This window comes from Nothobranchius furzeri, chromosome 8, assembly GCF_043380555.1.
Source record: "Nothobranchius furzeri strain GRZ-AD chromosome 8, NfurGRZ-RIMD1, whole genome shotgun sequence".
Taxonomy (NCBI): domain Eukaryota; kingdom Metazoa; phylum Chordata; class Actinopteri; order Cyprinodontiformes; family Nothobranchiidae; genus Nothobranchius; species Nothobranchius furzeri.
In genome coordinates this window covers 65,261,105-65,405,283 of record NC_091748.1, presented here as the reverse complement: position 1 = coordinate 65,405,283, position 144,179 = coordinate 65,261,105, and the positions used below count along the sequence as shown (strand labels likewise).

At 41.6% G+C, this 144,179-nt stretch overlaps 6 protein-coding genes across 12 annotated transcripts in view; 1 reads left to right on the top strand and 5 right to left on the bottom strand.

The window, feature by feature from the left end:
* The window catches only part of dazap1 (DAZ associated protein 1), a 25,271-nt gene extending 11,543 nt beyond the window's left edge, over nt 1–13,728 (bottom strand). The window contains exons 1-10 of one of the 5 annotated variants that reach the window (XM_015970840.3): nt 13,568–13,728; nt 12,567–12,607; nt 11,232–11,398; nt 10,876–10,941; nt 9,616–9,723; nt 9,382–9,430; nt 5,133–5,215; nt 1,260–1,407; nt 1,012–1,044; nt 1–29 (exon numbers count right to left, since the gene is read on the bottom strand). The exon at nt 1–29 is cut by the window's left edge and continues 121 nt beyond it. In XM_015970840.3, the coding sequence (XP_015826326.3) occupies nt 1–29; nt 1,012–1,044; nt 1,260–1,407; nt 5,133–5,215; nt 9,382–9,430; nt 9,616–9,723; nt 10,876–10,941; nt 11,232–11,398; nt 12,567–12,607; nt 13,568–13,599 (756 nt within the window). In that variant the 5' untranslated portion in view covers nt 13,600–13,728. Of the gene's footprint in view, nt 30–1,011; nt 1,045–1,259; nt 1,408–5,132; nt 5,216–9,381; nt 9,431–9,615; nt 9,728–10,875; nt 10,942–11,231; nt 11,399–12,566; nt 12,608–13,567 lie in introns of those variants that run through there. The other 4 variants (XM_015970841.3, XM_015970839.3, XM_054752215.2 and 1 more) reach the window with 4 other exon arrangements.
* Nucleotides 13,729–21,812: 8,084 nt separating this feature from the next.
* gamt (guanidinoacetate N-methyltransferase) lies at nt 21,813–24,757 on the top strand. Its single transcript, XM_015970833.3, has 6 exons — nt 21,813–22,135; nt 23,253–23,398; nt 23,536–23,599; nt 23,782–23,849; nt 23,960–24,070; nt 24,521–24,757. Exons 1-6 carry the CDS (start codon nt 21,958–21,960, stop codon nt 24,659–24,661), a joined length of 708 nt encoding a protein of 235 aa, XP_015826319.1. The 5' UTR covers nt 21,813–21,957; the 3' UTR covers nt 24,662–24,757.
* A 6,453-nt stretch (nt 24,758–31,210) lies between these two features.
* Nucleotides 31,211–46,167, bottom strand: ndufs7 (NADH:ubiquinone oxidoreductase core subunit S7). Its single transcript, XM_015970832.3, has 8 exons — nt 46,079–46,167; nt 43,777–43,813; nt 41,729–41,797; nt 41,520–41,640; nt 40,925–41,104; nt 40,581–40,627; nt 33,103–33,191; nt 31,211–31,633 (listed from the first exon to the last, which is right to left on the bottom strand). The coding sequence occupies exons 1-8, from the start codon at nt 46,092–46,094 to the stop codon at nt 31,536–31,538; spliced, it is 657 nt and encodes a 218-aa protein (XP_015826318.1). The 5' UTR covers nt 46,095–46,167; the 3' UTR covers nt 31,211–31,535.
* Nucleotides 46,168–48,520: 2,353 nt separating this feature from the next.
* Nucleotides 48,521–56,730, bottom strand: LOC107392813 (transmembrane protein 79). The gene is made up of 5 exons (XM_015970831.3): nt 56,567–56,730; nt 52,337–52,659; nt 51,469–52,029; nt 50,734–50,947; nt 48,521–48,973 (listed from the first exon to the last, which is right to left on the bottom strand). The coding sequence occupies exons 2-5, from the start codon at nt 52,608–52,610 to the stop codon at nt 48,718–48,720; spliced, it is 1,305 nt and encodes a 434-aa protein (XP_015826317.3). The 5' UTR covers nt 52,611–52,659; nt 56,567–56,730; the 3' UTR covers nt 48,521–48,717.
* Nucleotides 56,731–61,125: 4,395 nt separating this feature from the next.
* Nucleotides 61,126–78,279, bottom strand: ctdspl3 (CTD (carboxy-terminal domain, RNA polymerase II, polypeptide A) small phosphatase like 3). Of its 2 annotated transcripts, XM_015970830.3 has the most exons (12): nt 77,980–78,279; nt 72,337–72,451; nt 72,072–72,212; nt 67,032–67,146; nt 66,711–66,822; nt 65,607–65,693; nt 64,248–64,310; nt 64,092–64,171; nt 63,682–63,808; nt 63,430–63,525; nt 61,400–61,446; nt 61,126–61,287 (listed from the first exon to the last, which is right to left on the bottom strand). In XM_015970830.3, exons 1-12 carry the CDS (start codon nt 78,133–78,135, stop codon nt 61,272–61,274), a joined length of 1,155 nt encoding a protein of 384 aa, XP_015826316.3. In that variant the 5' UTR covers nt 78,136–78,279; the 3' UTR covers nt 61,126–61,271. The 2 variants fall into 2 exon arrangements, with proteins under 2 accessions (XP_015826316.3, XP_015826315.3); XM_015970829.3 differs by having other exon boundaries at nt 61,154–61,446.
* A 9,819-nt stretch (nt 78,280–88,098) lies between these two features.
* arid3a (AT-rich interactive domain 3A) lies at nt 88,099–112,152 on the bottom strand. 2 transcript variants are annotated; one of them, XM_015970828.3, is made up of 8 exons: nt 111,604–112,152; nt 111,238–111,520; nt 95,915–95,987; nt 94,413–94,596; nt 93,744–93,991; nt 91,761–92,036; nt 90,769–90,867; nt 88,099–88,455 (listed from the first exon to the last, which is right to left on the bottom strand). In XM_015970828.3, exons 1-8 carry the CDS (start codon nt 111,927–111,929, stop codon nt 88,304–88,306), a joined length of 1,641 nt encoding a protein of 546 aa, XP_015826314.3. In that variant the 5' UTR covers nt 111,930–112,152; the 3' UTR covers nt 88,099–88,303. The 2 variants fall into 2 exon arrangements, with proteins under 2 accessions (XP_015826314.3, XP_054608192.2); XM_054752217.2 differs by having other exon boundaries at nt 91,761–92,033.
* Between the last annotated feature and the right edge of the window lie 32,027 nt (nt 112,153–144,179).

Genomic DNA, 144,179 nt, shown 5'->3' with positions numbered 1-144,179 from the left:
GCTAGCTGACAGCGGTGGTCCATACCCACCTGTACCAAAGGTAAATTAACACATTACTGACTTTAAAAAAAGAAAGTACACATGTACAGGGTATCTGCAGCTTTAAGGGAACCAAATTAAAGAATTTCTAAGACCTTTTTAAGGCCACTTTGATCACATTTAAGCTATTTTTTCTAATTAAATTTAGGCTATAATTTCCAGCTATTGCCTGATTAGCCATCCAGTTACTATTAAACTTGCAATTCCCCATGGCGCAAGCTCCCACTAGCAAATGTGCTCATCTAAAAATAGCCCCCTTTCACAACCAACTGAATGTGTGCGGTTCCGCTTACGCCAACATCATTCACAAAAAATGCTGAACACTAACTAGAAATTCACGAAAATTTTATAGAAATAAAAGAATCTTGTTTATTGGGTCTTTGGTCATTTAAGACCTTTGGAAACTGTATTTAAGGATTATTTGTCATTTTTAAGGCCTTAAATTTGGAAAAGCTAATTTAAGACTTTTTAAGGACCCACGGATACCCTGATGTAATACAAACAAGAGGTATCAGAACAAAGTTTTCCCACGTTTAGTTTAACATGTTTAACTAAACAGCAAACTCACAGATAAAAAGAAGGGATTACATTTTTTTTAAAAACAAGAAGGTGCAGAAAAACATCTGAAAAACTATGTGTATATAATCTGGGCGAGCATGAAGCAGAATTTGTGCGAGTCCTGCAGGTTGACGTGGGGGTAGAGATATGAAGTCAAGCCTGACCAACAGCAGAGGGAGGCTGAAATCCATTCAAACTTGCCATCTGTCTAAAGCAGCAAATTATCAGCAGCCTCAGCCATTATGAAGAGATAACGTGCTGTGTTAACCGTCTTCAGCCTATTGCCTTTGCTTCTTACAAACTCATTTCTGTTACACAAGCATCTCAAGATAAGCTGATTCCATGGTAGAAGTAACAGTCACAAGAGACAGAAAGCTCAAGACACAGTATGGTGAGTGAAGACCTAATACCTACCTATGGGCTGACCAGTAGCTGATACCCACACTCCTTCAGGAATAAAAAAAAATAAAGTTTAGATGGGACAAAACTGCTCCATATGATATATTACTGACATGGTTGAATATCCACACCGACATGTCAAAGAAAGCCCTGTTAAGTTAATATTAAAGCAGAATGTTCAACATGTTTAACAGGTTACTTTCAAGGGTTTTCTTTGAAGGGTGAGCGTCTCCAGCTCTGCTCTGGGATTCATTCCCACTCACCCTGTGCCCCATAAGGCTGTTGCCAGCCTGGGGCCGGCTGTGCTGTCCAACCATTAGCTGCAGTCAAGATGCCCCTGGGTGCCCACTGACCAGGGCCAAGCTGGCCAGGAGCTTTACTGTCACGAGGTTCAGCCTTCTTTGCTTCCACCTGGACAAAAGGACAAGGAGGGCACATTTGGCAATACCAGTAGTGGGCCAATAACCTAGACAGCCCTGTCCTACAACTGATGCTTAACCTTAATATTTTATGCAAATTCAAATTACTTAACTTTATGTAAATTTGATTATGTGGGGGAGTTATGTAAATTCTAATTATTGCACTGCTTAGAGCTGTAAGCTATGTGTCCCAGGTACTAAATGGTTAAAAAAGATTGATTATTGCTAATTATTTTTGCCAAGATATTTAAATCCTTTGGCCCAAGTTGGCTTCATTAAGTATGTTTAAAATGTACCTGAAAAACATAGATCTAAATGTATTTATGTATTATTAACAGGCCTATACAGCCTAATTACATTCTCATGTAAGGCCAAGACTTACCTTTCTCCAGCTAATGCTTAAAAATAATCAAATTTTATTTGGAATAAGTTTTGGATAGGCAATGGATGTAGAGGAAAACTGGTGTCTGAGTTCTAACAGCATATTGAGTACACATGCAGGTAACAAAAATGTTTTGTTTTTTTGTCAATATTAAACTGAATCTTCATACTGTGTCATAAATGAGAAAAATCGCTCATTTTAAAATTAATTCCACAATAGACGTTGAATTTTAGCCACGTTTGCTTTTACTTACTGAAAACGCTCACCTGTATAAGCACGCTAAAATTGCCCATGAAGCAAATCTAAATTTGTTGCCCCATTAACGAAACTTCCCGATTGGTTACTGTGCGGAGTACTAGCAGATAACCAGAACAAAGAAACAGGTTGGGACAAAGGGGAGCCAACCAGAAATAGACTGAAGGGTTGAGTTATTGAGGTCACCTTGCAGGAGGAAAACGAATCGCAAATTCTTCTTTGCTTAAAGGTGTTACCACCTTCCCCAGCCTCCCGTCTTCCTTCTCTGTCGACCTAATTACATGCACGTTTCCAGCAGTGGCCTCGCTGCTGCCGGCTGCTACCTGAACACCTTCTCCCGTGGGCGCCGCAGCTACAAGTGATGGATACCATGACTTCGCCATGGTCCCCAACAGCAGAACTGGGATTTGTTTCACAGTTTGATGTGCTCCAATTTCTAATTTTGTAACTTATATCTCCCAGCCTCCCTCTAGTCCTAGCGTAAAGTAATGTCAAGTCAAGAACAATGGATCAAGTCAAGCCTTGATTCCTGCAGGAAACGAGGGCAAAGTCAAGGGGAGCAGGAACCACTGGAGAGCACACTGGCTGAGCTGAATATTTATCAGGTAATATTTGTAATGTGGCTAAGTATCTATTGCTATTCAACAAGCACGAACAGGTGAGAAACATTAATCTAGCTCAGCAGGATGGTTTGTTTTTGTTCTTCAGTTCATTAACAATTGAACTTCATAGTTTACAGACAAGTGCCTTAAACCTGCTACTGACCCTTTGCATGTGACGTCACGCAGTCCACGGAACCACCACCTTAGCCATTACAGACCGCAGAAAGACTGTTTACACATATTGAAACCACTGAAGCTAGTCAAAACAAGCCAGTTTGTGGCCTTTTATTTAGTTGATTTTAAAGTAAAATGGTGACGTTTGCTGAACAGTTGGCTGCACTAACAGATGATGTCATAAACTCAACTCGTGTTTTTTAATAATTGACTGAAAATGAAAATGGGAATGAACCACAGCGATCAATCCAACGAACAGCAGCCCTTAATGTACTTTATTTGCAGCGAACACGTTTCACCCAGGTAAGATTAACATTCATTTATTTCATGAGGAAGACAGCGACTGACTGTGATGGACCTGAAATGATAAATATGGTGTGTTTATGTTACATATTTAGTATTGATAATCCTACATTTCACCTGTTTAATTCTACACAGAGAATTACCATTGCCCCATTGCTTCCCATAAGGAAGCATGGGGCTGGCTGGTCAGGCCAACATTTCAACATGGAGTACATGCATCCATTATAGTGAATTGTGAGATTATAATAACATTGTTCCAAAGTAGGATTACGAGTGTGAAAATTACATTATTTAGCATGATGAGCATCTGAACCCGATGACCCTGCCAGTAACAAAAACTGATACAGACTTTTTTTTATTTAAAAAATCTCCAGTGTAAAGTGAACGGTTTTTAATCATTTTATAAATCCAGTGGGATGAATTCTGGCAAAGTTGGCAACTTGTTTACATCGGTGAACAGCAGCAGGGGAAATGTAAGCTAATGCTCGTAAGCTAGCGAACACATAACCTTTGTAAATACCGTTCTGGGTGACCCCCATCGAAGTGTGCTAAAACCTCCCACAAGTGAAGGGAGCTTGAACTAGTAAAAACCACCTCAGTCGCCACTTTTCCTCTTCATTCAATACTCCCATAATTCACTGTTGCCCCACCTGGGTATTCTACTTCTTCGGATAGCTGCACTGGGCTTGAATCTGTTGAAACCATTCTAAACATCACACAAAACAACAAGGACAACAAGACACAATAATTTCAGGCTCCACTTTTCTCTTTGCTCAATACTCGTTTTGCTCGCCGTTTCCTTTTGCTGTCCAACATGGTGGACCCACATCCTCAGGTTACGTAGGTGCAAAGGGTCAAATGTAAGCTCTTAACACCACTAAAATATAAATCATATTCATAAAAAGACAACTAATATTAAAAATGTCAATGGAAGGAACTTTCAACTATTCATGGTTTACCAAATTACATGCAAATGTTTGTATGTAAAACAAACCATGTGAAGACATCTTGATGGAGTGGTTATACTGACTTGTTTCAACTTATCCACAACTTGCTCTCCCCTTTAATCACTCGCCAGCTCTGCTAAATCTATACTGAATCTTTTGGAAGAAAGAGGTCGTTAGCTTCTGATTTAGAGATGTTCATTTCCAGAGAGTTAGCAGAAATCTTTAGCAGATGTGAGTCAATATAAACAGATTAGTTTGACTGAGCTGAGGCAGCAGGTGGTTGTGTTTGCTCCAGATATTTGTGCACAACAAGGTGTGATAAAGTTCTAGAAGAGCGATCAAATAGAGCCCCCCATAAATGTACTTTTTATTCTGAATGAGAAGACTACCCGACTTTATCTGAAGTGACTTGGTGCAGTAAACCCCATCCATCTGGAGCGCCTGGTGAGCTAAGCAAACACTGAGAAGTGAGTGACATGCAAATGTCTCTGCAAATTGTGTTTCAGGCTTTTGTTTGTTATTTTGGAGAGCTGACAGACACAGTATGGAGATTCAACTGAGGTCACTGAGTAGAGATTTTTCAAAAAGGAAAAAGAAAAATGTTGACATGTAAGTGACCTGCCAACAGAATATCAGAAAACCAAAAATAAACAGATTATTTGACCAATCCTTTAGGTGACCTGCACTGAGCAAAATTATGTTGAATTGAAATGTAAAATTCCTTTATTTCTGACTTGTTTGGGTACTTTTGTCCACATTTGAATCTGCTGAATTACTTTTTTGGTAAAATAGCTCAGACACCTCAAACACTCTAAAGGAGAGGTCATTTTAACAAAGCCTTGGGCGACATCCAAATCTGCACGTGGAACAGATGCATCTAATTAACACTAATGCACCAATTATTACAGGATGTTAGAGGATGGACTTGTGCTTGTGATGCTGCTGCACCAGCCAATTAAAAATCTTAAGACAAAGACATTATCATGTCATATTACCTTTATCGCCCAAGCCTCTGTTTTGATCTTAAGGGTAAAATAAAACTACAACTACACACTTTTTTGCCCATGATGTCGTGAAAATGCATGTTGACAGCCTGGTCCACTGATTGTTCGGCCTCGAAAGTAATAAATCCAAAACCTATCCAACGACCAAGAGTGAATCAAGGTAGCAGGGGGTTGTGACAACACAAGATGAAGAACAGTATTGGGCTTCAGCAGATTGAGGATCCATCAAGACTGAGCAAGAGGCTCCTGGGGTTCGGATGACGTTGCAGACTTGCAACACAAGTCCAAGACTAATGCCTGGGGGATTGAAGGAAACTTTTCTCTTTACTGTGCAGAGAAATATCTGGTAAAATTAACAATTATAGACTGCTATAAAAACATGAAAGAAGACAGCCATGTGAAGTATTTGTTTTAAATTGAGAAATATCACATAAAATAGTCAAGTTTCCTCCTTTAGAAGAGACTGAACATTTAGGCGATTAATGAAAACATTACATTTAGTTACTTGATGCCGTTTCATCCAAACCCCACCTTGATCTGTCCCCTGATATATTGCTGTGGAGCGCACACTCTCAGCAGCCATTGTCAATGCATCACAAAAATATGGAGAAACACAAATGCCCATAGCTTTCTCCGAAGTTTGCTAAATTTAGAGTTTGATGTGCGACTTTGCCAGGATAGCCAACAATTAAAATATTGCTAACACAGGTAACACAAAGATATAGGCCATGGGTGTGACCCAGGGTGATTCTGCTCAAGACTTCATGAGGAATACACAAAGTGCATCAAAAGGAACGGTTTAAAAAATAACTTCTGGGCTGCGTTAACTGCTCTGTAAACTACTTCATCCAACATTTGAACAAACTTTTCCTCTGTAACAAGCTGCTGCGAGCTGCAGTGATCTACTTTCAATCTGATTATCTTTGGGCTGTGGCAGAACTGGGTTGAGTGAGCAGCTCCACTTGGGGACCTAACCTGAATCCAATTAAACGCCCTACGAGACAAGTATGGTTTGAGAGACCTCTAGTACCATGCCAAGTGTTCCCACGCCTTATGTTCTGCTGCCATTAATAACATCTGTCAATGAACCGTCCACAGCCTGGATTTCAAACGACACTGGCACCATTTAGATGTTTGAAATAACTTCACTCCACTTAGATGTCAACTGGAGGAAATGGTTACCAAAAAAAAAAAAAAATCAAACATAGACCAGTAAAATGTGTTTAACATTTAGGCCTTTGATGAGTTTCAGTTATCAATCAAAATAAAATAATTGCTTCAGTGTAATTTAAAATAGATGAGCCTATCAAAAGTTAATTTTAATTGAAGTTTTGAGAGTTTAAATTATCTGACTCGTCAATTATCTGGCAAAATTTCCACTTTCGGCTGACATTTTTCAAAAAGTAATATTTATTGAAAGACCAAGTTCACAGAGGAACCAATGTTTTTAATTTTGAAATATGATCAGTTACTCTGAGGCTCACATGCAGGCTAAATGTGAAAGTAGTCTTCTTCCTCTATTTTCTACATTAGCATTCATCTTAGCTCGCAACGAGAGGAAGGCTGCTGTTCATTTAGCATCCAGAGGACAGCAAGGTGTGTCTTGGCTAGAAGAAGCTAACCGTTAGCATTAGCAGCTCCACAACAAGGGAGAACTCCTTCGGGCTGATGCGGTCAGTAGTACAGTTGGGTTGCTGTAAACCAATCAGAGGCGAGATGTCTGAATATGAGGAAATAATTTAAAACCTGCCGTTTCTGCTCACCTTTGCTCTGGCTCATTTCTAGTTCCTGAAACAGGAGCACCAAAGCAGTTTTCCCTACAGGGATTAACGAACAAAGCCTTGACTTATACCAGAGACCACTGCGAATAAGTAGAAAAAACAAGTGAACAAAATCAAAATCCAACAAAAATCAACCTAAAAAACTCCTTAAGTAACTCATTTTTGTCTCTACTTATTTTTGGGCCATCCTTAAGCCCAGTAAAACAAGCCCTGTTGCACTTTATGTATGCCCCATTTATAAGCATATAAAACTGAATATTTTTGCATGTGGCCTGTACCTCTGTGCTGCCTGTCAATGCACAGTAACCTAAAGGAGAAAAGACAAATCTTAGGAGACACTGTTAATCACAAACCAGTCACAAGGAGAAAGAATAATAGAAAAGGGCTTACTTACAAAAGGACTTAACTTTCTACATACCAGAAAACATACTATGATATTTAACATACAAGCATTGGTTACTGCTAAGTCAAGTTAAATAAAACTTATTCCAATATTGAACAACGTACGGATTTAGTAATAGAAACTGTTACTTGTAAAGATTACATATTGAATGTTACTAGTGCAGAAGGTTGTCTAAATCTCTGATGACAAACTAATCTGGGTTTTTCCCAACAGAGGATGAATGGAGATTTGAAGAAGGAGCAGTGATCTAAGGTGTAGGGGGGCTGTGGCCATTCCATCAATGTAGGACAAATGCAGGTGAAACAGCTGTGGCTCACTGGGCAGCTTCTTATGGGTCAGGCCCGATTCCCATAGAGACCATTCATGCTAAAAGTGTCGACACATGTCAAAGGCTCATAATATATTTATGACTTAACTGGACAAATATAAAAGTCTGTCATCTCGAGAGTCAGGAATTGGGTTAAAGGAGCTACTGAGGCCCCAAAGAGCCTCTTAAAAGCATTGCATTGTTCTTATAGCAATCTTATATTCACCTTCTGCATTTTGGGTGTCAGGTAGCTTCTCTGAAGCACAACTCCCACCTAAGATACTGGGACTGCTCTCAATATGCCAGCTGCACAGTGTGATTAAATGCTGCGTTTTTGGAGCACCTATTTTCCTGCCATTCGTCTCCTTATCAGGTAATAGTTTCTTTCAGCTCCCAGAAAACTTTAAACGCCCTTACCAAATGCATAAATCAATCTCTTGCTACATTTTAGGTGGGATATTTAAGAAAAACTAATAAACACAATCCCACTTTTAAATATAATTGTGTTGTAGTTTTACATAGCTACAGACGCTCCAGCTTTAGCTAGAGCAGCAATACATTTACATTTACTTCTGTCACTAGAAGCATGTGTGAAAAAAGATTTTAATGGCAACTGCGCTAATGCAAAAGCCTTCTGAATGCTACATCGAAAACATGTAAAAGGATAAAGTTTGCAGAGTGTTCAACTATTTAGTTTTAACTATACTTTGTGCAATAAAACTTCTACTTGAGCTAATGTTTGTGTAGCTCACGGTTACACAAATCCAGTAAAATCACAAGAACAGGTACTTTTTGTAAATAACATCTTTGATTTTTCTACCATTTCAGTCGTAAACTGGCCAGCATTCATTGACCCCCGATAGACATTTACAACTGTGAGTTTTCCTACTCTGTCTTAATTCATTCATTGCCAGTGACGACAAAAGTCGTCATTTTAAATCCAATCGTTCACTGCCAATGATGACTAAGTTCTCATTTGCAATTTTTTTTTTTACTGTGTGGGCATCAGAACGAGCCCCCGCACCGTGAGAACAAACATCTCAGCTCTAAAGCCGATCTTCATCCACATACGTCACATGTCAGGTGATCAGGAAGCAGAAAATCCACGTGTTAGGAGATCGTTTTGGGTCGCTGCAGTAAAAAAAGAAAAGCGAGGAGCAAACCGGAAAAGCTTCTGCCGATCACAATTCTACAACGATTACGAAAGAACGGAAAAAGCTCGAAACGTGCAGCTTCATCCTGATGTAAGAGGTGAGTCTACTCTTTGTTTTGTTAGATTTGGCGTTGACATCATCCTAGAGCGCAACATTCTGCGACTCTTGTAAAAACGCTGGCAGCGAAGAGCTTTACTGATCAGGAAACAGCTGGCAGTGAATGAGTTAAGACTGATTTCTTTTTCTAATTCAAGTCGAGCAAATTTTTGAAACAAACACATTTCTGAAGGTCATTTCCCACAGGGCAAAACAAATCCCACAAAGTCCAAGAAACTATTACAATTTTTTTTTAAAAAGAGCACGTGACAGAATGAAAATAATACTGAATTTCTTTCAACGTAATCGATGTAGTTGATGAAACAAAAGTGACACGATGTGAGGTTGAAACCTGATTTAAAGTCGTTTGCTGTATTTTGTGCATTTATGACGGAATTCCTGCCACAGTTGCAGTCGTCACACTAAATTGAACTGAAATGAATGGAATGGGCTTTTCCTCTTTGGGCCAGATTAGTTTGCCATAAGATTAAAGGTAGTAAAGGATGGGGAGGGAGAGGAGGGGGGAGAGAGGAAACCAAAAACCAGATCAGCTTTTACCTCGGGGCCTCTGCTTCTCTGCATCATAGATCATTACCACCTCTGTGACCTTGAATGGGACAAAGAAAAACAGTGGTTCGGTTTTGAAAACTGTCCTCTATTATCCAGTTCAACATTCTGTCCCAGTTTGGACAACCCCATTCCAGTATACCTTCATGCATAACTTAGCATCACTTTTTAAAGTAACATCCTTTAAACAGACAATCAGAACAGGTGTGTGCCAGTAATACTCACCACTCCGAATCTATTGAAATAGTCCCTGAGTTCAGGCTCGCCACAGTTATGGGGGATTCCACCTACAAATATCTTCTTTGATTTATTGCTATCACCTTTGCTGCCCTTCTGAAAAAAATAAATAAATAAATAAAAATAAAACAGGGAGTGTGTGGATTTCAGTGTCTATTAAAGGATTGCGCTACGAGAGGGCCAGTTAGCCATCATCTATTCAGACAGTACAGAAGAAATTTAGTTCTCCTCCTGCCCTGGGGTATAATTCTTAACATGTCATGTCAATGCAAACACTAGTCTCCACAGATCAGAGAACACGACTTCCTCCATTTACTCTAAACCACCGAGCATTTCGCCACTGCTGTGCACCACAATCAAACCATAAAGGCTAGAGGCTGCTTTAAAAAACTGATTTTAACAATTACATCTGCTGTTTTCCAACTAAATCATTTGCTACCAGATAGATGAGTGCCAGTAGCAAGAACAAAGGAGCTTTATTTATAAATGCTTCTGACACAGAGTGTGCTTACAGCCAAGTATGTGACTTATAAACCTGCTTTATTGACACAAAACAAGCAATAACTAAAAGGTACTGCTGTCCACAAGAACAACATTATTCCAATAGATCTGCAGGGGTTTGTAATGTTGTTAGTTCACCCCCAAATTACCCAGATAGGAGGAAAGATTACTGCTGAGAGCAATTTTTTGGATCGTGAAATCTCAATCTCCTCAAAATCTTGTTTTCTAAGCCAAACCCTGAGGAGACACTTATACAATCAACAAACTTTAAATGAAACAGCAGAAGTAGGTTAATTTAAATTTAAAAAATGCAACAAACATGCAGTAATGTCAACATTTAGCAGAGTGATCCAGGCTGATGCATCATCAGATGTTTTTAGTAAATGTGACCTTACTATGTGGCATTTCCAAAATAAACAGAAGTTGTACCAAAGAGCTGCTGATTTTGCTGCAGTCCCTTCAACACAAGTAAAGGTCATAAGAAATAATCAAGACATAAGATCTTCTGGGATTTATTAAAGCCTCCAAATAATTCCTAACTGGTCAAGAATGTTAAAATCCTATGAGTTAAGGGGGGACGCATCCAAGAGGAGAATAAAAACGGAACATTTAGTTCAAGGTCTTGTCATTGCCAATCAAAAATATATATTAAAAATGATTCAAACCACTGAAAGAGATGGGGATGGAGCTTTCCTCCAGCAAGTACATCTAACATAGCCTCCCGTGTACAAATCAGATTCCTCTTACCCAGCCCTCCTTGGTTCGAGACTTTTCAGGCTGCATTCCTCTGGGAGTGCATGGCTTCGGGTCAATCTAACAGCAGAGGAATAGAAAACGTTTCACATTATCCTCTAATGAAGGCACCTTCAAACGTTCTTCACCAAATCCATTACTGCATATTGGTTTGTCCCTGTTAATGGTGCATGCATATGGCGCTGATAGCGTTACAGACGTGGCATGTACGGATAGAAAACTATTGTTTGAAGGAATTGTTTTAGGAAAAGAAGCTGATTTTTCTTCTTTTGTCTTCATTTTCATACCACAACACAGGCAGATGACTTCAACTGATTTGAAAAGCTTGTTCTTTTGTTTAAAACACTTACATTTCTCCCATCAAGATTATGTGGCTTTGTTTCCAGCACCGTTCGTACACAATTGGGGTCTTTGAACTTAACAAAGCCGAAGCCTCGTGACTGATTTGTAGTTTTGTCCTTCATGATAACACAATCTACTACCTCGCCATACTGGGAGAAGTAGTTTCTCAGTGTTTCTGAGAAAAGAAAGAGAAGAAAAAACAGCAAAGCTTCATTAAGTCAAACACTTGACAACGCACGAGCCATGCAAATGCTAAATTGTAATCAAAGATTTGACTATGCTCAGCTTGCCTGTTTGTGCTTTCATTATGATAAATGAGTATGTAAAACACATGAAGCACTTCACTTCAGTCTGCTCTAAAACTGTAGCACGGGGAAAAAAAGGGATATGTCAATAAATCTAAAGAACAATGTCACAAAATAACACAGTAAACAGAAATTCACCCGGTGACCTTGAACTCGTGTTCCTGCAGATTACCGGAGTTTGTACAATTTATGTGAAAACATTCAATTATTGAAAACGGCTGCATACAGAAACTCCCCAAGAGCAAACAAAGCCCAGACCTGCCGTCATCTAACACAGCAGCAAACATACTACCGACCACGTAAATCCTGCACACACCCAGAGAACCAACTCAACTAAGGCAAGCAAGTTTGAACAAATGAGGAGTTGCTCTGGAGAGTTACCATAATTGGTTTTCCTGTAGTTGAAAAGCCCCTGGGGCGTCAGCGCAGAAACAACCACAGATTTATGCAGAACTATGGTCGGGAACTTAATGTTAAGGGTGCTGCTAACATAGACAAGCACTGGAGCCAAATTGAACAATGACTAACCATCCATGAACCAGTAAAAGGCTTTAAGCAAACTGCATCATCTGAAGGAAATGAGAAGACAGATACAATAAAAAAAACAATAAATTTAAATCACCAGGATGTTTTTGCTTTACTGTTATATTTTATTCTCTATTAGAAGTGGCACACATTACCAATTTCAGCAGTATTATTAATAAGATTGGTACCTGTTAGTAGGCAATACTAGCTTTATTTGTGATCACAACCACTGACAATACGACTCATTTTATCTGCTAAGCTATAAAGCATTGCAAATAATTAAATATGCCTGTATTTCGTAAGATCTGCTGTTGTTTGCACTTTTATCAAGGAATAAGCAAAATACCCAAATAAAACTAGTTATGTAATTAACATGTACACTATATATATTTTTATTCTATTTTAATACCTGTGGGGTTTATTCAAGAGATGCAACCGTTTCTGCCTCTACCAATCAGATCCTTGTCTGACAAAGAGAAAATCATCCATGTGAAGAGTGAGGGTATGGCTTACCTTGTGTTGTACTCCAGTCTAGTCCACCAACAAAGAGTTTCCTAAAGGAGGAGGAAAAAGGGATGATAAACTCTAAAGCATCAGAATAAAGTCACTGTAGATTCCTGTGGGTCTTTAGGGACATAAACAGTGGTTTAAGAAGACTTCAAAGGCAGCTATTTAAACACAGCTGACTAAACAGACAACTTTATAAAGCACACAGAGCCAGAAGAAAAGCCTACTCTGCTGCAGCTACACTAAAATCCTCATGCTGGCTGACGCTTTGCTGGATTCTTCCTTGAAAGCGGTATGAAACTTCATCAACAATAAAGGTCTTTATATTCACGTCCTGCCACGTAGATTACCCCGGGACTGAGTCGCGGAGTTCAGCTAGCTATAGACTCCTGGCGCCACAGCAGCCACGGCAGCGCCAGCCCTGAAAACCCGAGCGGAACGGAGCTGGACTCAACGGCTGCTGCTCGGCTCCCTGCATGCGGACCAGTAAACTCGAACCTCCCAAGTTCGGGGACTGTTTCGATCAGCAAATTAGCTTTTGGTAGTGAAAAAACTCAAACACGCCACGGATAAATAAAGAGTTTCAGTTTAAACAGCTTGGCGCAGACGCTGCTTCTTCCCCCAGCAGTGCCCGCTAAACGTCCTCGCAGCGCAGCGGCGAAGTCGAGAGACTTTGGCTCCGCCGCTTAGCAGAACTAGCTCGGCTGCTTCGAGCTAACTGGAAACAACACAGAATTAAGTGGCTGTACTTCCATGCGTTTCACTGATAACCAAAGAGACGTTACTCGGAGTAAACTTGGTCTACTCCACGACAGCGATGCTACTTTGAGGACTAGTTTTACTTTTAAGCCATCTTTACTCGGGTTAGCAATCCCGTTTAGTTACTGATGCTAGCTCTTCAGTTAGCTGTCGAATAACAGCTTGACAGCGAAACACACAAACTATGAATCGAAATGCGAGTTATAATCCTTCAGGGACGGTGCAAAGCTTAGTTAAAAAGATCCTACCCGACTTCATCCCCAACTAAGTTGTTGTTCATTTCTGAGGCTGTAAGGGAGACTGGGAGCTGTGACCGGCTTCTTGCTTCAGTGCTGCCCCTCTCAGATTGCACGCGGAGGAAGGTCACTCCGCTTTTTGTTTCAAACGGTTCTGCGCAATGACGGCGCTGCAGGGGGTCAGCGGCCTTTAAAGGGACATCGCCGAGCAGCCGCACCACAGTGGGTTGGACCTAATTATACAACAAACATAACCAACCCACTGTTTTAATAAAGGAAATAAACTGTAGTCAAATTCTAGTGCACCGTATGACAGAATTTAAATGACATCACTTTTTTGTTGAGATCGTTTTGTTTCATTGCACTTTTCTAAATATATCCATGTTAAGCAATATCTACTGTACAATTTTTTTAATAACAATTTTTATAACCAGTCTCATTTCATTGAAAGTGTAAGCGTGTGTTTTCCTTGTATTACTTTGACAGAACGTGCCAACTTCATGCAATTTGAAAAACTTCTTACATAAAAATTATTTTCAAAATGTTTGGAAGCCCATTCCAGCCACTCTGATTAACAAAATGTATTTTATCTGAAATTTATTACTTAACTATTTCATAATTATGAGATAGCTAAGTCACAATATGAGATGAAACTCATTTTTAGCAGAATGGCGAAAATAGGCTTCCATACTAAGGCATTCAGTCCTTGAATTAAAAAAACAGGCAAGCATGCATTTAAAGCAAGTCATTGAAACATCTTTAGTCACCAGTTCTATTTGATTCAACTAGAAAATCGTTGTCTGGAAACCATATTTTTGCACATGTAGTTTTGCCCTGAAGTTTTACATATTGAGCCCTTTAAGTGTAAATAATATAGAATGTATTCAGTTTCTTTGATGCAAAATTGACATTTTTCTATTTCAAATGTTTATTTTTAACATCGATTAATAAACATTGCAACTTCACAAAATAAAACTGTTTTCATGCATCCAGAATAAATAAAACTATTTTATTTTCAAGGCTGTTTTTACAAAAATCCTGTTCCAGCAGTTCCCTACATTTTTCCATTTTGGAACTGTCTAAATATTTATTGCTGGATTGCAATTAGCAACACTTACTGACACTTTAATAATACCTTCATTCAAGTCACACCAGATTTTAACGTTCTGCCGGCTCAGAAAAAAAGCAAAGTCTTTTAGAAGATAAAATTAATTTAGCTTTGTTTAATTTAGCAAACTAACTTTCACAAATCATCCCATATGTTCTCTCGTTCCTTTTATATGTGTCATTTAAATCACATGTAGCTTGGTACTAATCAACATAAAAATAATTAAAGTAGCAACATGAATATTGTTCTTCTGATATTATTCCCTGGGCATTTAGCTCCCAGTGGGAATTGTAAAAGTCAGGTTGAGAATCACCTTCTCACTCAGCTGAGCGTATCTTTGGAAGATGCTCTTGTTTCTCTTTATCTGTTCCAGATCATCTGTGAAGGACAAATTGAGGGCATGTTCAGCATGTCATGATTTGCTGTATAACAGACTCCACTGGGACTCAAGCCAAGTTATTTCAAATTACAACATATAGGAGGAAAACAGCTTGATCGTTTTCCTCAGAGGGAGTGTGCTCGTTCTGGTTTTGGTAATAAAAAATTCAAGTGGAGCAGAAAGGGGAAACGGTAATACTCAGATTTAGTTGTTATAATCAACACTCAGAAGTATTAAAACAAGGTGTGTTCTGAGAAAGATTTAATTACATTTTAAATTTGTCTCAATGTGGTCAGTTTATTGAATGCCAAACAATTATAAATATAAAGCAAATCTGTCAGCTTTATGAGACAACTATGGTTTTTGCAGCTTTCTGCAAACTGAACAGCTGCCTTTTCTAATTGTAAACATCTTGAATTTTACATAAACGTGTTGGTACTGTATCAGTCAGTTACATTGTTTTAGCTCAAGTTTGATAAGCTGATGCAGTTAAATTATGATTCCATGATAGTCAAATAACGTCTTTTACCACTGATCTGATTCCAATGTGATCAACCACGAGCACTTGAACAGAAAAGCATCAGGAAGCCTCAGAGCTGCAGTAAATCTGAACCTACCCTTAAATTGGTAATATTAAAATTAAATGAGGTAGATAAATTAAAACTCTTAAGCCCAACCAAGAGAGATTACACAATTTCATTTAATAAATTCTCATTTTCCATTGTTTACTTTTTTTTTCTTTACAAATGTACGTCGAGAGGAAAGTCAGAATATTATCTTTAAGATTGTTAATAATGTGTAAAACAATACAAATCCTTGTTTGGTCATTACCTGGTAATGAGAACGCTGGCATTTCTTAAAGCCATATCTGCTCTTTTGTTTGTCTAAATGTAGTCTAGAAATCTAGACAAACTGTAGCAGAAGCAAAAGCATTTTGTTCTGCAGATCGGTCTAGCCATAGAAGCCTAAGCAGGCCCGACCAGTTTTGTCTCTCGCCCATCAAAGCTCAAGTTTGGTGGGCCAATCAAAGCACTCTATCGGTTTGGTGGGCGGGATGTTGCTGTGACAAAGCGAAACAAATAAGATGGCCACGTCTTCTATGAAACAGCTTTGGCATCAACTTTGGACTATTTAAACACGGGTTTTTCTTCGAGTCAAGAGTAGATAGAAAAACTTAAGTATTTTATTTAGAAAAATTGTGTATTGGCATCTTCTTCGACAGTGTATACCTGTAGTGGTGAGTATGCCACGTTCCCATTGCTTTTTACCTTATTTTGCTGAATGTTTTGGCTATGTCCAGTCGCTTTCATCTGAGTTTTGGTGGCATCACATTTGTTGCCATTTATCTGAAGGCAGTAGAGGACAATGTTGCCCTCTAGAGAACAATGTTGCCCTCTAATGCCCAAGCCTTCCTTGTCGATCACGTCCCATAAATAATCCAGTGTGTAAGCTCCTTAGGGGGGTGGCAGGGGTACATTCGCAGACCACTTCGGTGATGTGCATCAGCCATGAGTGTGTGTGTGTGTGTGTGTGTGTGTGGGGGGGGGGGGGGGGGGGGGAATGCATGCTCTGGACCGCGTCGCTCCTGTTACTGGCTTAGGATCCCTACTACGCTTTGCTGGCAGGTGTCGAATAAAAATGACCAGCGCAGCAGCATTAGCACTCGGCTATCCTGCAGGCTCACAGATTGTAAACAGTTATTACGTCCCTCTTTGGCCATCTTGAAAGAAGGGGAAAAAAAGACAAAAAAACAGCTGGCTGAGAGAGAAATGTGTTTTAATGTAACCTTCCTTCTAACATGATTGAGACATTATTCCGTTTTGAAATTATTTCTGTGTGAAATTCTTCCATATTTTTCCTTCACCCTCTGCTGAAGGGGACTTTTACTGGTGCAAATGATTAATGTAATTATGCACGGCATACGACAACAGTGGAAATTATCCAAGTCACGTTACACTCTTGTCTGCAATTCTGTCCATCTCAAATGGGCCAATACCTAAAGCCAATCCTCGTCTGTAAATCTCTATAATTCTCGTCTGGTCTCTCTATAATTAATGCTTCTCTGGTTTCTGGTCAGGTCCCTGCTTACTTTAAGAACTCTGTAATCCACCCGCTTCTTAAAAAACTGAGTCTCGACCCCTCTCTCCATAGCAGCTTCAGACCCATCTCTAAACTTCCGTTCAGCTCCAAGATCTTGGAAAAGGTTGTGGCTAAACAACTCACAGCTGCTCTTGATGAACATAACATCTATGATTGCTTCCAGTCAGGTTTTCGTAGAGCTCATTCTACTGAAACAGCTCTTCTTAGGGTCTCTAATGACCTTCTGACTCACAGTGATGCAGGGGACTGTTCTGTTCTGGTCCTGCTGGACCTGACTGCAGCTTTTGACACTGTTGACCATCACCTGCTACTGGAGAGGCTGAGAGACTGGGTATGCCTATCAGGAACTGCTCTGGAGTGGTTCTCCTCTTATCTCTCTGAGAGCTCCTTTTCTGTGGCCGTCTCCAAGTTTAGGTCCTCCACCACCTCTCTTACCCATGGTGTCCCACAAGGTTCTGTGCTGGGGCCTCTACTCTTCCTCCTCTATCTGCTTCCTCTTCAGCACATCCTGAGCTCCTTCAAAGGAATCTCCTACCATCTTTATGCAGATGACATCCAACTGTACATCTCCTTTGAGCCCCATGAGACGTCTAAGCTGCAGCTGTTACACACCTGCTTAGAATCTATTAAAACCTGGATGGCTGGGAGCTTTCTACAGCTGAATGAAGATAAGACTGAGATCCTCATCTGTGCCCCAGACAAGCTGGTTCCCAAAGTCAGAGACCCTCTTGGTCAGCTTGCTTCTCATACCAAACCTTCCATCAGGAATCTTGGCGTGACCTTTGACCCAGCTCTCACCCTGGATTCTCATGTAAGTTCTCTTGGTCGCTCTTCCTTCTTCCATCTCAGGAACATTGCTAAGCTGAGACCCATTCTGTCTCGCTCTGAACTTGAGACAGTTATCCACACCTTCATCTCCTCACGCTTAGACGACTGTAACTCTCTTTTCACGTGTCTGAGCAGAACCTCCCTGAACCGTCTACAGGTGGTTCAGAATGCCTGTGCTCGGCTTCTGACCAAGTCCTCCAAACACACCCACATCACCCCGCTTCTCCTCCAGCTTCACTGGCTGCCAGTCAACTTCAGGGTTCATTTCAAGATCCTGGTTCTGGTCTATAGGGCCTTACATGGACAAGCACCATCATACATTGGTGATCTTCTTAGTCCCTACACCCCCAGCAGGTCCCTGAGGTCCCTGAGGTCCAGTGATCAAAGCCTACTGGTTGTGTAGCGCACCAGGCTAAAGACCAAAGGTGACAGATAATCTGCTGCTGTGGCCCCCAGACTCTGGAACTCTCTCCCCCTGAGCCTGAGATCAGTGGACTCAGTGGTCTCCTTTAAAAAGCAGCTGAAGACTCACTTGTTCAAGCTGGCTTTTGTATGACCTTCTTCACCACTCTCTCTTTATTCTGCTCTCCCCACCAATTCCACCTTCCTCAGGATCCACTGATTTCCCTCTTTCCTATTCACTCTCTCTCTTTCTTTACATTTTTTTCTTTTAAATTGCAATTGCTTATTCTTGCTCATTTTAAATATATTTTTAAACATTTTCTAAATTCTTTTTTATATTTTTACAATTTTTTTATATTTTTTGTTTTTGTTTTTGTGAAGTGCCTCGTGATTTTTATCTTGAGAGGTGCTATAGAAATGATATTTTCTTTTTCTTCTTTTTCTTCTTCTGTAAAGGTCTCAGAATGACTTCACTGACATGACCGCATATGAAAGCTACAGAAGAACAATAATCATTTATTGCTTCACATGTCTGAATGCATTGGTTTCTGCATGAATGTGAGCTTCTGTGGGATTAAGTGTCATGAAACGCAATGCAAATCAGGCTCCTCCTAGCAGCAGGAGGATGAAAAACCTGCAATGTGACGAGGACGCTTGCTGTGATGAGGAGCCGGCTCCACTCAGGCTCCTCTAAATGGTAGTGAAAAGGATGATGGGAAAGGCAGACATGTTGAGAAGATGATCAGGTGATCTATTTTTGACTGTCAGTTGCTTTGTGTTGTGAGTCACATCAGAAACAAAAGAGTGTGAATAACAAAAATGGTCTGAGGACTGAGGAGAGCGTGTCAGTTCCAGGCAGCCTGCAACATCGTTACATGATTAAATATTTCTCTATTAAGGGATCACTGAATGCCTCAGGTAGTTTAGGAGATCTTACAACCTATGCCTGTTAGGACCTCAACTCCTAATTCCCAGCTACTGATAAGGGTGCTTTTGTTTGGCCCAGAGTGCAAAATCCAAAGATTAAGACTGAACATACAATCACGAGCTGAACCAGTGACTTTTTACATGCTTTTCCTGTAACAACAGCGGCAAACATGTTCCGATGTAAATATTATAACAGGGTGTCACTTTCATTTATAAAAATATGTTAATACATTAATGTACTCTATTGTTGCAAGAATACATTCCTGCATTGTCTTTGGAATTCAAAGGTAAATTAAGGGTGACCTCACCTAAACTTTATGCTTATTCCATTTTATCTATGCAGAAAGGATGTAATCTGACAATAAACATAAATATATGTGTATGTGTAAAATGCCATTTCAACATAAAAGCAATGTTTTAGTCTATCACTAATTATAAGTGTCAGGTTTTTGATTCGTTGATGTCACTTTCGTGATACATATTCAGTCGATCAGGGTGCTGACAAGATGTTACGCAACAGCAGTCAATGTACAACATGTATGAATACTGGATCACATGCACTGGCTGATCCCAGCTGTCCATGCAGACGCACAGAGAGTAAAACATACCAAGACCTCTCCCTCTGCTCCTAATCCTGAGAACTAAAAAATATAAAAAAGTAAGAAACAAAGAACTACAAAGAAAGAAGAAACCTGCAACCGACCACAAGAATGTTCTTTTTGGCTACAAACACTTTAAGAACTGTTGGCCATAAATCCTGCATTACTGTTGCAAAAAAAGAAGTTTCAAGGAAATATTTGTAAGCATGAGGAAAGAAATGTTGTAGGAATAATATTCATTGTGTCATTTTTAGCTTGTTTTATAAAGCTGAAACAAGTGATGGATGAGCGGGATGAAGAATAGATTGTAACTCCAAATGAGGCATTAAGGTTTTTATATTAACAAAAAAAATTCATTAAAGGGACAGTGTGTGTTTCCCTAGCAATAGGGGGTAGTATATACCTAAATCATTGCAAGCAAAGCAGCATTTTTGTATTTGAGTTAGGGTAATTAGGGTAAAAATTAAAAAATCCTTGGGAGCGCAATTTTTTGAACGAGTACTTCGTCAGATCACTAGCAACAAGCGAAGAAGTAAAACAACGTTTATAAATGGAGAAAGTTTTCTAACCGATTGTTACAAATCTGTAAATGCATTTTGTCCTTACGGGGTCACGTAGAAGGAAACATTGTGCCTAATATGGCATCGCCCAGTGACTTGGGGGGTGTTTCTCAATGTCAAGGCCTTGCTTACAAGAACACTGTCCTTCCTTGTTCAAAGAAAGCAGTCAAATGGAAAAGGCTTACCTCATGTGACTGCGGCTTCTGTAGCGGTCACGTCACGTGACATGTGAGGTATTGTTATATTTTCAGGGCTGCCAACTCTCACGCATTGAGCGTGAGACACGCATTTGACCCTCTTCACACACTCACGCCACACCTCCAATATCACCCCCCCCACCCCCCACCGCACTCTCGCGCATTTAAATCTTCAAAAGTTGGCAGCCCTGTATTATGTTTCAATATAAATGTATAATGTGCCTTTTACTTTTTAAATTGTGTATATATTGGTTAAATTAAATTTGTAAGAGAGTTACTACCTGCTAGCCACTGATGCTGTAACTACTAACCAACTAACCAACCATAGAATAATTCTACGGAGGTGTCTGTCCTCTGTTTGTCTGCTGCTTAGCTAACTGACCAAGGATACATGGGAGGTGCTTTTTTGCATTCTCCCAGTCAAAAATTTCCCAGAATTGAGCACTGTATTTTTAAAAGGATGGCAAATCAGGATCCAGCAACTACTTAGGAGGCAAATTTCCCGTTTAAATTAAGTCAACTAATTGTAGCTATTGGGCTTCTAAATTGTTGTTTTTAAATCCAAAGCAGTTATCTATGTTTGGTTAGTTGTAGTTGCAGCATTGGTGGATAGCAGGTTTAACTCGCTTACATAATTGATTTAACCAATATATAAACAACTGAAAAGTAAAATGGTTGTTCTACATCTATATTGAAACGTATAGGTATAAAATATAACTTCACCTCACGTATCACGACCGCGACAAGTCTGTCCCATTTAACCACTTTCTTTGGAAGGGTGTCCTCATAAGCAAGGTGCCTTGACACTGAGAAACACCCCCATGTATTTTAGACCCAATTTTTATGGTTATATGTCACAAAGCTGCCGATATTTTTCAACTAGAGGAAATTTTATTAGTTTGTAAATGTTTTATTGTCTAACATCTAAAATATCCCTGCAATAAAACACAACAGAAACCACTTATCACCATTCTAAGGGTTTGATTTAAAACTTTAAACTTTATTAAAGTTAACAAAATTACTCCACTGTACTTGTAACTAAAACATCTATTTTTGTTTTCTTCAACAACCCGAACAAGCCCATCTTTACTGGTGAGTGAAGCATCTCGACTCCGGAGGATCTTGGGCTCTCCCACTGTCGGTATGTGTGTGTACGCGCGCGCGCGCTCTGCGCTTTGACCCGCCGTCACACTACTGCGGTGTCAGCACTTGAGGGCTCGATATAAACCACCGCCTTCTTGGTTTGTCCCTCTTCTGTGCCTGCCGAACCGTTCGCCCAGAACCAAACAACATCTAAAAAGAATGTCCTCCGAGGTTCTGCCTATATTCTCTAAGGGAGAGGATTGCAAGCCCGCCTGGCACGACGCTAGCGCCGGCTACAATGAGGCGGACACCCACCTGGAAATCATGGGCAAGCCCGTCATGGAGCGCTGGGAAACCCCGTACATGCACTCACTGGCCACCGTTGCAGCCTCAAAAGGTAAAAGTAGTTGTAGGAGCCCACCGTGCATTATCGGACACCGCGTTGTTCTATGTGGCGTGTCCGATATTTAACATAGCGTACCCAACACTGACTTCATCTGAAGGTGGAGGTAGCTGTTTTCCATGAAATGTCATGGTTTTTTTGGGTTTTTTGCAATTTACATTGAAACAACTTCGTGCTGTAATAAATGCAAATCTGTAACTTTGATAAGCCATAAACCTTCTTGTATGCATTACATTTTCTTAACTGAACATAAAGTGCAAAACAAAATTTTGAATAAAAAATATAAATGACTAAATGCATGCAAATCTCATTATTGTCACTTTTTGGTTTGCTGCAATGCTATTTATGCCATTTACTTTAATATTGTGCATGTTTTGCTCACTTTTGAGCGTTTTTTTCAATGCAGTAACGTGTGCATAACAGGTGCTCTTAGTGAGAACTACAACAGCTGTTATTTCACTTTTAGGAAAAGGCCAAGGAATCTGCTGCAGGCAAAACAGCTCACTCACTTTCACCTTCATCTTTGACCTTTGGATTGTCTTTTTTGTTGAATGGTCTAGAAAAGGCTTGTGATTGCCATTCCAGAAAGTTCTATAAAAAGAAATAAACTTTAGGTGGAAATGAATTGATTCGTTATCTGTCACAGATGCAAAAACCCACAAGTGCACTTAAAATGTTGCAAAAATTATGCATTCAAATGCAAATTTTCTTGTAATATAAATGTAGTTATGTTTGGGGAATTTAGCAGTTAAATATCTAATCATTATGAGAAGTTAAGATAATAACTTTTTTTCCCCTCAACTGTTTGTGTGTTGTTAAAAGAATGAAAGGCTTTGACCTTTTGCTTTGGTCACAAGTTATAATCATCCTGCAGAGCAAAAATTACTTTGGTATTTATATCAGAAATAATCACACATACACACACACACACACAAATCCGCTTTAATGAAGCTGCAAGAACACGTGGGACTTGATCTAGGATTAAAGGTCAACAAACAACTTTTCAGGTTTAAGCATTTTAAATAAAATAATCAGATTTTTTATCATCTTTTCAATATAATTTATTTGCATTAATCCAACAATTTCCCTTTTTGCTGAAATTGTCCTGTAGGTGGTCGGGTTCTGGAGATTGGATTTGGCATGGCCATCGCTGCCACCAAGCTAGAGTCTTTTTCCATCGAGGAGCACTGGATCATCGAGTGCAACGATGGAGTCTTTGCTCGCCTGGAGAACTGGGCCAAGTCTCAGCCACACAAGGTTGGAACAGCCGACTAAAAAGCTGAAAACTTTATTGTGTGTGCTTGAAACTAGATATGTCTGCACACGGGCATAATACCAACTAAATGCATTGTTTTGTTTTGAAATATGAAGTCCAGTGTTTTGTGCTTCTGCAGGTTGTTCCTCTGAAGGGTCTTTGGGAGAATGTTGCTCCCACTCTTCCAGATAATCATTTTGATGGTGAGAAATAAAACAAACTTGAAAAAAAAAGATTTTATACAAAGATATTCAAATGAACAGGAGCCAAATATTTTGTAAACAAGTTAAAGATAATCAGTTGTGAAATTGTTTAAATTAGCAAAAATAACTTGTGCATAAATGTGGTTGATTCACCTGTTAACATGGTTATTGTCCTCAAACAGGTATCTTGTACGACACATACCCTCTCTCTGAGGAATCATGGCACACTCACCAGTTTGACTTCATTAAAGTATTTAACTTATTTTTGTTTAACCTAAAAAAATCAAAGTCAACCTAACTTTAGCATTTAGTTCTGTGTAGTGAGCACATCTGAAATTATTTTGTGTGAATTTCCTGCAGGGTCACGCTCACAGGCTGCTAAAACCTGATGGCATCCTCACCTACTGCAACCTGACCTCCTGGGGCGAGCTGCTCAAGACCAAATATGACAACATTGAGAAAATGTTTGAGGTTTGTCACCCTTTATGACACAATCAAAATGAAATCATCCAGAATACAACCCCGTGAACAACTTGAGTGCTTCTGATTTACCGTGCTGTGCCAACACAACAGAAACTCTGCCAAGTGTTTTGAAGCGTACTATAAAAGTAATAATGTGCCACATTTAGCACTATAAATCCACCTAATGGGTCCAAACTGGTGCCTGTTGATGCTTCCTTGTTTTAGAATTAATGAAAAAATAAATGCATTCATAAAAACATTTTTCATGTTATCCAAGCACTTGAACTGACTCAAAGTGTTAATCTTGATGCTATAATCTACGGCGTTTGACCCTATGGAAGTATGAAAGTGAATGTGTGGAAAACAGCTGTAACGTATCGCTTCAGTTTCAAGGTTACTGATAACCAGGATCAGAACGTGAGCTGCCTCACATCCACCGCCTCTGTTAATGATTTACAGGAAACTCAGGTGCCTCATCTGCTCGAAGCTGGATTTAAGAAGGAGAAGATTAGCACCACCACCATGGACATTGCACCACCCAGTGAATGCAAATACTACTCCTTCAAGAAGATGATCACTCCCACTATTGTAAAAGAGTAAATACTGTCCCATACCCTTTTTATATTCTGGTGCCTTTTTTCCTGACATTCGATTTGTGTCCAGTATTTTTAATAAACCCAACTGCTCCCCAACTCACTAGAAGTTCTTGTGTTTATTCCGCCATATTTACTCACCTTAAAGTTTCTGGACTGTCTTCCTTGGTATTTTTCAGCATTTTCATGGTGTGTTTTGGCTAATGGAGCTTTAGGGGCAGCAGTAGCTCAGGAGGTAGAGCGGGTTGTCCAGTAATCGGAGGGTTGTAGGATTGATCCAGGCTTTTAGCAGAGATTGCTGCGGTTGTGTCCTTGGGCAAGACACTTAAGCCACCATGCCAGCTGGTGGTGCTCAGCAGGCCTCGCCTCTTGTCAGCACACCTTGGTGTAGCTGTGGCTACATTGTAGCTCATCACTGCCAGGGAGTAAATGTGTGCATGCATGGGTGAATGACTTGTGAAGCACCTTGGGGGGCTCTAGGACTCTAGAAGATGCTATATCAAATACAGGCCATTTACCATTCATGCATAAGCTGATATATTTCAGTACCAAACATGAGAAAACAGCATAAAAGCAATAAGCATGTGCTTCAGGTCTTATATCACCCAGCATCCTACCTGCCATGAACAAGAACAAGCGGTACATTTATTACAGCTGCTTTGAAAAAAAACATGCTTTGTTATAATTATAGTCTAAGATGTTCTCTAGTCTGCAGACTCATGTTATTTCTGTTATATTTATGAAGTGACAGTAAAATGCTAACTCAGTGCAAACATGAGTGTGTTCTTTTAACTCCAGTTTAGCAGACTTCCTAATAGAAGAGACCTACAATGGGTATAGAAAAGAATCTCCTTTAAAAGAGTTCATTATTTTTGCTTTACCACAGAGACAATATGTAGTTTATACCATTTATTTCTGGAAATATCCATCAAAATGTTGCTGAAAATGAATGAAATGATGCCCAGTTGTTAAAAAATATTGGCAGCTTTGTAACATGTGACCATAAAAAAGTCAGGTCTAAAATACATGGGAGTGGGTTGAAGTCTCTGGGTGACAGAAAAGAAGCTGAACATCTAGGGTAAAAATTCTACAATTTTCCTATTCCACCAAAAGTGAAAGAGATTATAGTTATCAATAGAATATATACCCTTCTGCTACAATCGATTTGGTTTTGACTGCAGTGGTTGTATATGAATGTATGTATGTACCATCGACGCGTTGGACATTGGGTTTCCATAGGCTCCAATAACAAGTTTTTCTGCTAAAATTGGAGGTGGCTACCACCGCCATTTTGACCGTGTCACAGGTTCTGTCAAGCCCAGACAATTCCACAAAAGGGAAGAGAGGTGGAGCTGAGGGTGGGGCTGTAAGGCTGGGATCAACTGACGACACCCGGTCAAACTAGCTACAAGCTAACCTGAAGCTAACCCAAAGCTAATGCGGAGGTGGGAGCTAAGCTAACAGAGGTAGCAACCTAGCTACAACCGGAGTTAACTGTGCACAACACCAGAGCTTCTGAGTCAGAGATACACCGGGCTGACCGCTGGGTAAAACCAGGTGGAACACAGAGGTCTCCCGAGAGCTCCACAAGCCGGCAGCCGCACAGCAGACAAGCGCCGCTGCGATCTGAGATGCGCAGAGCTGCCGCTGGGTAAAACCGGGTGGAACACAGAGGTCTCCGAGACCTCCACAAGCCAGCAGCCGCACAGCAGACAAGTGCCGCTGCGATCTGAGATGCGCAGAGCTGCTGCTGGGGAGAACCGGGTGGAAAGGTTTCCATCCCAGAGCTCCACAAGCCGGCAGCCCACGCAGCAGACAGAAGCCGAGATCAGACAGAGATGCGCCGAGCTGCGGGGAGGGGAGAACGGGTGGAAAACAGAGATCTCCCGAGAGCTCCACAGGCCGATAGTCGGAACCCAGCTCCACCAACATGTTATATTTCAACCCATTTTCTAAAGTGCAGCATTATGTTAAATGCACTGGGTTTTACCCTATTACATTTAAATTTCATGGTTAAACAGTACTTGTTAAAATCTAAGATCAGCTCGGCAGTGACCTAAAATACATAAATATAATTTTACTTACCGAAAAAAATGAAGTGGAGACTCCTTGGACGCTCTATTAGTGCAATTAATGCCACAGCAAGTCATTTTGTCGAACAATTGCACAAAAAATATCCAAAAAAGAATACACAAACACAGAGACCCAAAATCCCGGAGCAGTTTCCAAGCCAGGCCGAGGCTCTACTGAGGCCTTTCCACGGAGCTAGCTCTGTGGTCACGTGGGTCTGATGCTCATTAATTATACAGAATTTTAGGCTTTTAATACACTTAAACAGAAGAGTGAGAAAAAAATTCACCCCCCTCAGAGTTGTCATGAGTGTAAACTAGATCATTTAAACCAAAAACATGTTTTGGTACCAGGCTGTAAACATGTTTATTTCTGCTGTGAAATTGGTATTTTTAACATGGGAGTCAATGAGGATTTGCTCGCTTCTGATACCAGCCCCCAGCAGATGAGGGTGGAACTGCAATTTTTGGTACTTCCGGGTTGGCCTCAATTTTTGAGCCGCATTGTGGGGGCTTGGTATGTACACTAATGCCTTTTGGGATGACCTACATCACTGGTTAGCTAAATATGTACCAATTCCAGACTTGAAAATTGAAAATGTTATGTATGTGTGATACCCACTTAGGTGTGTCCACATTTTTGTATTGAGCTGATTTCATTAAGGTTTAAGCTAAGGTTAGTTTGGTTTGGGCAACATATTTCCTCATCACCCCAAGGGAATTGTTAGGGTTAGGTGTACTGATTCTAAAAACTGAGTGAAATGTGTTTTTCTAGTTAAAAGTTCAGTTAAAGAATAAGTTGCTGGTGTTTATTAAAAACTATAATGAAGTGTTTACCCGTGTGATGTTACAACATGTAACCTGGATGTGTTTACTATGCAGTAGTGGTTTAATTGCATATCTGATTTGACTGAATAGTGGATATGCTTTACTGGAATTCAGCTCGGGTCTGAAGAACCAATGTTAACATTTAAGTTGCATTTTAATGCAATGGAGTGTATCTACAAAGACCTAATGTACAGTGGAATGCCGAATTATTTGTTGGGTAATATTACACTAAACTGTTTATTAAACACAAACTGAGAGACTTCAGAGAAAACCAGACTACATTTCTGTCCAGTCATTTCTATTGTGTTTTTCAGCTACCTCTGCTGTCAGCGGGTCCGGGGTTTCGGTACCTGTTACATATGGTTGTATTTTAAACAACTCCCAGCATGATTTGACAACTCCATTGTTATTTTAGCCCATGAGGAAAAAATGCATTTACTGATTTGTAACAAATGGTTACAACACTTTCGCCTTTCTTAAATGTTGTTTTACACATTTACCTCCACTTTTTGCCAGTGATGAAAGGAAGTCTGATGTGCTTGTTATTTTGCAGAAGTTTGCACTCCCCAGGGCTTTATGACCCTAATGGGCATCCATTAGTAAGGTCTTACTCCAATGCAAAAATGCTGCTTTCTTGCAATGATTTAGGTATCTACTGCCCCCTATCACCAGGAAAAATACACACTGTCACTTTAAGTGGAAACAAAAAATATGTTACCAGCTTTACTTACCCAGTGCAACCTATAACATTCACTGAAAAATATCAAAGTTACCGTTCAGGAAGATTAAAAAAAGAATTTTAAACTCTGTCAGGGGATGTAACCACCATTTCCTTAACAGACCATGGTTACTGGCTTCCATATGTGATGAATTGTAATCAGTATGGTTGGTGGAACATATAAACAGCTCTTTCTGGTGCATTCTCTTGCTTGGTACAACTGACAGCAAACAACTATCGGTGGAAAGCCACTTTCAATAGACCTGAGGGAGACACATAAGACAGGAAATTGATACAAAAATATCTCAAAGGTTTTATCAATCCCAAGGAGTACAGTAAAGTCTATAATAAAGGAGAGGCAAGTGTTTGGTACTACTAAGGACCCTTCCTGGATCTAGTCATCCCTCCAAGCTGGAAGGAAGTGCAAGGAAGAAGGTGTTGAGAGGCTTCCAAGAGGCCAATGGCCACTCTGGAGGAGTTACAGGACTTTATGGTAAAGAATGGTCTTTAGCTTGGCTAGCCATCATATAAGTAAATATATAGTTTGGTCATGACCCATTGAAACCACCCAGTCGTCGGGAAGTATCTACAGTTGTGATTCAGACGGCCTCTGTATGCAGTCGGACAGAGAAAGGACCAATCAGAGCAATGAACAATGTAACATACGGTACTCATTGCTATGGATGTCAGTCAACAGGGCAGTCTACCATAAACCATTGAATAAGAAGCAAATGCATCCTTTATCTAAATAAATTACTTTAGTGCCTCTACCTGTTCATGTCTCAAAGTCTTAAGCATTCAAAGTTGATGCCAAAGCCGTTTGAAACCAGTACTATCCTGAGCTGACGCCATCTTTGTAGGTGGGAATCATTCATGTCATTATTGGGTGGAGGGGGGTTCTTTGTCAATCCCAGTTTTTCTAGTTTCTTATTTTTTGAAAAAAATTCTGAACTGTAATTGTGATCATTTTCAGTTGGATGTAATAGGTTGTATTGGATAAGTAAAATATATTTTTTGTTTTCGTTAAAGTCTGTAAAGGAAACAAATTAGTCCTACGAATGGGAGGTTCTTTCCTTTACCCACTGTATTTAGGCCAATTTAACGTTTAAGAGACAGAACAACGCAGCTTACCAAGTTTACTGCTTAGTTGAGGTTTCCTAAAGTGTATTATTGTGATCATATTGAATAAAGAGGTTCTTAAAGGTTTTTCAAATACAACGTCAAAATCTTTTACAGAGGTGAATTTAGACACGACTCAATGAATAAGAAAATATTTTCCGAAGCCACATGATTATTGGGGAAAAAACATCCATGGATAGTTTTGAGTCAATTAAAGGAAAATGCACTCCATCCATCCATCCATCCATCCATTTTCTGAACCTGCTTTGTCCACGTAGGGTCACGGGGGGGGGGGGGGGGGGGGGCTGGTGCCTATCTCCAGCAGTCAATGGGCAATCAGGCGGGGGACACCCTGGACAGAGCCAGTCCATCGCAGGGCAGAAAAATGCACTCATTTAAGTGAATGTTAAACAAGAATAAAGCCACAAAGTTGAACAAAAAAGTTTTTAAGAGTAAATGATGCTCAAATACACAAATGAGTTATTTTCTGCATGAAAGTGTTCAGATTTAAACATCTAAAGGTTTTAGGGGTAAAATATCTCAAATTAATTATATGTATTTTATTTTTACCACCCCGAAAAGAGTCTTAAAGTTACATAGCAACACTGTAAATAACCTTTAAAACATTTTAATATCTCTGATTAATGAAACATTAAAACACAAAGAACATCTTACAGAATGAACACACTTTTCTAATTTAGCTTAAATATTGACAGCAGTTTAATACATTTTTGTCCTTAAAGCATTTTCTATATTTTTCCTCCTTCAGCTAGCTGACATAATGTACTTCATGCAAGTCGTAATTTACGGTTGGAGATAACATGGCGCGTGCTATCTAAACACGTGGGAATAAGTTACCAGCTGGTGAGGACACATTAATCATTAGACGGTGGTTGATGCAACACCAGACTGCACTCAGGTGGGAAACTGCAGCAGCTGGCTGCTCTCAGATCTGAATCAGTACTTTAGGAAGTTTGTCAAAGCCTTCACTTCTAGAAATATAAAGAGGCACAGGAGACAAACACACCAACGGGGACTAAGATTATTTTTATAATTGCTGAGAATTTAGCATTTCAACAAGGAAAAGAAAAAATGCAAAATTTTTTGTTATCTTTAATTGAAGTGTAGAGAATTGTTTCTTTTGTAAACACTAGCAGAATATTTTTGATTTTTACTGCTGAGTCACTTTATTCTTCAACAAAAATAACTCGACTAGAGTTATTTTATCACAATAATTTTACATCTACATTATTCTACAAAAATGTCTAACTCAGCTGAAATGATCAAATTTTTTTGTATATTTAATTAATTAAGGCTGTTAAGTGCTGTAAAATGCAGGAAGTTGAGAACATAACTGACTTGGGGTTGCTCCATGCTCAAACGTGAACTCTGCACCCAGCATATCGATGCTGTCTAAAAACATTACACTAAACACATTTTAACCAGTATTTACCATCACACAACTTCACATTTTAACCCATTTCCAGAAAATCATTTCAGACGACAATGAATTATCTCATCCATTTTTGTTACAGATTAAATGTGTGACTTGTGAACTCTGAAACAACAGACCTGTGGCAGGTTCACCTCTGAGAAGCATAAATAAATTTACTTGCATGCATTATTCCAGTAACTGCATGCAGAGATGCAATTGTACCTGAAAATGTTAAACATGACATAATCTTTAACTTGACTTTAAACTTTGCACATCTGCTCAGAATGAAAATGCACTTGTGGTCTAGGTCTGAGTGAGGTGATGATGGTTGAGGCCTCCTGGTGGTAGGGAACTTGCAAAAATCACGCAACAGAAGCAACAATCAAGGATTTTCAAAAAGTCAGGTTTATTGAAAAAAACATTTAGGATAATGTACTTGCTTCGTTTAGACCTGAGGAGTTTTGAATGATAAATGACAACTCCCCCATATGTGACTTTAATCAAGACGATCCTCTCAGAATATCGAGACTTAAAGCAACAGAAAATCATAAATTGAGCTGGTGAGTTAGGTTCAAAATAACCAGCAGTGTATAAATTACAATAATTACTTTTAATAGTGTTTCTACAGCTCTACATGGAGGAGCAGCAACACCCCAAATGCAACCAGAAATACATTTACAACCCAGGTGCACACAGATATATAACACACATTTCAACTCCTGTACCAGATCCTGATCTTTTTCTCACGTTTGATTTTCCTTTGCAGCTGCAACGTCCCGTAGAGGAGAGCTTCTGCAGTAGGAGGACAACCTGAAAAAAAACAACAACAAGAAACAAGAGAAACCATTAAGCTTTGTGTGAAAAGAATCCATTCCCTTGTTTTTCTTTATTGGATGCAATTAATGATGAAAAGCAGCTTATGGTTTAGTGACTCAAGGGACTTTCAGAAATACAAAACAGGATTATGGCTGCCAAAGTTACAGAGATAAGACCTCACAGCTCTCAGACCAGAGTAAATGGCCTGAATTTCACATAGCACCTTTTAGAGTCCTGGAACTCGCCAAGGAGCTTTACAATGCAATCAGTCATTCACTCATTCACATACACACATTCACATGCTGGTGGGGATGAGCTACAATGTAGCCACAGCTGCCCTGGGGCGCACTGATAAGAGGCGAGGCTGCTGAGAACTGGCGCCACCGGTCCCTCCGACCACCACCAGCAGGCAAGGCGGGTTAAGTGTCTTGCCCAAGACAGCGACAAACTGAGTGGGGCTCGAACCTGCAACCTTCTGATTAAGTGGTGAGCACTTAACTCCTGTGCCACTGTAATTATCATGCCATTCTATATATCTGACATTGTGAAAAAGCATTATAAAATGTGTTTTTAGTTGGGTAAACACATTCCTCTGTAGAAATCCGATGTCCAAAATCATCAATGTTGTATTATTTATTTATTTATTTATTTATTTTACAGTTTTTTAATCCAGCTGGGCAAAAAACAGTACAAAAATCTGTTTATTGTTTTGTTTCCTGCTGCTTCTGCTCTGGTAAAACAAAAATACACAGCCTCACTTCCAGTGCATGCTGGTCCAATACCAGTCGCTACATTTAAAGAAAAATTAAGTCTCCCCGTTCTTCCTGGCTGACTTTCAAAGGTAAAACAAACAGAAATTAAGTTATTGTTAACCTAAAAATATCCTTGCTAATAACCCAAATATATGAAGTAACAAAACTCTAGAGAACAAAAAGCTAACAGAAATGCACTTCTTTTCTACTTTAAAGGTGCATTATGTAGAAATGAAGAAAAAAGTGACATCCTGTGGTAAAATTTGGTTACTCAAACACTTTAACCAACTTTTTGCCGGCCGTCGTCAAATTACAATTGCCGGCGCTACAGTACTAGCTCGCAGGAGACATGGCAACCCCACACTCACTGATGGTAGACAGTAGTTACGTCCCTCCTTCCTTCGTTTTTGAAAGGAGAAAAACTGACATCTCCACAGCCAGTTGGATATGAAATATGTTTCAGTAGAACCTTCCATCCAAAATAACTGAAACATTAGACTCTTTTGGGATTTTCTCACTGTAAAAATATCACTATCTTCTTACATACAGTGCCCCTTTAAGCAGTTTAACTGAAATAATTAGTAAATAAAAAAAATAATAACAAATCCAAAAGTTCAAGAGACCACATACTCAGGCTAATCATATATCCATTACATGTATTTCAATATCTAAGCAGGATAGTTTCTTTCTTTTACTCTAAGCCAAGCTCACCTGGGACATAAATGTCTACTGGTACGATCCGGTCGCAGCCTCTGACCACAGCGTAAGAGTAGTGGTAGTAGCCTCCCCCATTAGCACAGCTGGAAGCACATGGTAATAAAAGTTGTTTAGACTTCCATGAAAACAATGCTGAAGTAAAGCATGCATAAAACAAACAATTCAATTCAAAAATACTTTATTAATCCCAGAGGGAAATTGATTCAACAACAGGACAATACTGCCACCATGTGTCATGTAAAGTTATTTACAGATGATATACTGGAAAAGATAAGAAAACGATCACGAGGCGCTTCACAAAAATAAAACAAAATAATTTACGTATGAACATTTTTCTAAAATGATTAAAAAACATGTTTAAAAGGAGAAAGAAATGTATATATAATGAAAGGGAGAGAGAAAAATTAAAAGAGGGAAATCAGTGGATCCTGAGAAAGGCAAGGCAGCTTTCTTTATAGAGCACATTTCAAACACTGGGGCAATTCAATGTGCTTTACAATTATCAGGACATGATATGAAAACAACATAAAAACACAAATTAAAATACACACAGATTGAATTACAGTTTAGAGCTAAAGGAGAAGATTAAGTTACAGCACAGATTACAGTGGAGACAACGCATGATAAGAAACAATTCATTTAAAGGCTGATGAGTACATTAGGGTTTTAGTTTTGTTTTAAACAACACTAGGGTTGGGGCAGATCTGAGGTCATGGGGAAGCTGATTCCATATGTGAGCAGCATAGTAACTAAATGCATTTCCCCCTGTTTGGTTCTGACCTGAGGTTCTACCAGCTGATTGTTTCCAAGGGATCTCAAACCCCTATAGAGCTCCGGACGTCACGTGACTCTCAGAGAGTAGACGCCATGTTGGCAGGCAACAAAGGTAAACAAAATGAACGGGATCGGCTTGGATTTTGCTCCATCGGAGTTTACTTCACACTTTAAAACTGAAGAAATCATTTTATATAGTCAGAAATTAAATAGATTAAGCATCTCCGACCCTTACCATGCCCCTGGGATACTTTTTAAAAACGCCAGAAGCTGTCGGAGCGGACCTCTTACCGGACCTGGCCAGGGAACGCCTTGGGATTTCCCTGGAGGAGCTGGCCCAAGTGGCTGGGGAGAGGGAAGTCTAGGCCTCTTGACTTAGGGCTACTGCCCCCGCGACCACACCGGATAAGCGGATGAAAATGGATGGATGGATAAATAACATAGATTTACATGTAAGAAGTTTTAATAGAGTGCTGTGCTGTTTGAATGTATAAACTGAACGCCAAGAGAAATCACTGGTCTGATTTTTTCCCGTGAATAAAATAAATATTTCAGGCAGGAGCGTCTCAGGATCTGTCTGAGATCTGTCTCGGTGAGACAGATAGCAATCCAAAGTGCTTTTTATGTGTGATCTGACAATTGATCAACCACTGCTTAAAAATGAAATACAGCTTAGTCAGTAAATTGCTGAGATCATAAAACACGTAAACGGCAGCACGCAGAACTCATGAGGCAACGTTTTACGTGATGTTTACTTGTTGCTATGAGTAATAAGACAGAAAAAGCCACGCCAAAATAAGTTTAGGAAGCCCACTAAGAATCGTAATAAAAGCATTTAAAATAAATACCATACACAGTTGAGGAAACGTTGGTTTAAGTAACTTATATGAAGTTGTCGCTTTACTTTAGCCCGGTCACTAGCGTGTTTTATTACAATGATCCAACGTTTGTGGCGTTCCGGATCTAGGGGAATCCTATAGTTGGCTCATTCCTTATGTCGTCCGCGTGTGTTCTGGTATCCTGGGGCACAACAAGAATCTACCATATTTCTTGTTTGATTGAGTTTTCTGACAATAACAAATAGCCCAGCTGCGGGCTTCTGCCTGCCAAGATGGCGCCGTTTTGATTTGAACTGTTGCATGCCGAGAGAAGTGACGTCAACTCCCGGAGCTCTATTGGGTGTATATACAGGAATGAGATCAGACATGTATTTGGTCACATGTCATTGAGTGATTTATAAACTAGTAGGAGCACTTTGAAATCTATTCTGTAGTTTACTGGTAACCAGTGTAGAGATCTAAGAACAGGAGTGATGTGCTCTTCCGTACTCATTCACTGCCAATGATGACTAAAGTCGTCATTTGCATTTTTTTACTGTTTGGGCATCGGAACGAGCCCCTGCGCTGAGAGAACAAACATCTCAGCTCTGAAGCCGATTTTAATCCGCATGTGTCACATGTCACATGATCAGGAAGCAGAAATCCATGTGTTGTATCGTTTTGGGCCGTTCCTGTAAAAAAAAGTGAGGCGCGAACCAGAAAAGCTTCTGCCGATCACAATTCGACAACGGATTATGAAAGAACGGATAACGCTCGAAACGCGTGGATTCTTCCTGATGTAAGAGGTGAGTCTCTGCTTTGTTTTGGTTGTTTTGGCAACAACATATCGTAGCACGCAACGTTCTGTGACTCTTAAAATAAACAGTAAAAACGGCAAGAAAAGCTGGCAGCGAAGGCCTTTAGCGATCAGGAAACGACTGGCAGTGAATGAGTTCAGCAGTCTGAACAAGCTGCAGTTGCTTTACAGCTTTTTTGGAAAGACCAGTTAGGAGACCACTGCAGCAGTCCAGCTGACTAGAAATAAAAGCATGAATAAGTTTCTCAAAGTCTAGTCTGGACAGAACAGAATGAGGAGAGGGTGGTGATGAAGACCGCACAAAAGGCAGCCTAAACAGGTGAGTTTTCAGCTGCTTTTTAAAGGAGACCACTGAGTCCACTGATCTCAAGCTCAGGGGGAGAGAGTTCCAGAGTCTGGGGGCCACAGCAGCAAATGATCTGTCACCTTTGGTCTTTAGCCTGGTGCTGCACAACCAGTAGACTTTGGTCACTGGACCTCAGGGACCTGCTGGGGGTGTAGGATGTAAGAGTCCTGATTACATCTGAATTCTGACTTGAGCTAAAACAGCAGGGGGTTGTGAACACCTCACTTTTATTTAAATGAATGAAAAGACCAGAGAAAATCACACAGGGGCTAAAGCCTAATCAATGCTTTTGCGTCAGCTCCTCAAGGGGGAGACGCACACGTGGTGATGGAGACATTTTGTCTATGGACTTCTCCATCACCTGGGAAGTGTTGCAAAGCAATTCCCCGCCAGGACAACAGAGGGCGTAGCCCTTATCTGAAGTATCCTGTCATGCATCCGGTCAAATATAGTGCATTTATTATTATTATTAAGAATATTGTGTTTTTTGTAATTCAGAAGACTTTTTAACGTGGACAAATTTGTCCCTTATTCTCCTCCACCTCTTTATGCACTCGCCACCCCTAAACCAAAGTTCCCCGTCATTTCCATCCATGAATAAAACTCTTGCTGCACATCTTTACTCCTCCAGTCACAGATGAATAAAACATTCATATTTTTAGAGTTTTTCTGCAAGGTATTCTTCAAGTTGCTCAGTGTCTGCCACTGGACATCGTCAGCTCTCTTTATGTTTATTGAGGAGACAATGGTGGTGCTGTTGACGAATTTAAAGGGAGAGGTGTCTTGACCAATCACAAGCTTGCGTTCTAATCCTGCTTAACGGATGTTTAGAAAAGTGGATTTGTCTCCGTCTGTCCTTGCAAGCCTGCTGGAGAGTCCTTGCAACGACGGATAATGGCGACAAACCAAGATTAAGTCTTACAGCTTTTCTAACGTGATGACTTTATAACTCAGGTAAAAAAAAAAATCAATATAAAGCCGATATGAACAAAGCGGCTGAAAATTGATGGACAAACTTTTTCTAACCTCTAAGCTTAGTTTATGTATCTGATATCTTTTCTGGTTTCTTTTCTGCAGATTACTGACAAAGTTGATTTTCCTTTTCTTTTTGAAATATGCCACCAGTAAAAAATCAAAATCTGTTAAGTTTTTTATTGCTCCCCTTGTCTCTAACAGAGCAGGTTATTACAAAGAAGAAAGACAAACATAAAACACAATACTTATACTTATTTAGATCAGAGTTACTTTAAAATAAATATTTAACAATTATAGGACAAGAATAGACAACTTTCAATATTCTTCATTTTGACGACTCGTCAGTGAAACCATAACTCGACAAACTAACGTTTCAGAAAAAGTACACATTTTCAATGGTCTCTCATTTATCGCAGGAGTTATGTTCCCCCCAAAAAACGCAATAGGCAAAAACCGCAAAGCAGCCAGCTTTATTTGTTACAATTATTATGGAACTCGATGCACTGTAAAAAAAAAAATTTAAAAAGCATGCACCATTCCACTAAAGGTAAGAATTGTTTTCAGGTGAAATTATAAGTATCCCCTACCAAAGTGAGCTGCCTGAACACTTATGGGCTGCCTGAATGTTTTTCCTCACAAAAACACAGCTAGAACACCGAACGCTGATTACATTATGGCCATAGCAGCAGCACAAAAACAAGTAAACAATCTGATGTGCCACTCCGCGCATTCGGTTCAGGTTCAACATTCCACACCTCTCCCGCTGTAACTTTTAAAACCAGGAGAGACCCTGGATGTGCATTCACCAAGCAAAGACTTTTCAGATGGTCACATTTGGTGCTTTTCGTCTCAGCCGCGGACTTTTCTCATTTTAGACAAAAACTGTTCAACTGTTATCGGCATTTATGGCTACTGGCTGCTAGCTTATTGAAACAGCGGCCAGCTTTGGACTGATTCGTTCTTTCTCGTCTAGTCCCGCCTGTACCAACTGCTGATTGGCCTTTTTTGCAGTAAGCCTATCTTTTCCATTTTCAGGTTGGATTTTTATTGTGGCCCTTTATTTATCGACGGAAAAAAATCCACGAAACAGCGAAAGGTGAACCGTGTTATAGCGAGGGATTACTTGCTTATCTCTTTATGTTCTAACACACACATGTGCTTGTGACTAACCCTTTCTAGATGCTAATCATGAGGTGTAGCGCTAATCTTAATCTAGACCCCTTGTGGCCAATTAGTTCTGATTTAGGAAGAATGTTTAAAATTAGGGAAGTTAGTTTGTGCCATCTACCCACTTTACTTTTCACCTATAAACTCTACACTCCGGCGTGATCTGCCTGCTCATCTCTTTTTCCTCTCCCATTCCTTCTCCTATACTTAGGAGAGGGAATTGGGGGAGACAGGTTAAGCCTAGACCGGCTCGGGTGTGGTTGAGCGTCACACGACGACGCCACATCTGTTACCTGTTCTTCATCAAATTCTTTTCTATCCTTGTTTCTTTCCTTTTTTTTCTTCCTTTTTTCTGTATTCTCTATTCTGTCTTTCTCGTTTGTTCTTTATTCTATCTTTTCGATCTTTTTCTATTCTGTTTTTCTATTCTGCATTGATACGAACCAACAATGGAGGGGAGTTTCTGAGTGACACGCGCCGGCCCGTGCATTGCCAGTGACTCTCTACTCCAAACTGTTTTGGTCAAGGTACTGATTCAGGGGGATGTCACTGAGATACATCTACTCCACCTAACCAATGGGGTTCTTTTCCTAACCCTAACCTAAACTAAAACGTAACTCACACCATACCTCTAAAACCAAGTTTTAGGGTGCTTAGCATTGTGTTGACCCAATTTTATTTGCAACTTAAACACTTCCACCAACGACATTCCACGCAAACACACACTTAGGGCCTTGGGAGTGAGCACATCCAACGGCATTTGGCAGGGGGATTTCTCGGCCTCATCCCAAGTGCCGGTGCCCACTTCCAATTTTAAACTACACTTAGACACTGAGGGCTATGAGAGCAAGTGGGGTGGTGTGGTGGCATCAGCTGGCATAGGCCAGACGATGCCCGCACTGCCCGCTCACCAAAGCCATGGAATACACCTCATCAACACACATTAACACCATATTGGAGCAGGCGGAGGGAGACTAGGGGTCTTAGCACACCTCTGTTGTCGCTTGGCTTCCTGGGGCTGGAGGCTAGGAGGGAGATCCGGCCGTCCGGCTGGGGTCTGGGGTGGTGGGATTGCTGTGCTCAGCGTTGGGCGGGGGAGCCTGCTCATCAGCACCCCAGCAGAAAGGAACCGGTAATGGTTGTACCCCATGTGCAGCAGTACCGGGACCAGAGTGAATAGGGTGTGTATGGGGAGTAAGAGTGGGTGTCCGGCGTGCATTTTTGTAAGTCTCTGGTTGTATGTGTATGTGTGAGCATGAGGGAGGGAGTGTGTGACTGTGTTTGTGTATGACTGTATATGTCAGGTGGGGCCTTTGACTCCTCCCTTCTCCTGGGACTTCTTTTGGTGATATAGATCTTCGTCTCCCCTCTCCCTGCCACACCTGGTGTGGAGTGCGGTGCCTTGGTCTGCCAGGGTCGTAGCTCCCGGGTAAGGGAGTTTAAGATTTTTGGCATCTGCCTGACCAATCCCGGTGGCTGCCTGGTGGGGTCTGGGTCCCTGGGCACTGCTGGGTCCCCAGCGGGGGTGGTCGCCTCTGGGTCCCGGGTCATTGGGTCCCGGGCCGGCTAGGGGGTGGGAGGCTGCGGGCGGGTCTGTGAGCTTGCCGCCGATATCTCCTGGGACTCTGCCAGCTGCTGGTTGTGGCCCCCCGGGGCGATCCTCTGCACCTCTCGAGGGGAGCGGGGGCTTTTCTGGTCGCAGTCTCCCTGGAGTTCCTGTGCTCTGGGGCAGCTCCTAGCCTCTGGGACTTGGGAGCTCCCTCCGTCTCCTGCACATCTTTAGGGGAAGATCTGTGGCCCATCACACTCTCTATTGGACGCTCCTATAGAGAAACCTTACATAGACAAGCGCGTGTACACACACAGGTGCTCACATAATGCTCTCATAAGTATGGACTTGGGCACGTTCAACACATGTCTTAAGGCTATGGTTGGCACTTAATGCACAATGTTGATTATATATTTCTTCATCAAGTTGATGCAGTGATAGCTTGCTCTTGTTGTATTGTTATTGTGTCCCAATATTATTATTATTATTATTTTTTGCTTTTTTTCTTCTCTCTTTCTGCAGGTCCAGAAGCAGAATCTTGTTCAATATTGTTTATTTTTGTGGCCCCTCCATCTTTTGTCTCTTCCTTTCTCATTCACCTCTGTCTCCGTGTCTGGTCAGAATTAAAAAGCATTCAATAACAATAAAGTTTTAAGTATCAGGCGTGACATTAAAAGCAGACGCTTTGATGCTCCACCTGAGAGTAAATCTGTAAGGCTTGTCACCATCATTCAGACATCAATTCTGTTTGCTTCACAGCCAGACAGGACACACACACACACACAAAAAAGGCATTGTGTTGACCAGCAAAATGTCCCCACAGTGTTAAAATGTCCACACGTTACATGTTAAAGTTAACATTTGTCCACTTAAACATTAAAAAAAGGCAAGTGTACACACACTCACGAGGGTTATAAGTTTAAAAACCAACTTGGATCTGGGCCAAGCATCCTCTGGTCTCTTGCTCTGGTAACATTATCAGAGACAAAGGAGTGTGTGTGTGTGTGTGTGTGTGTGTTTACTTACCTCCCCATGGAAATGACGTATCTGGGCTCAGGCATCTGATCGTACACCTGTGGGAAGGGATAAGTTGCTTAGTTGTGGTTATAGAAGTCTGACTCAGAACTAATCTGTAGATTCAGCTGGAGGACAATCCACTGACAGGCTGGTCATAATCCAGCCAGCATTACCACAGCTATACTGTTCCTACTGCTGCCATCCTGTTCACAGAAATATCTAACTGACATCAGCGTCAGCATCAGAAGACTTGAACATTTCAAATCTGAGACAGCAGCTGTGTGCTGAAGCATCAGGAGAACTGCACCATGTTGTAAGATAGTTATGACTGTTACGTCTTTGCTGTTGTTCACCTTTCGCAGAGCTGGTGCCATCTTATTAGTCAGCGTTCCTGCCACAATCATGACATCGGACTGCCGGGGACTTGCTCTGAAAACCACCCCAAAGCGGTCCATGTCGTAACGAGGAGCGGCCATGTGCATCATCTCCACCGCGCAGCACGCCAAGCCGAAGGTCATGGGCCACAAAGAGCTCTAACGGGGTAAAGGCAACAGAACAACAATGGCTTTATCCAAAGCACATTCCTTCACATTACAGCTACCAGGTCTTGTTTAAATAATTTCACACCAGAAAGAAAAAGGTTATCTGTAAGATCGCTGTCAAAGATGATAATTTGGGGGTGTCTGTTTTTTCTTCTTCTTAAAGTTACGTGTTTTTACAACAAATACGTGCACAGTAAAAAAAATCAGTTTCAAACTTGCAGCAATGCATTTTGTTGCCATGAAAATTCCCCCTGTAATTTCAGACAGTCAGGGACTGATTAGGATTAGGACAAATTAGGATTTATTTACCAACCACCACACAGGTAAGAGTTCATTTAAAACCGAATGTCTCAAACACGTGAATCAAATCCACACACACTCCATCAGCATCTTCTCAGCTACTCACCCTGCGAGCCCAGTTGATCAGATCATCCAGCTTCGTCACGACATATTCCCCTTTGCTGCTGGCTATGGCTGCAGGTTTGGCTGCTGCCACCGCGGTGCTCTTCTCTCGGACTGGCACCACACTGATCCAGAATGTGGAATGAATATGCTTTAGACCATGTGCTTTGTAACAACTGAATGTTGATTATAACTACCTTCAGATGAGCTCACCTAGTACTGGTACCACCACTTTTTGCACTGCTATGCAGACCATTCTGAACAGCAAAAGTAGAAACTGACCTGAAAGGGGAAAAAAAATAAATAAACATGATAAAATATAAATTAGATATCAAAACATTAAAATAAAGATGCAAAATTCTAATACAAGACAAGAATATCAATTAATCATGTCATAAGGGTGTGTGTGATGGACTTTTTAGGGGTAGGGAGCCTCGGTCTCCTTTCCAGTTGGCTCATGCGTCCCCAGAAGAACAAATAAATAAATAAATGCAAGTCAATGGAGCGAAAAGAGCTATTTTCTAATCCAGTTTGCCTTATTCCCTGGATCAGACATATGTTGAACTTCAATTTAAGTGTTAAGTAATGATGAGTGTTTCGACCACGCCTGTCACGTACTTTGAGATTTAACAGCTTGTACAAAATTTGTGATTACTAAAACTACAAATCAGGTGTCGGCACGTCATATATGACATCACCACGTAGCAGTTACTTACCTCATGGCAAGACTTATTGAGATTCTTTTATCCAAAAGGAAGGACTTGACGTTGGCTGGACTTAAATTCATTTTTCCTCTGCTCTTCTCCGGATTTGATGACATCAATTTGGTGATGCGCGTTTGTAGTCCTGGACTTATTTTCACATAAAACCTAAAATAACTTTTGTCTCCGTTAGACAATAAGTGCATTCTTGGTATCTAAATGTGTCTTTGAAATTAGTGGCCGAGTCGACTGATATATTCAATTTTTTCTATATTGGCCAAAATTACTTTTAAAGCTGATTAAAAAAATTAAAATCAGGCACCTGCTCGGCCAACTGCCGCCACTACTCGACTGAAGAAAGGACCCGAAGGACCCCAATTCACAGTTTTATTCATGTTTTGAGTTTGTTTCATATTTGAAGTTCAATAAATATTAAGAGATTTGTTGACTTAATTATTTTGCACACAGTGAGTGTTCAGTTGTCTTTCACAACCAATGTGCTGCTAAAACATATGTATATCAGCCTTAATAATCGGCTTTAGATATCAGCTATCAGCAACAAAATTGTTTAAAAATCGGTATTGGCATGGGCCATAAAAACTCATACCGGTCGGTAAAAATCACAGACATCATGTAATACCCATGAAACATAAAATTGACCTGCATTCATTTTATTGTTCCTCTGGGAACCTATGGTCTGGAAGTAGATGGGAGTGACTTAGGCTCCCTATAGTTAACTTTGAGATTCAAAACTTAATGCCTTAAAGTTTATTTAAATATTTATTCCAGACTGCAGTCAGGTGGAACATTTCTGGCCTAGAAATCTAGACAAACTGCAGCAGTAGCAAAAGGTTTTGTTCTGCAGGACAGTCTATCCATGCTCCATTGTAGCCTCAGCAGGTCTACCATTGGCCCAAACAGTTTTATGTTGGACCAAACACTGCACTCTGTAGAATGACACTGGGCAGGCTTAGCACCAGAGCTGCAACAGAGTAAAACTACAAAGATTGTGTCAGCTATGAAAAGGGGCTGGTTTGAAATGGCTTTAATAAAAAACCAGAACTTTGGAAAAATTAGACTTGGGCTTTTCTTTCAGTCATGAGCAGGAGGAGGTACTTTACATCGAAAAACTATGTATTTGGTTCTTCTTCTTTGACAGCTTACGTCTGTCTCTCGTTGATGCAATCCTGCTGCAAAGAAAATGTCATTTTGCTTGTTGCTCTAAATGGCGCTGTCCAATAGTGTGCAGACAGTTTGAAAAACCATTGTGGATCCCGCCCCACGACCGAAATCTATCTATGGGCCGTGGCGTTTAAAGTGGCTTGTTAGATCAGAACATTTCAGCTGTGAAAGTAAATCAAATACGTCTTTGGTTTTCAGAGTAGGTTAAAAATGACTAATGTCTAGTTAATGTCTTTACAATGAGACACAATATGCCCAAAATATACATGGACAACTTCACAGGAATGCTTCTCGGCAGAGCACAATGCTGTGTAGGTAAAAAAAAAAAGACTGAAAGAGACAAGACTGAAAAAGGTAACAAGATTAGAAAACTCTCACCTTGTTGAAAAGGAGCCAAACAAAGCGAGGCGAGGTGCTGCAAAACAAAAACATTAAAATAGAAACATCACCATAGATTTACCTTCAAGATAAACCAGTATGGGAATTCTGCAATACAATTATTATTACATATGTATGAATCCTGTTGCAGGGTGGCACAGTTGGTAGCACTGTTGTCAATAAGGTTGCAGATTAAAATCCCAGCGGCAGCCTTTCTGTGTGGATTTAGCACATTTTCCCTATTCATGTGTGAGTTTTCTCCAGATAGTTATTAGTTTAACTGGAGACTCTAAATTGTCCTTAGACGTGAGGCAATGTGTCCCCTGTAAAGGACTGGAGACTTGTTCAAAGTCTCACCTACCCAGTGACTGCTGTAGTTAGGCACCAGCTCCCTGTAACCCCAGATAGGAATAAGTGGTAAAATGTAATCCTGCAGAAAACGTGTCATCGAGGTTATGAGTTGGTGGGCTGCTGGTTCTGATCTAGGATCCATCCTTACAATCATTGTGTCCTTGGGTATGACACTTAACCCTCCTAGTCTGCTGGTGGTGGTCGGAGAGACTGGTGGAACCGATTGTGTGGAAGCTTCACTTCTGTCAGTATGCCCCAGGACAGCTGTAGCTAAAGGCAGTTCGAAATCTGGGTGTTGTGATTGATGAACACCTGACCTTTAAAGATCATGTTGCCTCTGTTACTCGTTCATGCCGCTTTGCGCTGTATAACATACGAAAGATCAGACCATACCCAACACAACAAACCACCCAGCTCCTGGTGCAACCTACTGTCATCTACTGCCTCGATTACTGCAATGCCCTTCTAACTGGTCTTCCAGGCTGTACTGTGAGACCTCTTCAAATGGTCCAGAACGCAGCGGCGCGTCTGGTCTTCAATCAGCACACGTCACCCCTCTGTTCTTTGAGCTCCACTGGCTACCGCTAGCAGCACGCATCAAATTCAAATTGCTGGTACAGCTCCCATCTACCTGAATCCTCTTGCAAAGGCTTACGTCTCGGCCCGGCCGCTCCGGTCATCACAGGATCGTCGGCTAGCAGTGCCTACACCACGTTCAGGGCAATGCAGACTCTTCTCATGTATCGTTCCACAAATGTGGAATGACCTTCCAAGCACTACCAGAACAGGGGCTTCCTTTTCAATTTTCAAGAAACTCCTGAAGACCCTGCTCTTCAGAGAGCATCTTCTTAACTAGCACCCTTCCTGCACCCATCCCCCCTCTCTACTGTCCACTCCTTGTTCCCTACTCTCCATGAATGATGTCAAGTTGTTGTTGTTATTGTTGTGGTTAGCCTCAAGGGCAACATGCCGATTATCACTCGAAAGTCGCTTTGGACTAAAGTTGCTGCTAAATACATAAACGTAATATATAGCTTATCACCATCAGTGTGAATGATTTTTGTGTGCATGCAATATTTTCCCCCGACTTAGAAAAGAGCTATACAAATGTGCAATATTATTATATTTAGAGTTGGAGTATTAGTTTAGGTTTTTTGTTTGTTTTACTAACACACACACACACACACACACACACACACACACACACACACACACACACACTTATTCTTGCTAAAAAGCTTAGGAGTAACATAATAAATTGACTTCACCAGCAATAATGTCAATTACAGTGAAATTTTGTTGCAATTTCGCACTGAAATGGTCAAAATTAAATGTTTACAAAGTTGACACACTGTTATTTCTGTAACTATTCTTGTAAACACTATAGTTGTAACCTCAATTTAAAAGGCGACAGTTAACGACATTTTCGGGGTCCGCAAGATTCCCGAATTGTAAAGCACAACTATGAACAATGTTAAATACATAAATAAAACTGGTTTCAGCAAAGTGACCTCACATCCACATAAAACCCCTAAAATTTCAGACTTATCACATTATGTTTTGTTTCATAATTACTGCGCAGATGTTACGAAAAACTGGAGTAAACGATTGCATCCGAGTTATCTCAAAGACAACAAAAAAAAAGACTGCCATAAAACCACTCCGGTTATTTAAAGGAGATTGTTTGTCGGATATTGTTTGTTGACAGACGCCACCATTATTTTTAGGCTGAGCTCGCGTCAGTCCTGTTAGCTGACCTGGTTAGCCGCTATGCTAACGCAGCGCAAGGTCAGTGTGTACGTTCATTAAGTTACAAAAACGGCCCCCTACAGTGTCAAACCACTACACATAACAACTCAGACAATGCTTTTCTAAATAGCCACAGGAATATGGGACTGTAAACTTAATATTAAACAAAAGGTGGAGTCGATTTAGTCAAAACATTCCTTACCCAACAACGCCGCCATCTTTGAAACTCTGGCAAAGCGCCACTTCCGGTGCAATAAGAGTTCAAGACTGCTGAGAGCGCTGTTGTCTGTCTGTCTATCTATCTATCTATCTATCTATCTATCTATCTATCTATCTATCTATCTATCTATCTATCTATCTATCATCTTTTTTTCTGGTAAAATATCATGGAAATGTTAATAAAGCCGTTTTTGGACTAGGCTGAAAAAGAGAAAGCCATTTAGAAAAGCCAGGCCAACGCAGACTCTAGCCTGCATTATACCTAATGACCAGAAGGGGTCAACACATGTCGCTGAAGATTTGGGCCCTCTTCTACTCAAGTAGGTCCTTCTTCTCCTTCTAGGTTTGTCTTGTACCAAGCATGGTCATGTTTAGTCTGTTTCTCACGTATTCTTGCATACTTAAAGTCAATTTTAGGTTTAAAAATTATAAGGATATTGGTCACTGATTCCGTTCATAACCTTTATGGACAGGATATTTAGGTGCGTGCAGCCAAGGTGTGGAGGGCATTCGCTTTGGTGGCCTGAGGATCAGGTCTGCTTTTTGCAGATGATGTGGTCCTGTTGGCTTCATCAGAACATGATCTTCAGCTTTCGCTGGAGCGGTTCGCAGCCGAGTGTGAAGCAGCTGGGATGAGAATCAGCTCCTCTAAGTCTGAGACCATGGTCTTGATTCGGAAAAGGGTAGAATGCCTTCTCCGGTTCAGGGATGAGGTCCTGCCCCAAATGGAGGAGTTTAAGTATCTCGGGGTCTTGTTCACGAGTGAGGGAAAACTGGAGCGTGAGATCGATAGGCGGATTGGTGCTGCATCTGTAGTGATGCGGGCGTTGTACTGGTCTGTCGTGGTGAAGAGAGAGCTGAGTCAGAAGGCGAAGCTCTCGATTTACCAGCTGATCTATGTTCCTACCCTCACCTATGGTCATGAGCTTTGGGTAGTGACCGAAAGAACGAGATTGCGGATACAAGCGGCCAAAATGAGTTTTCTCCACAGGCTGGCTGGGCTTTCCCTTAGAGATAGGGTGAGAAGCTCAGTCATCCGCGAGGGGCTCAGAGTAGACCCGCTGCTCCTCCAAATCGAGAGGAGCCAGTTGAGGTGGCTCGGGCATCTGGTCAGGATGCCTCCTGGACGCCTCCCTGGTGAGGTTTTCCGGGCACGTCCAACCGGGAGGAGACCTAAAGGTAGACCCAGGACACGTTGGAGGGACTATGTCTCTCACCTTGTCAGGGAATGCCTTGGGATTCCCCCGGAGGAGCTAGCCCAAGCGGCTGGGGAGAGGGAAGTCTGGGCCCCTCGCCTTAGTTTACTGCCCCCGCGACCCGACTCCGGATAAGCGGATGAAAATGGATGGATGGAAAGATATTGGTGTGCAGAGTCATGAAATATTTCTACAAAAGTTCTATATGTCATCAACAGTATGCAAAGCCAATTGCCTCATTGTATGATAAAATTAGATTGCCTACAATACATTTTAATTTCCAATATTTGACCAGCCAATCCTCTTTTGAATCTCTGAAAATCTATTTCTATGCATTCACAAACATTTGAAGGTGCCTTCACTAAACAGAACGTGCAGGGGTACCCATAGAAGTCTTGAACAGAAATCCTTTTTACTGAAAAGTTAAGGTTTGAGTGACATAAACAATTTCACAGCATCAGCAGTTTGGCCCTTCTGGTTTAGCTGCTCTCACATGTGTTGTCTTAACAAATATTTATATTAAAACAAACCAAGTTGTGTACCCTGGCCATGACTCAGAAGCTCTGAGGACATTTGAACTTGTTGCAGTATAACTGTAGATCTGTATTTACTTTAAATAACCAGTAAATCTTTAGAGTGAGTTCTTGTCACTTCAGATCTATTTTAATTTGAAGATAATTTAATTAGCCACGTTGCACATTCAGGCACAACGATGAAAACTGAAAACGGGTGCTGTGTTCCCACATTTAAGATTCTTTTACAGACATTAAGTAGAGCAAAAAAATCTCAGCAGTCTGAAAATTTGTATTTTTGACTTGATGAGCATCTTTAGTCGGTGAACTGTCTCTAATTACTGTAATCTAGATCGCTCATCAATCTCTCATCAACTGGGAGTTCAAACAAAATTACAAGTGCTCCTTGTTCTGTTTTAGTTTTGGCCTTTTTTTGGTGCCACAGAGCCACAAGACACACACACACACACACACACACACACACACACACACACACACACACAAACGATTATGAACAACTTTTATTTTGTATTCATCATTTACAAAAGTTTCAGGACTGTCAAAAATGGTTACGATTGACAAGTGCTGCTTCTGTTTGGTTTTGTCAGATTTAAAACAAACACAAACATATTTAGCCGAGCTTTGAAGTAGATAAATATAGGTACTGGAACAGCTTACAAAAACCAATGTTTTATGATTACAGCATTGTTCAAAGGCATCCACAGCCACTGGCAGGCTCTTGCATTTCAAATAATAAAGCACGAATCCACATGAAAACGGGCTGCACGCAGGAGGAGCAGCGAGTCAAGCTGTCACATAGCTGGAGGTTGTAGCGGCAACGGGTGTAGCTGTGCTGAACAGGCGACCACAGGAATGGCCTATTTTTAGAAAAGAAGAAAGCGCAGCTCTCCTTCTCACTGAGAGTCCAGGATGTCTGTGGGTACGATGTCTGGTTTGCCACTAGCGCTCTGTGATGTCTCCCCTGACCAGGAAGAGGGGGTGACCTGATTATAGTGGGCATCCTGGAAGCCAAAAAGGGGCTCTTTGAGACTGAGTGTGTACATGAGGAACAGATTGAGAGCAATCGTGGCGAGGAGCGGGAAGACGGTCAGACCAGAGCCAAATCCTCTCCAGGAGGTGCACATGTTCAGGCTGAGCCAGTAAACGAGTCTGTGAAGGATCCAAAAACACCCAGCAGGAAATTAGAGCAAGTTCAAACATTAAAGATGAACACTCAAAAGCTCCCTGGTGGATTTTTTTATTCAAACAGGATCATTTTCATTACTGTCCTGCCAGACCTAACTGCCTAAAACACATAATCTGACTTAACCCTAACCCACATCATGTAGGCCTTTGCAGAACTGAGTGACATCACACTTAACTCATTCACTGCCATTGATGACTAAAGTCGTCATTTACATTTTTTTTTTACTGTGGGGGCATCGGAACGAGCCCCCGCACCGTGAGAACAAACATCTCAGTTCTAAAGCCGATCGTCATCCGCATACATCATACGTCACGTGATCAGCAAGCAGAATATCCATGTGTTAGGAGATCGTTTTGGGCCGCTGCTGTAAAAAAAAGTGAGGCGCGAACCGGAAAAGCTTCTGCCGATCACAATTCAACAACGGATTATGAAAGAACGGATAACGCTCGAAACGTGCAGATTCTTCCTGATGCAAGAGGTGAGTCTCGCTTTGTTTTGGTTATTTTGGCGTCAACATCATCCTAACGGTCTCTGACTCTTATTAAACAAGTGAAAACGCTGAAAAACGCTGGCAGCGAAGGGCTTTACTGGTCAGGAAATGGCTGGCAGTGAATGAGTTAATAAACAAAGGATGATCTCAGTTTGAGACCCTGGCATGATAGGTGGAGGGCAATTATATGTTAGGCCGTTTAAAGAGCAAGTCACCCCCTACAAGAAACTTACTTCACTCCCACTTCATGTTTGAAAAATGCAACAAATGCTGTTGCTTGGCAGACCGAGAGGGAGGAGCCGCTAACAAATACACACACAGGCTCACAATGGCATTATGACATCATAATGTACCAGATTACATCATAGCATACCTCTTAGCCAATAGCGGTGGCAGATTTAAATTCAAATACAGTGCAGAATTTTTCCCTGACGACGGCGCAACACTGACAGTTTTAGGCAGAATATTTGAATTTTAACCAAGATGCACTGAAATGCCAAATTATTGACTACACGTGTCTGCAGCATGATTAGACACTCCTTTATATAGTTTATCAGCAAAAAAAAAAGTGATTTGGGGGTGACTTGCTCTTTAAGTAAGAATTTCCTCAAAACCGCAGTAAAAATGACAGAAATCAAACAGTTTTTATCACATCCTTGCTTAGCTGACATGTCAATTTACAGTTTTAGCCTTTTTTCTCCAACACTTTTTTTAAAAGCACCACAGTGCATAGTTCGTTTCCTGTCCTGAACACAAACTGCACCGCCACTGCCCATCCAGAATGAAACAGCAGGACAGCATCAGAAGCGTGTTTACATGCAGCTACTGACACAAGTTAACTAAGCTGTTCAAGAGTTCTCAGTGCAATGGTAACCTGATCAAATCAGCTACCTCAGGTAGTTTCCAAACCACACATCATGGTTTCCATACTCGTGTAGTTTTGAGATCTTCCTGTTTGGTGGCTCTGATTCAGGTTTAACAAACAGGATGGAAAAAGAAAATCTAAACCAGCTGATCAAAGAAAAGGGCGGGGTTTATTTTTAGTCTTCTGCTGCTTTAGACCAAAATACTGCAGATGTTCATGGTGCTTATGGGGTTAATGGATTCTAGGATGATTTGTTATCACTGTTGGGTGAAAAATACAGAAAATGAATGATAAAATGTGGTGTTTTGGAGACTAGGCGGTACCATGCGTTACTGTGGAACCCTCCTCTGATCCACTTTGACTCTCACCTGCCGAAGATGAACATGACAACCAGGATAGGCACCAACTTCAGCTGGTCTTGAGGCAGTAAAGCAGCCATAACCATAAGGTTGAGAATGTAGAGCAGTAATTGTTCCAAGGATGATGTGACAAACAGCTGCTGAGGAGTCCGTCTTCTAAGAAAAGGCTCCTCCTGGTTGAAGGAACCGGTGCAGAACTGGCACACTGCATCTACGAGAATCGCTGTAAGGAGCACAAAAGCAACAAATCAGTTAGCATCCTGGATCTGGACCATCTTTCTAAAAGCAGCAGCCACCTAGTTTATCATCAGCAGCCTTTTGGTTTTACGTTTTCATTTGAATACAGAAGCTACCAGCAGAATGGCCCACATGCAAATCATCCCCCGTCTTCTGCTTGATAAACAGATGAGAGGAAAATCCTCTGAGTTGGATTTGGTTTGACTGTTTTTACCACCTGCCCTCTCATTTGGAGTCGCCCAGGTTGGGAGGTGATTAAAACGGCTGAGATAATTAGGCCACTGCCTGACACGGCCCATCTCTTTTTCTAGTTTCCATTTAAAGTGAAATTATGAGTCTCTACCGAGGCCCGGGGAGCTGTCTGCTGCTCTGAGGTTTAAAGTGCATTAAATTAAAGGGGACGCCAAAACATTCCAAGACCAGGCAGCCAGACAAACCAAATCCTTTCCTAATCTTTTTATTTTGTTTGAGGTTGTGTTTGCAAAGGTGCGGTTGTTTGAAGCGTACCGAGTACGATGGGGAGCGCAGCCACTGCACAGCAGCAGAAGGTGAAGATGATTCGGCTGGTTATGTCAGGGCAGTCTGGGGGTCTGATGGGGACGTAGAAATAGAATGCATAGAGGAGCCCAGCTGCACAGAGCAGAGAGGCTAGAACTGAGAGGAATGCAGGAACTCGGCCACTCTGACAGCATTTACTCTTGCAGCAGCGACGGCAGCATCTCCCCTGATCCGATACCCCCTCTGTAGCTCCACAAGTCTCTGCTGGGCCTTCTGAGCTCCACACAGCCAGCTCCACGCTCTCTGGTGGCGGGCCTATCAGAGGCCGGCCCTCGTCCACCGTACTCTCAAGATTGGTGCATTCTGGGCTCCATCTCGGTGTGTCTGTGCCGTTGGGAATATCGCTCTGAGAGGCAGGCGTTGGAAGGCTGATGCAGTTTTCCGTGGTTGTGTCCAAAGTGTGTGCTGTGACGATTGGACTGGAAAGAGTCTGATCCAGCTCCTCTTCCCCCATCTGATCTGCTTCAAGCTGTTCTGGGAGGTTGGGCTGCTGGTGGCACGATGTAGAACCTGTTTGAATTACGAAACAAATTCATTACAAAGTTCAAATTTACAGAGACAAATCAGCTGCAGACTTCTTTTAGAGCCCAAAGTCTCAATAATCCGATTCACAAACAAATATGCTTTTAACAACAATAATCTGAAAACAATGTCTATATACTACAACAAAAAACTAAATAATGTCAAGTTTTTCCACAAATATCAGCAAATTATTATGAATGGACTCTATTTGAGTATTACCTATTTTGTTCAGGCTTCCATTCAAATCCAGCAGCTCCAACATTCAGACAGCATAAATACTGCAGTAATAACTCACTCATTGGCTGCTCTGTTGCTGGTGGCAGATGCAGAGAGTGCTGGGAGCCCGAGACAGAATGGGAGGACGAGTGCAGCTCCTCCACCGAGGACTCTGGACTGTCTGACACCGGCGCCAAGGAGATCTGAGTGTCCAGATCCAAGAAGGGGGAGAAGGAGAGCCTGGCTGGGTCGATGTCCTGGAGCTGGTTGATGATGTCACTAATGGACTCCTTCATGCTGTCGAGCTCCTTCACATTCTGCCGATTAGTGGCCTGAAGCTCTGAGTTGTTCATAATCACACAGCCTGAGAGGAGCTAGATGAGGAAACCAGGCTGACACTAGCTGAGAAAATATCAGATAGAAAATGTAAAATCACTGATAATACTCCTGACATCAGCATTTCATTTTTATATAATTTATAAAGCTCGACACAAACGCGGACTTTATTTTTCCAAGTGCATTTGAAACAACTTTCATGGACCAAAGTTCTGCACAGAAAAGAAAATGTGGAGTAATAATAACACAAGAAAAGGGACAAAGGGGCAAATTTAGGAAAACTCTTAAACTAAATCATAAGCCAAATTGTTGAAAAAATTGACAAAGGGACATTTTCTTATGTGGGGAGGAAGTCAGCTCCCCAGATTTGGTACCAAAAGGGAAAATGCACAATTACCTTTGAGCACCAGTCTTCACCTCACAACCAGTTTCACTCATTGGCAGACCAGAATGTTCCACTAGAAACACAAGGCTGAAGACAGCTAGATATGACAACCTCTGCAGGAACCACTGAACCCAAACTCAAGGAACTCAGTCTTGTCCTCATGAAATTGAGGACGTTATGAACAAACCTGGCTTAAACTTTTTAGAGGAAATTCAGGATTTGAGTGTCATCAGTATAATTGTGAAAGATGTCATAGTTTTTACATGTGGAACCAAGAGGGAGAATGTCTCGGCCGGGGAGAACAGAAGTGGGGCAAGAATGGAACCCTGAGGAACTCCACCAACAATTAAAGAAATGAAGGAAAACAAACAGGGCCAAGGCTAAAAAAGAAGCTCCCAAATGACTTCAATGGCACCCCCAAGGAGTGGGCAGGGGTGGCCATGGCCACCCCTAGAAAATTGCTGCCCCCCTGCCAGGGAAGACTAGTGTTAAATCATATAAATGTTCACTCAAACCATAAATTCATCTAATTTATTCATGACATAAATGTAAAACCCATTAAAAATTATACAATTAATGAGTAATGAAATAACCAGAATAAAAAAATTATTGTTTCTGCTGCTCATTTCAAAAATTTTACGTCTCCATAGTTTGTTTATTTATTTATTTTGTGAAGACAACAGCAGGTGAAATAAACTAAAAGAATACAATTCTAAAATAAATTTTGAAATAACCATCCATCCATGAAATTTATTTTTCTTAAATGTTTGTGTTTCTCAATTTTGAGTTAAGTGTTTTGGATACATAATGTTTTTCAATAAAATAGAATAAAGGAGCAATGCAAGGCATCGCCACAGACTAAACTCTCCCACAAGGACCAATTTGGTGTGCTACCCAAAAAATGACCCGTATGGCCACCCTTATCGAAATGTTGTGGGCAGTAGCGGTTTTAGGCACGGGCAGACAGGGCAGTTGCCCGGGGCGGCATTTTTTCATGACACAAAAGGGGCGCACAAGCGCTGAGTAAAAAAAAAAGAAAAAAGAAACCTGCGCCGCACCGAGGTTTTCTATTATCTGTCATATGACAGTGTCTGGATTGGAAACAGCAAGTTGGCGCCCCCTGCAGCTGCAGGCGCTCCGTGCACCGTGTGTGTGTATGGAGAACAGGAAGGGGAGGGGTGCGGCGGGAGAATTCACCTCTGGGTGGGTCCAAATGAAATGAGCTAGGGGCTGAATCAACTGTATCAGCATGGTTAAAGTCGATCACATCTTGATGTTCTTCCATATTTCATTCATAATATCATAAACACAGGCCTATCATTCTTTCAGGTGTTTCTGAATTGTGTGAAATGGCCAAATAAAAAAGGAAAAACAAAACGATTTTGTGTTCACCCCCCCCATCAAGGTCAAATTGTTTAGTCCTGACTAAAGGAAACTTATTGAGTCAAGAGCCAAACAGAAGAGATGAACATAAAAAGGCTAAAACCACCAGGTGCCCGATTCAGGAAAAAAAAAAGAAAAAAGAGGAGAAAGATAAAGGTATGTTCGCTCTCATGATGCATGTTTTCAATTTTTTGAACCAGTTAACTGGGATTTTAACGGTTAAATTTGGTCAACTAATTGCTAACAGAGCTAATAGGGCTGAAATATTGAAACGAATATTCAAATGGTTCGAAAAAATTCCTTGAATCGTTTTTAACTGATTCAAACTAGGATTTGTTAAATGCTCACTGCAGCCTGTGGCCTGCCTGAACAACAACAAACACATGTTGATCATGTTCACATAATAATAAATAAAACAACTCTACAAGCAGAAGAAAACTCCCCAGTCACCACTAACTATCCTGTTTATTTATTGCAGATGGCTCTACTGATTATTTTTTACATGATTTGTTCTGTAAAAGTTGGCATTTTTGGTAGTCTACAGTTTTTTTATGTCAGTTTAAATTACAATTTCAGAGGCAATTCTAAAATATTATGGATCATGATAAAGATCTATTGGAGATCTACCCCAACTTTTGGACTGCTCTGCCAGTCACTGTGGCTCAAGCTGAGAGGAGCTTTTCAAAACTTGATCAAGTCATACCTGAGGTCACCTATGTTTCAGGGGCGGCTCACTCACCTGGCTCTGATTAGTATCAATCACTCAGTAGGGGAGCAGATTTCATATGATGACATTATTGATGACTTTGCATCAAGGTTAGGTTTTAATTTTAGTTTGTGTTTTCTGTTCTAAGTGCAGTGCTGTAGTGATTATCTTTAGTTTGTTATGTGTTAAATATTTTTGCTATTTAGAATATTTATTATATATTATGTGCATATATTCTTAATATTTAGTTAGTTTAGTTGTTTTTGTATATTTGATTCTATATATTTTGATACAGTGTATAATGTATATTGCTTTACATTCTGACAACTTCATAGTAATTAATGTAAATATGTGCAACTTAGAAAAATGAATGTTCAATAGTCGTTCTAATAAAACATGCCTGTTTGTAGAAAACGTGTGTTCGTGCAGGTGGGGCGGTGTGGTGGTGGTGGGGGCGGTTGGGGGGGGGGGCGCTCAAAGGGGGCCTCGCCCGGGGAGTAATTCCATGTAGAACCGCCACTGGTTGTGGGGGCGTCCCTGAATGACTTAAACGGGCCTTTAACACAGAAATACTGAAAGTGGGATCAAGATAATCAACTATGCAAAAAAAGACTGCTGGGATCTAAAAGCATGGAGAAAGTCAAAGAGTAGGTGAGGAATTATGGCCCGTTTAAAACAGGCCGAAACAACTGCGTTAAATTACACATTTAATCCATGAAGATTTTTCTTGGGAGAAAACAGTAATATGTCAGTTTACCATCGTCTCAAACTGACTTATGGAGCTCTGGCAGGTAATTTCAAATCTCATCTAAGAGTATTACGGAAACTTTAGAGCCAAAAATCGACAGATTTCACAGCTAAATAGAATAAAAGTAAAACGTTGTTGGCATAAAATCCAATCGAATCACCAGGACGACAGTAAAACGGCACCAACCGGACTTTTGACGTTCTCATTGTGTTTCTACTACTTCACATCTGCAGATTGACTTTAGCCACTTTCTCTTGGACCTTTGTTGGCGCACATCCAACAAAGGCGCAGAGTCTGCACGCAAAAACTGTTCGGAGACGCTTTTTTTCTCCAAACAAACTCGGGCTTTACCATGTATAGAGCGCAATAAGGAGGCGTCTGAAGGGAATAAATCACGGTATGGTTATCGGAGCTGGCGCGGATGTGGAAAAACGCGTGAGGGAGCAATGCGCCGTTTTTACTCCCCGCAGAAAGAAATATCTGACCTCTCCATGCTGGGAGGAAAGACCTAAACAACAAACCTAAACAAAGACCTTCCACACCGCCCTTTTGTTTCGGGGTTGAGGATTTATTCCTCAAGTAAATAAACCAAACGGGACTCGCTTGAAGTCGTGCGTAAAATCCGCAGAAGTCATTCAGAAACCTTGAATTCATCAATGCGATTAGAAGCAGACCTGCTATGTTTACATTAAATATCCATCCGAGCATTTAGCTGAAAAAAACAACCCCTTTTTGGTTTAAATTAACTTACTTTAGTTGGAGATTGTAGATTATTTAGGAGAGTTTAAACCTCCGTCCTTCCCTCCCCCTCAGTTTGCTTTTTGTCTTCCACGATTCCGAACTTCTGAATCAAATTTCTGGACAGACGGAATACAAGGCTTTTCCTCCGCCCACACGCGGTTTTTTTCTCCTCCGGGGTACCATGTCAAAGACCATATGGAGCAAATAAAAGGAGAGGATCCACTGCAGCAGCAGCAGGGGGAGGGGGCTCTCAGTTTACCTTCATATCCAACATTACCAATCACATCCATCACAAACCCAAGCTCATGTAAACAGGACAGTAAACATTTACACTGACACTAAACTTCAGCTCAAATATCCACACAGGGTGAGTGTTTTTTTCTGCTGGGAAACTTAGGACTCCACACAACTCAGAAATCGAGTTTTTTTTTTTGGCATTTTCAGACATATTTTAAGAAGATTTCAATTATTATTTTGGATATTCTTATTTCTAAACTTCTCCCATTCAGGAGACTTTTCAGTTTGAGGTTGAACTGTCAGAACATTTGATTTCTGAGATCAGATGACTAAAGTTTTATTGTCAAAATTAAAACTCCTTGAACCGTCACCTTATCGTGGTGGAGGAGTTTGAGTGCCCTAATGATCCTAGGAGCTATGTTGTCTGGGGCACTTAGTGCCCCTGGTAGGGTCTCCCATGACAAATTGGTCTTAGGTGAAGGGTGAGACAAAGAACGGTTCGAAGGATCTTTCACTCCTCCTTGAACCGTCACCTTATCGTGGTGGAGGAGTTTGAGTGCCCTAATGATCCTAGGAGCTATGTTGTCTGGGGCACTTAGTGCCCTGGTAGGGTCTCCCATGACAAATTGGTCTTAGGTGAAGGGTGAGACAAAGAACGGTTCGAAGGATCTTTCATGGCGGTTAAAACGAAGAGTCGGAGTACCCGGCCCGGAGGGTTACCGGGGTCCCACCCTGGAGCCAGGCCTGGGGTTGGGGCCCGTGAGCGAGCGCCTGGTGGCCGGGCTTTCGCCCATGGGGCCCGGCCGGGCCCAGCCCGAACCGGATACATGGGCTCGTCCAACTGTGGACCCACCACCCGCAGGAGGAACATGAAGGGTCCGGTGCAATGTGAATCGGGTGGCAGACCACGGCGGGAGCCTTGGCGGTCCAATCCCCGGACAAGAAAACTAGTTTTTGGGACATGGAACGTCACCTCGCTGGCGGGGAAGGAGCCGGAGCTTGTGGCAGAGGTTGAGCGGTACCGGCTAGATATAGTCGGACTCACCTCGACACATTGCATTGGCTCTGGAACCCGAGACCTGGAGAGGGGTTGGACACTCTACTTTGCTGGAGTTGCTCCGGGTGAGAGGCGGAGGGCTGGGGTTGGCTTTTTGTTAGCCCCGAGACTCTCTGCCTGTGTGTTGGGGTTTACCCCGGGGGACAAGAGGGTAGCTTCCTTGCGCCTTCGGGTCGGGGAACGGGTCCTGACTGTTGTTTGTGCTTATGGGCCAAATATCAGTTCAGAGTACCCACCCTTTTTGGAGTCCCTGGGACGAGTGCTAGATAGTGCTCCATCAGGGGACTCCATTGTCCTGCTGGGGGACTTCAATGCTCATGTGGGCAATGACAGCTTGACCTGGAGGGGTGTGATTGGGAGGAACGGCCCACCTGATCAGAACTCGAGCGGTGTTTTGTTATTGGACTTCTGTGCAAGCCGCAGTTTGGCCATAACGAACACCATGTTCGAACATAAGGATGCCCACCGGTACACTTGGTACCAGGGCAGCCTAGGTCACAGGTCGATGATAGATTTTGTAGTCGTATCATCTGACCTGCGGCCGTATGTTTTGGACACCCGAGTGAAGAGAGGGGCGGAGCTGTCAACTGATCACCACCTGGTGGTGAGTTGGATCAGATGGCAAGGGAACATGCCGCGTAGACCTGGCAGACCCAAACGCATAGTGAGGGTCTGCTGGGAACGCCTGGCAGAAGAACCTGTCAAGACGGTCTTCAACTCCCACCTCCGGCAGAGCTTTGACCACGTCCCGAGAGCAGTGGGGGACATTGAGTCCGAGTGGGCCTTGTTCCACTCTGCGATTGTCGAGGCGGCTGTTGCTAGCTGTGGTCGTAAGGTGGCCGGTGCCAGTCGTGGTGGCAACCCCCGTACCCGCTGGTGGACACCAGAGGTTCGGGGAGCCGTCAGGCTGAAGAAGGAGGCCTACAGGGCGTGGCTGGTCTGTGGGTCTCCGGAGGCAGCAGACAGGTACCGGATAGCCAAGCGGGGTGCAGCAGTGGCAGTTGCCGAGGCAAAATCTCGGGCGTGGGAGGAGTTTGGTGAGGCCATGGAGAAAGACTATCGATCGGCTCCAAAGAGGTTCTGGCAAACTGTCCGGCGCCTCAGGAGAGGAAGGCAGCAACTCGCTCACACTGTTTACAGTGGGGATGGGGAGCTGCTGACGTCAACTGAGGCTATAGTCGGACGGTGGAAGGAATACTTTGAGGAGCTCCTCAATCCCACCAATGCGCATTCCGAGGAGGAACCAGAGCTGGGAGGCCTGGGGATGGACTGTCCGATCTCGGGGGCAGAAGTTGCTGAGGTAGTCAAACAACTACACAGTGGCGGAGCCCCGGGGGCGGATGAGGTTCGTCCTGGGTATCTCAAGGCTATGGATGTTGTAGGGCTTTCATGGTTGACACGTCTCTACAACATTGCGTGGTCATCGGGGGCAGTTCCTAGGGAGTGGCAGACCGGGGTGGTGGTCCCCATCTTTAAGAAGGGTGACCTGAGGGTGTGTTCCAACTATAGGGGGATCACACTCCTCAGCCTCCCTGGAAAGGTCTACTCCAGGGTACTGGAGAGGAGGGTCCGATCGATAGTTGAATCTCAGATAGAGGAGGAGCAATGTGGTTTTCGTCCTGGCCGTGGAACTGTGGACCAGCTCTATACCCTTGCAAGGGTGATGGAGGGGGCATGGGAGTTTGCCCAACCAATCCACATGTGCTTTGTGGATTTGGAGAAGGCTTATGACCGTGTCCCCAGGGGCACCCTGTGGGGGACGCTCCAGGAGTATGGGGTGGGTGGCTTTCTGTTAAGGGCCATTCAGTCCCTTTACCAGAGGAGCGTGAGTTTGGTCCGCATAGCCGGTAGTAAGTCGGACCTGTTCCCAGTGAGGGTTGGACTCCGCCAGGGCTGCCCTTTGTCACCGGTTCTGTTCATCACTTTTATGGACAGAATTTCTAGACGCAGCCGTGGTGTGGAGTGTGTCGAGTTTGGTGGCAGGAGAATCTCGTCTCTGCTTTTTGCGGATGATGTGGTCCTCCTAGCTTCATCCAGCTCTGACCTTCAGCTCTTGCTGGGTAGGTTCGCGGCCGAATGTGAAGCGGCTGGGATGAGGATCAGCACCTCCAAATCTGAGACCATGGTTCTCGACCGGAAAAGGGTGGCTTGCCACCTCCGGGTCGGGGGAGAGGTCCTACCTCAAGTGGAGGAGTTTAAGTATCTCGGGGTCTTGTTCACGAGTGAGGGTAGGAGGGATCGGGAGATCGACAGGCGGATTGGTTCGGCGTCTGCAGTGATGCGGACGCTGAGCCGATCTGTCGTGGGGAAGAGGGAGCTGAGCCAGAAAGCCAGGCTCTCGATTTACCGGTCGATCTACGTCCCAATCCTCACCTATGGTCATGAGCTTTGGGTAATGACCGAAAGAACGAGATCGCGGATACAAGCGGCCGAAATGAGTTTCCTCCGTAGGGTGGCCGGGCTCAGCCTTAGAGATAGGGTGAGGAGCTCGGACATTCGGGAGGGACTCGGAGTAGAACCGCTGCTCCTCCGGATCGAAAGGAGCCAGTTGAGGTGGTTTGGGCATCTGGTCAGGATGCCTCCTGGACGCCTCCCCGGGGAGGTGTTTCGGGCATGTCCTGCCGGCAGAAGGCCCCCGGGTCGACCCAGGACACGTTGGAGAGGTTACATCTCCAATCTGGTCCGGGAACGCCTTGGGGTCCTGCCGGAGGAGCTGGTGGACAAGGCCGGGGAGAGGACGGCCTGGAGCTCCCTAGTTGGGATGCTGCCCCCGCGACCCGGACCCGGATAAGCGGAGGAAGACGAGACGAGACGAGACGAGAAAATTAAAACTTAATAAGTTCAGGCTGTGCTGCAACGAGACACGACTCCAGATCCAGATCAATAGTCCTACTGATCAGAAAACATGCTGTTTCATCAAAGTATTAAAAGAAGTCCAAAAACCTAAAAACAGATAGAATTTAAAGAATAAATACAAGATTCAATGAATAAAGGTTTGGGGTCTGATTTTAGGAAGGTTACAGTAGATGCAACATAGAAACTATAACAAAATTCTGACCCAGAAACAATCTCAACGACAAGCTTCATCATTCTTTAGTTTGATATCACAACAAGTTCAGATTAAAAAATAAATAAAATCCGACATCAGGTGTGAGTTTCACATTTATTATTTGGGTAAATTCATGGCATTAAAAAGCATTTCTGAAAGGTACAGATAATAGACGTTGATTTGCAATATAATCAATAAATAGAAAAAAGGCATTTCAAGTTTTGTTCTGTAAATATTTACACAAGTTAGCAGTTAACAGCTCAAGGAATGAGTCTTGGAGGGAATGAAGGTTCAAGTTCTAATCGATGAGCAGCACATTCGTCGCCAGGGAGGACACAGGAGGACGAGCAGGTCCAACACAAGCCAGCTGTCTCATTTCAACAGGATTCTGCTTTTTAACCAAGACACAATGAAAGCAAACATGAGCCGTGGAAGTCATGAGAAGAAGTCAGAGTGGGAGTTGATGGGTTGGAGAACCCACTCAGTCCTCTGACAGCAACCTGAGGAAGTGGTCCTTCCTCTTCTTAAGTACCTCTGGAAAATCCTCCTGAAAAAACACAGCAGGAGATATTCAGACACAAACTCACAGCAGCAGCAGGGTGATGCTGCTAAAGATAACCAGCTGTTCCAAACACCTCAAACAGCTAAAATCTATAAAATTACGTTTTACTTCCATAAAAATGTAGGATTGCCAATTTAAGGCCGATCATGGACTACAAAAGAAAGTTTATTGAATTATTTTCTTCTGCTACCGATGACTGATCCAACCTGTTAGATGGCAGCAACTTTAAATTACTTACACATCAGACACACCTGTCATAGACTAATGGTCTCAACCCCAGAAAATGTCAGTTATTATGAGACCAGCGGCGGATTGTTGCGCGCAAAGGGCTTCCCGTCTCTGTGTGTGGATTATCTCGTAGGCATGGTGCTGGAATTTCAGCTGTGGCGCAGCATCACGCTTGAGTCTACATAAAGCTAACAGTGGATCTACTCCGAGCCCCTCCCGGATAACAGCGCTTCTTACCCCATCTTTAAGAGAGAGTGCAGACACCCGCAGAGAAAACTCATTTTGGAATAGAATAGATCTTTATTGTCACCGTTGCAAGAAGAATGAAAGGCAGTTTGGCATCTCTCCATGTATGTGCGGAACACAATAGCAAAAAAATTAAATAACAAATATTTACTAAGAAAGAGATAGGTATTGCACATTGAGTGGGGGTGGGGGGGGGGTGTTGCTGCAGCTATAATAAATAAAAGTTGTAATAAATACAGTTTAAGAGGTAGGAACGTCGGCTGCATTATTTTGGCCGTTTTAATCCACCACCTCATTCTTTCAGTCATTACCCAACACTCGTGACCATAGGCGAGGGTAGGAACGTAGATTGACTAGTAAATTAAGAGCTTTGCCTTCAAGCTCAGCTCTCCTTACATCGACAGACCGGCTGCAGCACCAATCCACCTATCAATCTCACGCTTCATCTTTAACTCACGCACTCAATCTTTGCTTTCTTAATTTATTATTTTATGCATCAAAATTATCGGATTGGGACTCGGTATCTGCAGATTCTCAAAATCAAACGACTCAGACTCGAGGGCAAAAGAACCTGATTGGGACGCCCCTATATAGCTTTCAAAATATGTAAAATGAAATGCTAGGAGTAAATGTCTTTTAGAAGACCGAAAAGTTGCTGAAGCACAACTTTTTTAAATTAAACTTTTATTTTAGATCTCTTAGTAAATTGAACTGAAACTGTCTGAAAATGGTTTCATTGAACATTTTCCACTCCATTTTACAAGACAAACAGAAATGTGTCTGATTTCAATTTTTAATCACCGTTTTTAAATTTCCGCATTTTAGTTATCTTTATAGTAACCACTGCACTTCATTATCACATTGTTTGTACTTTGAAATATTTAATGTTTATGTTAATCCTGTTTTCTAACATGCTATGACATGTGCTACCGTCTTAGTCTCAGTGTTTTTTTATCTGGTTAAATAAAGGTTTAATAAAAAATAAACACAGAAAACATGTGCGTCAAGTTATTTGGAGACTAAATTTTCCCTAGGTGTGCTTAAGTTTTATTGAATTAGATGAATAAATAAATCAAGTTTAAATAAATCACATTGTTGACACAGCTCTGTATGTAGCAAAGTGACTCAGAGCGGTTTTACACACTTTACACTCCCCTTGATACTTTCTTGTTCAGACATTTTTGAGCCAAAAGCTAAAGAAAATTATTTTCTGTAACGGTTAAGTGACCTAATGATTTAATCTTAGTGCTCATATAAAACACTTGATGTCATTAAACCTTTATAAACACATAAAACACTTTTACATGTAATGATGCAAATAAAACCACATGGGGGAGACAAAATTAACTCCAATAATATGTGAAAATTATTAAAGATGTAAAAACCCAACAGTTACTCTTCAGAATCTGTTTTAGGAAACCTGCTGGCTGTCGCAGAAACTCATGAAAATGTGACTAAATGCTGAAGTGAAACCAAGACGAGTAGCAGACTCACAGCTGCAGCCACCTTCTCCATGTAGGGGATGAGTTTCTGCAGCTCCCTGTCCTCTGGGTCTCCAGACCAGCTCTTGATGGGTATTGTATTGACCAGCTGCAAAACCAACAAAAAATATGTGTCATATATTCTGATTTCATTGAGTTTTCAGAAACTGTGCTAAACTGATAAACATGCTACTGCTTTTTAAAGAAAAATTAAATTTTGTTGCAATATAGAATAATAACAAAAAAATCATAAAAAATGACTAACATGGTATGGATATGTGTGGGGTGCATTGTCCAGGACCACAGTTTTTGCAAGATCTCTCTCAAGGAAGCTGAGATCTTTGATGTAATGTCCAAGAACACAGGAGCAATCATCCTGGTACAGACGATGTCTGTGGAGAGCATTAAGCACAGAAGAATAAGCAAACACAGCCAACAACACAATAGTAGCTCCAACTGTACTAAACACACGCTTGATTATACAGATTAGAGCGATAAAAACAAGCTAGAGGTCAGTAAGCTGATGTTCTCTCGTAGAGATTAATAAAGTCTGTTGGGAGTTCTTTTACTAACGTGTTGCTTTAAAAGTTCTAATCACTGGTAATTTCATAAAACACACAACCACTTTGCAAATGTAGTGTTGAAATACCAGAAGCAGATTTTTGGGAAACGTACCGAAACAGTTTCCTTTGAGGGTCCAGGATCTCCAGGATCTTCTCAGCATACTCTTTCTTTGCACACGTATAAACAAACAGCTACAAGACATAAAGCAGCGATTATACAACCGAGCCTTGTTCCTAACTCGTATGAAGAAAATAAAAGTCCAAATACCTCATAGATTTTTGCCATGGCCTGCAGAAACTCCTTCACATGTGGACGTAGAATCATGTACACCTGTTTTATCGAGAAGGAAAGAGCAGGTTGTTTCAATTCTTTAGTTTCTGTTTAAGATTTCAGACTGAGCCTAAAAAGCTTAATAAGGCAGCTGTTTAACTTCTGTTGAGTTGACTGAAATAATGCAATACTGTAGGAGAGTTGTTGACTAGCAGATAACTTTATACAAATACAAAGTTTTTCTTTAAAACTCCAAACAGCATGGTTCCCCTTATTAGTCAAAAACTTGGTCATTTATCTTCTGCCGTAAGTCAAACTGGAGGAATTTGGGTGTTGTTTTTGACCAATCAATGTCTCCTGAAGGCCACTGAAAAACAATGGCCCGAAAACACTTAATATCTCCAAACTGCGAAGGTTGGTGTCAAAACATGAACTTAAAATGGTTATCCATGCCTTTATCTCCTCCCGACTAGATTACTGTAACACACTCCTCACGTTTTAACAAAAAAAGCCCTTGACCGCCTTCAGTTGGTCCAGAACTCTGCAGCGAGGCTCCTAACTGGAGCAAACAGAAGAGCACACATCACTCCTATTCTAATGTCTCTGCACTGGTTACGCGTTAACTTTAGTTATGCTCCACATGGTCAAGCTCCTCCCTGTATTACTGAACTGTTGAAGCCTTTTGCTCCAACCCGAGCCCTCAGGTCCACACACCAGAACCTTCTAGACGTTCCAAAGACAGATATTAAAGTCAAGGTGATCGCTCCTTCCAGACTGCTGCACTCCCACTTTGGAATGATCGCCCTTGATCCTTACGTAGGATTGACAGTCCGGACATTTTTAAAACAGTTGAAAACCTTTTTAGCCGCTTTTACCTAAATCTTTCGTTTTCTTATTTTTAACTCATATTTGTGAACACCTTTCATTTGTTTTATGATACTTTATAATTTTATGACTTTATTTTTTCTGATGTTAATCTATTTCTGTTTTGAGATCATTATGGTTATATATTTTATTTTGTTTTGATCTATGTGAAGCACTTTGCGATTCTGTCTGTGATAAGTTCTGTATAAATAAAATTTACTTACTTTCCTGCTGCTCATTTTTCCTCGATTATCACACGAATGAGTCACAGAGGAACTCTGAAAACTTGAAGCAGCTGCTAGATTTAACATTAATATCTTTAAATCGTGAAGGTATTTTTTTTAATTTAAAGAAGAAAAAAAAAGTTTGTGTTTGACTGGCCAACATTTCCTAAAAGTCATAGTGGTTGAGAAGTTGACACATTCCGATGAAAACACGAGAGATTGAAAACAAAAACAGATCTGTGAACAGCTGCTTGCAATGGGAGGTTACCTTATACTGATGGTCTTGGAAAGTTGTGTGGAAAGTATAATCTGCATCTTTGATCACAGTCAGGGAACTGAACATCAACGTTTCCTCCTGAAAAACACAATCAGCCTGAGTTGATGTCTTTACAACCGAACCCCGGCCCTCATCCAGTCCCTTAAGATTAAAGTCAAAAGTTAAAGTCCCATTAGTTGTCACACAAACAGGTGTGTGTGTGTGAAATTTGTTCTCCGCATTTGACCCATCCCCTGGGGGAGCGGTGAGCTGCAGACACAGCCGCGCTCAGGAACTATTTGGTGGTTTAACCCCCCAATCTAACCCCTTAATGCTGAGTGTCAAGCAGGGAGGCATTGGGTCCCATTTTTTCAAAGTCTTTGGTATGACCCGACCAGGAGTCGAACCCTGATCTCCCAGTCTCAGGGTGGACACTCTACCACTAGGCCACTGAGAAAGGTAGGGTAGGTTGGGTAGATTAAACCCAACACGGTGACCAAGTGATGAAGCAATCGTCAACAGGAAACAGCTGAAGCCCTTTTAGATTACATGGAGTGTGTTTGGCCAGAGGCAGATGTAGGACGGGCCAACGTCAGTAGTGCCTCTTGTCCAGAACAACAAATAGGAACACAAACAGAAAAGGGAGCTCTGAAAAGAGGAGCTGCTGTTGGCACTTCGTTAATCCAACTTTTGATGCTCCATCATCACTCGTCGTTGTTCATTTTCAATATAAATGGAGTTTATAATCTTCTTTACTATATCAAACAATGTTTTTAAAATTCTTTCTTCATAACATAAAGATAATGGGATTTACAGATGGACCAACTGGTGGCTCGTGCCCTCATGGACACATCTGTAGTCCTTGTTTTGCTCCTGTTCACTAAACTCCAGTTAAACCAGGGAATTGGTGTTTTTAACCTTTATTTATCCGGATGACTCAATTGAGAACTCATTCTCATTTACGATGACGATCTGGCCAAGAGGCAGCAGCAACAGACACAGTTAGATTTACGGCAACGAAAAACAAGTAAGACAGTAATCCAACCACCACAGAATAGGGGGGTATGAACACATGTGGAGATAAGACTCAAATGAGGTGACAATCTTTAAACCCACAAGGTCGACCACCAATGTAGCCTCTGGAGTGCTCCTGGTCTTTGGAGGAATATCTCTGAGAAATGGTCGGGAATGATGGGACTGGGACAGGATGTTCTTGATCAAGGTAAATCTGTGGAGAAAATTGGGTTAATAAACCCAACAGAATACATGAATACTACAACAATTGATATCATCTTTTTAAAATGTACAAAAGCGATCGATCTCTGCGCATATTTCTATACTTTTGAGTTGTTTGACTGTTCTGAAAATGTTTAATCTTTAATGAATTAACTTCATGCTCATGTAGAGTCTAGGATAAAACAGAAAAATTATATTTACGGATCAAAGATGTCATCCTCCTCTTCTCCAGCCAGCAGATCAACAGAGCCATAACCAAACACACCTTGTTCTGGACTCATCAACACACTGCTCCCAGTTTCGGAACACTCCATGTCTTGACAGAAAATAAGAACATACACATAAAACACGGGACATGATGCGTGCAGGTTACCATATTGTTATGCAACACTGCAAACACTGTGGCAGGAATTTTTAAAGTTTCCAAAATTCAATAAATCAATTGTACAGATTATTCAGTGACATGACCAAGCATAGGCCTGGGAAATAAATCAAAAATTAGTTGTTATTGAAATTTCTGGCTTTTATCAGGAAAATTATTCCCATATCAATAAATTTGACAATTAAAAAAAAAAAGAAAAGATGTGTGTAAGTTGCAAACGTTCATGTCTCTTTAAGAAGCTGTACCACATTGAGTCACATAAAAATGTGACTCAACAATACACGTGACAGCCCCCTCTAGTGGACAACTTTTGTTTCTGCGCATACATGTAGTTATCGTCCATTTATCGTTATCAAGGTGAAATCCTCCATGTATCCTGATATTAATTTTAGGCCACATCACCCAGCCCTAATCAAGAACTAAAACTTTTTTATTTAATAAATTAAAATAAATGTCAATTTAATATTTTAAAGCACAACGAGCCATCAGAAACTCAATATCATCGCAAAAAATCTTGGCTTTGCACAAAATATGGTTTGGAAATTTTTTCAGGTTTGTCCCAAGGTGGCTGGTTATAAATGTTTTAAGCTGTTGTAGGGCCACACTCTATCGCACAATGACTGCATATTTAATTATGACCAATAAGATGCGATGATTCCATATTAATATGAAATATCAACCTGATTGATCTTTGAATGTTTAACCAGAAGAGTTTAGGATTGTTTGCTTGTTCAGGGACCATAAACACACTTCGTATCAATTCAGGCGGAGTCAAGAAAATATTTAAAAGGAATTTTATTCTTTTCTAAACTAATGATAATCCATGACAAGCTATGCATAATGATATGTGATGGAGTGCTGGGTTTTTCCTGGCTCAAATTGAGGCAGAGGTGGTACCATCCTGACCCTGCGCCAGCACATGCATACTCTCTGCATTCAACTGCCTCACTTTTTTAAAGGCAAAATATTATAAAAGGCTCAATAATATGCATTGGTGTTTATTTCCCTTTTTCCCATCTGATAATTATAGTTAAAAATATTTAAATATTTGACCTACATTTCAGTAACATTTTAGGTTTGCATTAATAACACTCATCTTAGTCAAAATAACACAAATATATCCTGTAAAATAAAATGCATTTCATTAACATGCATTTGTATTGGAAATGGTAATACCATTTAATTTCTGCTGCTAACAATGTGATGGTGGCATGTCTATTATGTACGGGTTGGCAATAATCCAGTTCAAATTATGTTCAAAGATAGAAGAGTTTGTGAATTATATACTACAACGGCTTGCTGTACTTCCTGCGCCAGCAGTAATGTGACTCATATCTGCAGCAGTTCTGATCCATAGCGCTGCAGGATGCAGAATAAACAGGGTGGTGGGGACTTTTCATCCGCTTGTAGAGTTTAGTCTTTCTTAGTTTTACGATCATCATATTTTTTTTTTGTGCGCCACTTGATCGTGAGACTGCTACCCATTAGCTTTAGCATTAGCCAATCTGCGTGTAGCTGTACTTTTGATCCCAAACTTTGGACCGGTTCTGCCTTGGTGCCTTTGCTGGTTCCTTCATTTTCCTCCACTGAATCCAGATGACCACAATGTCTTAACTAGGGTTGTCACGGTAACCGGTATAGCGGTAAACCCCGGTAAAAAAGTTGACAATAAAAATAACCGTCCAGTTTTTTAAAAAACTAAATTATCTCGGTGGGTTTACCGTGGCCGCGGTTTCGGCGCGGTGACCCTTACCAGCCACCGTCGCTTCAGCTGAAGTTCCCGCGGCGCGCACACGCACTTTTTAGTTTGCAACGGCACCAAAACTTTGAAGCTGAAATAATGGCCGAAGGAGGAGACGGCAGCGCCCAGGACATCCATCAGCCCTCAAAGAAGACTAAATCGGAAGTATGGGCATATTTTGGATTTCTGAAAAATGCTGAGGGACAGTTAATAGAAGACTGCTATCCCGTTTGCAGAACGTGCAGGAAACAAGTGTCTGCAAAAGGCAGCAATACTTCGAATCGAATGGCACATCTGCGTGACCATCACCCACGTCTCTACAGCCAGTGCAAGGTAAGTTAACATTAGCATTTTAGCTTAAATGCATGACGTGAGGACTTTTGGTTGAGGGAGAATGCAACGAGTCACTATATACTGCAGCCGCAGCGCCCTCTGCCAGCATTTAAACCGTGTCACGGACACCCTGTTGCTGCATGAAGCATCTTATTTGTTGATGATGAAGAGAAATATACAATTAGTTCCTTGTCATTGATTTGTTTACTTATTCAATGCCATTTATACTTGAACATTTGGATTTGATTACATAGTGTAGTAGTTATTTTAGTAATTTGTTTAAAGTGGCTATTTATTTTAAATACATATTTTTTTAAGGTTGACTTGTACAGTGCTCAAGTCAAGTGTGGACTGGAGTTTTAGATTTTCATTTTGATAATGAAGAAAACAAGTATATGAGAAAACAAGTGGTGTTTCTTTGATTTGTTTACATATTGTTTATGTTTTGAATGTTTGGATTTGTATAATTTAAACCTGCACTGACTACTGTAACATGTTCCAGAAAAATAAGCTATTTGTTCCTTTACTTGTGAAAAGTTGCACTTTTGCTAAGGCTTTGTGTTATTTTAGGTTTAATAAACAATGTTAAACCTTTTCAGAACTATTTCAGTTTGTGTAGAACAGGACTATCAATGCTTTCTGAACATATGCAACACCGTTTAAAAAATACCGCGATAATACCGAAAACCGTGATAATTTTGGTCACAATAACCGTGAGGTTAAATTTTCATACCGTGACAACCCTAGTCTTAACCCTAACCCTAAAAAGCATTTTTCTTACAAGTAACTTACTTTTGTTCAATAAAGTTCTGGGGAAAAGAGTAATTCAAAGATGTTGGACCAGTGTTACTTTTAAAAATAGACAGACACTCACAGTTTTGTTCGTTGCACTGTGCAGCCCTGCTCTGATATGGAAGAGCCTGGGGGAAAATCAGGACGTCAATAGCACCAACCATAGATATGTACCAACTAGCGAGAAAAGCAATTTTTGATCGTTTTCTGTAGCTGTTTTAGTGCTTTTCAGTGCACCGCTGCTGATACAGCTCCCGTGTAGTGGCGCAACGCTACAACTACAGTTAAAATAACATCCATATAGTTGGGGGCAGAGTGAAATCAGGCTGGGGCGGCAGGCAACCGTCACGCAAATTTGAATGCAGGAAAAACCCTGGAGTAGCTATGCGGTGATGCAATGTGAGTTGTAGTTGGTGTGGTGTAAAGTAGATGTGTATCAGAACCTTTGTATCTGAAAGAGATTGTGAATTCTGGGTGTAAAAGAATTTGTTGTCTGCTATAAACTAGAGAGTTGTTTATTAATAAAACAACATCAGACGCAATCTGTTGCGTTTACAAACCCTGATCGGAGACCCCCCAGTCAGATCCAGAATATCAGGAAGTCGTGTGGACCTCAAGGCACCGAAGTTCATAGATTAACCGCGGTGCGACCAGTCTGGTCTAGAGTTGTCTCCAGGTCACAACAGGCATGAAGGTTTGTTGCGTCTAAGACGGATGTTCTCTTAAGGAGTCATATGGCTGTGTCAGCTGGCAGTGTGCCAACAGGTCTGACTGTGTGTCAGAGAAAGGGGTGCCTCAAGGAGGCTTGTTCCGAATTGGCCACTTCCGAGTTACGCTCAAAACTGAATAACTCGGGAAGTCACTCTAGTTATAATAATCTAGAGTTTATGATTTCTGGCGAATCAGAATTTGACATGTTTGTAGGCTTTACCAAACATCCCTCAGAAAACCACACCTTCCAGATACAAGATGTTCTAGTTCTGTGGATAAAGAATCTTTAAACTTTATGTGAGGTGACCTTAACCTTAAATTGCATCTAATGAACATTGTGTATGAGTGTAGATAATGATTAACTTGTTAAATCAAACAGTACTGATCATAAGATATAAATGGATCATTGTAAGACAACAATCATTTCAACTTCACTGAATTAGGCACAGATTACTCAAACATTTCATATAACATCTGGTTAACTTATGAGTTGTAAAAGTTCACTTTTTATTCAGAGTGTGGAATCCAGCAGTCTGAGTTTAAGAGGACAGCCTTTGTTTGGAGATCTAGTTTGACAATCTTGTCTTCATGGACTGTCAACAAGCACTACAGAACCTTCTGGGTGTTAGAAGATAGAATAGAAAATCCACCTAGATAGTGGACCTATTTCTGTAGATGACCGGTCACTATGTAGGTCAATATATATAGGTCAAAAGTGACCCTTTCTGGACATTACACTGTAAACGCTCATGCAATCTTCTTTAAATTGCTTATTTTTACTACATCAAAGTAACTGTTGTCATGTGGGTGTATGTGTGTGTGTTCTTGTACTTACTACATACCGAGGACCATTTTGACCTTTTTCCCTACAAAGTGAGGACATTTTTTTTGGTCCTCACTTTTTTTTAGAAGCTTACCAGTTGGTTTTAGAGGTATGATGTGATTTAAGATTTAGTTAAGGTTAGGATCAGCATTGGTTATGATTAGGGTATGGGTTAGGTATAGCGGAGTCACAAACATGAATGGAAGTCAATGGAGGGTCCTCACTATGATAGAAAGACAGACGTGTGTGTGATTTTACATCGGAGACCACGTAGCAGACCCACGTAATCTTTGTTCCTTTCTTTGAGGTGCTGGGTCATGTTAAAAGAAATAGGGGTTGAAGACTATTTTCCACAATTAGCCTCCATGTGAAACTCAGAGTGACCGATCGTATTTAAAAAATAAGTAAAAACGGTTTCTCAGTGAACTTGGCCTTTAGAATAACAGTCCCTGTACTCACTCTCCTTGCTGGGTGTGAGGAAGCGTACGATCGGCGAGTAGATGTTTCTTGCTGTTGAATTACGAGGAGACTCTGCGTCAATCTCTGACAGCACATGCTCACGGCGCACTTTAGGCCTGAGTGGAGTCTTAAACGCCAAATCTAGACAGGGAGAAAATTATTAAAGACAGGAAAAAATACAAAACTGGGGATTTTACACAAAAATAAACTCCAACCCTAACACCTTACAACATAATGTGACACAGTGCTAATGGAGAAAACATACCCGACTCTCGGTCTCCAACAGGAATGGCCCTCTTTCTGAGTCGGCCACGAGGCAGTGGGCGCCTCCTCACAGTGGGGACTTCATCCTCTGAGTGCTCAGCCGAGGTTTCTTCGACCTAGGAATCCAAGAGTAAAATAAATACTTTAACAAGAATTACCATCAGTCTCACACCTAGGCATGGGGATATGGACAAAATATATATATCTACTACATCAATCCTGATCATGAGAAAGAATCATCACAACAGTGTTAGTGTTCAAACAAAACACAATGAATAAACATGGTAAATCCGTACATTAAAAATGGATTACATTGGCTCTGGTGCAGCATCAGATGTATCACTATTTCATACTGACTGTTATATGATGTAACATGCTTATAGCATTCAACCATCAAGCCAATAGAAAGAAGAGCAGTCAATCAAACTCCTGGGATCAAATCAACCTTGTCAGACTTCATCCATATAAAAGCATGTCAGCATATGTCCCGATGACCTACTTTCCTTGGACCACCTCTCACTTTAACCTACTTTACCAACCTGGTTACAGTGAGAGCAGAAAATCTCAAACCTACACAGGGATCAAACATTGGCAGCATCATCCTCATTTTTTTTTTCAAAGATGGCGCCAGTGTTCTTGGCCGGCCGTCCACCCCGCTGTCTTCTTTTATTGTTTTTGGTTATATTCCTGAACTTCCTTGCCCCATAATTGCAATCATTAAGTATGATCGCTCTACTCTTCCGGACATACGGTTGGCAATGTGCCTTTCTCCGCCTGCTGTGAAAGATTTCCATCATACCTCTTGCCCGCTGCTCCCTGGACCTCCTCTCTACCTGTGTCGGATGCCGTGTCGCTTCTGTGGTTGGAAGCGTCGCCATCGCGGCTGTCGAGCCGGGCGACTGGTGAGGCTTAGAGGTTTTCTGGCTCGCTCACTTGCCTCCTTCAGGATCTCTGTTGGCGTAGGGCCCAGTCTGTGTTACTCTTGGCGATCCCTGGATCCGGCAGTTCCATGTGGTCCCATTGGAGTTGCACGGGGACCTGGCGGGCCCACAGCTCCGCTCTGTGCCAATGGTGCTGCGCCATTGGGGAATCAGCCCAGCAAACCTTCTCCTAGTGCCGACATAGGGCTGGGCGATCATATGATCGCACTTTGTGATCACGATCATTTTCAGTTCAATTACGGTGATCAGCTGGGAGTCTCGATCAGAAATAACAGATGTTTGCAGCCTCAGTAGGGGGCGCTAACCCTCCATGTGCGTTGGTTGCCCACCGCCATTTAACAAAAAGAAGAAGCATTTGCAATTACACTTTTCCTGCTCTGCTACTTCGGTGAAGAGGTTTAATAAGCAGAATGGCCAAACGTGGAGCTGAAGACCGCGAAGTAGATCCCAGTCATGACTCTGAGTTGTCTTCTGGAGATGAAGACATTGTTCAGAAGAAAAGTTACTCAACGTCAGTTGTGTGGCGGTGGTTCGGGCATCTCAAAAGTGACATTGAGCAAATCAAGCCGACATGCAAGATATGTCGGCGAATGGTGCCTTCAAAAACTGGCAACACTACGAATCTATTTAATCATCTAAAGAAATACCACCCAAGTGATTATACAGAGAGCGTGAAAATGCGAGCAGAGTCCGGACAACTTGTTAGCTTGTCTCAAAGTAGACTTAGCACTAGCGCGACTGCTAGTAGTGGTCCAGCCGGCTTTGGTGGTGCAGCTGCACAACCAAAACAGCAATAAATCATCTTGTCATTTTCAGCTGTTGCACCGTACGAGCAGAACTCAAAGAGAAGCAAAACCATCACAAAAGCTATAACTTTTTGTATAGCAAAAGACACGATGCCTCTGAACACAGTAGAGAAAGAAGGACTTAAGCATTTAATCAAAGTTCTGGACCAGAGGTACGAAATACTTGGCCGAAAGTATTTTTCTCAAACTGCACTGCCACAGCTGTATGATGAATGCAGAGAAAAGCTAGAGATGGAGCTCAAAGATGTTTCATTCAGCAAATACTTTATTTTGTACCTGTATAGCATTAAAGACACACAGAATGTCAATAAAAGGTTTAACTAATATCTAGTTTCTTTATTTTTACATTTTAAGCTGCTTTAAACTGACTATATAAAAATTAATCGTGATTAAAATCGAGATCGAACGATATGGAAAAATATATCATGATCATTCTTTTTGCCATATCGCCCAGGCCTACATCATCTGCCGTCTGCTCCACAGCCTGGATTATACAACAAGACTCAACCTCCATCAGTTTTGCTCTTATAAACGCAAGATACATCAGGAACAAAACTTTCATACTAAGAGATCTTTTCCGTGATCGAGCGCTGGACTTTCTCTGCGTCGTGGAATCCTGGATCGCCCTGGGTGAGTCAGCTGCTCTAGCGGAGACTCTCCCCCCTGCATGCTCATTCACAAACTCTCCCAGACAGTGTGGCCATGGATGAGGCCTTTTAACTATTTTTAAATCCTCATTTACCTCAAATCCGTTTTCTTTTTCCTCTGAAATTACCTCCTTTGAACTGAGTGCTTTTGAACCGGCAATTTCTCCAGACCACCACCTCCAGATTTCATATCAGATCCTGCAAGACCTATGGTCCAAATATCAACAAGCAGTTATGCACGCTAGAAGCTACTATTTTTCTAAAATTATTTCTGCAAACCGGTTCAATCAGAAAGTTCTTTACAAAACTATTAATTCTGTTCTCGTTCCGTATGAATCTAACGGTTCAGTTACTGCACCAAATCTTCCAGATCAGTTTCTAGACTTATTTTCAGATAAGGTTTCCTCTATTAGGGCTAGCTTATCACTCCCTCTGCACACCCTTCCTACCTTAACTTTAAATACAGCACCCTTCCTCAGTTTTAAACCCATTTCCCTTTTATGTCTTTAATCGTTAATTCTGTCGATGAAACCTTCCAGTTCCCCAGACGACATCCTTCCTCTGCGTCTCTTGAAATAGGTGTTCCCAGCTATTGGTCAATATATCCTACACTTTATCAATACCAGTCTTACTTCCTGTGTGGTACCCCCGGCTTCAAACATGCTGTGGTACAGCCGCTCTTAAAGAAACCTGGCCTTGACACCTTGGCTCTATCCAATTATCACCCTATCTCTAAACTCCCATTTTTGGAAAAATTCTGGAGAGGGTGGTCTATGATCAGCTATCAACTCATTTAGCTGATCATAACGTAATGGATGTTTTTCAGTCAGGTTTTCGACCACTGCACAGCACGGAGTCCTCTCTCCTCCGTGTATTCAATGATATTTTTATGACTACTGAATCTGGCTCCTATATTGTTTTATTACTTCTCGATCTGTCCACTGCCTTTGACACGGTCGACCACAACATCCTTTTATTGCTGCAATACATGGTACAGCCCTAACCTGGTTTAGGTCCCACTTGTCAGACAGGTCCCAACAAGTGGTGTTGAACAATATTTCATCTCGCACTGCTCCTCTTTTATCTGGAGTCCCTCAAGGATCCATTCTGGGGCCCCTGTTGTTTTCTCTTTACCTTCTTCCCCTTAGCTTTATCTTAAAACAACACCCTGTTCACCATCACTTATATGCTGATGAATGTCAGATTTACATGTCTGTGAAACCCCAGCAATCCATTCAGCCTCTTTTAGATTGCATTCGTGATGTGAAATGTTGGCTAACCACAACTTTTCTACATCTTAACAACTCCAAGGCTGAACTGATCCTGTTTATTCCGGCCAGACCTAGCGCATTTCAAACCCCTTTCTTCCATTTCTCTAAATCTAAAAACAATTGTAACAAATCTAGGTGTGAAGATGGATTCATCTCAAAGTGTGGCAGTGTGAACGTCCTGTCACAGTGTCCCGATTGATCATGCGTCCTGGCTACTTGGCCAAGGGGATGTCCATTTGGCTGACTGGTTAGTGCGCATGACTCTCACCCGGGAGTCTGGGGACTGAATCCCGCCTGGGCCCTTGTTTCTCCAAGTTGCCACATAAGGATGGACGCCCCGGTTAATGCCACGGTAAAATCCTGCTTTTTCCAACTCCGCCATCTGGTCAAATTGAGAGCTGTCTTATCTAGAAAGAATCTGGAATCAGTAGTTCATGCCTTTATCACATCTAGGCTTGACTACTCAAATGCTGTTTTACTGGGTGTTAATAAATCAATCCTCGCTCGACTTCAACTTGCTCAAAACGCAGCTGCTAGATTCCTGACACGTATTGACAGGCGCCAGCATATGACACCAGTTCTCAGATCCCTTCACTGGTTGCCCATCACTTTCAGGGTTCAATACAAACTCCTACTTTTTGTTTTCAAATCCCTCCACGGTCTTGCCCCTGCGTATTTATCTGACCTTCTCTCAATTTATTCCCCCAGCCGCACACTTAGGTCCTCCAGCTTGTTGTTCCTCGAGGTCCCAAAAGTGCATTACAAATCATGTGGAGAAAGAGCTTTTTCCATTGGTGGTCCTAAACTGTGACATGTTTCCATCAGTTTTATTGGCAACTCTTATTTTATTTTTGACTTGTTTTATTGTATTCTTGGTTGCATTTTATTGTTTCATGTGTTATATTTTTATTATTGTGTGACTGTTCAGCACTTTGGTCAGCCTTATGGCTGTGTTTTTTAAAGCGCTATACAAATAAAGATGATGATGATGATGATCAGGCGGAAGATCTGAGGTTTACTGATGTAATTTAACCATTCGTGGTCAAATTTTAGGCCAGCTCTCAGTCACTCATGAGCTTAACATTAATATGGTAGAAAAATGAAAGCAACAAAGTCTAAATTACCTTCTGCATGCTTTTTCAGATCTGATTTGTTTACTAGTCTACAACTAATCACTACCCTGGCAAGCCAGACTATATATGTGAATATATAGACAAACTTTGCAAAGCAAGAATTTGGTCTAGTTCATTAGGCTAACTAATCACCCCATTATTCTGAAAATGTTACTCAATGCTTCCCATTAAACTATTTAAAAAAAAACAAATACCCATTTTTTGCTAAACAATTTCCAAAACTAAAAGATAAACTGCAGGACCTTTCTTGGACATTTCAATTTAGAGAAAATCGCTTAGAAAAACCAATAAACCTTTTAAAATAAATACTATACTCCCCACAAAAAGTGTAGCTTCTTGTTTAAAACATTCTGGGTTAAAAGGGGTGTTTTGACTGCATTATATCCATTTTAAAAGAGGCTAATCAGCAGATCACATCATAAATAAAAGTTACTACTGTTGGCCGCAATATGACAGAAAAAAATAAAATGAAAACACGAGACAGGTAATGCCTTTTGCAGTGCAATAGCGCCACGTAGTAAGACCTTTAATAATACGGATTAACTAGTATTGCTATAGCTTTTGCATTTCATTTAATCTTGCATTAGCGTGTCAAACACATTTACAATAAATCAAATGTACATTTACAAGGATAAATTAGGGATTTGTTAAAACTTAGCAGGCCAATCAGCTTTGAGGCTAACATTAGCATGTCCTGTTTGTAGCAAGAATAGCTAACAGGCTAAGCGACAGCACACGCCGCTTAACTAGCCAAACATAAAACACGATGTTTTGATGCCTGGCTAATTCACGCTTCTTACCAAATACTGATTATCAATACTTCTGGGAAGATGGGTTGAGTTTTACCTTGGCTTGTAGCGGGTTGTCAGTCACAGTCGGTGACGGAACTATTGGTGTCGTTGGAGTCACAGCTAGGCTTGACCTCCTTCTCTGGGAACGCCGACGGCTGTTTCTCGGCGTCTCCGGACCAATCGCAATTATCTTTTGAGACCGGAGTCTCATTTTCCTTTCTCATGTAGGACTTGAGGTCATCTACATGTAAAACCCGTCGCTGTACCGTATCTTTACCGGCTGGAAAGCTTTGTTTTGAGATATTTTTTTCCACCTCACTGACAGACAATGCTTAACTCCGCCCCGCTCCGCCGCGTCATCTCCACTCGCGTTTTCAAATCCAAAGAGGTGTGTTAGGTTCAGTATTGTGAGCAACACTGTAGGGCGGTGCTTGAGCTCCGAACGACCCAGATCAGCGTCACGTTCCTCTGTGTTTACCATCGACATGTTTACACGTGATCGTGAATGACAGACAGGAGACATCTGGGTCAATTTAGAAACCACTTTTTGTTTTCCTATAATATACTTTAAGTTTTATATTATTCACTTAAATATCAAATCAAAAATACAATTTGAGAGTAAAATACAAAACAAACAATTTAAAGGAATTTCAATAAATGAAAACACATTTTGTATTAAGCAATGTCACTGTATTCCTCTATCCAGCTTCTTATAGTTGTTTCCCTTTTTTCAACGATTCAATAGTTAAATGTTTGGCATGTCATTGGAAGTGAAATTCCCCTCTGTGGGTCAATAAAGTATATTCTATTCCATTCTATTCTGTTCTAGTACTGCAGAAGTTTGTTACCCACTGATTAAAGTCTGATAAGTTGAAGCAAAAATGACCTATAGATGCAGATCATAAAATTACAACATCATGACAAAGATGATTTATTTCAGTAATTCCATTCAAAAAGTGAAACTTGTAAACTAGATTCCTTAATTATACACAGACTGATATATTTCAAAGGTTTATTTTAAACTAGTTTTCTTGTCCGGGGATTGGACCGCCAAGGCTCCCGCCTTGGTCTGCCACCCGATTCGCATTGCACCGGACCCTTCATGTTCCTCCTGCGGGTGGTGGGTCCACAGTTGGACGAGCCCATGTATCCGGTTCGGGCTGGGCCCGGCCGGGGCCCATGGGCGAAAGCCCGGCCACCAGGCGCTCGCTCACGGGCCCCAACCCCAGGCCTGGCTCCAGGGTGGGACCCCGGTAACCCTCCGGGCCGGGTACTCCGACTCTTCATTTTAACCGCCATGAAAGATCCTTCGAACCGTTCTTTGTCTCACCCTTCACCTAAGACCAATTTGTCATGGGAGACCCTACCAGGGGCACTAAGTGCCCCAGACAACATAGCTCCTAGGATCATTAGGGCACTCAAACTCCTCCACCACGATAAGGTGACGGAGTGTGTCGAGTTTGGTGGCAGGAGAATCTCGTCTCTGCTTTTTGCGGATGATGTGGTCCTCCTAGCTTCATCCAGCTCTGACCTTCAGCTCTTGCTGGGTAGGTTCGCGGCCGAATGTGAAGCGGCTGGGATGAGGATCAGCACCTCCAAATCTGAGAGCATGGTTCTCGACCGGAAAAGGGTGGCTTGCCACCTCCGGGTCGGGGGAGAGGTCCTACCTCAAGTGGAGGAGTTTAAGTATCTCGGGGTCTTGTTCACGAGTGAGGGTAGGAGGGATCGGGAGATCGACAGGCGGATTGGTTCGGCGTCTGCAGTGATGCGGACGCTGAGCCGATCTGTCGTGGGGAAGAGGGAGCTGAGCCAGAAAGCCAGGCTCTCGATTTACCGGTCGATCTACGTCCCAATCCTCACCTATGGTCATGAGCTTTGGGTAATGACCGAAAGAACGAGATCGCGGATACAAGCGGCCGAAATGAGTTTCCTCCGTAGGGTGGCCGGGCTCAGCCTTAGAGATAGGGTGAGGAGCTCGGACATTCGGGAGGGACTCGAAGTAGAACCGCTGCTCCTCCGGATCGAAAGGAGCCAGTTGAGGTGGTTTGGGCATCTGGTCAGGATGCCTCCTGGACGCTTCCCCGGGGAGGTGTTTCGGGCATGTCCTGCCGGCAGAAGGCCCCCGGGTCGACCCAGGACACGTTGGAGAGGTTACATCTCCAATCTGGTCTGGGAACGCCTTGGGGTCCTGCCGGAGGAGCTGGTGGACAAGGCCGGGGAGAGGACGGTGTGGAGCTCCCTAGTTGGGATGCTGCCCCCGTGACCCGGACCCGGATAAGCGGAGGAAGACGAGACGAGACGAGACGAGACGAGGTTTATTTTATATTTGATGATTATAACTGACAACCAATGAAAATTTCACATTTTTACGGCAGCCTCATCTCTGTCAGTGTGCCCAAGGGCAGCTGGGGCTACATTGTAGCTCATTACCACCAGCGTGGCAACTGATGAGTGATTCGCTGTAGCATAAATCGCTTTGGAGTCCTCTGACTCTGGAAGGTGCTTTACAAGTGCAGATCAATAATTATTTAATTAACCAGCCCTCAGACACAAGAAAGGTAACATGGAGAGGAAAAGAAATGAACTCTTGACCTCTGGAGTGAGAGGATCAGGTGGCTTAGTAATGCTGTTAATACACATTTTATTAGTTTGGGACGATTCACTGCAAATCAATACAAACTTGTTCTGCTTAGTGACATCCTAAACGGAAAAATCTTCACGATGACCCGAGGGTCACTGAACCAATTGATGGATATAAAAATGATGAGACTTATATGATGTTAAATGTGTGAAACAACTGTGGGAGATGTTGAGCGTGGCTGAGCGGCTTCCATGTTAACAGAAAGAATAAAATATCCTTGGGAAGATTAATCTTTGCTGCAGACTTCCAGAGATGGGTCAAACAGTTAAATGGGTTTTAACCTCTTGACTTAATCAAAGCATGATCACCAGCCGCCCCGAGACAAAAAATAAATAAAAGTCAAAGATATATGACATTTAAGAATGATGATATTTTATTAATTTTAGATTCAAAATAAAAGTATTCACACAAACACATGGAGTAAATAGGCAAGAGTTGCTCTTCACCCTTCAAAAACAAAACAAAGAAAATAAAATAAAAAAAAACAGTTGCATTGCCCGACACCACTTCACTGTTGCCGTGGTTACCGGGAAATGTCCCATTCGTCAAAAATGTAATCATTTAGGAAAAAGAGGAGGGAGAAAAAAAGCACACGTTAAGAGAGCAGACAGGGAGATTCAAAAACGGACTTGTCATACTAACAGTGGTACAGGAAGTACTACTTGTAGTACTAGTAGTAGTTAGACATTGAGCTGGAGGATCCCTGATGCTGGTGCTCAAATAAACCAAACAGCAGAAAGGTTACAAACATGTAGCGATGGCAAGAGGAGGGCACATGAGGAGTGTGCTAAACACTTTTGAATTACATCATAAACATTATGGTGAGAAGAAGCTGAAAACATTCTCACAATTACAATTTCCAGCTCCCATGTGTCACCAGAGATGGAGGATTATTTCTATTTTGGTAACGGCTGAAGTTAATTTTAGACCCAGATGCCCGTCCTCATGCCCTCCTCCCACTGATCAGCGACTTGAGCCAACACTGGGTAAAATGCATTAAACTGGAGGTAGAGGTAGATTTTCCTGAGAAATTGTAAGACACATAGATACGCTTTGTTTCCATTCTGAAGATGCTCAGATACACCTTTAGATCTCTCTCTCTCTCTCTCTCTCTCTCTCTCGCACGCACACGCACGCACGCACGCACGCACGCACACACACACACACACACACACACACACAAACACACACACACCTAAAATAATCATTATTATTATTTTATCATCATAGCTATATTCATAAAACTGCTCTAGAAGTAATTTCTGTGTGCCTCAGTTGCTAAAAGCATGTCAAAAAGCAAAGAAACAGCAAAACAAACAAAAAAAAAAAACAATATAAACACAATGTCCTCCATAGCCACAAAAAGCCTCATTTCTGAAATAATCTATTTAATGAATCTTAGAAATACAGGTTAATTCATACAATTGTCACAGCAGAAGGCATCTCGTCATCATTTTCCCTGCCCACAGTCCACCTGATAGAGGTCAAATCAGTGATAAAGTCCAGTCCGATTCCCTGAACCCTCATGCGCCCCAGCCAGTAAGCGTTCCAGCTGAATGGTCATGTTTGAAGCACGTGGGAACGAGGCTCAAAAGTTAGATCTCCATGCAAGATTCTTTGGACCTAAGATTTTCTAAAAGCATTATTTTATCTACAGCTTTGGTGGGAGGAAAAGCAGCAGTATTTCAAGAGAACATTTTCTTGTAATGATCTACAAGCAAACCGGTCACAACAGACTGATTGTGCTGATATTGAGGAAATTTTAATTCAAGAAAAGCAAAACCGCAGAGTCTTTGTTCCGGTCTGTGCAACCCGTTGATCCGAGGTTTCACCTGCATCGCCTCACGGCACAGGGTGAAGCCACAGTTTTTAAACGAGCGAGCGCCCTCTAACCTAATGATGCAGAGAAGATCCACAATCAAATTTAGAATTCAAAAAGAAAAACAAAACACCAGTTTGAAAAACATCGGCTTTCTCAAATCTTAGAACAAGCTTGGGTTTCAGATTCTGCTCAGTTAAGACTGATTTTACTGCTACAATGTGACTTTAAATATCTAAAAGAAAATTCTGAGAGGAGGCACCTGCTTGATCACAGCTACAGCAAGCCGGAATACCCGATAACCGACTGGTATTCTGTTACTTTTGTGTGAATGCCTTCAAGAGCTACTGACCCTAAAAATTGGAGTCTGGTGTCGTGCGTTTTAGTGTTTCCTGACCACCTGAACAGCCATTCAGAGGCTTTCACACCCCAGTAAGCATAAAACCATTGAAACACCAGGGGGATGTGAAGATGTACTTAAAGAATGAAACTAATCAATTGAGGTAAATATAATATTTACAGCCTTTTTGCTTTTCTGCGTTTCCATCCATTATAATAAAAGCTTCCACAGGGGGTGCTCTTACCACAGAATTTAAAGCCTGAACTGAGCTTCCCATGATCCTTTCACAACTAAAATAGAGATTGATTAATGGTGGGAGTTCCATTTAAGCTGATATCTGATTGTCTGTGGTTATAACAATCTCTTTAATGGTCTTTATGAAACTGTATAAACATTCTGATGAGTTTTTTCTGTATGAGCGCAGCCCGTGACAGGATGCTGTATTGTGGCTGATGAGAAGCTACCTGCCAAAGCTGAAGTTCGTGAGGTAGAAACGGGGCTTGGTTTGTGGTTGAAGGGATGTTGAGAGCATTTCGAGGTATACAGTGTTGCCTTAACGTTTCCTGATTGTCGCCATCGCACAATTACAAACAACCCTCCCTGAAAATACTGCCTTGCACAGAACGAGGCAGAAGAGCTGCAGTACCTCCGCTGTTCAAATGCAAATATCTCACAGAGGCAGTCAATAGATATACAATAAACATGGATTGGCTGAACGGGGGGGGCAGGTGCATAAATGTTGCCTTGGGGGCCAAAAGGTCAAGGGGTCATTTCTGAAAAAGCCATGTTGATCCTTTAGATCTGGATTGATTGGATTTCGTTTTCTCCTGCCAGCCTCCCCCACAGACATTCAGCTGTTTCTATTTGATTGTCAACCATTACCAGCAAACGTGACATCTGCAACTGAAGAGGAAACCAGCGACCTAATACCAGCAAAAACACCACTCTCCATCTTAAAGTTAGAGACAAGGAAACAAGGAATATGCTAACAAATATATCTTTTCTTTTCCCTGATACTTGCGTTTGCCATTGTTGAGACCTTCACAGTTTAGCTACAGTGTAACAAAGAACATCCACACCCCATTTGCACAGATGCTATTAAGCCATTAAATGCTAAACAAGCTATTAAATAAAATGTAAATCTACAATTTGACTATGCACGCAAAAATATTCAAAGCAATCTAGCAAGGCAGAGCTATTCAATGAGTTAGTTTGTCTATTCCAAGGCTACAAAATCGTCCAATCTGAATTTGAATTACAATATAAATAACACACTAAAATTCTCAAATTATAACAAACTGAAAATTAAACTCCAGATAAAGCGGGCCAAGTAAGCAGAGTGGCATATGTTACACATCAAATTCACGTAGTCAACCTTTAAAGCACAAATCTGAATATATTATTAAATATAAACTCAAACACCTTGCACATTTGTTCAGAGGTACAACAGAGAAACAGGAATTTAATATGCAGATGTAAATATTTTCCTTAAGTTTGTCCGAATCAGAGTGTAACAGCAGTACTTAAGCATTCTCATATAGGTAAAGACTTTGAATGACTGATTTTATTATCCGCCTCACTTTAAAGGGACGTTCAACCCCGAGTGAAATTTAGTCTTTTGCCATATTCCCAAGAGTTGAATTAGCGGAGAAAAAGCATTTTGTAACCCGCCCAGTCATTCTCCAAATATGGCAGCATTCCATTAGCTTTAGCTTAGCATAAACAAAGTAAGTGAATGGTAACAACTAGCATATCATGTGGAAAAAGTTGTGAACAATCCCTCAATAATGATCCTAATTTTCCTTGGTGATCTCAATAATCTTATTGATGGGAAATGGAAAAAACAAACAAACGAACAAGTAACACAAAGAATTAGAACAAATTTTAGTGAAACTTAAGCCGCATTTACATCTGGGTGAGCGTCAACTGTGCCGCCCACGTATTCGGAAACATCCATGTTCCTGTGAAGGCTGTTTGAATAAAGTCCAGTCGACGCTCACCCAGATGTAAATGCGGCTTAAGTTTCACTAAAATTTGCTCTAATTCGTTGTGTTACTTGTTCATTTGTTTGTTTTTTCCATTTCCCATCAATAAGATTATTGAGATCACCAAGGAAAATTAGGATCATAACAGCCTTCACAGGAACATGGATGTTTCCGAATACGTGGGCGGCACTAAAGACTCGTTGAAAAGCCTGTGGTGTCTTCCTTAAATTAGTAAACAAAAGTGGTCGTGAGCATAGTTGCTTTTGGATACTGACATGAAACACACAGCTTCCTCTCACTGAGCAGCAGTGCTGCTGTGGGCTCTTTTCACAGCAGTCAATCTTTGCGCTCCCTCGGCTGGAGGGGCCAGTTCGAGCTGCAGTCAGAGAAGATGTTTACCCCACTTCATCCAGACAAATAATTCCGGTTTCACACTGGAAGCATTAGCGGAGTAAAACGGCAGCGGACCGGTTTACTCGCAAACTTTAAAGCGGTCCTTTTCACACCGGGAGTGTCTGGGATGCGGTGTGACTTCCTCGCTGTGCTCTTTGCTGGACTCGCGAGATTACAAGACCCCTCGAGACTTAAGGTCACGGCTTGTTTATGCAATCTGCCATTAAACCAAAAAGAAGGAAATCACGTTTTATATCGCTGTTTGATGTCATATACGATGGTGTTCCTTTCCACTGCCAAGATTTAAGCCATGACAAACACACCACTGCACTTCTGGAACAATGCTGTGAGTAAGTAAGCTGTTGGGTCACACGTAAGCTTCATTTATGAAATTGCATCACTCCAGTACTTTTACTTTGAAAATTACTGGGGATTTTACACGGAAACAGTGTGATTTCCTGTCTAGCCTAATGTTAACTGCAGAAATTGACGTGTCCCAGAAGCGGCTCGAGGCAAAAATAGTACCCGATACTATCTTTAGGGTTCTCGGACGTGCCTGGAATTTGTTGCGTCGCTGCTGGTTTGAAACAGTCCATAGACTTTAATGGGTTCTATTTGAAGCAGTGATGTTCCGCTGCGGTTCCGCATGCAGAAAGCTACCCGCCGGACAGCAGGTCCAACAGAACTGGTCAGCTGAGTGCAGAAACACACGGATAACCCACACGTGAATACAATTACCCAACCTGGGCTAGACCGGGCCAATCTCAATGTGAATGCACCATTACTATGCTGTCCCTTCAAAAAAACTGTACCAAGTATAAACCCGGTAGCCACGCATTTGTGTTTACGGATTTAGACATCTTTTTGAATTTGAATTTTAACCATTCACTTACATCCTTTATGCTAAGCTAAAGCTAATGAAATACTGCCAGATAAGGAGAATGACTGGGCTGGTTACAAAATGTTTTCCCTCACTCATCTAACACTAGGGAATATGGTAACAGATTACATTTCCTTTAGGGGTGGAATATCCCTTTAAAATGCTGAACTATTTTACAACATGGGCGTCAACACCATGGAAGAACTTTGAGGTGTGAGTTCTTAAACTGGTTTAAAACAACAAGTCTTAGAAGTCCGTCCGCCCCTTGAGTTCTTTTACTACTTTAACCAACTTAAAAATAGCATTCTGATGGCGGCATTCATCCAGTTTCAAGAGCACTTTTCAAAGTGACCAGTGTTTGCGTAGCAGCTGGTGGTGATTTCCCACCGAGAAGCGAGTACAGAATCAAAGCCGGGACAGCCACCTGGTGATATTTGACTGAACAGTAAAAAGTGATCAGGTGGACGTACTGCTCACTCTCCGGTCACCTCACGCTGTGCTAAGGCCACAGAACAGAGCCCGTGTACAAAGCCTGATTTACTTCCTAACGTCAGCAGGGACTCGAAGGCTGCTTGGCACGGCTGTGGGGTTGAGACTTGGGAGGCAGAAGGGAGGGAGGGTGAGTAACAATATTTAACAGTCACTAGTCCAAAGAAGTAACATAAGGTAAAGTTAAAAAAGCTGAATGATTGATCTATTCAAAAATGCAAAGACACAACTACTTAGAAAGTGACATGTTGTTTCTCCTGCCATAAATTAACACAAGATTGCACCAACACAAGCAAACACGCACACACAGTTATGATCACGTCTCAGCTCAAAAGAGGCAGCAACCGCGCAGTTTGGGGGTTGCAAAACATTCTCTGCTCTAACCTCTACGGGTGACGAGCCGGTCTCAAGCAGATCCCGATAAGAAGCACTTGGATCAGAAGACGCGAAACTGAAAAGTAAAAGTAGTCCAGATTCCAGTTTGTCCGAGACGATCTAAAACCCCCTGCCCTGTCTACTCTGAGGTCTCTGACCATGCCTACCGACACCTGATTGTCCATGTGAGTTTCTCAAAACTAATAAAGATTTAGCGCTCACAAAAATCCCGGAAAGATTCGGACAGGATATCACTTTATTTCTGACTGAAGCGCCTTCATCTACACACATGCACCTCGCCTTAAGACAGCTACTTCACAAGAAGGCAGAGAGGAAAAAAGAAGGGATTACTCTGCAGAGAAAAAGGTGGAAAGCATTGCTCATTGTCTGTCCAGTGTAATAATAGACGGTGGGAATCGTACAAAGTGAAGAGACACCTGAGAGAAACCACGAAAACCGATGTGTGTTTTAACTCATTTCACCACCTGGCATAGATATGTCTTGAACTGGCCTTGTGTCAACAAACAGGAGTGAATTTTGGGTTTAAATCAGCCACTCGTCTCTGGGAGAACAAGCAGGGTGAATCAAAGAGTTGCACACAGCGACCTGCTGCTAAGAGTCTGAATGGGATAAACGACCCACTAAATGTAACACGAGCAATTTAAAAAATCCTTGTACATTCTTCAGATTCAGACCCTGTGGCGATGATGGGATGTAAATCTCTATGCACGGCATGCAGACCAACACCAAACTTGTTCTCCCACACAAAAAAGTGGCTGCCATGTGGATAAGGTAATCTGGTTTCACACAAATGAGGTCACAACTATACCTTAGTATATGCCCCGAAGAAATAAAATACACAAACTTTTTAAAGCTTTTGGGATTAAAAATAGATGATATTCATACTTCTTTTTTTAATAGAATTCTAAATATATAGATTGTTTTTCTTGCAATGAAAAGACTGTTAAAGATTTAAATGATAAAACACAAAATAAAGAGAATAACGATAATGATAATAATGACAATGAAAAGGTAAAAGAAAAACGATCTTTCCTCGATGAATAACATCATTGTCAGTCAGCAGCTGTGTTTGTGTGCGTAAACAATGCTTGAACCTTCCTAGTTATTACCTTCTCTGTTGTTCTCCAGTAATCTGTACATTTTTGTAGAAATAAATAATTCACAGGTTGTGCATACGTCTAAGTTTAGCATATACTGGCTCTCAGTTGGGATATTTCTTTTTAAAACCCTTTTGGCGATGAAGAGCATAAGACATGAGTTTGTGAGAGAAAACCTGAGATAGTGTACTTCAAGTGAGCTGAGTTTCAGTTTGTCTTTCTGCACTGATGATGGTTCTTCTCTTCTTTTTTGGCATAGATGATGTAGAAAATGAGGTTGCTTTTTGGCTTTTCTTAGCGTGGTTAAAAAAAAAAAGACATGGAAAAGGTGGGAGTTTGTTAAGACAACAGGTTGCTGGAGGTTGAGGTAGGTGTGTTCTGATGCTGCTGCTGCTGTAGAGCAGCCCGACTGCTGACAGGTTTGTGGGAGAGGGGTGATGCAGATGCACCAGATGAGGCTGACCCTGCTGCTGCCTGAGCAAAAAGGACACCTAGATGGGAAAAAACAGGAAAATAGTTAACTTAGAAAAACAAGTGCATACAATAAAAAAGCTGTTTTAAGTATATTACAACAAAGGTATCATAGCTGATTAACCTATTTCTAAGAGTTCTTTCTCTTAGACAGGATTAGCTCCTTCCCCAGTCATTAGTGGATGATCTGAGGACTTCTGGTTAAAGTGCCCATCACCACCATTATTAAGATTATTATTTAACATCATTATAAAATGATCCATCCATCCGTTTTTGGCCGCTTATCTGGGGTCGGGTCAAGGGGGCAGTAACCTAAGCAGGGAGGCCCAGACTTCCTACTCTCCAGCCACTTGGACCAGCTCCTCCGGGGGAATCCTAAGGCATTCCCTGATCAGCCGTGAGACATGGTCTCTAACAGCGTGTCCTGGGTCTTCCTTTAGGCCTTCTCCCAGTTGGATGTGCCCGGAAAACTTCACCAGGGAGGCAACCAGGAGGCATCCTACCATCCAACTGGTTCCCCTTGATGTGGAGGAGCAGCAGGTCTACTCTGGGCCCCACCCGGATGACCGATATTCTCACCCCATCTCTAAGAGAGAGCCCAGCCACTCTGCGGAGAAAACTCATTTCGTCCGCTTGTATCCACGATCTCGTTCTTTCGGTCACTACCCAAAGCTTGTGACCATAGGTGAGGGTAGGAACGTAGATCGATTGGTAAATCGAGAGCTTCACCTTCCGACTCAGCTCTCTCTTCACCAAGACAGACCGGTACAACGCCCGCATCACTGCAGATGCAGCACCAAACTGCCTATTGATCTCACGCTCCATCTTTCCCTCACTCGTGAACAAGACCCTGAGATACTTAAACTCTTCCACTATAAAATGAGATGCATACTTATACTATTGCTATCCGATAAATGGTAACCAAAAATAATAATATTTCATCAAGGTTTAAAGGTGTTGACTTGTTTATTCAACACATTTGCAGTGGTCTTGAGTAGGGGTGAATGCCTTGTAAGCAATTCTTGGGGAAAAAAAAGAATCTCAGATATGTCTGAAACAGAAAGTACAAGTCAGCTGGGGAAGAAAGTAGCTTCAGATGACATGATTTGGAGTCTTATTCCCTTATATTTGGACATTTCGCCGCTGACTGGCTAACAGCAACACAACTCTACCACTGCCTCTGCTTTGCAACGTTGATGTTTTATCTCCACAAATAACTCAAGCCTGAATGAGTTCTGCCGTGATGCGGACCTCAGGCAAGGGAATTAACCACAAGTCATTGCTGCAGGAGAAAAGGCTCAAGTTCCTTATCTGAAAATATGTATTTTCTAATGAAATTAGTTAATTTTAGGACGATTAGCTGATGCTCTAAACTTTTATGCAAAGCAGCAATAAATGTAAATGTATTTCAAATAACTGTTTGGCTGTTTGTTTAAAAGTTGTTAATAAAGGTTTTTGAAAAAAGTATCACAGCGACCAGCATCCTGGCATGCTTTTTGATCGATGACGCAATGCTCCCTGTCTCAATTCTGCAATTATTTGCACACTTGTGTACTACACACTCAAACCCTTACACTGCTCTTTCTCTAAGTGCACTTTGCTGAAGTCCGCAGGGCGCAGACTTGCTCCCATGTATTTTAGACCAGATTTTTATGGTTTTATACTGCAAAGCCGTCAATATTTGTCAACAACTGGGCATCATTTAATCCATTTTCAACAACATTTCGATGTATATTTCCAGAGATAAACAGTAAAAACATCGTCTCTTTAACAATTTATTAATAGTGGTCACATTTGGTGCTGTTTTTAGTTCTGCACCATAAGACGATTATTTTATCTACTCTACAACTTCCACAAGCCCAAAATTATTTATCAGTGACAAGCTGCATGGATTTTTTTCTGGTTTTGGTTCATAGTTATTGGTAAAATAAAAGAACAATTACAGAATATTTAATCAACTTAGATCTTGTTTAAGTTGAATGCATGAAAAAATAGCGGGTGGTTGCTGAAAGACAGAGGGAAAAGTGTTTGGTTTCAAAAAATTTGTTTCGAGTGTCTACACGTGGACGTGTCGCATTTGCATAAACGATACTAGACCTTAACTTCATGCAAAGGAAGGAGCAGTACTTTGATTTCTTTTCTGTAGTAAATCAACACAACACCAGAATACATTCCCTTTCTTTTCAGACAGGTTTGTGTGTCTGATGAAAGACGTGACTGTATAACTTGTAAAGGAAATATTTAATATTAAATTGGGGGTGGGGGGTTGGGGTGATCACAAAGGAAGGAAGTGATGAGCTGTACATCCTGTACCACATGACAGGGGTACTCACCAGTATACACCACCCCATTGAGCTCCACCGACATGCTGATGCTGTTTGTGCCGTTAGTGGTGAGGTTTAGTGCCGAGTCTTGCCTGGCTTGCCTGCCATCTGTCAGGAAGACAACAGTTTAATATTTTTAGAGTTGTTTACAGTCCAAACGTGACGCCTCTCTCAAAATCATATTGATTGATTTTGAGGAAAGTGCACAAAAATTTCCTATGGATGGCATAAACATAATGAAGAAGATCTTTTACAAAAATCTCCTTTAGAACATTTCTCTGAAGTCACCTGATGTATGACTTACTGAGAAACAGTTTGCGTGTTTCATCAGATAATCAGTAACCGAGACAAACCCTGCTATAAGATCAAAGGGTTCGCTTGCAGAAGAGAATCCCCACAAAGACAAACACACATGTACTGTATGTGTGCATGCATGCATGCATGCTGCTCCTATAAGCTAAACGGGTCAACATATAGGCCTGCAGCGGGTTTTCTTCCTCCCTGCTGGCACCTGCGGTTTGTGGTGAGATGACAAGAATGACTTGAGATGGCAACTGTTGCAGGGAAGGTGTGTGAAATCCAGAAATTGTGCAGCCAAAAATAAAGGGCACAGTTAAAAATGATGCAAAGCACAGCGATAATGTAGTAATACAATGGGGATTTATTTTCTTTCAGCTGGAAAACAACAGCAGATATTTTTTAAAGTAAATGGATATAAAGCCGAGTTTAGTAGAGACAGATAAAGATATATGTTATATAATATCTACTTTATAGTGATTGGGCAGTTAGTTTAAATTTAAAGTCACAAAAAAATCTGCTTTATTTAAATTTATGAAGCTTGGATGAATTTAAGCTTAGTATTGTTAGAATTTTCTGTTGTTTTTTTTTAAGTCAAAATTGCTGAACAAGAGAAACGGACAGGAGGGATGGTGTGAAAACATCAAAGTAAAGTTCTTTGTTTGAGTTGTGTGGCGTTGTGTGTGTCAAGCTGTGTTCTTTACCTTGGTTGTTGATGCGGATGTTCATTGGAATCTGAGCAGTCATAGCCAGCAAGTTCTGTTGGAAAACTCTCTGCAGCATCCGGTGATGCTCCTCAGCAGGCAGAGCCATTTTCTTCTCCGGCGGCTCACCGGACTCCAGCTTGTCCCTCAGCTGCTCCAGAGCAACCGCCTGAGCTGCCATCGCTGCCTGCACAGCAACCACTGAGTGACTCGGCACCGGCCCCATAGGCAGACGAGCCAAGCCGACCCCCGGCAGTGGCTGGCCTCCCTCCTCTTCTGGTCAGACCGAGAGAAAATGCAGAACTTGGAGTCAGATAAACTCACATTATGCTTTATTTTAGCATATTAATATCTGGTTCTTGAATGAAAACACCGAGCAGTTCAACATGATGTACGTGACACCAAATCAAAAAGAGATATTTTCTATTATTTTCTAACCCTGAAATTTGATTTTAAAATTAGTCATTAGTTCGAACCTGCACTCTAACCTTCTCAGTACTGTTTTGTTTGCCAACTGATTTAGCAAATTTCTTTACAAATTTTATTTGCAACATAATATGCCTGTATTGTGTACCATTTGTGTCATCTTAAAACCATTGTGTTGTACATATGTACAGATACTCCGTATTTCCTGGAGTGAAAATGAAATGTGCTACCACTAGTTCACCTGTTGAATTAATCATAGATTCCCTAAGATAAAGACAAAAAACTTTCTCTTATGAAATAGAAAATCTAAGAAATGGCCTGTTTTTGTACAGCACCTTCTTAGGGTTCTACAAACCCCCCCAAGGCGCTTCACGACACAATTGGTTATTCGCCCATTCACACACACATTCAGACGCTGGTGGGGATGAGCTACAAAGTAGCTACAGCTGCCCTGGCACACAGTGACAGAAGCATGGCTTGCTGAACACTGGCAGCAAGGCAGGTTAAGTGTCTTGCCCAAGGAAGGACACAACAGCAGCAATGAGTTTTGTGTGTGTGTGTGTGTGGGGGGGGGGGGGGGGGGGTCTGTAAGTGTGGAGGTGTGTGTGTAAGGGAGGGTCTGTAAAGCCCCCTTCAGACAGGCCATGAAAAACGGAAATGTTCCGGACTCTGTCCGTAAGACCTTTGTGTCTGAATACAAACATCCGGATAACATTTTCCGTAATTTAACCGGACGAAGCCCCTAGTAACAGGTCCGGACTTGTTACGGACAGGGTGGCTGCTTCAGACTGGTGAGGTCGAGTTCCAGACAGGGAGGAGGGGGAGGAGGAGGGGACCGGGGGACGCTGTGCGCACCTAGATAGCCCGCTGCTGTAGCATGCGGCGAACCACGGCAGCTCGCCTCCTACGGTACCGTCTAGACGCGCGACGCAGCGCTTCAGTGATTCCTTTAACCATTGAGCTTCATCATCCAGGTCTCTTATGCATCTTCGTGTGCGCAGAATTATGCTTAACATAAGTCCGACCCCCCCTTCCCCTCCCTCCCTCCCTCCCTCCCTCAGACATCTGGAACTTTTCCCTGCTGTGTGAAGGCAGCCGAAAGGACAAGTTCCGGTACAAAAGTGGTGTGTCTGAAAACACAGTTCTGGTTAAAAACCGGATTGAATTGTCCACAAATGTTCCAGAATGTCTATCTGAAAAGGGCTTAAGTGTGTGTGTGTGTGTGTGTGTGTCTGCTCTGTCTTCTCGATCCCCAGTGAGTCATGGAGGATGGCTGCTTTTACTGAGCCAGGATCCTCTGGAGGTTTCTTCCTGTCAAAAGGGAGTTTTCCTCTCCACTGTCGCTAAATGCTTGCTTAGTATGAGGATTGCTGTAAAGACTCTGACACTAGTCAGTGACTCAATGTAATCTGCTGGGTTCCTTATAAAGAAAGCTTTTTACTGATTGGCTTAACGAACTGACCTGTGTTGGAATGTTTACTTTGTGATGTGCCATAAGGCGACTCATGTCATAATCTGGCGCTATATAAGAAAGTACATTTAATTGAAAGTTCCCACCTTTTTTGATCTTCTGGCTAGAAGTCAGCGAGGCTCCATTGGTCCCAACAGTCAGGCCCACGCTGGGCGTAGGGACCTTTGGTGAGGACAGCATGGTGGGTGTCCCATTGGGTGAGTATGTGAAGAGTGAGCTACCAAAGCTCTGCCGTCGACCCTCCCGTCGATTACTGTCGATGGCTGCCTGAAGCTCATTGGGGTTGCTGAGACCTCTTTTGTCACATTCATACGGGTACAGGTACTTCATGTATCTGAAACAAACACCAAAATAAAAGTCCTTAAGAGAGGAATGTCAGGTGCTAAAGCAACAAAAACAAAATAGACTTCTTCTATGTGCAGAAAAGCCTCCAGCAAGAAGAAATTAGAAGACGATCAGTGTTTTTTTATTGCTAACTGGAAATGGGTGAATCCTACACTCAACTGTAGGAAGTGACTTCAACTCACAAGACTAAATTTGTAAAACAAAGTAGTTGTTGACATGCAATTCCACCACTGTGAAACATCAAGCAGAACAGGGATTAAAGGATTGAAGCTCCAACAGTTAGAGCTAACATGAGCTAAGAGAAAAAACAACTTGTGCTCACCTCGGGAGAGGTGCAGAAGCAGTTTTTTATACGTTAGATGAAACACAAGAATACAACCAAGTGTGTGAATGAATGAGTGTGCACTGACTGAGTGCGGAGGGTGAAGGCTGCACTGGTGATCGAGGTAGGCAGGTTGAGTCCCTTGGTGATTTCCCGCCACAGCTTCTTGTTGATGACCTCCACCAGGCCACCCTTTTCTGTCACCAGCTTGTAAAGCATGTACAGATCCAGGACCTGTTTGGCCATGATAGGAATACGATTCACGGGTGTTCCTGTTGCAACAAAACACACACACACACACACACACACACACACACACACACACACACACACACACACACACACACACACACACACACACACACACACACACACACACACACAGAGGTGAAAGGTCAAGAAACAAAAAATCATGCACAACTACATAATGGTTGTGCAAGATTATTCTTCACTGACAGTCAACCAAACACTTTCAAATTTAAACTGAACACTGTAGGCTTTGTTTTCTTAAAATATGTCAGGTTGATAAAACAGAACAAAAACACCAGGTCATATTCTCACGCAGTCAAGATCAGTTAAAATTCCAGGGTATGAGTGATACAAATGTAATTCATAGTACTTTATACTACATAAAACTCTTTGGGTCTTAGAAAAAGGATAAACTACTCCCAAACCCCATCCCACACCATGTTTTGATCCTTAAAACCAGAAAAATGCCAATATGTCAACAACTGAAAACAAAACAAAAAATCTGCATAAACTATTAAGCTTTCAGTTTAACTTAGTCATGAAAAGACAAACTCCTTCTTTGTGTTCACCGCTTCAAAAGGTGATTTTAAATACAGCAATTCCACCTTCTGGTCTACAGATGGCGTTCACAGTACCTCAGAGCAGACCTGACACCTGGGTGTCACTGTAAATAGCTTGTTTGGTTGTTCAGTTGTGGCCACATGTCTGTTGTCTCCCCCCCCACTCCCCGATGTGACAACACCAGCTCTGAGCCCACCTCTGACACCAGCAGGGCCTCTCCTAAGGAGTCGTCTCAAACGGCTGCTTGGCTTTCAGATACAGACAAACCAACACTCCACTGTAAGAAAGACTGATCCAAGCGAGGAGAAATAGGTGTTTTTCATCGTGTGTGTGTGTGTGCGCGTGTGTGTGTGTGTGTGTGTGTGTGTGTGTGTGTGTGTGTGTGTGTGTGTGTGTGTGTGTGTGTGTGTGTGTGTGTGTGTGTGCGTGCGTGCGTGTGTGTGTGGTGTTAGAAAGCCAATCTATCTCCGGGCTTTGATACAGTTATAGCCTGGGAACAGATGAGCGCCTGAGTGACTATGAAGCAATCATCTCTGAAATGAATAAAGACCCCACCCATCCCACTGAAAGAGGAGAAGCTGGAGCTGTGTTATATGTCAGCAAAGGGGGAGGGCCATCATCCCCTCTATATAATTATTAAGAGCAGCTGGAATAAAAACAGCAGATAAAGTAGAAGATGATAAGAGCTGGAACTGATAGGGTGTACTTAAATAAGTGGGCTTATCTAAAATAAAACAGCAGTGCTCGTGGATGAAAAAAAACATTCACACATGCACGCACCTCTTTTCTGCATGAAGCTGAAGAGGTCATCAAGAAACTCTTTTCTCTTGGGGTCTGCATCTAGTTCATAAAGCTGTTGAGATAAAAGGTGGAAGATTAATAAATAAGCAACAAGTGATGGTTTTAATGTTGGACAAGAACAAATATTTTAGACACAACATTTGATTAGTGAGATCAGAACGTCCTGCTATCATAAAATCAATTTCAATATGCAACCACACATCAAACAGCTGGAGGAAAATGACGTCAGTCCCAGCTCTGAAACAATGGCAGTCAATGCGGAGGCTGTGACAGTCAGATAATTAGACGCCACACCAGCAGAAATAAAAATAAAACACGGGTCAATTTCTCCACGTGATCCTTAAATATCCGATTTTGAGAGGAGACGACGGAGAGGAAAACAGAAAATGATGTGAAGCAGTTTGGCTTGATGAGAACCTGATGTGGCTCCGGCTGCTGGCAGGGCCCCGGGCTCTGGAAAGTTCAGTGAAAGTAAGCAGTAAAAGTGAGGCGCCCACTTGGGGAGTGGGGGGTTTCAGTGGGCTCATTCAGCCTGCGGTTATTTTTTTTTCCATTCATAGTAATAACAAAATTGCTCGTTAATGCCCTTTTCTATTTATATCACACGCTTAATGCAAACATCGACTCCGTCTCATGAAGAGGCGGCACGATCTTCGCACTCTTAACAGCAGATCTCAGCTACATCTACCACCCGAGATAAATAGCACCAACAACATCACACGCTGAGGTCATGGAGTTTCATAATGTATTATTGAAAATAACAGGTTGTGAAACACAATGTGCAACCGAGCACCACCATACAAAACCACAGAAAAAAAAAGCCACGTATATTATTATTACACAGCCGTGAGAGCAGCCCTCAGTTTTCAACCGAGCCTCTGCTAAGCTTCGTGACGCACGCTGCCGTCTGAAACCTTTGATATCACTTCAGGAAATCACTCACCTCAGCTCGAAGCCGACAGAGCAGAAACGGACAACAGCTTTTGGTTTGGAGTGGTTGTAAAATGCATGAACTTTGTGTGGATCTTTGACTACAAAGTTTAAATGTATCCCATGTATTTCTGCATTTGGGTCAATCCCTTTTACTGAAGGACTAATAAAGGCCCGTTTTAAAGAGATTATACTCTTGTTAAGCCAACACTAGAGCTGTATTGTAACAGAGTTAATACCTAAAATAAAAACAAGTGCGGTAAATCAAAATCTAACTAGGATACATTTGACCAAGATTCTGATTGGATTTTTTTTTTACCTCAGGGAGAGAAATGATTTTAAAAACCCTAATAAGATGAGACAAAGAGTTTCAGACTTATTGAGTCAGAAACTTCATTCCTGATTGATTCTTGACTGAAGTTTGCACATCGTGATGGATTCTGACTGCAGAGGGATTCTGGCCTGCCAACACGTAACAGTCAGCGTTCATCTGGTGAATGAGTTTGCGTGTTTATGAAGGAAGGGCTGAGAAAAAAAATGAAAATGAAAGGCTTCTTTGGTGAGAGCAGTGCCCTCTTACTGCCAACACACTGTCCCTTACAGCAGCATTAAGCCCTCGTTAGTGACTCCAAGCTGCTGTAGGATCTTATTATCTAGTGGTCAGAGGGGTGGGACCAAAGAGGTTTGAGGTGGATGTTGCGGTGGGGGATGCCAGCTAATGTACAAGCCTGCTGGAGGCAGGGGGGAGTTTTAATTACAGGATGCACGCATTTCGTGAAGTGCCGCGCCATAAATCTCAGAAATTACCCCTTCTCCTGCTCCCTTCCCCCTCCATGTTGCTTTATTTGCTCTCTATCCCCCTTTCGGTCTCTGTTCTAATCACACCAATAAATATTTGCCTTGTGGTGGGAGAGCTTCAATCCTTTTCTGTCAAATCCATTAGATGAATTTGGATAGCGACCAAACTCACTTCCATCACTCTACTCCGCAAAGGAGAGCAGAGCAACAAACAAACACAACAAAACCCTGTCAAAGTCATGATTCTCATGTGACAGCTTGTCCTCTATGGTGATTTTAAAAGACTCGTAACAGTAACTGGGAGGCGGTGAGTTGATTGGTGTCCACTTGAGAAGCATAGTGAAGTGTGAACTGTGTTAACACACTCAAAGTATCCATTTTACTCATGCATATCCAGTTACAGGTCTCATTCAGTTTTTACAGACTTGGGCACAGTGCCCTGCTTTGTTTCTGCAAACATCTAATATTTCTCCACTTGTCACCTCCACATTTGACCTGCTGACCTGTTCCTGATGTTTAAATTTTGAAGGCATTTGGCCCAAACATGTTTGAAATCTTTTTATGGATAAAAGCACGAGTGTAATTAAGCAGAAACTGTAATTATCGAATTATGTTGTTGTGCACGACCCGATCCACAGCTGCACTGTTGTCGTGGTGGTTATCGCTGTTTCCTCACAGTCCAAAAATATGGATATTAGGTCAATTTGTGGCTCTAAATCAAGCCCAAGTGTGAGTTGTGCAATAGTGGTGAGCCCACTAAAGACTCAGGCATGCCAGCGAGCTGTAACGGGACAAAGCTTGAGGAAAATAAATAAATGAATAAGTCGACTCCACAAAGGGAGTGCTTGAAATAAGACCATGTAAATGCAATTTTCTAATTACTTCAATCTCAATACACTTACGCTCTGAGTAATAATAAATGAATTAGAAAAGCATCAGTTTTAATCAGGTTTTTTACTCAGCCATGCATTCATTTCAGTTAGCCTATATCATCAAATGTACGTGCGTGTGTGTGTGTGTATACATACACACACACTTATATAAAAAGCTCAAACGCCCATATTTGTTCATCATACAAATCTATAATCGCTGCGATGTCAACCTCCTAAAGTAATGAGGTTTATTTTTATAGGGAGGTCTAAAGGAGTCTTATTATTCTTAGGAAATAGAAGCCAAGCAGCTCATGTAAATTTGAGAAACGGGGCACGTCCAGCAGCTGCACAAGTCACTCTCTGAGCCATAGATCAATTTAAACACGCCAAGCTGCAGTTTGGACTAGAGCAGCGCTGTTATGGGGAGAACCAGCTGTGAATCTGGATGATTTAGTTCGGAGAAACTGCTGCTGAGCGAACATAAGCCGAGTAGGGTGGCCAATTGACTCAAAAAAACCAACCAGCATGCTGTCAAACTGGCAAGACCACTGCCACACCTCTCCCCTCTATGCACCATTGTTTCTCCCTCACCCACATACACATTATATACATTTCCTCAGCGTCTGTGTCTTTGTTGACCCCTCTGCATCTGTTTTCCGTCCTACTTCCACTCTTTGGTGTGTGTCTCTATTTGTCCTTCATCTCCTATCAGCTTTACTCTTTTTCTTTTTGCCATTCCCTTGTATATAATCCTTGTGTACATTATAACTCCCCTACCACATACAGACGTTTATCAGGCTGACGTGGGTGCGGCCACCGTAGCTTTTTCCCAAGTCTATATAATGAGACGGGGGGCCTCCCTCCTGGCTTAAAGCTTGGCTAGTCAGATAAACAATAAGAAACTAGATAAACGACAAGAAACTGGGATGACTGGTACTGCAGCGTTCACACACCTTGACAAAATCCCATGCAACAGCGGTATTGAGCCTTTCCCTTACAGAAATGCAGGTAAAGATTTTAAATCATATGATTTGTGGGAAATTTAATCAATCTGCTCTAGCATGTGAACTCAAAACGACCATCAGCAGCAGATTTTTGTTAAAGATGGCAGTGCAAAACGCTTCAGATTTCACAACTTTCAGATAAATAATCATTCAGCCTGTTGTCTGATAGTTCCCGAGCATGAATGTAGGTCAGCGACAGAATGTCTGGAGATAAATTATAAACAGGCCTTATACTGCAAATAATCAGTAACTAAAGAGCAGCTTTTACGGCCTCAAAGACAGGGTGGGTAACGGTGTGTGTGTGTGTGTGTTTGTGTTTGGGGGAGGGTCACTCAACCATTAATGCAAATGGCTGTCAGTAGTGCTGGCACACCAGTGTTGCACAGCACACAAAAGAGCCTTTGCAACTAAAAACCCAAACCGAGAGCAGCCTGGGGTATCACCTATATGCTCCCTTACACCTGCCAGTCACCTTTTGTCCAAGCAAAACATCCACAAACATGTACACACATGTAGAAAATAGCCCATCATTTTGGCTCTGGTTCTGTTTCTTTGTAAACACTCCCGTTTAAGTCTGCATGACTGCTGTCTGACCTAAATGATGTTGAAAGTAATTTATCTTGTAGATAAAATTCTGGTCTTTATCTGAGTTAAAGCTGTCCAAAGTTAATTTAAAGGTTTGGTCGATGTCAAATTAAAGGAGAGCGATAACTAATTGTTAAAGTTTCCCTTGAAATCTTCAAAGAAACTACAAAAAAGCCCCCAAAAAACTGCAACCAACAGAAGCTACAGTAGCAAGCACGCCTTAGAAAGGATTAACCGATTCTGTAACTACTGGGTGATAACCTCTAGGTGTGTTTTATCCTCCCGTGTGCGTTTGGGCTCATGGAAATGTTTACAAAGTTTCTATAGCTGCAAATAACAGAAACCACGTTAAACAGAGATCAAATCCCATTTTACCAAAAGCTAAAGGAGCAGTCCCTCTATCACACATTATTGCAAGAGATTAGTATAAACTTGTTTTCTTCGTATGGCCCCGCCTAACAGGAATGGAAAAAATGCTGCTGGTTGTGTTTCAGCAAGACTAAATCATGATCGATGAGGATGAGAGGGTGACTGCCTCGTACAGCCAACATGGGTATAACAGCACCCCAAACCCAAGGCAGGGAGGGGGAACTCATGAGCACGTGATTAGTCTAAGTCATGCCGAATGCTTATCGAAAAAGTCATTAATGTACAGCGTAGGCACAGCTAACCATTCACACTGTAATAAAATGAAATGTTTTAGTTATTTTTGTCCAAAAGCCTCTAATGTTCACCCAGTATGTAAAAAGTTGATTATGGGGGATTAGATTTTATTCTCAATTCAATCCAATCTCCACTCAAATGAATAAACTCAATTCAGTTCTTTAAAGGTGTGGTTCACTCCTTTAATAAATACATTTGCAGTGGTCTCTAGCAGGAATTAATGCCTTTTAAGTCGTACTCATGGGGAAAAATATACTGGTGCACCATTTCCAGGAACTAGCAGTTACCCACATCAATGCTGAGCTTCAGACAGCAGGATTTAGAGTCTTTTTTCCTGATATTTTGACATCTCACCTCCCTTTGGATAACAGCAATGTGACTACTGCCTTCCAACGTGGGTGTTTTATCTCCACAAATAACTCAAGCCTGGAGGAGCTTCTGCCGTGTGGTTAAGTTGCTAATGCTAATGGCTAGCTTCAATTAGTTGGGACGTTCTCTGCTGTTTCCTGGATGCTAAACCAACAACAGCCTTCCCTGTCGTGAGTCATGATGGATGAGTCCATGAATGTTATAAGTGACAGTGTGACATAGATCTGTCAGAATTTTCAAATCCTAGAGTTTCACGATATATTTTTTTTATCAGAAGCTAATGCAGGAGATCGGTGTAGGAGACTGTTTTCATGTTCAGCCTGCATGAGAAACCCAGAGAGGCTGGTTATGATCAGAAATAGTTATTAAAAAATGGGGTTTCAGTGAACCACACCTTTAACACAAACTATTTCCCATGTGTATGAAATCTTACTTTTGTGTAAGATACACAAATCTACATTTGTTTTATTTCCATTGAAAGAACATCTTGAGTATTGCTGCCGTTTCCAATTGGCCTTCCTCACACAAAGACATGTAGTGAAATAGAAGTAAAAATAAATGCAATTCTGCAGAAACCAATTGCTATTTCTAACCCCAGTTAGCATAAAGTAAAATAAAAATAGTCTTTTACTGGAAGATCACACAGAGTTTTTCATTTTTATTTTAGAATGACCTGAAACAATGTCCATTGATGTTAGAATTCGCTTTGAAATTTTTAGGAAAATAAGGAAAAAGAAACAAATTAATAAATAATATATATATATGTGTATATATGTATAGGGTGTGTGCGTGTGCGTGTGTGTTTGAGAAAGCTTCTCAAAGCAGCTGACGTGTTAACATAACAGGATTAAACAAAAAAATAATAATAAAGTGATATTGCTTTTAAACATGTTTGCAAACAGTTTATTATCAGTGTATACACGATTATCTGGTTGTTGTTTAACAGAAGAATGAGACATTTTAAACTTGGATCTGTGCTGAAGAGTTAAATAACAATCCATGTCAATCCTCTGTGTATTGCAGTCCAGCGCTGATCAGGAAAACATCTTAATCATTCAGGTGACAGGAAGACAGCAGCAAAGCAGCAATCACACCTACTCGTCTCTATAAAAGCACATTTTTAATGAATCTGTCTCTGTTAGCCCGGCCCGTCACCATCCCCCCACAGGAGCACACAATTAACAGCCACAAACAGTGCTGTCACACTTGCGAGGCTCTGAGAATTGCTTTATTGACAGGTCGGATCAAAAGACATCATAATAACTGACCGGCTGACCTCATGAATTCAAACGCATCGACTGAGGATGAGGAGCTGACAGCTTAGTCGACACAAGCAGCACCGTCGTGGCCGAGTCTAACTGATGTCGCTTTATCTGCAGCAGACACATTTGCCCCGAGAAAAAAAAAAATACAGGGAGATTAGCGAGTTGGAAAGGCAAGAATGAAACTGATGCCGCTTGTAGCTACTGAATAAAAACCGCATGCTGAAATGTGCCAACCATGGCATCAAACCAAACCAAATGATTCATACTACGCCTGTGGCCATCATTTCCTTGATGTTTGGGATATGCTTAGTCAGCTGGTTTTATAGCCTATTGAGGTAAACTACTTAATTATATCCTGGTTTCCCACTTCTTCTCTTTTAACCTCATTAGAAACAGGTCAGAAAAAAAACGGCACTACAAAAGAACATTCATGACGTACTTGAACGCACCATAGGAGGTCACTGATCATGCTTTCTTTACAATGTGTGATGTTGTAAGTGAGGCCTCAGTTTCTTAACTAGTGTATGAGCGTTTTTACGGTGGGATTACTGGATGAAAAGAAAAAGGTGGAATCTAATGGATAATCCCAGGAACCCCAACCAGAATGAGTCGCATCAGATGAACATTTGGATTCTATTCCTGCCTGCTGCTGCTATTTGGATACAGACCAGAAATAGCAGCAAATTTTCCCAGAGGTCTCCAGAGTCTGATGTATGTTGTAACCGCACGGCTAATGAGTGGTATCACGATGATGGATGCCCAAACTGGGCGAGGCTAAGCTAAACAGACAGAAGGGAGGGGGAGAGGGGTGTAGCAGCCATTTAAGATCATAAAAGTGACGTGCCATACCACACGCAGCATCAGCAGCTTGAAAGAGTATTTTTCACCCAGACACAATGAAAAAAATGAAATGAAAGCTTCTTTTAAAAAAAAAGCAGGATTCTGTGCAATAGCCGAACCATCTGACCCAGATAATGGTGTAATGAGACTTTGAGAAAGCTGAAAGTATTTATTAAGCGCCACAGCAGATGCTGTGATAGTGCAAGTCTGAATGCAGACAGATGGAGACAGAGATAGCAGCATAGCTGAAGTTTCACAAGAAGGTTTGTAATGGCACTTATACACAAACAAGAGTCGGAGCGTTGATCTTCCCTGGGAAGACTAAAAATGGGCATTCTGCTTTAGCTTTTTCTTTTTTTTGGGGGGGGGGGGGGGGGGGAAGTTCAAGGTTGGATGTATGTGCTGCCAATCAGACTGATGGATGGACGAGGCCAGGGGTTTAATGGTTTACAACGTTGACCTTAAAAACATATCTGGCCCACCCGGCGGAGAGCTGTCCATGTGGCTCATCAAAGGCAGAGCGGTGGCGTCCACGTGGCCAAACCTGCTCCAGTCGATATGTGGGTGAGCAGAAATCTGACCTAAAGGAACCGCTATGCTCTTTCTATACATGGAACTGCAGTCCGCCTTCCTGTTTAAACATTTACGTGTACGACGGATTTGAAACATACACACTGCATCCAGAGCTTGTAAGCAGGCATGATCCTGTTTGTGTTACAGCAGAGTAACCGTGAACATCTGTTTGTGCCTTTTTTAACCTGGTGATATTCCCTCTTCACAGCAAACGTGCAACATCAGCAACAACTTATTTTCCATGTGTGATCATCAACATATGTAAGCTTCCAGCCTGAAAGGAGCACGCTCATTAGAACCAAAGCTACTATTAATCTCATTAGGAATATCAGGGCCTTCATGCTTTGACATGTCAAAATATCTGCAGGCGGAAGGGTCTATTATCAGTTCCTATTGGTGTAATATCAGGAGTGCCTATTAGTATCTGTAGCATTTACTGAACCTGACCTCCAGCTATGCACAGACAATCATAAAAGGTCGGCTATTATCATACAGACAAGACGGTGCAGCTACACTAATGTCACCCGGGCCAAATTGGACAATTATGGATAAAAGCACTAACAGAACCTTTTTATGATCTGAGAGTGGTGCCCTGCTTCGCCGCGTTCCCAATCTATTGACTGCAAATGCTATTACAGGCACATTTCAAAACACACAAATCCATTCTCCAGTTTTACTTCACACTAGGACAAAGAGCAACTCAGACCTTGAAGATGTGCAGCTAAGTACCTTTATCTGTGTTTGACCTATTTCTTAATTGATTCCCCAAAGAACGGCCGCTTCAGGCACTCTACCTTTTCAGAGCAGGAAGGCAAAAGCACAAAAAAAGTAGTCTTTTGTTCCAGTAAGAGCCCACTGCTGGGTCTTTGTATGAAGAGATGTCACTTAAAGCTTTGTTTTATTGACAACTTGAGCCATTTGGTGCTCATCTTTATCGGTTTCCATAAGGGCGCATTAAGAGTTTCTTGAATAGGGATGAAAAGAAAAAGAAAGTAGCAACTTTCTGTTTCCTGTACGCATACAGGAGGCAAAATAAGACAATGGTGTTCAAGTTTTTAATCATCATTTTTGTTTGTCTGAAGGTTTAAAGTCATAGAATAGTGACATTAAAAGTAGTCAGGGGAAACATTAAAGGCGATGCAGCCTAATAAAGTGCAACAGCAAAAGTAAAGCAAGAGCTAGCTCCAGCCTTTACACAATCTTTGTTTACATTCCTTCTGCAGCCCCCCTCTCCTGGTCTGCATTGAGTGCCTGCCAATTTCCAGAATCCCCATGGCTGTAGTTTCTGACATCAGTCTCATGCAGCACGCTTGAGTTTGGACACGTTTCAAATGCTCTGCGGTGCTTCAGAGTCAAAATGAGCATTTACTACACGTTCTACTTGGCGGCGGTTCAAAGCTCAGTGCCAACTGATGGACTTTTTCCTGTTGCCTCAGTCACACCTACCCCTTTCCTCTCAACAGGAAGACTTTCAGAGGCTTTCCCATGTTATCTCAGACCCCTCCTCGATGCTTTTTGAACTTTTTTAGGCCCTTTGTTATGACGGCATAAACATGGACCACAAACGTTGTGTTGACATTTCTGTTAAAACAGAAATGTCTGCACACAAAGATCTCTGCAGGCATAACAGAACAAATCAAACAACAGCCTCTCCAGTGCTTCTCACTGCAGCCCTGCAGTAAAGAGTCACAAAACGAGTCTGCAGGGAGGCGGCCTCTGCACCTTCCTGTGCAGTTCCAGATGACGTGGTTCACAAAGGTTCGGATGCCTTGCTGTCCTCATGTTGTTGAACAGAACCCAATAAAAAGGAATTAACATCAACATTTATCAACATAATGCCCCAAAATTTTAAAATTGGTTTGAAATGAGCTATTCATTTATTGAAAAACAGTGGATTAGGGAATAATGAATAACATATATCTTCATCTGTAATCAGTCAAATTTAATCACATTTTAAAATGTATTTTTAAAATAAAAAAATCTATTAATGTTGTTGGTTTTCGAGAGCATGATAGAAAACTTGTTTGGAAATAGTTTGACTTTTTTTTAAACTTTTTTTTTTAAATAATCCTCTAAGTTTCTACAAAACGAGAGGAAAAAGTTCTGATGAACTCATAAAATGTTACAACCTGGATCAAAAGGTTTCTCTGTGGTGGAATATAAACTCAACAAGCACTTATCAGACAGCTGCATCAGCAGAAACTTGATGGGCAATCCCAATAAGTGTCGCTCCCAATTGGCTCTTATTCCAGCTACGCTTCCTGTAGTCCCTAACAGCCCCCTCCCCCTCAAACCAATCTGTGTGTGTGTGCGCGCGTGTGTGTTTGTGCAATTTAATGTTTAATGCCAACCCCCTCCCTCCATTTGAGCTGATCATGGTGAGTATCATGAATTTTTAAAGACATCCCTACTTTACTGTCCATCTGGGCTCCATCTGTCCAGTTGCTGGTGTTTAAAGCGGACAGAAACACAGAAGGAGACTTCAAAGGCTCGGCACGACCTCTGGATCATTTCAGCCCTGAAGAAGATAGTGTTTATAAAAGAGGAGCTAGGTAATGCAATAATCAACCTAGAACTAAAGAAATACAGAGATAAAGAGAAAAATGATCACAAAACTTTAAATTCTGTCTCCAGTGGAAACATTATCAGAAGAGTTTGTGATAATAGTCCAACAAATGAAGGGTTTCAAATCATTGGTTTTGTAAAACTAAACATTCCCAGCTTGTTACTAGTGGCCGACTACAGCAAATGGTTGCAAACCATTTTGTAACCGCTGGAAGTATTCGCCATACGTTGGCTTCCTGAAATTTAAGAGCAGCTCATTTGTTTTTGTAGGAAGTGAAATTGCAGACACCCATACTTATGTCCCGTGGGGCAGATATATGAAGGGAGTCGAGATATTAGGCAGGGCTGTGCTGATATTATGCTGATATCACTCAAACACTTCCACCAGACGCACAAATCAGTTTCATGTACAGAATAATCCAACATCGCTGTCATAATTTGATATCGCTATAAATCCTCGCCCTTTATTTAATTCTGCTGCTCTCTGCCATAGCCAGATATGACGCTGCTGGCAGAGGGCCCTGAATGTTTGGATTAATTCATTTAAACCCACAGCGTAATCAGACATGGACCAGACTGCACCTCCGGGCTTAATTTAGTCTGACATTTTAGCTGAGAGTAAAGGAAGGTGGCTGGATGATCCACCAGGAATGCAGGTTGGGATTTGCTGGTGTATCCCTGCCACACAGAGCCTGGGGCAAAACTTTACTAAACGCTGCACTTCACCCACTACTGCTTCATTTCATATTTTAGACTCATTCAAAGCCTTTTTAACATGTCCTTTACATAGTAAATCATGCATCCTATAGTTTTAGTTCAGTTTGATCTAAAGTCTTTGTTAGATCCGCGCTGAATGTGAGCCGCAGGCGTCGTGCCGAAGACAGTTTGTCGTTTGGGAGAACTCTAACTGCTCTACGCTGATAGAGGCATGCAAAGTTTCTGCTGAGGATCTGAGGTTCCTAGTGGCCACATTATCACCCTCCATCAGGCACATTCCTGCAGCCTCCACCCACCTGCCCAAAATAAACTGTATCGTTTTAACCCTCTCCTCCCCACCCAGTTGCACTAAACCAGCAAACAAGTGCAAACAGAGCACATGCAGGAGGTGCTATAGGGTATTCTGGTGAAAGTTGAAGCACAATTATTGAGTTATTTTCTTCTCTAACCAATGATTGATTGAGATCAGACCAAAATAAAGACAAAGTGTTTTTGAGAAAAAAAAAGTTTAAATATGAGTGAAAAGGGTCATAAACACAGCTGCCTTTTCAGGCAGAAGGTTTTCAAACAATCCAAAGAGCTTTTTGTTGACATTCCCCTTAAAGACGCTGGAGAGGCAATGAAATGTGATCATTAACGTTCAGTCCCAGAAACGGATCTGTGAACGTCAGAGGGAGAACCGTGACTGTACTGGTTTCTGGTCCACATAAATCTGGTTTGAAAAGAATCACTTTGTCACAAATGTGACAAAAAATGACTTTTAGATTTTCACAAAGCCCTGAGAAATCATTTTTTGTCTCAGCTGATTTATACGTGATGAAAAAAATGCTAAATTTCAGTTAATTTGAGTTTTATACTAAAATGTTTCTGCTAGAATGTATAAAACATCATTTCTCAAAATTTCTCTGAAAAGTTTTACCAACTTCATGCATTATTCCAAGGAATCTAATTTAATTTTGGCTTTTTCTGAAGTTTCAAGCTGCTAGAAAGATTTTTTAAGTGCTAAATTTACTCACATGCATCCCTTTAGGCATGCAACTTTTTATTTTTACTGACTATTAATCTTTATATTACTCACAATGCAAAGAGTATGTAGAATAAAACACTGAAAATGCACAAATAAGCCCCTGCAGTGTGCTGATTTTAGCCATCACACCCCTCAAATTACAAGAAACCACACATTTCTGGTTCAGAAGCTAAAAAAGAAGCAAAATAAAAAACGCCAAGATGCTATAATAAAAATAAAATCAGCTGTTTTGATGCATGGGGCTAGAATTATCAGGAGGAAGTCAGGCCTCGTCCTAACAGACTAAAGCTGCTATTATACTTAATTGCTATAATCATCTAAGGGCAAAATTGGTCCTTTTGAATAATGTGCAATTCTAAAATCCTGGAATCAGGAAATTCTAAACAAGCTGAAGCCAGAGAGCTTCAACACTCCAGGACACAGACTTGGATTCTATACATGACAAAGTATTTTCCTCGTCTTTGTCTCCATCATTAGCTTACTGGAGTGGCACTATCAAAAGGTTTTACTCCTGACAAATGGCAAAACCTCCAGCTGTGTTATAAAGATCATGGTCACAGGCTTCATCCACCACTCTAAGACCTATAGTCTTAATATACAAGCAAGCAATAAAAATTATGGACCAGAAACCATTGAAATGGCATCTTTGTCACATTTTAAGGAAACATAATCTTCTCACTTTCGAAAATGTTATTAATTTTAGCACTCTGATTCTTTTTCAATTGTCTACATGATAACTTGTCTAGACTGTTCTCTACTCTGGCCATCAGACGTCAGAGCTCTCATAGAACGATCACTCGAGCCTCCACCTGCGGCGATTGTCTCGTCCCGCGGTGCAAGACTTCTTTTGGCCAGTCTGCTCTTTCTGTAAAGGGAGCCAGACTTTGGAACTCTCTACCTACTGACCTAAGACTAGAAACGGACAGTAAAGTTTTTAACAAAGAACTCAAAAAATGGTTAAAGTCTAAACAACAATGTCTACATGAATAGTTTTAAACTCTTACATTGCTGCTCAAATGGCCTTTTTTTTCTTTTTTACTGAAAATTGTTTGAAATTTTAATCTGTTTTCTGTTTGATTTATTGTTGATCTCTTTGTATTTTATTCAAATCTACTCTACTTTTTAGAAAGGTTCTATGGACAAGTGTTGCAAATTAGCACGTGTGCTAACACACTAAACACTGCATCTGGTTTGTCCAATGTAATTTCTGTGTCCATGTCAAATGAACATCACATTACATTACATTAAATGCTACTGATCATCATGTTGGGAGAAAAACATCCTGCGAGTAAAAACCAGCTCAGAGTATCGTGTCAAGGCATTCATACAAACATTTACAGAGGGAGTGGTGGACTATGTAGAAAAACAGGAAGCAGCTTTTAGGGGAGCTATATTCTATACGCTCTGTAATTACGAGAAATGAGCCCTAAATTACAGAATCTTTAGTTAGGCTTGATAATGAGGCGCAAGTAGGCAGCATGGCAAAGATAAGTTACCCTCAACACACTAAAGGCACCAATAATCTAAAGAAAATCACAAAAGCTTTGTTTTTATTTGTCAAACAGATTGTGTTTGGATAAAAGATCAAACGGCTTCTCATCCTGCTGAACGCGCTATGGCCGGTGACTTTGCAACAGACCATGATGGTTTGCATTTTAATAGCAGCTTTTATTGTGTAATAAGTCACAGTGTGAAATGGTGGCTCAGTATCGGCCGCCCACATACACACAAGCTTAGATTTTCTCTGACGTGCAGAAGTAAAGTCACATTTGTAGAGATGCATTTTAGAAACGGAAACAGAAAAATTAAATAAAAAAACAAAGAAGTAGGCTTGGAAAACGTGTGCATCTATAAATTGAGTGATCGGTGAATGCAAAGGTCACTCTTCTTTGGATTAAATCCGATCTAATTGTCAGAAGAAAGCCTCTTTTGTGTGACCGAGTTAAAAATGCTTTGTTGAAATTACATTAAAAAAGGTTTCTGGTTAATCATGAGGTTTAACTGCATTTTCTTGTGAGTAAACCATCAGCTTTTAATTCCTTTCTAATCTTTAATTGACAGCAGTCTTCCATTTAGAGGTAGCTGCTGACAGTCTTGAGTCCGGTCATGTAAACAGCCTGCCTTATTGGGCCTCTCTCATAATATTCAGCCCACTGGCATGTTTACAGTAAATTCCAGTATGTTAAAGCTGTTAAAGTGCTCTCTAACTCACCCATCCCCCTCCTTCAGCCCTCACTACAAGGCACTAGTTTTGTTTTTATTCTTTAGGATAATTCAAACTAAATCTGTGTAGACACAGAGCAGCTTGAAATAAAACCTGATCGGTTTAAATCTGAACTTTTAGCATGAAGTTGGAAAGCAAACCAGAACTTTGGTTTTATCAACTTTTGACTGCTGTTCCATTTCCCACCCTGGTCAGATTACATTCTGTGCTGCACAGAAAATGCCACACAAGTTTAATGTGAGGGGTGGCCCTCTGGTCAGCAGCAGTTGTAACTCGTGCACGTCTTTGTAGTCGCAGAAATGGGATTTTTGAAATTTGCAGGAACTTCTATGTGAATACGCGCTTCGGTAATGACACCAAAACCACCTTTACTGTACACCAGAAACATGTCAAGATTTTGATTGAACAAGACCTTCAGGTACAATACGCCTTTGTACCTGAATTACTCAATACGCTGAAAAAACAAATCCCAAGTAGTGTTTGAATAAGGTCAATATTGGTGCAGTTTTAAGCAGTCAACGTAGTTCAAACTGTAAAATAACACAGGTGAGGTCAGCAAATGTTCATTAATTACGCTGAAAAATCTATCAGAGTGATCGCTCTTTGGCAGGCTTGGCGCTGATTCAACATCTTACGTCAACTGAAAAAATGTTGACGGGTTACACCGAAGCAACGGAGAGTTCCTTTCAGAGACACAAAGAGAGACAGGTGATAAGTCACACCGCAGATACTTCCTGCTCGGTGTTTGAGTTTGTTACGGTTCAAAGGTAGTTCAAATCTGCAGAAAAATAATCTATTAATAAAAAAATAACCCCCCTTTTACATTATTGAGGCTTTAAGTTTCACACAGCAGAGAAACAGAAAGCCCACCTGTCTGAACTGCTCCTCATAGGTCCACTCTCCATGATCCTGTCCACCCAGGTGACTGTGAGGGGCGTGGGGAGGCATGATGGCAACACGAGGCTCCTGCTCAACACTGAGACGCCTCTTCAGCATCTGGGGGTGTGGGTGGAGCTGGCGGTGAGGAAGCAGAAGAATGCCCTTTCCAGGAGCCACGGCATCATGACATGTGGACAGGCCTTCCTCTGGAAGGTCGTCATCATAGTCTTCATCCATCTCACTTTCAAAGTCTCCCTCGTCCCATTTCTGCTTACTGGGTTTACGTTAAAAACAGAAAACGTAAAAAAATATTTAGAACATTTTGATAAAAGACTGACCAAAGAATTCCTAACTTACATCTGCTCCTCCTCGTCTGACCCCATCATGTCCTTGTACTGTTCGTCTCCTTCATCGTTGTCATCTTCCTGTTCCTCCTCGCCGCCACTGCTACGCTTTGACATCGGGCTGTCTGAGACCCTCTGCAGTCCAGCTGCAGCAGCGCGCATGGCTGCCAGAGCCACTATTTGGGCCTGCTCCCCCTCAGGGGCAGGGCTCTCCATTGGGTCGTCACCTGTACAGACCTGGGCGTGCTGGGCGATGGATTGCTGCTGTAGCTGCTGCTCCATCATTAGCTTGGCCCTTTGCTGCCTGTGCAGGTTCTCCATGACGGCCTGCAGCTTCATCTCAGGGGAAAGTGGCACTGTGCTCAGCAGCCTTCCTTCCCCTCCTTCCCCCACTCAAAGAGCACCAGTTGGGTTTCAATCAGGGGGCGGCGGTCACACCGTCTACCAAGAAAAGCACAACAAACTGTGCCTGCGACAGAGTGGCCAACAGCTGTCAGAATATGTAATGGTTATGGTTACGTGGAAATATGAGTCTTTGAGGAGACGTGGGGGGAGCCGGAACAGGAAGGGGTCTGTGGGAGCTTTGAGACATGCAGTCAGAGGTCAGCAGTGGCTCTGGAGGCTGAAGTCTCAAACTTGTTTCGATGTTTTTGGAGGTGCTGGGGAATCTGAAGCTGGAGGCAGAGCCGAGTCATCCAGTATTCACTCAGGCACAAGCAGCAGAAGACAAGGTGGGAGTAGAAACCTTCACTGACAGACTACAAAGACCTGGGGGAGACAAACAATAGCGTGATGTCAGAGGGCTACGCCCTTACTGTTTACATCAGTCACCTGAGCTAAAATGCAAGAAGGATTCATGTTAAAGGTGTACCAAAACCATTAAGCCCTCCAGAGCAACAGAGAAGAGAATACAGGTTTATTCAAAAGAAAACATCTTCTGCTTTTAAAAGAAGAATCTTTCAATTATTTCATTCCTCTAGCTGTGATTGAAAACTTTTCAACTATAACTTCTGTGTTGTGTTGCAGTTTAGATCAGATATTTAGAAATGAAGCTAATGAGTGACACAGCAGGAAAAAGTTCAGCTATTTTTGAGGCTCTTGGTGAATTTTCTTTATTTTACTTCATGACAATAAACAATCTGACTTAACTTCTGTAGAAGTGTTGCAACCTGCAGAAAGGCAAACAACTACGGGTAAGACTAGAGAGACTTTCTGTCATCACAGGTTAAGAAAATGTTCAATTTCACACACGGAAATTCAAGTGTTGATCTAAAATCCCTGTAAAACGCACACACACACACACACACACACACACACACACACACACACACACACACACACACACACACACACACACACACACACACACACACACACACACACACACACCATGTCTAAAAACTTCACCAGAGGAAGTGAAATCACAGGAAGAAACAACATTTTTTCACCTGGTTGGCTTCAAATCAAGATAAATTTTTGCCTCATCAACACAAAAGAACATCATCAGATGTGTCAAGCTAATACACAACTGGCATTCACAGGTATTACTCCACTCATGTTTGACTGTTTTTCATTTAATTTTATTTGCTTGTGAGAGACAGTTTGGGGAGTTTTTTTCTGCAAAATGTGTAGGTGGCAACAGTTCCCTTCTACACCTGCTACAGAATAAACTCAGGCATGCAAAGCAGTTTCTGCTATAAGCAACAAGCAACCATTTTCTAGCATCAAGAAAATATTTTCCCCTCGCTGTCTCAGTTTATCCAGAACATGCTCAAAAAAAAAGAGAGTTGTGGGGTTAGGAGGCAGGCTGTGCCCAGATCAGTTGGGACCAGATAAGAGCTGCTAACTGTCAATAGAACACAGGGGAATTATATTTGAGTGAAGGTGCTGGACACGCTGAGGTGTTAGTCATGACAGGAGCTAGCAGTGACTGTGAAGCACCACTCATTCAGTCATGATGACTAATACATAAAAAGACAAAAATTCTCTAACTTCCACTTGCCCCAGTCTCAAACTCTCACAAGCTTTGGACTGGTTTCACTGGATTCACCTCCAAAGAAACCTAGACTCATGCTTGTAATTGCTTACTGCTGAAATTAAGTCAAGCACTTGTTATTGGAGTTGGTTCTGTTTAACTTTAAACCTAATGTCTGATTACTGGATGGATTCTGAAAACGAGGTTCACTCATTTCTTCAATACAATTGCTGTGGTCTCTAATACAAACAAATACCCTGTGAATCAATATGTGAGGGAAAAAAAGCTCTGGTGCTCCTGCTTCAGGAAGTAATTTTTTGTCAGAGGAGAGAAGATCAGAAGCCAAGTTTGGAGTCTTATTTCCAGATGTTCAGACACCTCGCCTGGCAACACTCCACTGTTTGCTTTGCATTATTGATGTTTTATCACCTCAAATAACACAAGTCTGAAGGAGTTCTGCCATGTTGTGGAGTTGCTAATGCTAACAGTTTGGCTTCTACCATGCCGGAGACACACTCTGCTCTCTCCTGGATGCTAAATCAACAACAGCCTTCTAATCTGCTAATTTTCCACTGTGACGTGTAACTGGCATCTCTATTCCGAGCGTTTCTCTGTCTTTCTTCTATCGGCGACTAACGCAGGAAATAGAGGTAGAAGACTATTTATCATGTTCGGCCTGCATGTGAAAGTCGGAGTGCTCAGATTTAAAAATAACAAGTAAAAAACACAGAACTTGGTCAATAAGGGAATGCTCACAAATCCATCATTACAACTTTTGATGTCAGCCACATTCAGGATGGTTGAAATAGCCAAATCGCATCAGACCTTGTGATAAAACATGAGATCATTTTCAAGATTTGACCCCATGATCTCTTATACAATAACCATAATTAAAACCTCCAAGATGAAAGGCAATAGGGATGTAAGGAAAACATCGATACACTAAAATATCACGATATTTCATGTTATGATACAGAATCGATATTTGAAAGCTGCGTTTTGATTTTTTTATTGAGCGTTTACATACCATCATTTACTTTATTCCTTTGGTGTGATGCAATTCCAACTACGACTGCTAGGTGGCAGCAGTTTTTCTTGCCTTCGTTTTGACGGAACAATGGGATCTTGTGATAAAACTGGATTTTCCAATTAAATTCAGCCTCAAAAGTTGCAAGTATCATCTGGCTTTCAGTCCATCGATATATTGTACCGTCTTCCCTGTATTGTCATATAGGTTGCTATGTTGCTAAAACACACCCCTAAAAGGCAATATGCACTTCTCCAAGGAAAGACAGATGCTTTAGTCAGACATGGTGATGATGCACTGTGTTGTTTTGCGTTTTAATGGCTGATGTTTGCTAGTTTTACAGCTGACCACATTCATGACAGCCCTTGAATAAAACATCCTTTGGAAAACAATCATTGAGTCAGCACACCTTCAAGGTAAAACCAGTCTTTAAAGCGCTACCACATTAAGCCGTGCTGAGCTACCTAAAAAGTGACCACCGCAGCACTCTTTGCCCACATTAAACCCCATCATTACAATGCTGGTATTATTTTCTCTCTCAGGAGAGGAGGGGCTTATTTCACCCATTACACAGAAAACCTCACCAGAGTTACACAGCTAGAGTGATATAATCATACGCTAAGCGCACAAGAGGCTACATGGCACACCTACCCGACAACTCCAAGGTCTCTTTCTTGCAAATGAAATTCTAGCGAGGTTATGCCCCCATTCACAGGAAAATTGACTATTTTCCATATCTTATGTTTACACAGGCGTGAATGCATAATGAGAAACGAGGCGACACCCACAAACATCCTGGCTGTCACGCTTTCTCTGTAAGCAGAGGCACGCTAAGAAGCACCAGCTCTATGTTTTCTTTAATTCAGCAGATGAGATCCAAATGGAAAATAACAGCTTGTGTAACATTACACAGGTCTGACTCATATAGAAGACCAACGTTTTATATTTACACAATATCAGTGATCGGTAAGCAATAAGGCATATCAGAGGTGACAAACCACCCTGACAAGCCACACCGGCCAACATTAAAAAAACAAAAGAGAGATGCTTATGTTTCAACAAATGGCAGTTCCAATTAAGATGAAACTCAAGAAGTAAGAACTATTTGTCTATCTGTAAGTTCAACACTGGCAAATTTGAATAAAAGCCAGACAGCAAAGAACAAATTCGAATGTTTGTTTTCTCAACTGAGGTGCTGAATAAGAAGCAGTCTGCCTACCTGAAACTCCTTCCCGTGCTGGTAAACTTTTTAAACCACACAAGTTGGTCCGAACCATCCGAACGCAAAAGCTTCTGCATCTTTTGTCTCGTAGGATTTTGATTAAATGCAACACATCCTACATCCGCCAGTCTGACACCATTGAGCAACAAGCAATTTATTTTCAAAAGAAAAACACTTTAGCCACCCCATGCCCTGGCTGTATATGTTAGGGGGAATGTTGCGCAAGGGAAAGATGAGAGCTGTGAAACTTGTATGTTTCTTCAGAGGGTGAAGGAAGCGACAACTGACTGAGCAAATGCAGCGATCCAGCCGACAGATACTCAATTCTGATTCACTGCATTCTTTAGGGCCGACAGAGGCACAACTGAACATCAGCAGTTGTCAGGAGGAAGAATAGCCCCAGTGTAAGCAGGATTAAAGCATCTTACCTAACTGGATCTGCTCTGATTTGAACACCTCTATGTCTGCGTGAATTTCTGCAACACGGCTATGGGGCAACACAGACAGGCTGACGATTACTCTCCACCTTTCACAGATTTGAAATGACATTGTGAATAAGACATGAAATCACTCCAATGTAAGAATGTTTTTTTAAGTACAGTCAATACCTCTAATAACTAGTCATGCAAATCAAGTTAGTGCCAATGGCGGCGGCGGCGCCTCCTACACCATCTCGCTCAACGTGCGTCATGTATGTGATTTCAAAGACAGAAGTGATTACAACAAAGCAGTTCTGTTGAGCCCTCCTGTGCAGGGGGAAGCAGAAGTGGTCTCTTTGTTTCATGCCACTGATGATCACAAGCATCATGATTTCCTATATGCTAGATGATGCAAACTCCATTGCATCAACCCACATGTTCCGCAAGCTTCCTGAATTTATGGAGGTCGGTATATTTTAGTGCTTCTGAAATCTTTTTATAGGATTTTATAAACATCAAGTGCTGACAGGATCATTTTTGTGTAGCTGTCAACAAAGAAACATCCTTTTTTGTTGTTGCTGTTTCTTTTACTTACGAGCCGGATAAGGAAGTTAACCAGGAAATTCTGGGCTGCAATTGACCCAAACACAACAATACTTGATCTCACCTATAAACACGCCATCAAACGTGATATACTTGTATTTACTAAATATCGGTCTATCAGTATTGTAACCCTACTGTGTGCTCTTTAAAAGCCATAGCGTGAGAAGCCCAAAGTATGTTGGCTGTTAAGTTAACAAACATTTTTGATGTTTTTGCTTCTGCCAACAGGAACGAGAGTTTTTCAAATTGGAACTGATCCCCTGAAACATTCCTTGATGTTGTGGCTGTGAGAACATCTTGATTTTTGATTTTTTTTATACTTCTCTGGACCACCAGTTCTCTGTCCCAGTAAGAGAAATGAAGCCTACCAGTATAGATTTGAGCCATAAAACTAGGTACTGATTAACAACAGAACTTGGGGTGTTAATAGAGCATGACACCACTGAGCTACTTTGGGTGTAGCTCTGTTGCTGGAAGTTTCCTTTAGTATCTCATTCTCACACTTTAATAACAAGGCCTTTGCGCACGTGATAAGGCATCAAATGCAACAGAAACCAGCTTGTCATGAAAGTGCGGTGAAGTGCTGTGAGTGGTTAGAGTTGAATTCCTTTCAAAACCTCTGCTGGGTGTCATTTAAGACTGGGAAATCACAATTTTTAAGATTATAAAAATCTACGATTCACTTCTATTTCGCCAATTCTACTTTACGATATCGTAACTACCAAGTCCTGAACTATGGTTCTTTCAGCAGAAAAACAAACACGTTTCAAGCATGCTCAACATGTTTTCATGCCTCTTAACAACGTTCTAACGTCGTATAGCTCTAAATATATTGTGGGGTTAAAAAAACATTTAATGAAGTGGTTCTCTCACATTTGTCTAAAAACCTCCGCTAATAAGACGTTTCAGAGAGAAAGCAGCTATTGGTGCCATCCGGCTGGTCTCGTCGAACCACCAGATTTGTTATAACAGCTTTAAAGCCATACTATGCAACTTTTTCCTATTTTTAAATCATTTTCTTGAGCCAGTATGTGCTAAATAAACCTTTACAAAGTAAATGACATGTTACTCAGACCCCCACCACCCTCTGTGGCCAGAATAACACATTTGCAGTTTCAGAGTGCCAGTCATTTCTGTTAGACTTAGAATAAAATGGTGCTTATATATCTGGGGCTGCAGCACGTTTCCAGTATGCTTTAGATCATGAACACAGCCGATTTGTTTGATTTAGTGATGAATCGCTCCTGTAGACACCAATGAAGGCTGAAGAGACATTTTAGCTGTTAGATTAAGGTGTTAAAAACATGAACGCACAGCAAGGAGATACGTTTTGCTTTTGGTTCTACTAAACGTTCACTAGGGGGTGCTAAAAGCAATCAAAATTGTCAAGTGTGCCTTTAAAATTATTTTTCAGGCTTTTTGAAACATATCTCTGTGTAAAAGTTATAAATAAATTCTGTCTTATCTGTTAAAGCTTTTATGTCCAACAGGAATGAGAAGCTAAAGGCTAGTCCGAAGCAGCCAAGACAAAAGGGAAGTGATGTCGTCTTCAAACAGCAAGTTTGAAGTTAAAACATTTATAGTAGTTTAGACAACACTGTATTAAAATCTTTTATCTTTAATCCATCTTCACAGGAAAACTCTGGGGTGCTACATTTTTAAAATAACTTTTACATCGATAATATCTTAAAAATGGTGGTAAAATCGGTTTCAAACAAACAAAATAACGTACGTTTAACAGACATATCTTCAGAGTTACGTACATAAAAGTCTGTTTTGAGCTGAGGAAATACAGAAAGGACAAGGGCACAATAGACAATTTCCTCAGTTTTGTTTCCACTGTCTAAGTTTAATCCTGCCTTATACAGGTTTCTATTCAAGCTCTTCATCCAAGCTAGACCGGAAAAGTCTGCCTCCAAGTCAGAACTTTTATTAAAAACAAGAAACATAAGTAATTCCTGCTGAGACGGCTGACAAATAAAACTTTATTTTATAGTAAACAGTCTGTGTTACTGACTGACTATGCAGAAAACTCGTCCTCAGAGCAATATTATAGAAAAATAACCCCACACCACTTTTTTCCAATGTTTCCTGCATCTTGCCATCTTGGCAGAGAAGTTAGACGCCCACCCTGCAATCAGAAGATTGCAGGTTCGAGCCATTCGTCAGTCAGATCGACCCGTGGTTCAAGACATCTACTTATAAAAGACCAGAAAGTCTCCCATTGATGCAGTTTCAGCTTAAACCTGAATCCTCTGTAGCTCATTTCCTCCAACTGAATCAATAAGTCATCACATCTTACTTTTGAACAAAATGGCGATAACTCAAATTGGAACAGGTTCTCTAAGACCCTTAGGGCTCATTTAACACCTAAATTGGCTAAAGAAAGACCACCTGCTGGGCTAAGTGGCAGGAGACTATCTGTCAGGGCTCTGAGGAGGAGGAGGAACTGGCACAGAAACTCCAGCAGTTGGCTGAAAGACGGATAAACTAGAAACGACAAGAGCTAATGGGTTAATCCGCTTTTTTTTCTAAACCCACATTTGAGAGGTAGAAGATTGCAAGGTCTGAACAAACAAGGCAGAGTGATAAGAACAAGAGCTAAGGGTCTAATTCCAATGAGATAAAGACTCACACTGCCTTACATACATACGCACACATACACACAAACATGTGCATGCATACATATACACACAAACACACGTACACATATACTCACACACACACATGCATATACATACATGTACATACACAGACATACATACATACACAAACACACATACGCTTGGATATGCGTGTGTATATAAATGTATATATACTTATTTGTACACATCTGTGTGCACATGCACACACTTTTCTATACTGATATATACATAAGTGAATGTATATATCAGTATGGAAATGTGTGTAAACACACACACACACACACACACACACACACACACACTTCTATACTCATATGTGTATGTATGGGCTATATGTGCATACAGAACAGCTGCAAGCAAAGTGAGGAAAACTGACATGCCATAATTATTGCAGCAATGAATGTTAAAGAATTAATCTTTCAGGTCTCAAGATCCCATTAACAGCTAATGAAGTGCTGGCATTACAGTTTACACTGGCACACACATGCGTGTGTGTTAAAATGAGCAATTAAAAAGAAAACTCACACAACTATTGCCACACCAGGCTATTCCCTCTGTGGGTATTTCTGTCTTCATGTGAACAACATCACTGAAGCAACATAGCTTGTCTTTCAGCTTTTGAAATAAAAAAAATCTTAATTTCATTTTATGTAGTGAAAAAACGAACCCCGTTCTGCCCGATGAAGCCGCGTGGTTTGAGCAGAGCTGGGAGGGGTCTTTGTGAGACCTGAAACTGGGTATTAAAATGAACGTCTGTCTGTTCTGCTCCACTGGAAATCAGAGTCAAATTCTTAAAAGTGGTAATCCACTTTTCTTCTCCACCGCTGAGCATTTGCTTGAATCGCTGCAAATCATCTCAAACACAACATTGGCATTAGATTCATGCAGCATATATTTGAGTTTTTGTGACTTTTTTTCTGTTTCAAATGAAATATTGCACTGACGTTTGTGCAAGGCCTGTTTAAAACTGACTTAGTCTACAGGAAAAAAATAATTTCAGTAACAAAACAGATAAACTCCACTGGTAATGTTTCCTCATTAGCTCAATGCATCACAATACAAGTTTTCTGTGCAAAGCAATAACCAGCTTTAACATATTGCAACCTACAGAAAGAGCAGTTTGTTTAAGGTTCCCTCCACTCAAACAGTGAATTTCTATAAGAGAAGTATTATTACACTTCTCTTCTGACGGGACAAAAAACTGTGAACTTAAACTATTAATTATGCAACAAATCTGAAAGCTAAATTCTGTTCAGCTGTGGCAAAAGAATCCAGAAACTCTAGTGGAATCTCTGGGAAAAAAAAAACAAAAAAAAAAAACTATAGCTGCAATGACAAATTTGTAAAGCAAATTAGCTTAAAAATTTGCTTCCATGCCTCTTAACAGGTCCGGCCCAATCATTTGACAACACCACACTTCTCCCCACCGCCAAAGCTAAGAGCTTGGGTGTCATCTTAGACAACACCTTATCCTTCATTCCTCATATTAACAACACAATAAAAACTGCTTATTTTCATCTTTGCAATATCAATCGGCTCCGCCCCTCCCTCAGTCAGCACTCCACTGCTATTTTGGTCCACAGCCTGGTCACCAGTCGCATCGATTACTGTAATGCCCTCCTCTCTGGTCTCCCTCTAAAATCACTCAACAAGTTACAGTTAGTCCAAAATTCAGCTGCCCGGATAATCACCAAGACCTCCACTTTGAACACATCACCCCTGTCCTGCAACAACTTCACTGGCTCCCTGTCACATACAGAATTGACTATAAGATACTTCTTCATGCCTTTAAAGCCATCCATAATCTCGCTCCCCCTTATCTTTCTAATCTCCTCCACATTGTCACTCCCACTCGCTCTCTCCGATCATCATCTTCACCTTCCCTGTCTGTTCCTCGCACTCGTCTCAGTACTATGGGAGCCAGAGCTTTCAGCCACTCAGCTCCAAAACTCTGGAACACTCTACCGCCTGACCTCCGCAATATAAACTCCTCCCCAACCTTCAAGTGTCAACTCAAAACTCACATGTTCCAACTGGCTTACTCACTGTAACTGTCCCCCTTCCTTCTACTCTTTTTAGTCTATTATCCATCGCACTGCTCCGACTCTACCTTTGGGAATTACTCTTAGCATTTATTTCTTGTTGTTTGTGTTGCTTGCTTGTGATATTTTGTCCTGTACAGTGACCTTGAGAGCTTTGAAAGGCGCTTGAAATAAAATGTATTATTATTATTATTTGTGAGGCCTTAAGCAGGTTTTTCATTTGGGACCCCCATACCAACTAGTCACTAGAAGATTCATCATTCCAAGGCAACACTATATGTAACAAACCCACTATCATTAGCATCTTTTGTAATTAGCTTATATCATACCGGTGCAATTTTGGCTTTGGGGGTTTCCCCTACATAGGCTAAAAATTGCAGAGCCACAGCCACAAAATCTCCCCCGCTCTCACAGGAGACGCACGGCAGTGAAACGTTCCTCACACGCACCCCATACATTTAACAAATTGTCAAAATAATGTAACCCCAGATAACTGTAGACATAAATGTATCTGAATGGATTCTTAGGAATTGTTCGGTTACATATTTTTTACCAATTTAAGCTGTCCTACGGCGACAGTTTTTGGCCGTGGACATGAAGTTGCTGACAGACCAATACTTGTTGAACTACACATAACTAATTGTCAAAATAACAATTACACATGTAACTGTAGACATGTACAAATATATCTGAATGGATTTTTTGGGAAATGTCTGTTTGAATTTTTTTTTTATCAATTTAAGCCATCCTACCAAGACCATTTTTGGCTGTGGACACCACGTTACCATCCATCCATCCATCTCCTGAACCCGCTTTGTCCACGCAGGGTCGCGGGGGGGCTGGTGCCTATCTCCAGCAGTCAACGGGCAAGTAGGCGGGGTACACCCTGGACAGAGAGCCAGTCCATCGCAGGGCAACACTGAGACACACAGGACAAACAACCATGCACACACACTCACACCTAAGGACAATTTAGACAAACCAATCAACCTAACAGTCATGTTTTTGGACGGTGGGAGGACGCCGGAGCACCCGGAGAGAACCCACGCATGCGCAGGGAGAACATGCAATCTCCATGCAGAAAAATCCCAGGCCGGGAATCGAACCCAGGACCTTCTCGCTGCAAGGCAACAGCTCTAACCACTGCACCACTGCGCAGCCCACCACTTTACCATCAGACCAATATTTACTGGATGCTATACACGTAAAAGTAATTGTCAAAATAACAATAATACAATGTAAATGTTGACATGTAAAAATATATCTGAATGGATTTTTAGGAAATTTTCTGTTTTATATGTTTTAACAAATTTAAGACATCCGACCGTGACTATTTTTGGCTGTGGACACCACGTTGCCATCATTGCATTATATTTTGCTCTTAAAATGTTGAACAGATATGCACAACATGCAATAACTACAAAATAAAACCAATTTACACTATCAAAATAACATGTAAATCATTTTTCCATCCGTGTTATCATTTTACGTTTTTCATAACAACCTTGTTTGACACCATCTTGGTGCTTTTGGGGGCCCCCTAGATGGTGTGGGGGCCTCAAGTACCGTAGTTGCATAACTCTCATTCGTCTAGGGCCGGCTCTGCCTCTTAACATTTTAACATTGCATAGCTATAAATATATTGTGGCGATGAAACACGTGACTGTGTTTGCGATCAGAACCTAGCTTGTTTGCTGATTCATTATGACAGCGATAATTCAGCGTCGCCGGCCATGTTTGTTTATGAAGTTTGCGCAGATGCAAAAACCTCAAGATGTGGAAGAAATAATTACAAATCTGTCAGCATTTATTTGGCACAAATAAACCCTCGTGACTCATGACCTCTGTGAGCTGACTCAGGTTTTATACAGGTTAAAATAAAATAGTACGACTAGAATGAGTTCACTCTTTGGTTTGTCAAACTAGTTAAGTAACGACAGCATGCAGCCATGTTAGTTTTTACATGGACTGTAGATCACACACATGCTCATGATCATTTTTACAATAGAGCATAAAAACAAGAAGTTAGTCCCTGGAGCTGGTCTTGATTATGCATCCCTCGTTCACATTCCTCGGAGCATTACCTCGTAAGGCAGTAACACAGGCTCCATTGAGCCTGAGTGCACCAACAACAAGATCATTGAGGAAGTGTCGCACAGGCTGGTCACGCATTTTCCACTGACCTCTTCCAGCCAGCCAGAGCAATACAGCAAGCCAAATCTCATTAGCCCCAGCTATGCTATAAATTAAGTGCAAAAAATAATAATAATCCAACGATTCATCTCTCTGCAACAACTGCAGCTATATATCAAACAACAGGGTCATGCATGTGAGGCCAAAAGAGATTTGTGTTACCGCTGTGACCACAATAACGATCTGTACTGCTTTGAGTTTGTGCCAGCAAAGACATAGAGTGCTAATTTAAGATAATAATCCACAATCTAATTTAATTTCCAGTCATTCAGTCTGAGTAAGAAATTACAACTACATCTGTGTTAAACACGGCTCTCTGTGTGTTGTGCAGAACAGTCTTCAGCAAAGACAAACTTTAAACACATCTTTAAAAACGTACTTGTGTCCAAAAGGGGAAAAGTCATCAGTTGGAGAGTCAAATAATAAAAATGTCTGCTGATTCAGCTGAACTGTTGCCAGCTCACTCGTGGACCTTGCCATGTTACAACTGCTCCTAAAGCTTGACGTGGAGACAGATGCATTATGGGAGTAAATGTAAACCTCATGTAATGACAGCCCTGGTGGAAGGAGGTCACTGCAGTCATAATGCCTTTTATTCTGAGGCTTAACTCGGTTTGAGACAATGAGCTGATGTTTGTGCTAAAAGTGTTTTAACAGTCTAGAACGTAACCGAGCAAATCATATAAAAAGTGTGTAATCATGTTATTTTTCATATTCTCTACACTCTCTGCATAATGAAGCTGATTATATTCCTGGTTTGTCCTTTACAATGTGTAACTTTACACACTCAGCTGTTTGAAATCTGCCCACTGCTGCTTTCAGGTGAAATTCTTGAGTAAAAACTGACTTTAGCGTAGAAAAACTGAGCCTTTAGAGACGGGCTGCATGTTGCAGCTTGCAGAGTTACATTGCCTTTGGTTCATCCCATGAGGGAGAGGTGGAGTAGGGGGTTTGCACTTCTCTTTGAATGGCAGGAAAACTGGATTAACTTGCTGGTTTATATGGTGATTGTGCCGTCACGTCACTGCATTGTGATCTTTAACAATCAAGATTTTTGTGTGCACAAAGTTGATGGATGAGTGGAAATCTTCTATAAAAGGTAGAACAAAGATGGCCATTGCTATGAACAGACACGGGTTAAAGTTTTATGCACTCTGCCTAATAAAATCTTTATTTGCTTGCAGATTAAATCGATTTGATTCAATTAGCTGTGGTTACTGAGGGGTAGAGTGCCACAGCTTGCTGCTGACACAAAAGTAAATACACAAATGTGCCATGTTTGATGGACATGTAAGCATGTTGCAGCTGTGAATTTTTATCCAAGTGGACCAGAGGAGATCATACTTGGACTGAACCCAGAAGTCTGCTTCAGGAACTGTGAGAAATCCCAAAACCCCAGACCCCTCGTTTCACCTGCGTCACAGTCAGCCTGGATGGGATTTCCCCAAGACGCTAGCCAAAGAACAGAGTATCCGGTGAGGCTTCCCTGCACTTTTGGATGAACATTAGAGATTTCACTCCACGTGTCAACAAAAGAGAGAGAAAAAAGAGCAGCTTTCTGGCACGAGAACAACTGAGAGGCAGCCAAACCACTTGTGCTGCTTTAAAAGCAGGAAAGCGTGTGGTGTGAAGATAGGACTCACACTCACAGTGATACAGAGTAAGTTGATATTCACAGGTGGGTTGGTGCTGAGATGTTTGAGAATATTACAGTGTTTGAGCTTAAGCCCACACCCGTAAGCTTTGAAAAGAGATTTGAATAGAGAAGCAGCCCAGTGGAGGATTATTCTGCAGTCTGATCATAAGAAAACAAAGCGACCTGTTGGTCTTGCCTCTGCATGTTTGCCTGTCATTAATTTACAGCCGGTAACCTGTTTAGTGGCAAACTGCCACTGACTGTCGCCCGCTCAACCACGAGGCCCCAAGGCTAACTCTGTGTGTTATTTGCATCGTACACGTTCTACTTCCAAACGTTCTTCAAACACCCTTGGCATGAGATCAGGCGCCTGCCGTTAGAGGAAGCTGGATGGGTTTCATCTAATAAATGAAAACTCGATTGGCATGCAGTGCAGTTATATCTTTACTCTGAGCAAACACAGATGTGAATATAAACAACAACAAACGGACACATCCTTCATCAACACAACCAGGATAATTATGAGTTTTTAGTTAATTAATTCATTCCCGATAAGAGGGTAAAAAGTTGGAATGAGATCAGGAAGTTTTCAAATTAAAAGTCTTTCAAATAACACATCATCACCTGACTGAGTGAGGTGAAACACATTTATCTTCTGACATATTCACCTTTCGACTGTTTACCACCAACAACAAAAGACAACAGCCAATACTGGTATTCTGAGATGTGTGAATGCTTATCAGTGTGAAATACAACAGGTGTGTATGCCACAGCAAACAATGACCCTAGTGACCTCAATAAAGACCTAGAAGGGTCGCAACTGGATTTAATGCCATGTAAAACAAAAGCATTTTGAATACCTTTCCCCCCACAAACTCCATAGAGTAGCTTTAGTTTTTTACAGTTGCCCTACTTTGATTTTTTTATGGGCAAAAAAGCTTCATGTGCAACTGATGGGTTAATGTTCATTTTATTTCCAATATTTTACCCTGTCTAACTGACAGAGGTCTTAAAACCCACTCTTTATCTCCCAAATCATCTGAGCGGACACGAGGTCTGGTTTTTGCATCTGCTGCTTTTTCTAACAGGTCACTTTGACTGGAAATGGACAGCAGTGTGTACAACTCAGGTATCAGCTTTAAACAAAAACAGCAGCAACAAGTGCCTTTAAACACATTCTATAAAGCAAAAGAAGGCTTTTAAGAGCTGAACCCCATCGCCTTCCATACGTTTCTAATCCTCACTGGGTCAATCGCAACGGAAATGCCTCCTACCCCACCCCCACCTGTTTGCTGTAGCAGTATTTCTCTCCACTGGAAACCCTGTTGCAGGAGGGGGGGCAGTACCGGTCAGAGGAAGGATACCATATGCCAGATTGGACCAAAGAGATTAGAGAGGCATTTTTTTCCTAAGGTGATTGGCGCACAGTGGGGTGCGGGTGTGATAAGGGCAAAGGAAATCCCTCTTGAGATGGTGCCATGTTCTGCAGTTTAACAGCTGACACTTTCTTTTATTTCCAAACCAGGATGCTTGAAAGGAACTTTTCGCATTCGTTTAGCTTCAAATCAAGTAACTTGGTTTTTTATGGATGCGTTTTTATGATTTCCACTTTCGCCTTTAGTCTGTGACACAACTACAAACTGAAATGGTCAAACTTTTAAGAACTTTGCATTTGTGTGATCCCATAAACACGCATAATGAAGAACATGAGGCAATCCGTTTAAAATATAAACATTCAAAAAAGTCCTAATTCAGAAAAATTGGCAATGCCCAATGTTAAAAAATGAAAAGCTGGGGATCTCTAGTGAACAAAGTTGTCCTAATTGCTTTCTGAACACGTAAGCTGAAGGTCATTAAGACAAAAGACGTTTAGCTGACTTGAAAACAAAACCTGCTTCCTGAATCCCCTCACTCCCCCACTTCTCCACTTCTTGGTGAGAAACGTTTGCACCAACCACAAACCAAATGCCAGACACTTTTGGATGTGGCTGTGAGGTTTATCAGCTTTGTGTAACCAAGCCAAATTTCCTAACAGAATATAGTACAAGGACCTCTTGACTCCTTTTGGGATAGAAAAGTCTGCTGCTGACCCACTTCATGCTGACTGACGTCATACTGAGAAACACTTCCCATCATTACGCTGTTGTGGTCCTGGAGGCAGCTCCCTCCTCGTGTCCAACACTCTCCCAACACACTGAACCTTATGAAGCATTTTATCCACATATCTCCTTGGCTTTTTCACATTTGCACTGAATTAGTTCAGCTATTTAATCTGCTTTAAATGAATTATCTTTGCTACAATCTGTTGGCAGAAATTGGTTATTCAGATAACCTTGACATGTTTGGATTGTCAGAAAACAATGCAAATTTAGAAGCTAATAATTCCTTTGATTGCCAAGTAAACCATCATTTTGGTCACAGTCTAGCTGTGAGGAACTGAAACAGTCATTTAACTTTTGATAAATCATCTTAAGTTTCAGTCCACTTTTTGGGCCAATTCAACTTTTGAATAAATGACATATATCCAATAACAAACTTCAAATTCATTCATTAAAAAAACTTAAATTCTCTACTTTTTCCCACTAAAGAGACAGATGGGGCAAACGTTTCTTTCATATGTTCACTTTGGGGGCAATTTGCTGTACAATATATCAGTAAACGTTTAGTGACGTTGTAAAATGTTACGTTCAGTTTCCATGGGAAACAACACAACTCTAAAAAATGTGTACATTTTTTAAAGCAAGTATTATTAGAAAACGACAGTGGTTTTATGTGTAATTAGTCTCTTAGGAAAGTGATTATTTTCACTTATAAAGTAAATAAATCGCCCTGTGTTGGTAACAGAAACCGTAATTTCCTATCAGCATCGATTTTTACGACATTCACATAAGAGCTGAAACGCTGCTTGACGGTCAGAACTCGGACGTATCTTACGCACAGAAGTTAAGCTAAAGCAGACCGAATGGCTCAACTTTCTGTATTTTGTTAAAACGAGATTAAAATGCACCAAGAAGAAATTCATTTAGTAGAAAAATGATGAATCTTTGATCCGGTTTGAGTATGAAAACAGCCGTCGGTCCCGGTGCGTCGCAGCGGGTGACTCGCGGCAGCCGCTGAGTTTATCCCCTACCTTTGCTATAGGTTATCGAGCTGCCATTTGATAACGTCGAATCGATTTTTACAGCGGGAAAAAAATTAACTGCGCCCTTTAATTGACGGCTCAGACAACAAGAGAATAGAAATGAGGAAGCTTTACAAAAAAAAACGGTTTAAAAGTCAACAACAACATAAATAAATAAATAAAGCAAAAGGGGAGAAAATAAACAACCTTACCACATCGGCTTCCGTTCGCTTTTCACACCGTTTGGAGCCGGAAGAAACATTCCCGTTTTCTCCCCTTTCTGGATTCTGATTCTGCCCCTTCAGATCAGAGGGAGGAGAAGAAAAAATGGCACCAAATCGATGAAAAGGAGGGGTGGTTCGTGTGTCTATCAGCTCAAAATGAAGTGGTTTCATGTGACCAGCTGCATGATTTCCACGCATTCGGCTCTAGCGTGTGAATATGTGTTTTCAGAGTTTGACTCAGGCAGACACACGGACCGTGAGAGGCGTGGAGTCTCTGCAGCCTTCAGTCACATCATTGGTTGACAAACAGCAATCAGATGCAAATTCCTAACCTCTGAATCAGCAGGGGCCGGGCCCCCGTGTACCCCCACCCCCCGCAGCGGGGCGTGAGCGTGAGCCGACCGGGAGCGCCTCCGGTGCTACCGTGAGTCAGTCCGACTCAAGCTCACTCCCACAGATAAATCTGAGAAACTGTGGCAACGTTAGTAAGGTTTGGCATAAGTAAAATAAAATAACCTCATTTGATCAACTGGCAAAGTAATGTATTTGTGGAAATAAGAAATTATTATTTCTAAACGTAATAAACTCCTCTAACAGACTTATTTTTGTTTACATTTTGTGGTTCTTATCACTTATATTATCTAACAAATGAAAAACTATTTATGAATTAGGCAAAAGTAACTACCTGGTTAGAGAATAATAAAACAAGTCATTATGTGGCACAAATGCTTGATATTTCTCATATTTTAGCGTCACCATATATCACTTTATATTTAATTTATAGGAGAAAAAAAACTTTGGAACAAAAATAAACATAGATTTTCACTGGTTAGATGAAAAGCAGATAAATATATATATACCAGTATATATGTTTCATTTCAACAGCAGATTTACTTTGTTTTACGTTTTTGAATTTTTTTGCAAATTTGTTAAAGAACAAAATGAAAAATAATTATAAATAAAAAACTAAATCATACAAAAAAGGCAGAATAATTAAGTGTGTGTGTGTGCGCGCGCATGTGTGTATACAGTGGTGTGAAAAACTATTTGCCCCTTCCTGATTTCTTATTCTTTTGCATGTTTGTCACACAAAATGTTTCTGATCATCAAACACATTTAACCATTAGTCAAAGATAACACAAGTAAACACAAAATGCAATTTTGAAATGATGGTTTTTATTATTTAGGGAGAGAACAAAATCCAAACCTACATTGCCCTGTGTGAAAAAGTAACTGCCCCCTTGTTAAAAAATAACCCAACTGTGGTGTTTCCATCGACATAAATATACACCTGAGTTCAATTTCTGTAGCCACCCCCAAGCCTGATTACTGCCACTCCTGTTTCAATGATTGATCTCAATGATTGCCAAGACTTTTGGGAAAATACCTTGTGGACTGATGAGACAAAAGTTGAACTTTTTGGAAGGCAAATGTCCCGTTACATCTGGCGTAGAAGTAACACAGCATTTCAGACAAAGAACATCATACCAACAGTAAAATATGGTGGTGGTAGTGTGATGGTCTGGGGTTGTTTTGCTGCTTCAGGAACTGGAAGGCTTGCTGTGATAAATGAAACCATGAATTCTAATGTCTACCAAAACATCCTGAAGGAGAATGTCCGGCCATCTGTTCGTCAACAAAAGCTGAAGCAATCTTGGGTGCTGCAGCAGGACAATGACCCAAAACACACCAGCAAATCCACCTCTGAATGGCTGAAGAACAACAAAATGAAGACTTTGGAGTGGCATAGTCAAAGTCCTGACCTGAATCCTATTGATATGCTATGACATGACCTTATAAAGGCGGTTCATGCTAGAAAACCCTCAAATAAAGCTGAATTACAACAATTCTGTAAAGATGAGTGGGCCAAAATTCCTCCAGAGCGCTGTAAAAGACTCGTAGCAAGTTATCGCAAACGCTTGATTGCAGTTATTGCTGCTAAGGGAGGCCCAACCAGTTATTAGGTTCAGGGGGCAATTACTTTTTCACACAGGGCTATGTAGGTTTGGATTTTGTTCTCTCCCTAAATAATAAAAACCATTTCAAAACTGCATTTTGTGTTTACTTGTGTTATCTTTGACTAATGGTTAAATGTGTTTGATGATCAGAAACATTTTGTGTGACAAACATGCAAAAGAATAAGAAATCAGGAAGGGGGCAAAGAGTTTTTCACACCACTGTATAAGGTAATTTAAAAGTAAATTTGATATTTTTTGTCTTTAATCCTAACCAAAAGGGTTCGTCCTCTTAGTTCCCTTGGATAAAAAGCAATTCAAACTGAACTTAAGGATGTTTAATCAGGTTGTAGGCTCATATAGTTTTGAAACATAAAGATTTAAAAATTATCTCCGTAGTTTCACCTAAAACTAGCAGAGCTACAGCTCATTCTGTGTGGGAGCTGAATTCACTTAAACTGTTTTTACTTGACCCTTTACCTTCAGAAGTCTAAATGAATGAGTCACAGAAACAGATTTTTTTATCAACACTAAACAGAAAATTGTTTGATATCCACACACTCGTGAAATGTTGGTTCTGTTTATGAGACGCAAAGACTCAACAGGACAATAAAATGCAAACCCTGTTTGTTTTGTGTCTTAAAGGAGATTATCTGCTCATCGCTGCAAATGAACCAGTTTCAGACATCATTTGGTTAAATTTACAGTAAAAGCTGAACAAAAGCTATTTGGCCAAATATCAGCCACCTGAAACACCATATGAACAGCCACTTTTCTAACTATTTATTATAATGTTGAATAAAACCATCCTGCTGTGGATGGTGGCTGCAGCTGTTCACTAAAAACAAAGAGCTTAGAGAGATATTTTAAAACAGAAAACCAATCCTCTATCAGATGAAAAAGGATCCAGGCTGCACACATGTTCATTGCCCTCCACTCACTGACAGATGAAATTAAATTCAAATGAGTTTAGCTGGTGATGACAACTGCAATTTCACACTTGATACCAAAATAATTAAAGACGACTGATACTTCTCAGCTCAAGTGGACCTCTGCCAGGGTGTGGTTCAGACTGGAAATAACCACTTTCACTGCTAAAGTCACACAAGTAGAAATTACTACTGAAACATGACTTTTTTCAATTCTATTCAAAAATACTTAATTAATCCCAGAGGGAAATTCATTATAAACTTTCAGATTTGGAAATGTATGGGTTTACCCCTTTAAATGCACAAAAGTTACATAAAACACTTGGATGTTGTGTTCCCTTTGTGTAACTTCAAAACACACATCAGTAATATTTGTTAAAATATGATTTTAACCTTGACTTGCTCTTATGATTCAATGCTGTTAAAATTGGCTTCAACATGTAGCAACATGTCCCTTTATGTTGGATTTAAAATATAAACTGTTTTTGGGCTCAGATCAGGCCATCCACGATTACGACGCCACACACAACACTGTAAATTTAAAAAAAGGAAATAAAATGAAGCCGCTCATGTATTTGTTGGCTCAGACCACATTGTGCCACCTCACAGTGCATCAGCTGGTTTTGAATTTTTGCTGTTATCAAAATGCAGATTTCCATCATTTCTTGGTTGTAAACTAATGCTGAGAACTCATCAAACCACTTAACCACATCCCCCGATCTTGTTCACCACCTGTGGCTCTTCATTTCTCTCTTCAGAGAGAAAAACAAGAGATGGCAACACCAAAATGGTCCAGTAGCTCAGAAAACTTTACTCTGATCGATTCATTGTACTTTGGCGCTATCTAATGGATGATGTGAGAACACCTCAACCAAAGTTAGTTTTTAAAGGCATACTGCGCAACTTTTGCATTTTTTTAAACAATTTTCTTGAGCCACTTTGTCAGGGCAATTCAATTCCGGGCCTCGAGGGCCGATATGCAACATGTTTTAGTGATTTCTCTGGTCCAACACACTAGATTCAGTGGTTGAATCACCTGTGCAGCAGCTCATCAGGCTCTGCAGAAGCCTGTTAATCACCTACCTGCTTATTACAATCAGGTGTGTTGAAACAGGGTTAAAACCAAAACGTGCTGGATACCGGCCCTCAAGGAATGGAATCAAATAGCCCTGCACTATGTGCTAAAATGACCCATTTACAGAGTTAATGACACCCCCTGTAGCCAGAATGCCACACTTGCAACTTCAGAATATCTTGAAAGGTTTGTTAGTCAATAGACTCATTGAAGCGTGACCCAGCAGGGTCGGGGGTTGACACACTTAGCTGTAGGCTGCACAAGTAGATTAAAGAAGAACAGTAAAGTTAAAATTTACAGGTTTTCAACTGATAAAATACACTGAAGGCAGTGGTTAAAGTTTCAGTGGATAAATCTCCCACATCGTGGTGATGGAATACAACAGTAAAATGTATGCCTCACATGTCCAGAATAAACAGGTTATAGCCATCTAATGACTTATGTGCTTTTATTATATAGTTATGAATGACCGCACAGGATGAAGAGCAAGCTGGGGGAGAACCAATGTCCGGAGCGGATCCAGCAGCGGGGAGGAGCACCGGCAGAGCCGGATTAACGCAAAGGCAAAGTAGGCACGTGCCTAGGGCCTGATTGGCTGGATGGGGCCCAGACAGAGGAACAAAATTATAAATAAATAAATTAAAAATTAAATGTACAAATGTCCTATGATAGAATTTGTAGCTAGGACTCCTATCTACAATTTGTTTCAATAATTTATCAATTAACTAAAAATAGTGACAATGTTTATCTTAACCATAGACCGTTTCATTGGCTACATCACATTAAACCTCTGGGGTCCACGGACAATACACGTCTTTTGAACAGGTCTGATTTGGGACGCTGTAGCAGCAAGACTCTGCCTCCCCGAGTTTCGGTTTCAATTCAGCTTTAAAAAGAAGATTATAAACTACACCCCAGTTTTTAAATTTTGTTAATAGGCAACGTAAAAGCGGAGTTATACTAAACTAAAAAATGACCTATTTTTAGACAATCTGATAACTTGTCAAAACAGCGGTTTAGTAATCTGGGAGCGGGAATGTGCTTGTGAACATTAAAAACCCACAAAAACACGAGATCCTTTTGCTGTTGGTGGAAGTCTCACATATTCAGTTGATAAAAAGTATCATTATGTAGCTGAGAGAGAGAAAGGAAGGCTGCACGAGTAAAGAGATGTGCGCAAAAAGGAGCCGCTTTGCGGGGAAAGTAGTGGCGCGAACGGAGTAACAACAAACAATTAGACAGATATTGACGGTAAACTTTGTATTTTGGAGCGATCCGGACAGATATATTGTCTCTGCAGTTTAGTAGGCTTTTATTAGGCTTATATAAAGGATGATGAGAAGGATAAATGTCCACCAGGCAGTTCAGATAGTACGGCTGTTTTTTTTTAACTGGAAGCAGAGGAAGTGGACGGAGACTCGCTGAGGCAAACAGCGAGGATGTTGATGATGATGTGGCAGATCCATCCTTCCTCATAGAAGAGTTGGGTCATGATGAGGTAGAGGATGAAGGCAGAGATCCAGCTCCTCGGAGATGCAACAAGAGGAGTGGGCGGCGCCGCGCAGCTGTCAGATCTCGGCGTGAGACGGAGCCACTCTTCTCTCTCCAAAAATCCATGTATATTATTGCCAAATTAATAAAATAAGTATAAATTCAGATAGTCCAGGTTGTCCTGAAATTAATGATACCCCATAAGGCAATATTTATTGTTTTTATTAGAAAATACAAAAGAAAAACCAAAATGAGTCAAAAACGGTGATTTACACTCTGGATCCCAGAGAGCTAATAATTTTTTTAAATTAGTTATTTGCTATATTTAGTCATATTTTTTATACATGTACAGTCTAGATTACCAGTCTAAATGATAAAAAACATTCGTCATAAATGTTTGTTGGTTTCACAGTAAAATAAACAACTTTTTTCCTATTCAGATTTTATGTTTTTGAGTGATTTAAGGTCTAATATGCAACCCCTTTATGTCCAAATATAAAAAAATAAGTATAGATTCATAAAGTCCAGGTTGTGCTGAAAAGATTGATACCACATAAGGCAGTGGTTATGGTTTTTATTCTGAAAATACAAAGGAAAACTCACGGCAAATTACACCCTGGACCCCAGAGGGTTAAGGCGCCACCCAATTAAGGACGTCAGAGAAGCGGTCAGAGTTAGAGCGGGACACAACAAAGCTAGCAGGTGTTTTTGAGTAGGCTAACTTTCATGATGCTTTCGGGTGTGGCAAAACGTAAAAAAAAAAAAAAAAAAAAAAGAAAAAAAAAAGAAGAGGAACTAAAGAAGAGACAGCGGGGGGCTTTACAGAAGTTTCTGTCGGGCTGCTCGGGCAGCCGTCCGACAGCTGTGAACATGCTCGAGTCAGCAGAGCCAGAGGCCGGGCCGAAGTCAGACCCGGAGGAGACACGTCCCGAAGACGCAGTGGAAGATGCGGCGGAAGACGATGTAGCGCCAACGACGTCAACATCAGCGCCTTCACAGAAGGACAAACTGGAAGAACAGCAGCCAGCCAGAAGTGAGCCCAATATAGTCTTACAGGAGCCTCTAGACCAGGGGTGTCAAACTCATTTTAGCTCAGGGGCCACATTGAGGGAAATCTAGTCCCAAGTGGGCCGGACCGGTAAAAAAAAAAAAAAAAAAAAAAAAAAAAACTTTAGATTGTTTTCTTTGTTTTAATACAATCAATATGAAACAAGGCTGGAGCCTGAGGACAGTGTAGTACAAGTACAACACCTGAAGTGTACTTGAAAATTTGAAAAAAAAAAAATCAATACATAATAAAAAAAATTCCTTAGTGATTCAAAGAGCTTACAGATCACATGGCGAGATCAGTTCCATGCAGCACTTAAAGTATATTTGACTCATTTTACTTTACATCTTTTAGCTTTCACCAGCACATCAATATCAGAAGTCACATCCTGAGTGGCAGCCAACTTCAGGATGGGATTCAAGTTCTTGTGTGAGCCTTGAGCGCAGCTTTGTTTTATTTATACTCGTTGCAGAGAAAACTTGCTCACAAAGATAAGTTTATTTTCACTCTACATTGTAAAGTATGAAAATAAAGTTTTCACAACCATCTCGCGGGCCGGATTTAACCCGCTTGCAGGCCGCACCCGGCCCGCGGGCCGCATGTTTGACACCCCTGGTTTAGAGCCAGCAAAAACATTTCACAAAAATCACAATTTATGTTTATAATTACTGGGAAATGGAGCAGGGGATCGCAGTTGGTGGGAGGTAGCCATGTTCGTGTCACATGCAGGTCAGCGACAAAAACATCCCGTCCCTGTAGATACTGCACTCTAGTGGAGGATCTGCAGATCAGTAAATGACATTTTTATACACTCACCTAAAGGATTATTAGGAACACCTGTTCAACTTCTCCTTAATGCAATTATCTAATCAACCAATCACATGACAGTTGCTTTAGTGCATTTAGGGGTGTGATCCTGGTCAGGACAATCTCCTGAACTCCAAACTGAAGGTCAGAATGAGAAAGAAAGGTGATTTAAGCTATTTTCAGCGTGGCAAGGTTGTTGGTGCCAGACGGGCCAGTCTGAGTATTTCACAATCTGCTCAGTTACTGGGATTTTCACCCACAACCATTTGGGTTTACAAAGAATGGTGTGAAAAGGGACAAACATCCAGTATGCGGCAGTCCTGTGGGCGAAAATGCCTTGTTGATGCTAGAGGTCAGAGAAGGGGCCGACTGATTCAAGCTGATAGAAGAGCAACTTTGACTGAAACAACCACTCGTTACAACCGAGGAATGCAGCAAGGCATTTGTGAAGCCAACACGCACAACCTTGAGGCGGATGGGCTACAACAGCAGAAGACCCCACTGGGTACCACTCATCTACACTACAAACAGGAAAAAGAGGTGACAATCTGCACCAGCTCACCAAAACTGGACAGCTGAAGACTGGAGAAATGTTGCCTGATCTGACAAGTCTCGGTTTCTGTTGAGACATTCAAATGGTAGTCATAATTTGGCGTTAACAGAATGAGAACATGGATCCATCATGCCTTGTTGCCACTGTGCAGACTGCTGGTGGTGGTGGGGATGTTTTCTTGGCACATTTTAGGCCCCTTAGTGCCAACTGGGCATGGTTTAAATGCCTTGGGCTACCTGAGCATTGTTTCTGACCATGTCCATTCCTTCATGACCACCATGTACCCATTCTCTGATGGCTACTTCCAGCAGGTGTCACGAAGCAAGGTTGGTAGGACCCAAAATGCAGTGACCCAGGATGACACGAGGCAGGAGTTGAATATATATAAAAAATCCTTTATTTTAGGAGTAACCAAAAACAAAAGTAATCCAAAAGGCTGGGAGCCAAAAGTCCAAAAATCCAGACAGAGATCTGGAGATCCAAAAACATTAGTGAACACGAGAAGGCCAAAAACACTAGTAATCCAAAAGCGAGACAAAACTGACAGCATAACATAACAATGGACCAACACAACACAGAGACAAGACAGGGCTTAAATACACTAGAGGAACAATTAGGGAAACAGGAAGCAGGTGTGTGGAGTGAGGGCTGGAGGGAAGACAGGTGACAACAATTATCTAAATGAGGAAACAGAACCAAAGGAGGGCAGAAAAACCTAAAACTATTAAACAAAAAACTAAACTAAAAGACTGAGGGAAGGACTCACACACACAAAATCACACCCAAATACACTCACACACACACACACACTGAACTGGGGAATGGACACACACACACACACACACACACACACACACACACATACACTCACACACACACACACACACTGAACTGGGGAATGGACACACACACACACACACACACACATACACTCACACACACACACACACTGAGCTGGGGAATGGACACGCACACACCCACACAGACACCAAGCTGGGGACAAAGAGGCTGGAGCTACAACTGGAGGGGATGGGGATGATTGAATGCCCACAAACAGGAAACACATAAATGAGATGCAGACAAAGGACACATGAGGGCGCTATGAGACACAAAAGGGAATCTAGAGAGGGATGGAGAAACATCAGGAGACACATGAGGGAAGACGCAGACCATGACAGCAGGATAATGCACCATGTCATAAAGCTCAAATCATTTCACATTGGCTTCTTGAACATGACAAGATCGGTCAGATCTGGGATACGGCGAGAAGACCCGTGAGCCTGATCTGGACTCCAGGGAGGATGCTGAACATCTTCAGAACCAAAATCAGTTCAGTTTGTTTACTTTAGATGAATGTTTCATTTCTAAGCTTGTAGCCCTCAGCTGACGAGTTGTTAGCTGACCATTAGCCCCATCATACCGTCCGAATATAATTCACTAATCTATGGATAAAACAATGTGCTGCCAGTTGAACCGCTGCGTGTTTATATTGAAATAACTCCAGAACAAATTTAATCGATAGATCAGCAGAATAATTCCTCCGGACTGGGATGCTGCAGTAGCTCGCTAGCTTGTGTTTGTAGTAATCCAGGATGGTTCTGAGGTTCTACCGGTCTCTGGAGGATCCATTGTTGAAATATGTGGATCTTCTTTTAGATCTTATCTGTGTGAGTGTGTCGTGGCTTTCCAAATGACTTTTCCCCTTGCTAACACAGTTAGCTGTGTTGCTGCAGTCATGCTAACGGGACTCGTCTGGAGTGCAGAAGGACCGGTAGCGGTTCCAGAGAGATTTAGGTTATTATTTTAGGTCAAACCGTTAGTTACAATGTGTGTAGGACTCCGACATAGGGTTCAGACGTTTTGCTGCAACAGTAAACACAAATTTCTGTAATTATTGAATATGAAGTTGATTAAAATACAGCTAATCACGACGTACTAGCGGCATGAGCTGCCCTGTAAGACATCTTTTTAGTGACGTATGACAAGCAGCTCTTCACTGTTTGGAGGAATTTAGATTTTTATGATGATTTATGACAAAATTCCTTAAAATGAATAACTGAACCTAGTTTATCTTTATGTAGATGGTAAAGTGTAGTGAAACAGCGTTAGTGTCAGTCGGCATAAGCAGCAGGGCCCTGCAGGGAATCGAACCCCGTCTCATTACTGAGAGTTCCGTTACCAGAGCCTTTTGCTTTGGGCGACCGGAGACGGTAAAGCAAAACCTGCATCAACACAGCATTTAATGTTGGAACATAAATTCTGTCTTGAAGCAGGAAAAAAGAAACCGTCAGAATAAATAATTATTTCCAATTAAATTCATTTTAATATTTTATAAACGTTTTACAGATTTAGAGCCTCCTTTGACTTTTATGCTTTTCGTTAACTTCTCGTTCTTTTACGATGTTTATCCGTTCTTTAGTCGCGGTCAAACGCATCGTAATTTTGTTCTGCGGTGAATCTTAAAGTTATGTTGAATGTAAATAATCTGAGTCTTTATTGCTTTAATTTAACAGCACAGTAACTTGTTAAAATATTCAAGTTAATTTGAATCATTTACATGTTTAGACTATATTTTATTAGCCTTTAATATTTTAGTATTTATTGTTTAACTTTTGTAAAGAGCTATTTTTAAATGCGTGCACATTTAAACACTAAAACCTTTGTTTGCTCCGTCTGTGTCAGAGCTCTGCTGTTCAGCTCCTTCCTGGTTCCTGCAGGACCACAAAGCCCAGAGAAGCTCGGTCCAGCAGGACGTGAGGATACAAACAGACACGGAGAGCTCCTCCTAAACCTGGAATCAAACTTTTCTACAGATTATTTAGAACAGTTTCTTGTGACAGAACAGTTAGTGAAACAGAAAGGACATGATGAAGATGATGTTATCGTCCTTGTCTTTCATACGGATCAAAGATCACCCCAGCTTATGCTCATGTCACCAAGTAAACGTCCCATTTCTCACTAAGACCTGCTCTATCTGCTCTACCAGATTATCAGAAGCATCACTGTAGTTGTAGTTTTGCCTCCATCTTCCTGCCCTCCTTGGTCTCTTGTTTATCTTCTACCACCTCTCACCATCCATCTCAGGTGGGATCTTGTTTGCTCCGATGGCCTCTTGTGTTCCAGGCTTACACCTTTTAGTGAACGTCAGAATATCATATACCAATATATATGAATGTGTGTGTGTGTGTGTGTGTGATGCTAAACCAGACTGCCTGCTCCATCAGATGAAAAGGAAATCCTCTCAGAACCAAAATAAAATAGAAGATTTAGCAACCAGACACAGAAGCCCAGGTGAAACCGTCCACATCAGCATCTCCAGTTCTACCAGCTCCAAAAACACACTTCTTAAATAATAAAACACTAAACTCAGCCAACGGATGAAGTCGTCCTGGTGCCAGACGCTACCTAAGACATCACCAGTTCAGATGACTTGATAAAACACTTGGTGACTAAAACAAACATCTGGTGACCTGGTAAAAAAAACAGTCCTGGTGCAACAAGCTACCTGAGACAAACGTTTCCAGTCGACCAGTTCAAGAAAGAAAGAAAGAAAAAAATGATCTTCAGTGATCCTCAATAGCAAACTCTGCCTCTACTGGAGGAGCCTGACCATGACCCACAAACACAACATCATCACTACTCAGACCCACTGGAAGAAAAATATATCTCTAGTCCGAGTCGGAGTCGTCCCATCTTGGTCTCTTCGGTGGGATGTACGGGAAGCGCTCTCATCCTCTTCTGGCTGGATCCAAGGACCGAGGTAGAAGGAGTGGGTTCTTCTACCTCCTGGACCTCTTCAGCGCTCCCGTGGGCAGGCCTGGGATCTTCTGGAAGCTCTTCCGGCGGGACCGGAGGAGCTACCGCCAGCCAGAAGTCTTCTAGTGGTGGAAGCTGCTGGTCTTCATCGCTATCCAGAATTGAGCTACCATAACCAGAGTCCTCACTAGAAGCCATAAAACCTTCTAAAGCTGACCACAGACCCTCAATAGCAAACTCTGCCTCTACTGGAGGAGCCTGACCATGACCCACAAACACAACATCATCATCAGGAATGTGAAGGGCTGGGTACCTACCTTCATCTTCATCGAGAATCCGGATGACCTCAGGGGCCCCTGCAGTCGTGGGACGCTCCACGATGAAGATGCCTGTGAGGACAAAACAAGACACATTAAATCCACTTGTGTCATAAAACAGTTATGAAAAAGCTACAATGACTTGTTTACAATACAAGAGATGTGTGTCTGCATCTGCATGTGTGCACAAGACACACTTTACTAATCTGGTTGTTTTGGGGTTTAACAGGTTAAAACAGAGTTCTGCTTTTAATGAAAAAGTTTCCATTTTTAATTTATGTGATTGTTTTATTACTTATGTTTCATGTTTATAGCTGATGCATTTCTAAAAATATGTAATGTTTTACAGCTTGTAGACACAACACTGCTCAAATAAAGTTGTTTTAAAATGGGCTCTATAAAAATAAACAGAAGACTCATTAAACTGGTGGTGTTAAAAATATATTCAAACGGACAGAAATGCATTTATAATCTTGAGAACCAACTCAGAGAACACATCAAACTTTCTACTTGGATAAAACAGATGAAGTCCTTAAAGATCAAAGGTCTCTAGTTCACTCAGATTTATGGAAACAACTCATGTTCACCGATGCTAACAGGCCGAAGCTAAAGCTAGCTGTGCGTTCTAGCATGTTCTACGTCATGACGTTTCATACCTGGTTCATCCGTTGCTATGGTCACAAAAAAACATGTTTTTGTTTGAATACAAAACATCCGATGTATTCAAACTGGAGATTACAAAAGCACAACGGCACTAAAAGTCCTCACTGCTATTACATAATTAGCTAAGTTACCGTTCGAAAACAGCTGCAGTAATAGCTTCTGTCCACCAGAGGGCCTGAGAGACCCCTCGGGTGCACCTGCTGCAAATAGACAGGTTAGGAATCTGTTGCACGCATGTGCGTGTCTACGTCATAGAATTAGAACGGCTCGTCTATAAAAGCTCATGGAATTTTTAAAAGTCTTTCTTTCGAACTTGCACTAGAGCAGCACTTGGTCGAGAGAGTCGCTTGAGATTTGCTTCAAAAGTAGCCCTTGGACGAGATTGGAGAGCCTCTGCAGAGCAGAAATCGCTAAAGAAGTTTGTGGCTAGCTGAAGAAGACCCGAGAACCAACCTACCAGAGAGATGTTGGTCTTCCGGGAGGAGCGCGGTAAGCTAACATCAATTAAATTCTCCGTCTGACTTATTTCATGTTTCCTAAAGGACAAACTACTGAAACATTATTATAATGTTAAATTCGTGTATTTGAGAGACCGAATGTGTGTTTAAAATCACATTTGGTGTTTTACTCGTGAACAAGACCCCGAGATACTTGAACTCCTCCACTTGAGGCAGGACCTCTCCACCGACCTGGAGTTGACAAACGCTCTTTTCCGATCGAGAACCATGGTCTCAGACTTGGAGGTGCTGATCCTCATCCCAGCCTCTTCACACTCGGCTGCGAACCTCCCCAGCAAGAGCTGTAGGTCGGAGCCTGATGAAGCTAGGAGGACCACATCGTCCACATAAAGCAGAGATGAGGGTGCGAGATCGACAGGCGGATTGGGGCAGCGTCTGCAGTGATGCGGCCGCTGAACCGGTCAGTTGTGGGGAAGAAGGAGCTGAGCCGGAAAGCAAGGCTCTCGGTTTCCCGCCCAGTCCTCCCCTATGGTCACGAGCTTTGTGTAATGACCGAAAGGACACGATCGCGGATACAAGCGTCCGAAATGGTTTTCTCCGCGGGGTGGCTGCGTCAGCCTTAGGGATAGGGTGCGGAGCTCAGACATTCGGTAGAGACTCGGAATAGAGCCGCTGCTCCTCCATATCGAGGAGTCAGTTGAGGTGGTTTGGGCATCTTGTTAGAAGGCCTCCTGGACGCCTCCCTGGTGAGGTGTTTTGGGCATGTCCTGCTGGCAGGAGGCCCCCTGGACGACCCAGGACACGTTAGAGAAAGTACATATCCGAACTGGCCCAGGAACGCCTTGGGGTCCTGCCGGAGGAGCTGGTGGAGGTGGCCGGAGAGAGGACGGTGTGGAACTCCCTGGTTGGGATGCTGCCCTCGCGACCCGGACATGGATAGGCGGAAGAAGACGAGACGAGATTTAGTTCAATTTTACATCGAAATTTTTAAAACTAATAAAATGACATGTACGATTCTAAAAAAAGAATGCTTCAAACATAAACATGTTTCGTGACCATAGCAACGGGTGAACCAGGTATGAAACGTCATGACGTAGAACATGCTAGAACATACAGATTGCTTTAGCTTCGGCCTGTTAGCATCGGTGAACATGAGTTGTTTCCATAAATCTGAGTGAACTAGAGACCTTTGATCTTTAAGGACTTCATCTGTTTTATCCAAGTAGAAAGTTTGATGTGTTCTCTGAGTTGGTTCTCAGGTTTATAAATGCATTTCTGTCCGTTTGAATCTATTTTAAACACTTTTCACCAGTTTAATGAGTCTTCTGTTTATTTTTATAGAGCCCATTTTAAAACATTATTTGAGCAGTGTTATGTTTACAAGCTGTAAAACATTACATCTTTTTAGAAATACATCAGCTATAAACATGAAACATAAATAATAAACAATCACATAAATTAAAAATGGAAACTTTTTCAGTAAAAGCAGAATTCTGTTTTAACCTGTTAAACCCCAAAAACAACCAGATTAGTAAAGTGTGTCTTGTGCACACATGCAGATGCAGACACACATCTCTTGTATTGTAAACAAGTCATTGTAGCTTTTTCATAACTGTTTTATGACACAAGTGGATTTAATGTGTCTTGTTTTGTCCTCACAGGCATCTTCATCGTGGAGCTTCCCGTGACTGCAGGGGTCCCTGAGGACGTCATCCGGATTCTCGATGAAGGTAGGTACCCAGCCCTTCACATTCCTGATGATGATGCGTTTGTGGGTCATGGTCAGGCCCCTCCAGCAGAGGTAGAGTTTGCTATTGAGGGTCTGAGTAGTGATGAGGAGTTGGAGCTAGAGTTTGTTTTTGAGGGTCTGAGTAGAGATGAGGAGTCGGAGGAGACTGACATTAGCTCAGATTGGTCTGATTTAGGTTTTGGGTACCCAGCCCTTCACATTCCTGATGATGATGTGTTTGTGGGTCATGGTCAGGCTCCTCCAGCAGAGGTAGAGTTTGCTATTGAGGGTCAGAGTAGGGATGAGGAGTTGGAGGCAGCGTGTGCTATTGAGGGTCTGAGTAGTGATGATGTGTTTGTGGGTCATGGTCGGGCTCCTCCAGTAGAGGCAGAGTTTGCTATTGAGGGTCTGAGTAGTGATGAGGAGTCGGAGGTAGAGTTTGTTTTTGAGGGTCTGACTAGAGATGAGGAGTCGGGGGTTGAGTATGTTTTTGTGGGTCTGAGTAGAGATGAGGAATCGGAGGTAGAGTTTGTTTTTGAGGGTCCGAGTAGTATTGAGGAGTTGGAGGCAGCGTGTGCTATTGAGGGTCAGAGTAGGGATGAGGAGTTGGAGGCAGCGTGTGCTATTGAGGGTCTGAGTAGTGATGATGATGTGGTGTTTGTGGGTCATGGTCAGGCTCCTCCAGTAGAGGCAGAGTTTGT

Excerpts from the sequence above, each read along its gene's own strand:
- LOC107392813 (XM_015970831.3), bottom strand. The coding sequence starts at position 52,610 with ATGAACAACTCAGAGCTTCAGGCCACTAATCGGCAGAATGTGAAGGAG. Across the intron at positions 52,030-52,336 it reads AGCAACAGAGCAGCCAATGA|GTTCTACATCGTGCCACCAG; the intron begins GTGAGTTATTAC and ends TAATTCAAACAG. Across the intron at positions 50,948-51,468 it reads TGCGCTCCCCATCGTACTCG|CGATTCTCGTAGATGCAGTG; the intron begins GTACGCTTCAAA and ends TGCTCCTTACAG.
- arid3a (XM_015970828.3), bottom strand. The coding sequence starts at position 111,929 with ATGAAGCTGCAGGCCGTCATGGAGAACCTGCACAGGCAGCAAAGGGCC. Across the intron at positions 93,992-94,412 it reads GCCTTCACCCTCCGCACTCA|ATACATGAAGTACCTGTACC; the intron begins GTCAGTGCACAC and ends TGTTTGTTTCAG. Across the intron at positions 88,456-90,768 it reads CAATGGGGTGGTGTATACTG|GTGTCCTTTTTGCTCAGGCA; the intron begins GTGAGTACCCCT and ends TTTCCCATCTAG.
- ctdspl3 (XM_015970829.3), bottom strand. The coding sequence starts at position 78,135 with ATGAGACTCCGGTCTCAAAAGATAATTGCGATTGGTCCGGAGACGCCG. Across the intron at positions 66,823-67,031 it reads GAGGATGACATCTTTGATCC|ATTTACCTTGATCAAGAACA; the intron begins GTAAATATAATT and ends TTTTCTCCACAG. Across the intron at positions 63,809-64,091 it reads CCTCAAAGGAAACTGTTTCG|ACATCGTCTGTACCAGGATG; the intron begins GTACGTTTCCCA and ends TGCTCTCCACAG.
- ndufs7 (XM_015970832.3), bottom strand. Across the intron at positions 41,798-43,776 it reads TTTGGCTCCTTTTCAACAAG|GTCAGTTTCTACTTTTGCTG; the intron begins GTGAGAGTTTTC and ends TTCCCCTTTCAG. Across the intron at positions 31,634-33,102 it reads AGTAGACATTTATGTCCCAG|GTTGTCCTCCTACTGCAGAA; the intron begins GTGAGCTTGGCT and ends GTTTTTTTTCAG.
- gamt (XM_015970833.3), top strand. The coding sequence starts at position 21,958 with ATGTCCTCCGAGGTTCTGCCTATATTCTCTAAGGGAGAGGATTGCAAG. Across the intron at positions 23,399-23,535 it reads CCAAGTCTCAGCCACACAAG|GTTGTTCCTCTGAAGGGTCT; the intron begins GTTGGAACAGCC and ends GTGCTTCTGCAG. Across the intron at positions 24,071-24,520 it reads ACATTGAGAAAATGTTTGAG|GAAACTCAGGTGCCTCATCT; the intron begins GTTTGTCACCCT and ends AATGATTTACAG.